At 33.7% G+C, this 144,179-nt stretch overlaps 3 protein-coding genes across 4 annotated transcripts; all 3 read right to left on the bottom strand.

Moving 5' to 3' along the window:
- Positions 1-44,944: 44,944 nt before the first annotated feature.
- LOC147078935 (tubulin alpha chain-like) lies at positions 44,945-46,769 on the bottom strand. The gene is made up of 2 exons (XM_085951470.1): positions 46,558-46,769; positions 44,945-46,016 (listed from the first exon to the last, which is right to left on the bottom strand). Exons 1-2 carry the CDS (start codon positions 46,596-46,598, stop codon positions 45,833-45,835), a joined length of 225 nt encoding a protein of 74 aa, XP_085807596.1. The 5' UTR covers positions 46,599-46,769; the 3' UTR covers positions 44,945-45,832.
- A 631-nt stretch (positions 46,770-47,400) lies between these two features.
- Positions 47,401-56,950, bottom strand: LOC147078934 (tubulin alpha-1A chain-like). The gene is made up of 5 exons (XM_085951482.1): positions 56,899-56,950; positions 50,611-50,744; positions 50,349-50,519; positions 47,993-48,197; positions 47,401-47,515 (listed from the first exon to the last, which is right to left on the bottom strand). Exons 1-5 carry the CDS (start codon positions 56,948-56,950, stop codon positions 47,502-47,504), a joined length of 576 nt encoding a protein of 191 aa, XP_085807608.1. The 3' UTR covers positions 47,401-47,501.
- Positions 56,951-57,584: 634 nt separating this feature from the next.
- Positions 57,585-129,374, bottom strand: tna (Zinc finger MIZ domain-containing protein tonalli). 2 transcript variants are annotated; one of them, XM_085951447.1, is made up of 11 exons: positions 129,026-129,374; positions 110,079-110,219; positions 65,997-66,237; positions 64,486-65,308; positions 62,906-63,038; positions 62,405-62,615; positions 61,196-61,548; positions 60,524-60,671; positions 59,784-60,158; positions 59,227-59,481; positions 57,585-58,460 (listed from the first exon to the last, which is right to left on the bottom strand). In XM_085951447.1, the coding sequence occupies exons 1-11, from the start codon at positions 129,046-129,048 to the stop codon at positions 58,296-58,298; spliced, it is 2,868 nt and encodes a 955-aa protein (XP_085807573.1). In that variant the 5' UTR covers positions 129,049-129,374; the 3' UTR covers positions 57,585-58,295. The 2 variants fall into 2 exon arrangements, with proteins under 2 accessions (XP_085807573.1, XP_085807584.1); XM_085951458.1 differs by having other exon boundaries at positions 66,042-66,237.
- Positions 129,375-144,179: the final 14,805 nt, after the last annotated feature.

Genomic DNA, 144,179 nt, shown 5'->3' with positions numbered 1-144,179 from the left:
CATGAATTTGAGTGTGTTCGTTGAGGTTCGACCGTGTTCTATACGAGTGCCTGCATATCATGCACTCGTACGGTCGAACCTCCGGGTGTTGTTCACTCTCGTGCCTTATCAACTCCCATATGTGATTGAATACTACGTACAAAACAAACTTGGCAAGTGCCCCGTCAAAAATGACGAGGTGCATCTTTTGCACTTATGGTTGTGCAAACGTTTTATGTGCACTTTTAACTGCTTCGGGGTGCTATATTTTTTACCGCAGGTGGGACAACTTATATCGGCCTCATGTATTTTTTGATGCCAATGCACGACGCCATCTGTGGTCGGTGGCATCGTGTGCCACCAACTCTTCGTTCGTCAAAAATGACGTCGTGCATCGTCTGCATTTATGGTTATGCAGACGGTTGATGTGTTGTGCCCTTAGACCACGTGCAGTGGTGTACAACTGGCGACACGTGGGGCACTCAACTCCTGGGCCATGAATTTGAGTGTGTTCGTTGAGGTTCGACCGTGTTCTATACGAGTGCCTGCATATCATGCACTCGTACGGTCGAACCTCCGGGTGTTGTTCACTCTCGTGCCTTATCAACTCCCATATGTGATTGAATACTACGTACAAAACAAACTTGGCAAGTGCCCCGTCAAAAATGACGAGGTGCATCTTTTGCACTTATGGTTGTGCAAACGTTTTATGTGCACTTTTAACTGCTTCGGGGTGCTATATTTTTTACCGCAGGTGGGACAACTTATATCGGCCTCATGTATTTTTTGATGCTCCCGAAGGTACGACTGCGTTTTGAACGAATAACGACATGTCGTGCACTGGTGCGGTCGGACCGACGGGTAGTTTGCATTATGGGGCAAATCATGAAGGCTGTCAGCAAGAGATTGTGTAGGTTAACGCAATCTCGTAGAGTGAGGATCTTGATTTTCGAGAGGCTGTCCAGCTCGATGTGATTCTGTAATTCACATCTCCTCCTGAAGGAGCTATGACAGAATTGGCACGCACACATTGGCATATTTATTTCCGTAGTGGTCTCCTTGTGATGTTTTGGGTCGTCTAGTTTAGTTTCGGTTTGCGTCTGAGTCGGGGCAGGATGTCCGGTTGGGTCAGCGTGTTTGTCTTGTACTGGTAAGTCTATTTTTTGCTCGTCCGTTAGGTTTGCGTGACTGTTTGAGTATGTTTCAGTCCTCTTTGGCATTCATGCGGTCGAAGGTTTCTGTGGTGCCGCTCTTCGTGCAGCTTTAGCGCATATGGGTGCCTAAAAGCCAGTCTGCATAAATTTTGAATAAGTGAGTGATTGAGCGGCATTGTTGACACTCAAATTTGTGCTTCGTTTTCATATGCCGACGAAATATTTGCACTGTTTAGATGTTCTCGCTCTTCGTGAAGTTTCAGCTCGAATGGGTGCTGGAAATTCATTCCGCACATCCCGCATGCCCGATATTTATTTCCGTAGTGGTCTCCTTGTGATGTTTTGGGTCGTCTAGTTTAGTTTCGGTTTGCGTCTGAGTCGGGGCATGATGTCCGGTTGGGTCAGCGTGTTTGTCTTGTACTGGTAAGTCTATTTTTTGCTCGTCCGTTAGGTTTGCGTGACTGTTTGAGTATGTTTCAGTCCTCTTTGGCATTCATGCGGTCGAAGGTTTCTGTGGTGCCACATGCCAGATTTCAACCTGGCGGAGCGCTTCTCAAGCTTCGACAGCTCGTGCTCCATCTGCTCCATCTGCTCCTTCTGCTCCTCACCCCGTACTATGGGCGGCAAAACTTCATTTCTAAAGAATAAAAATAAGTAAGTAAACAGAAAAATCTCGTCAGATGGATATTTATTCGAAGTTATCGAATTAAGGGGGGACATGCTCAGCGTAGGTTCTATTTTTTGCTCGTCCGTTAGGTTTGCGTGACTGTTTGAGTATGTTTCAGTCCTCTTCTCTTTTTCCCGGAGGGCAGCTCGTTTGTTTTTGTCAAGCATGTAAACCATGTCGTTGTAGTCTGTGGTTTTGCTTATGGGGCCTTGCCGTTGTTGCTTTGTAGTTTTAATTGTCATAGGTTCAGTGTAGTCTGTCGGGCTGTCAGGTTTCAGTATGTCTGTGTGGTGTCCAAGAGCTTCTGGTAGTGTTTCATCTGTTTGAGCTATATGTTATGCATGGTTCAGGGGCTCAGTGTTGCAGCGGGCGGGATGAGCGGTATGTTCACGGCTGCGGGATGTATGGGCGGTGTAATTCTGTGTAGAGTGGGTAATTTTATGGCTCTTATTGCACTTATGCAGACGGTTGATGTGTGCCCTTAGACCACGTGCAGTGGTGTACAACTGGCGACACGTGGGGCACTCAACGCCTGGGCCATGAATTTGAGTGTGTTCGTTGAGGTTCGACCGTGTTCTATACGAGTGCCTGCATATCATGCACTCGTACGGTCGAACCTCCGGGTGTTGTTCACTCTAGTGCCTTATCAACTCCCATATATGACGGGAATGGCAACAGTAATTTTCTCGAAAAGTCACGGTTGTAATATATTTTTTTTATTCCAAAATGCATTTTTTAACAAAAAAATGTACCAAATATTTAATGATTTGCACATTGCCCCCGGTGGGGCGTACCCCCCACGTTGGGAAACACTGAATTAGTGCATACCGATTATGTAACATGCGGTATAAATAAACTGAAATTAACTTTTAACAGAACTGCTCACAAACAATATATTTTTGCACTGGGGGGTTACCCTATTTGGCCTATTTCAATACACAATACCACTATTGTTCTTCTGGGCCATGAATTTTAAGGTGTTGGTTGAGGCTCGACCGTGTTTTATAAAGCCCAGGGCCGCCAATGCACGACGCCATCTGTGGTCGGTGGCATTGTGTGCCACCAACTCTCCGATCGTCAAGAATGACGTCGTGTATCGTTTGCATGGATGGTTGTGCATACGTTTCACGTGTGCCTTTAGTTGTTTGGAAGTACTGTACATTTTGGCACACATGGGGCACATAACATCTGGGTCATGGATTTTTCGGTGCCCCATAAGGCACGACCGTGTTTTGTACGAGTGATGACAAGTCATGCACTCGTACGGTCGGAGCTGCACGTGATCTTCGCTCTCGTGCCTTATCAACTCCCAATGATGGTTAAAAACAAAAAACACACTTCACATGTGCCCCGTGGCAAACCATTCCTGGTAAACAAAAGAAAACACCAAATTTCTAATCCTAATGCACGACGCCATCTGTGTTGAGTGGCATCGTGCGCCACCAACTCCCCAATCGTCAAGAATGACATTGTGCATCGTTTGCATGTGTGATTGTGCAAACGTTTCACGTGTGCCTTTAGTTGTTTGGGAGTACTGTACATTTTGGCACACGTGGGGCACATAACATCTGGCTCATGAATTTTTCGGTGCTGGATGAGGCACGACCGTGTTTTGTACGAGTGATGACAAGTCATGCACTCGTACGGTCGGAGCTGCGGGTGTTGTTCGCTCTCGTGCCTCGTCGCAATGCACAATAGCAACCCTCTTGACTGACTGAACCACATTGAAGGCGTCAATGTCATAATTATAAAATGATTTCAAGCACCTACACGTCACAACCATATGCACTTAACTCCGCACCATTGAAACGTTTAAAATTCCTGAGATCGTTTTCTCACACGTGTGCGCGCAGCAAACCGACAACATCGTATGGGAAAGATATTTCTCTCGTCATGATAGTAATTTTTACAAGCAAGGTGCGTACACTCTACACTGGTTTTTCTTTCTTTCTTGGAGGCAACCGGATCCCGTAGCTCCGCCGTATACACTCTATAGATAATATTTAGCAGCCTTCCAGGACGCCAGAATCCGGTTGGCTTGAAGAACAAGCAAGTCAGGTTGAAATACTTTTCTGGCAACCACAGCACGTGGCCGAGCCAGGTCCAACGCCACCTCTTCACTCAGTTTGTTGCTTCTAAAGTCATAAATGTCTCCGTTAATCATGCATTTGGTCGTTAGGATATGTAAGTATTTGCTGGTTGGGAAGTCTACGGGAAAGAACTCGCCGGGTAGATGTGGCGTTGCTCTGAGCCTTCGTACGGTTCGCCACCTTAAAGCAGAGCACTGTTAGAATGTAAGCGTCGAATAGGCGGCATTTGGTTTTAATCGAGTACAATCGTGAGTCCCAGACACTCCGCATCGAGTTGTATCTCCATCCATTCCCATTCGGATAGCGAGCTCTTTCTGTAAAATGCCATCAGAGGGTAATCTGGATCAGGACAGGTGTGTTGCATAAAAGTTGGTTTTCTTCGCGTTCATTTTCAAGCTAACGCGAGACGAGTTGTCATGCAACCTGTCGATTGTCTCCTAAATGCCTTCGATTGAGTTGTCGAATAGTATAGCGTCATCGGCATATTCCAGATTGCATAGCTTCATCGTGTGGGTAACAGATATGCCTTGTTCAGGTGGTATTAACCAGACGATAAATGGTCTGTAATGTGTTTACCAAGGCAGGATCCTACTGTCTGAGCTCCACCACCAGTTACACCTTCCACTCAGACAGCAATGTTCTTGATCAATACGTCCCAAGTGTATTCCATAGTTGACGTTTATAAAATGTTAAATCTGTGAGGATACATGTGTGAGTAACTGCAACTAGCTTTCGTAAAGCACGAGGGGTAAAAGTCAATACTTGGATATATTATGTTTGTTTTATTAGGGACCACCAATACATAACATTTTTCATTTTCATTTCAATTTATTTTCAGAACTACTCTGTTATAATATTGTTATTACTTAATTTAATTACAAATTCACATTGTATTTTTGTTATTATGTTGTGTATTTATTTGTTTTGTGGTAATATTGTAAAACAATTATTTAATGTGTAAGTATGAATGTTATGTTCGAGGGATGATTTTTTTTTAACAACTGTTAAAACATTTTTATAGTTTGAAAAATTTACTAAAATTGAAAAATATAACAAAATGTAATTTTTCTTTTATTGATGAAAGAAGTAGCGATCAAATATTATTTTTGTATTTAATTTTTAAAAATAATATTACATGCATATTATGTGAGGACAGGTTAAAAAAAATTATGTGTCATTGATCTGTTAAAATAATTTGTGTAACGCCTAATACCATGTTTACACGTGCTTGGATTTACTGCTGACAGTGCGTATTATCGCGGCCATAACAAGAAAATACACATAATATTATTGTGCAAGCATATGGACTAAAAAAGTTCAGCAGCTTCTGAAATTTCATGTGACAGTTGGAAGTTGTGCGATATCTGCGCCTGCGCAGTAGAACAATAGTGACGAACCGGCCGGAAAAAAACTCACTAACCCTTGAAGAATGAGATTAGAGAGACAGTCGACAATTTTACGTGTTAACAGTTATTATCGCGATATTTGAATTTATACATTATCGGTGCCAGTAAATCCATGCACGTGTACAGGCACTATAAGTCACATTAATATTATTCCAAAACCTATGTTTGTTTTGTATTTTAGTTGTATAGAATCAAAAAAAATACCATAATTGAATCCTATTTAGACCTGTCAATGAAAAATGTTGTATCTTTTATGTAGCAAATTACTGTTTTAAAATTAATTAATTATTCATGTAGAATTAAAAAGATTATAATTATTGTATAACGGAATGTTTTCAATTTCATCTTGTCTTGTTTGTAAATAATAAATAGATGACATCTATCTGCTTATGGAAAGCATGCAATTAGTTACTTAAATGTTTATGAATGGTTTTGATAGTGATTCATGAATTGTAAATATTATTGAGGTGATATCATCAAACTAGTGTGTACATTTACATTCGTGGGGTTGCTACCAAAAATTGGTAGGTCGATAATTTAGGTATTTAGAGTTAACAACGGATTATGTCTCTATATTATTATAAATATGTATGCCAGAAAAAAAATCAAACTCATCCGATATATGGAACAATGCACATTGAGTACAAAGAAATTATCATTTTGCTTGTTTTTGGAGGGAATGTCAAGCTTTCAATTTGCAATTACTCCACAACATGATTTTGAGTACAAAGAAATTATCATTTTGCTTGTTTTTGGAGGGAATGTCAAGCTTTCAATTTGCAATTACTCCACAACATGATTTTGAGACGTACTAACTTTTGGCAGTAACCTCGTGATTTGATTGTGTTAATAACATTTTTATTGTATTAAACATGTGGTTTTTATATATTTGTTTTATTGCTCTTCCTATTATCCTTTGAAATTCTTAATCCATAAATTCCAAATATAATAATGTCCATAGTGCAGAGTCATCCTTTTTAGTACGCCCATGCACTGAACAGACACCACGCTCCCCATAAACAAATTGTGGCTCACAAATTTTGCGATAGAGGTTGCACAGGCTAATGAATGACAATGGGCTGGAATGTCATTCAGCAAGTGGATAAATCGCACCCTCGCAGCTAAACTGCCACAATCCAAAAAACGTCAAACAGAAAATTAGCTTCGAAGTTGTTACCTTTCGCATTTTTGTACCGTGTTTTTGAAATATGTTTAGATGTTGAATGAAGTTTTGACTTGAATTTTATGACTTAGAGATATGAAATTTTCGGTACATATACTATGAACGATAGACAATGAAACGTGATTTTTAACTCAAAACACGTAAATTTGGACTTGTGGCGGTTTAGTTGCGAGGGTGCGAAATGTAGTCATACAGTCGTTCCCGATGACTGGGGACGCCTTAAAACCCTCTGGATAAACGACTTATCGAGTTTTAATGGAGAAGAGTGAAAGGAGCTAAGAGAGGCCTTCATTCAGGAGTGGATCGACCAAAAATGTTGAAAAACTCTATAAAGATAAAACCTAAATGTATGAAATTGAAACCAAAAAAACGCACTGATTAATGGGTGTGATTTGTTCCACAGATTTCGGAACATTGGCCAATGAAAATTCTGGCATGAGTAATAAAAAATCTTCCTTGATTTAATCGAGCTGTAGTTAGGATAGCTACAAGTTACTTTGCATTGCATGTTCATTTATTTGCCAATTTGCCTAATAAAAAGACAATCTGTCACGATGTGTAGATATGCAGCCAATAATACAACACTTTGGCATTATTATTTAGTTGACACACCCACGATGGCCGCGCGGTATAACCGTTCGCCTATTGCGTTGTGGGTCCCAGGTTCGAATCCTGGGTCTGACAAGTACACATTGTTTTTCAATTTGTGTATGAGTCAGAGTATGGACCTAATAGGTTGAGCAAGTGGCTGACATCCACTTCTCGTAAAAACAAAAAAATCTCAATACAAACCTCTACCTGTGGAGGCCCATATGATCCTATTAGGATCGGACATGTCAAAAGAAAAATTTAGTTGAAAAAATCATTTAAAATTTGTGTTAACCCATTTACAACCAGTGGCGGCTCGTCCATATGCACTGCGGTACTGCAGCACCCCCAAGCAAATTGAGACAAATGTAATATTATAATATCCATAAATTTATATATATTATATGAAAATATCAATATTATTAAGCGTGCAATCAGCTCGCCCGCACATCGATACATCCAATGTCCAATAATTTTATCATACACCGCGGTTGGAACTTGATTTTGCACAGTACCGATTTCAATAGAACATTCTCGAGTGGGCGAAGGAAGGGCGCGGTCAGCGGTGCTTGCAAATGCAAGCCTAATCCGTACTGTGATTCGTCAAGACAGTCCGATTTCAGTATTCCTCCGTTTCTGCGTCGCGCGTGAGCTTGCGCGCCACAACAATGAAAGAAATATAGCTATAATGATTTAATAATATTGTTAAAATTTATTTCTGCAAGCAATTTATGCAAAGTTCTTTATTTTAATTATTAATATAATTAATTATTTATATTTAATTTTGATGTTATTAGTAAAATATAATTCAAATAAACATTTATTTTTAATCAACCGCAGCACCCCCAAATATCTTATCCACGAGCCGCCACTGTTTATAACTACTCTATTAAGTGAATATAAAAATGGGCACCATTGCGTATGTAAGTGAATTGTATTGGCAACTGAGCGATCTTAATATTTGTTGAGTTAACCATCTTAACCATGCATCATGCTTTTCAACAATAATTTCAAATGTCAATTCATAAGGAGCCGTCAACATATGACGTTACGCTCTGGGGGTGGTCTGATATGTGATGATTTTGACGAAGGGTAGAGGGGGGTGGTGGTCAAAAATGTCAAAGTAAACAGAAAATATAAAAGTTTCCGAAAACACAATATTAGGGGTTGGGGATTTAAGGATAGATATTAAAAAAATATATATTTCTGTTTTTTAATGTAGGGGGGATGTCAAAAATGTGAAGTAACATAGACAGGGGGGGTAAAAGGTTATGTGACGATGGGGGAGAGGGAGTTAAATATAGCCAAAATCGTGTACCATCATATCGACACCCACAAGGAACAAAGCAGTAACTCACTTTTGGTCATTTTTCAGGAGAGCAAAATGAAAGTGAATAATTCTCATATCGAAATGCAAAGAAGAAAATATCTGGTAATAGGGTTAAAAGACATAGTTAGTGCTGGTAATCAAGTATATTAATGTTTTATCTCTATAAAACAACCGAAAGTATACTTTTTATGAGTTACGACTTGTCATAAAATTGCATATTTCGAAAGAGTAATGTAACTCATATAACAACTTTTTTCGTGAGATGATTTAAAATAAAAAAATATTTTTTCAAGGAATATTGTAACTTACGGTGTGAAATCGTTTTGTGTGTATAGTTAATCATAAAATGATTTATTAAAAATATTTACTCAGGAAGGCTGTGTAGGTACCAATCACAACACAGATTAAGTTTAGGAACTATTATATTGAACAAAATAATTGCATTTTATAGAAAGTTTATGACAAAGTTGAATGCAAGGTTGATTATTTTCTATGAAGATGTTTGAAATAAGGACATGTACATGGACAATAATAATTACAACCTTTTTCTAGTTCATATCTCTGCAACTGGTATACATAGAGATACGAGGGTGGGTCAATAATTCCTTAGAAAAAAGCATTAAAACAGTTTTTTTTTATTTTATTTTTTTTATTTCTCAACATAATCTCCTTGGAGCTCAATACACTTGGTTAGACGTTTCTCAATTTTTTTTAAACCGTCAGAAAAATAAGTTTTCGGAAGGTCCTCAAAATAAGCATTTGTCCGATCGATGACTTCTTCATTTGAAAAAAAACGTTGTCCACTTAGCCATTTTTTTAAGTTTGGGAAAAGGAAAAAGTCACTGGGGGCTAAATCTGGCGAATACGGTGGGTGGTCGACCAATTCGAACTTCAATTCTTCAATTTTAGCCATTGATCGTAAACATGTGTGAACACGGGCATTGTCCTGATGAAAGAGGATTTTTTTCCTGTTTAAATGAGGCCGTTTTTCTTCAATTTTGTTTTTTAGCTGGTCCAATAAAGATGCATAATAATCCCCTGTTATTGTTTTTCCTTTTTCCAAATAGTCAACGAAAATAATTCCACGTGCATCCCAAAATACGGTAGCCATAACCTTACCAGCTGATTTTACGGTTTTCGCCTTCTTTGGACATGGTTCGCCTTTCGCAATCCACTGCTTTGACTGTTCTTTCGTCTCGGGAGTATAGTGGTGTATCCATGTTTCATCTACAGTCACAAAGCGACGAAAAAATTCATCCGGATTGCGTTGCATGAGCGACAACAGGGCTTTAGAGGCCACCACCCTATTGCGTTTATTGTCGACTGTGAGCAAACGCGGCACCCATCTTGCAGAAATTTTTTTCATGCCCAATTTGTCATGTAAAATAGAAATGACGCTACCTTTTGAGATCCCTGTAACCTCAATTATCTCACTCAACTTTAATCTTCGGTCACTTAACACCATATCGTTGATTTTATTGATCATTTCTGGTGTAGTCACCTCTACAGGACGTCCTGAGCGTGGTTCATCCTTTGTTGATGTACGATCACGTTTAAATTCATTTAATCAGTTATAAATAGTTGCAAGTGAAGGAGCAGATGTGCCGTGAACTAAATCCAACTCATTTTTTATTTCCTTTGCTGTTAACCCTTTTATATTAAAATGTTTAATAACAGCTCTAAACTCAATTTTCTCCATTTTTGCAAACAAGCAATTTTTTTTTTTAAATGTACGAGAAACACACAACAACCCGACCAATCTGATTGAAACTTCGCAGCATACTGAATCGGTAGTGCCGCTGCATGAAAACAAACCGCTTACAGTACTAGTCGCGCCACCTGTCGGCTTTTCTAAGGACTTATTGACCCACCCTCGTACATAGCCAAAAAGTGAGTTACTGCTTTGTTCGCTGAGGGTGTTGATATGTGGACAAGAAATAATATAATATTGACACCCCGGAAGTCCGGGTAGGGAGGGGAGTCGGGGCCACACAACCCGATCCGATCTCCGAGCTCGACTCTCCGTCTGCAAAAATTATCGTTATTGCCATTAAATTGCAAAAGTTATGGGCAAATCAAATTATAAAAAACCTCAAGTTGGACTGCCCACTTTTTAAAAACGAATAAAATTCCAAATCCAAAATAGCCAATCGTTAGTGTTAGTTAGTGCTGTAAAAATTATCGTAATTGCCATTGAATTAAAAAAGTTATGGGCAAATCAAATTATGACAAGCGTCTAGTTGGAGTGCCTACTTTTGAAAAACAAATAAAATTCAAAATCCAAAATAACCAATCGTTAGTGCTACATTAGTATTGGTTAGTGCTGCAAAAATTATCGTTATTGCCATTAAATTGCAAGTTATGGGCAAATCAAATTATAAAAAACGTCAAGTTGGACTGCCCACTTTTTAAAAACGAATAAAATTCCAAATCCAAAATGGCCAATCGTTAGTGTTAGTTAGTGCTGTAAAAATTATCGTAAGCGTCATTACGCCATTGAAGTGACAAATAATTTTCATTTGTTTTGATCACCTGTCAGTAGAGTTGGGTATTTCACGAGAAAATCTCAATCTCGAGATTCAGGATTTCCCGAAATGATGAAATTTTGAATTCTCGAGATATCGGGAAATTTAAAAAAAACTGTAAAAATCCTAAAATCAGTGTAAAAATAGACAAATTCCAAAAAAATATGATTTTTTTATCTATGTAAAAAGACAAACAAAATAGAAGAAGGGAAACAATAATAATTCAAAACATTACTTATTAAAATAGAATTTCAAAAAACTGACAAAATACTGTCAATCGCTGCATCTGACAATCGCGTACGTTTTTGAGACACAAAATTTCCTGATGTTCCAAAAATCGCGCTCTTTTTGAGTCGACGTTGGCTTAATTGTGTTAAATGCCCCGGTCAGTCTTTGAACGTTTCGTGTTTTCTGTAATATTTGATAATAAAGAAATCCCGAATCCCGAGGAAAGATTCCCGAGATCCGGGATTTCCCGAAATGTTAAAAATTTCAATTCTCGAGATTCGGGAATGAAAATCTCGAAAATTTCTCGAGAATTCCCGGCGGGAAATTCCCGAAACCGTTGTTGTCGTAATTGCCAATAAATTAAAAAAGTTATGGGCAAATCAAATTATGACAAGCGTCTAGTTGGAGAGCCCACTTTTGAAAAACAAATAAAATTAAAAATCCAGAATAGCCAATCCTTAGTGCTACATTAGTATTGGCTAGTGCTGCAAAAATTACCGTTATTTCCATTAAATTACAAAAGTTATGAGCAAATCATTTAGGTAGGTACCTACTAAAGTGAAGTTTTTATGTACTTACAGGTAAGTACCTAGCTCAATTGATAGATTGAAAGGAAAAAGAGATTAGAATGGAAAGGTACACATTATTAGCCTGATTTCCGAAGGTAAACTCAATGATTTTAGTTCATAATTATTGAAGCCTGAAAATAATACAAGATAATGTAAAGTTTTATGCGCGAATACAAGTAGGTGTGCACGGGCAACAGTGGATTGTAAGAGGCGAAGGGATGGTGTTTTGTTTGAAGCCAGCGAAGGCAGGTAGCAAAGGATTGTGTCCATGGCCTTTTCCGTTATTGCAGACTGCAGACACTGTTGCCAAAGATAGACATGTTCGGATACAGAATATATTGCCGATTATACAATTAATAATCGGCAGCACTAAATGGTAATAGTGTATTTATATTTTGTATACTTACCTACTTTCGTGTGTTTAAATGGTACAATCAAGTTTCTCCGTAATGACATGCTAAAATAGGTAATTTGAAATAGGTAATGTTTTCACAGGAGTTTAGCAAGATTTTTTAGCGCCCGTTGCATTAACCAAACATATTACATGGTTCTTCATATACCTACCTACAACTGTTATAGGTATGCGAACTTGTGCCTAAATAAAACGAATCATAATAATATAACATAGATACTTTTACTTAACATAACTTTTATAACTACTCGTACCTACAAGCGGTTAAATACTGTCACTTATTATTATGACAGCACTTGATATATAACTGCATATTTTAATGTTTTCACGGAATCTTTATAATTTTAGCCTCCAATAAATACAGAGTTTATATTTTAACTACCTAGCCTATTCAATCCTATACGGCAAAAAAGCCGAGAAATAACACCGCATAGGTAGTTTCAATTTTATATGACGAAGTTCAGCTTTGGCCGGGTTAAATTTTATACCTAGTCCAGTGTTACCAACCGTCAGTGTTGCCATCTTTTCAAAGTGGAATTATAGTTCAGAGAACTAATATAGTACGCGTAAAAAAATATAGTACGCGTTGTCATAGTGTTGAAAATGTATAGACTATAGGTTTTTAGTTTCTCAGAAAAAAATAACGGAGAATTTGAGAAACTCCGAGACCCCTTTTTATTTAGGTACCTCTTCCGGCCAAAAATGCTTACCGAAGAATTCAAGAAATTTCATTTTAAACCAGTCAAGGGTTTTTTTACGTTTTTCGAGCAATTTTTTTCCAAGTACTCAAAATCTTCTTATATTGCGAAATTATAGTACTTTTCACCAATTTATCGAATGAAAATATCGAAATTTTAGTACTTTTTACATATTTTTTCCGATATTCAAAATTATAGTATTTTGGGCGTACTATACCTGTTTTATATCGTACATAGTACGCGGACCAAAATTATTGTACAAATACTATAAAAATTATAGTATTTGTAATATAATTTTGGGCCGCGTACTATGTATGATATGAAAAAGGTATAGTACGTCCAAAATACTATAATTTTGAATATCGGAAAAAATGTAAGTATTCTTTTCTTTAAGGTTTAAGTTCGATCTTAAAAAATACGCTAAAAGTATCTACTAAAATTTCTTAATTTCCGTATTAAAAATTGGTGCAAAGTTCTATACTTTCATAATGGAAAAAAAATTTGGCGAGCCTAGAAAAAAAGTTCATCAAAAAAGTCCTCGGCTTTGATTAAAAGTGGAATTTTTGAATTCGCCGCTAAGCATTTACAATCGGAAGAGGTACTTAAGGGGGAGAGGCATGTCAGCAGAGAACTTAGCGGAAAAATACGAAGCTTGCAATTTGAGATTTTTTTTGATAATTTACAATCTTAACTGTATTAATTAATAAATATGTATCTGAAAACATTAAAAATATATTTTTTTTTTAATTTAAAGATAAACTTACAATTATTGTAAAAAAATGTAGAAAATTTTGAATTCGTTGCAGGGTCAGATCTTATTATTTACATTATATTTTATGGTCATATTTATTATAAAAATAAGTTTATTTTTTATAAAATAAATATAAAAAATATTAAAACGATGAATTAGTCAAAAATCTAAACGACGAAAAATTGAAAATTTAATAAACTAAATTTTAATAACAAATATGACCATAAAATATAATGTAATAATAAGATGTGACCCTGTAACGAATTCAAATTATATTACAATTGTAAGTTTATCTTCTTTACATTAAAAAAAATCTCAAATTGCAAGCTTCATATTTTTCCGGGCATTGAAACATCCAGATTCTCTTTACTACCACGTTCATTCATCAACTATTCATTTAAATATTTTATTTATTTAAATTCATCTAATTAATAATAAAACAATAAAATGTTATTTTATCAAATTTTTAATGGATATAAACAAGTAATAAAGGTAATTATAAACAGACATTTTAATACAGTTTGTAGAAATATTATTGAGAATGACTACCGAAATATTCACGGTATAATTAATTATTATTAACAAAATAAAAAAAAAACAAATCAATTAAAAATTGCTACTGAGGCCAAAGAAGTTATTAGTACATTATAACAATGATAAAATCAAGATAAACATGAATACAATATAGACAGGTAGAACTAAATATTCCATAATAAATTATTATCAAAATCCTAAAATAATCAACAAAAAAGGGCTAAATAATATAATAATACAATTTACAATGTGGTGTATTTAACTCATAATTTTTATATGTCGCATTTGACAAATTCTAGTCGGTTACGAAATCTTTAAATGCAGATTTTTAAGATAAGATAGTATCATAAAATTTAGAATGGTTGGTATCAAATTTTGGGTTTGAAAAATCGATTATTATCGAAAAACATCCTTATACCCTCTGCGAGTACAGCAGTAGATAAATTGGAATATAAAAATAAAATGTGTAAAGGGCAAGTTGTATTGAGTTCACTTCCGGTTTGTGGAACGTCAAACAACATGATTTTCCAGGAGAATTGTAAGTTATTAGATAATATGGATTGATCAAATATAAAAATAGTTAAAGGTTCTTTATTCACAAACATTGCCAATTCCAAAAGCTAAGACAGATGATTTACCGAATACCTATGTGCAACAGGGAATCATTTCTAAGCGTCATCTCGAGTTTTTCAGTAATTTTATACCTATTAATACCTACCACTGAATTTCCACCAGCAGATTCTGAGGAAGATTGATTTTATTATTTGCGAATACGAACACCTATAGAAATTTGTGTTTTTGTAAGATAAAAAGAAAATCAGCTTGATAATTAATATGTTAGTGTAAACAATATCTTTTCGGTTGCATGTTTTAAATCGTGCATGTTTCTTTTTTTGCATCATATTACAATTGAAAATTCATTATAAACTAAAAACATAGTTGCAGAATGATTTTTTTAAGTTTCATTAACATTCTAGCTTCCCTTCCACCTAATAATCCTTTGATATTCTCTTGTCTGATTTTACATTGATAGTTGACATATTATTATTTAGGTACCTACCAAGAATTCACAGGGACGTTGGCTTGAAGTGATTGTAATTTTTCTTTTTTGCTTTTAATTTTATTTCATTATTTATATACTTCCTTGAATTGGATTTTTGGATTTTTGATTGAAATTGTTTCTTCTCTATTTTTTTCTGTATGCTAAATTTTTATCACATCATAAGGGTCTTAAATTTATTGTATGTTTTATGAATGAGAGTATTTTTTCTGACCTACCTATCTAACGACCCATACCGTAAAATTTTGGTGTAATTACCGTATTATGATTTTAAATAAGCAAAAAATCCTAGGTAAAGAATTGTATCTAGCATATACAATATTTCACCAAAACCATGAGGACGATTATAATGCATAGGTACAACTAAATGTATGTAAGAGGTTCCGCCGTAAACTATTGTATGTGCTTTATACAATACTTGGAACTATAGATTCCTATCCCGGGATCCCGAACTATTTTCGATATCTATGAATCCCTGGATTGTGTAAACATAATCTGGAAACTTTATGGATTGATTGTTTTATTAATTATTATTATATATTTTATTAATGGAAAATAACAAAAAACGATAATATAACAGAAAAAACACTTTTAATAACATATAACTACGTTAGAAATAAGCTGAGTTTGAATGAAGTTCGATTTATTACCCATGTGTTGCCAATTCATTTTATCTTTTCACATAAATTAATAAAAATGAGAGATTGGAAAAAACAATGGTTCCCACTTTCAACAAAGTGATTCGATCATGATCTTATATGTTTTACGACAGTTTCATAATTGGCTTAATTAGATTTATGAAGTGGAAAGGTCATAAACTATGATTTGCTTATTTTAAATCTCCCAAACCCATTCATTACGTCTTTACTATCAGAAATAGCAATCTCATATAATATAATATTATGTAAACACTAAACACAATATTGATTCTACGAAATTTTATAAATAAAAATCGTTAAGACTATTAAATAGTTGACCATAAATTAAAAATTCCACATAATATAATAAATATAATATTTTAATTGAACTTCTATTTTTTATTTGTTACCTTTTCATAAATAAATAAAACTGTTTTACTTTCACAATATTATTCATATTACAAAATTATTTACTCCATTAAACCTTTGTATTTCCAAGATTGAACGTCCACAATATTAACAATAAATGCCTTAATATTAACTATCGATAAAAATGCCAATCCCGGGATCGTCAAATTGTAATCCCGAAATCCCGGGATCAAGATTTTGGCTCGGGATTGGATTCCCTACTTGGAACAAATGCTTGTCCGCAGTATAATGTTGTAACAGCATTTTCAAATAAACCACAAAAAAATATTAGATATTCTTTAATGCAAAACAAATCCAATAATAATAACAAAAACAATTTATAATAATTGACAATGAACATCCCAAATTTGGTGCAAAACATTAAAAAAGTCGATTTCTCCTGTAAAGTTCCGATTTTGAAGTTACAATACTTTACGTGGGCGGTGTCAAAAATACAGAGTTTATATTTTAACTACCTAGCGTCCTAGCCTTTTATTCATATACTTACGGCAAAAATTTACCGAGAATGATAACACCGCATAGTTTCGATTTTGTATGACGAATTTCAGCTTTGGCCGGGTTAAATTATACCTAGCCCAGTGTTGCCAACCGTACTATAATTATAGTATTTGTACTATACTTTTGGTCCGCGCACTTACGTAATTATATACAGACATTTTAATACAGTTTTGTAGAAATATTATTGAGAATAACTAAATATTCACAGTATAATTAATTATTATTAACAAAAACAAATAATCAATTAAAAAATGCTACTGAGGCCAAAGAAGTTATAACATTAACGAAGGTAGTACATTATAACAATGATAAAATCAAGATAAACATGAATACAATATGGACAGGTAGAACTAAATATTCCATAATAAATTATTATCAAAATCCAAAAATAGTCAACAAAACGTCCACTAGGTACATGATATATAGTTGGCAAATCGATGTTATTAAATTAGAAAAAAATAATAAAATTAAAATAATTGAGCTGAGTACAAAAAGGGCATTTGTCAAACAACATGATTTTCCAGGAGAATTGTAAGTTTTTAGATAATATGGATTGATCTAAAAATATAAAAATAGTTTGAAAGCTTAAAATACACTTTAAATGTATGCATATATTTTTGTGTTACACTTCACCTTAAGAAACTTAAAAATACAAGAAAAATAGTATGTGGTAACTAGGAAGATTTATAAATAAAATTAAAAATTACATTGTCACGTACATTAATAAATGTGGAATAACAGTTAGGGAATTTGAAATTAGTTTGATTTTGTTTTGAAGGTCATCGATTGATTCCCACTGAGCTGAAGACCGATGTACATGGGTTACGTAATGACCACTACAGTCTTTATGCGATGGTGGAATAAAATCAATCAATGCTTTTAATTTAAATTGTTTATTAAGTATACTTAAAGTTAGAGGTATATTGGATATAGTTACTCGGTAGTTATTGTCTGCATCTTGAGCATTGATACCAAATATTTCAAAAAATATAAGATCGGAACTACATGAAAAAATTGATGTTATTTTACCATCACAATGTTTAGAATTAAATATATTATTACACTTTCGTTCTTCCGACAACACTATAGCTTCTTGCAAGCTACTTATACCAAAAATTGTTAAAATATTGTAGTCGAGTGGAACAAATGCAATCATGTGAATCCGATCATCACAATTAAGTTTAGAACATTTGTCAGATCTTTGTAACGATGGAAATGTTAGCCTCACTACTTTCTCAACTATTAGAGACACATTACAATCACATTTAATTTTTTTCAAGTTTTTGCTAAAATGATAGGGACTGAAAATGGAATCCAAAATTTCTGCCCTTAATTTGTATTTTTGTGACACTACTTGTTTTCCACTAACACAGTATACTAATTCACTTAATTTAGAAGTTCTCATTGAATCCACAACACTTTTATTAAAATTTTCTGCATCTAAATAAGTTATCACGAGTGCATGAACAACTGCGTCGAAGGCACACGTATTTTCTAATGCTATTAAATTAGATTTAAATGAAATGGCTGGCAATAAATGTCCGTTTTTTTAAATATTCATTGGCTTCACCGATATAACATCTGCAGTATCGGAACTCCAATCCGGTTGTATATTGAAATATGATTGCCGATTTCGTCGTTTCACAACATTTTGCCCTCGCCAATTTTCTTCCGGTCGTGGTCTTTGCGAAAAAATAGATTCTTCTGGAAAATCATCATCACTTATTTCTTTTGGAAGATCATCAAAATTTTTTTCACTTCCGAGAGCAGTGTGATATTTCGAAGACGTAATTTTCAACTGACCTTCCAGAGAAAATAAATGTTTGCTTAAAAACAAATCTGCCCTGATAGGCAAATTTTCATTTTTTAATGTCAAATTTTTTAAATCCTTAAAATAACTCTCCACATTCGAGGTAGTGCAGGAAAGATCGCAACTACTGCCATTAATTAGCAGTATCATGATGCCTGTCCATAACGGCATTTTAGAACAAATGCTCTTTAATGGCTTTTCCAGGCCAGGAAGCCAATATAAATTATCCTGGTTATTATCGATATTATTCATATCACTTTTCACATTATTCACATATTCTTCAAACCATTCGCATTCATTATCGTCTATATTTACAAAATTAACAGTATCATCATTATCATCACTATCAGTATGACTGTCTTCCTCATACTGTAATAAATTGTTACAAATTCCATTCGCCACATATGATATAAGGAATTTTTTAGCTGAATCAGTTTGAATATTTTCATGGGTAGATAATGCAACGAATACAATGTTTTTTATTACAGATTTTATATTTTCTATGGATGTTTCGTCGACCAATAACCCAATACAGTGACAGTAAAATTTCTTTAATCTTTTGTCTATCTCTGAAAAACATCTCCATTTTGTAACAGAAGATATAAAATGATTCCTATCAATTCGATTGAAACATCTTGGACCTCTCACATTGTTTATTCGACAGATATCTTATACTTTTTTTGATGTATTCTTTAATATCATTACAGTCGGTAAAGCAATTGATAACTGAATTTATTAGCGCGGAAGATGCATCGAGTCTTATCTCATCCGGTATTGCAGCGCCCGATTTAATCCATTGCTCTAGCCAAAAAGTAATGGAAAGTGTGTCGTGTGCTTGTGAGATCATTTGGATTACAGGGGTACCGCTAATATTATTAACTTTTAACACACCTACATATAAAAATATGCGTTTTGCCCTCGTGTAACCAATTGGCTTTGGTTGGGGTTCCATCGCTTTCACAAGACTCCCTGTTGCATCCAGTGATAGTACAGACCAGTTTTTTTTTATATTGTTTATAAAAGTCCATTTGTGATATTGTCCAATAGTGGACAAAAAATGGATCAAGTCCACAATTATGGATGGCACCTAAGAATGGCAATGTGTGTTTCATTTGCCAGATTGATAGAAGCACATTGCTGTGCAGTTGATTGTCAGTAGCTAGTTCATATCTTACTTGTCGGTAAATATGTTCCGGGTGTAATGTTGGGGGTTCCAAATCACCATAAGCCATTGTATTGTTCGCCAACTGTCTTTTATACACAACTGCTGATTGATGAGTCAATTCTTTCGCCGCTTCAATCCTTTTAATTCCAGATAAATGCCTTTTTGATTGTTGTGTATGCTTAAAATTTACATCGTAACCAGTGATTACACATGAAATTATTTTGTCACCATCATAGTTCTTATTGTTTTCTTTTATTACACATTTTAAATACGCACCACATTCTTTGCATTTTGCTTCGCAAAGAAAACGAAAAGCACCTGTTCGAAATACCCATATACAATTAGTTTTATTGTGTTTGTAAATTTCGTCGTTGAGAACGTGCGTCCAAACTCCTTTTGGTGGTACAGTACGCGTTCGAAATTTTAAATTTGGACGATTGGGTTCATTCCTTATAGCAAAAATTTTATGGGGTTTGATCAGCTCCCACACATCCGATGATAATTTTAATTCAAATTTTAATGATACAGAATCTGAATCAGAGCTGTCTTCGATTGGGCACAACCGTTTTGTGGAAACATGTTCACTGTACTGACCTCCCAATTGAACAAATAATGCACAGTTATTTTTTCTCAACAAATTATATAAAGCTTTTGTAGACAATTTAAAGTTCAATTCCTTGGACATTCTTAAATAAACTTCATTTTTTGGAACAGGCACTTTCCGAACATCTTCAACAATTTCGTTTTTGAATTTTTCAAGACACTTCATTAGTTCATCGTCACAAACTGCTGCCTGTCTCGGGATATTGAAAAAAACTTTTAGACAAAAACAAAATAATGAAAAAAAAACAAATGCTTAACCAAAAGTTATGATAAACGATTTTACTAAACTAGCGACTAAATTTGACTGTTCAGACACGTTTATTTACAAAATCACTCGCTACTCAACTAAATCACTGGAACAGTCCGAACAAAGCTTAAGAGGCGGTAAAAGGTTCAACGTTCGTCGTTGCAGGACAACTGAACTTGTATGTTCATTCTTTTTCAAGGCTCGGTCAGTGTTGCCATCTTTTCAAAGTGGAATTATAGTACAGGACCTCCAAAATTATAGTATTTGGGGAAAAATATAGTACACGTTGTCATCTGTTAAAAATATAATTAGGTACCAATAGGTTTCTTGTGTCTCAGAAAAAAATAGCGGAGAATACTAAATCAAACTTATTTCAACTTCCCTAACTGTTATTTCACGTTTATTTATGTACGTGGCAATGTAATTCTTAATTTTATTTAATGAATCTTTATAGTTGCCACATACTATTATTTTTTGTATTTTTAAGTTTCTGAAGGTGAAGTGTAACACAAAAATATATGCATACATTTAAAGTGTATTTTAAGCTTTCAAACTATTTTTATATTTTTAGATCAATCCATATTATCTAAAAACTTACAATTCTCCTGGAAAATCATGTTGTTTGACAGATGCCCTTTTTGTACTCAGCTCAATTATTTTAATTTTATTATTTTTTTCTAATTTAATAACATCGATTTGCCAACTATATATTATGTACCTACTGGACGTTTTGTTGATTATTTTTGGATTTTGATAATAATTATGGAATACTTAGATCTACCTGTCTATATTGTATTCATGTTTATCTTGATTTTATCATTGTTATAATATACTATCTTCGTTAATGTTATAACTTCTTTGGCCTCAGTAGCAATTTTAATTGATTATTTTTTTTGTTATTAATAATTAATTACACTGTGAATATTTAGTCATTCTCAATAATATTTCTACAAAACTGTATTAAAATGTATGTATATAATTACGTAAACACGCGGACCAAAAGTATAGTACAAATACTATAATTATAGTACGGTTGGCAACACTGGGCTAGGTATAATTTAACCCGGCCAAAGCTGAACTTCGTCATACAAAATCGAAACTATGCGGTGTTATTTCTTGACATTTTTTTTTGCCGTATATGAATGAATAGGCTAGGTAGTTAAAATATAAACTCTGTATTTATTGGAGGCCAAACTTATAAAGATTCCGTGAAAACATTAAAATATGCAGTTATATATCAAGTGCTGTCATAATAATAAGTGACAGTATTTAACCGCTTGTGGGTAGTTATAAAAGTTATGTTAAGTAAAAGTATCTATGATATATTATTATGATTCGTTTTATTTAAGCACAAGTTCGCATACCTACAACAGTTGTAGGTAGGTATATGAAGTACCATGTAATATGTTTGGTTAATGCAACGGGCGCTGAAAAATCTTGCTAAACTCCTGTGAAAACATTACCTATTTCAAATTACCTATTTTAGCATGTCATTACGGAGAAACTTGATTGTACCATTTAAACACACGAAAGTAGGTAAGTATACAAAATATAAATGCACTATTACCATTTAGTGCTGCCGATTATTAATTGTATAATCGGCAATATATTCTGTATCCGAACATGTCTATCTTTGGCAACAGTGTCTGCAGTCTGCATTAACGGAAAAGGCCATGGACACAATCCTTTGCTACCTTCAAACAAAACACCATGCCTTCGTCTCATACAATCCACTGTTGCCCGTGCACACCTACTTATATTCGCGCATAAAACTTTACATTATCTTGTATTATTTTCAGGCTTCAATTATGAATGTTGTGTTATTTTCAGGGTTAATTCTAAATTTATACATTACCTACCTTTATTCTTCTAGGTAATCGTATCCTTCCATAGGTACATATTTTCCGGTGAAAACGCTTAATCTAATGATCCTTCCAGGTAGTTACCTAAATTAAAAAAGTTATGGGCAAATCAAATTATGACAAGCGTGTAGTTGGAGTGCCCACTTTTGAAAAACAAATAAAATCCAAAATAGCCAATCGTTAGTGCTACATTAGTATTGGTTAGTGCTGCAAAAATTATCGTTATTGCCATTAAATTGCAAAAGTTATGGGCAAATCAAATTATAAAAAACGTCAAGTTGGACTGCCCACTTTTTAAAAACGAATAAAATTCCAAATCCAAAATAACTAATCGTTAGTGCTACGTTAGTGTTAGTTAGTGCTGTAAAAATTATCGTAATTGCCATTAAATTAAAAAAGTTATGGGCAAATCAAATTATGACAAGCGTCTAGTTGGAGAGCCCACTTTTGAAAAACAAATAAAATCCAAAATAGCCAATCCTTAGTGCTACATTAGTATTGGTTAGTGCTGTAAAAATTACCGTTATTTCCATTACATTACAAAAGTTATGAGCAAATCATTCAGGTACCTACTAAAGTGAAGTTTTTATGTACTTACAGGTAAATACCTAGCGCAATTGTTAGAGTGAAAGAAAAAAGAGATTAGAATGGATAGGTACACATTATTAGCCTGATTTCCGAAGGTAAACTCAATGATTTTAGTTCATAATTGAAGCCTGAAAATAATACAAGATAATGTAAAGTTTTATGCGCGAATACAAGTAGGTGTGCACGGGCAACAGTGGATAGTATGAGGCGAAGGGATGGTGTTTTGTTTGAAGCCAGCGAAGGCAGGTAGCAAAGGATTGTGTCCATGGCCTTTTCCGTTATTGCAGACTGCAGACACTGTTGCCAAAGATAGACATGTTCGGATACAGAATATATTGCCGATTATACAATTAATAATCGGCAGCACTAAATGGTAATAGTGTATTTATATTTTGTATACTTACCTACTTTCGTGTGTTTAAATGGTACAATCAAGTTTCTCCGTAATGACATGCTAAAATAGGTAATTTGAAATACCATAATAGTATGTTATGTTTTCACAGGAGTTTAGCAAGATTTTTTAACGCCCGTTGCATTAACCAAACATATTACATGGTACTTCATATACCTACCTACAACTGTTGTAGGTATGCGAACTTGTGCCTAAATAAAACGAATCATAATAATATAACATAGATACTTTTACTTAACATAACTTTTATAACTACCTACTTACAAGCGGTTAAATACTGTCACTTATTATTATGACAGCACTTGATATATAACTGCATATTTTAATGTTTTCACGGAATCTTTATAAGTTTGGCCTCCAATAAATACAGAGTTTATATTTTAACTACCTAGCCTATTCATTCCTATACGGCAAAAAAATATGCCAAGAAATAACACCGCATAGTTTCGATTTTGTATGACGAAGTTCAGCTTTGGCCGGGTTAAATTATACCTAGCCCAGTGTTGCCAACCGTACTATAATTATAGTATTTGTACTATACTTTTGGTCCGCGTGTTTACGTAATTATATACACACATTTTAATACAGTTTTGTAGAAATATTATTGAGAATGACTAAATATTCACAGTGTAATTAATTATTAATAACAAAAAAAAATCAATTAAAATTGCTACTGAGGCCAAAGAAGTAATAACATTAACGAAGATAGTATATTATAACAATGATAAAATCAAGATAAACATGAATACAATATGGACAGGTAGATCTAAGTATTCCATAATTATTATCAAAATCCAAAAATAATCAACAAAACGTCCAGTAGGTACATAATATATAGTTGGCAAATCGATGTTATTAAATTAGAAAAGAAATAATAAAATTAAAATAATTGAGCTGAGTACAAAAAGGGCATTTGTCAAACAACATGATTTTCCAGGAGAATTGTAAGTTTTTAGATAATATGGATTGATCTAAAAATATAAAAATAGTTTGAAAGCTTAAAATACACTTTAAATGTATGCATATATTTTTGTGCTACACTTCACCTTAAGAAACTTAAAAATACAAAAAATAATAGTATTTGGCAACTATAAAGATTCATTAAATAAAATTAAAAATTAGATTGCCACGTACAATAATAAACGTGAAATAACAGTTAGGGAATTTGAAATTAGTTTGATTTAGTATTCTCCGTTATTTTTTTCTGAGAAACAAGAAACCTATTGGTACCTAATTGTATTTTTAACAGATGACAACGTGTACTATATTTTTACCCCAAATACTATAATTTTGGAGGTCCTGTACTATAATTCCACTTTGAAAAGATGGCAACACTGACCGAGCCTTGAAAAAGAAAGAACATACAAGTTCAGTTGTCCTGCAGCGACGAACGTTGAACCTCTTACCGCCTCTTAAGCTTTGTTCGGACTGTTCCAGTGATTTAGTCGAGTAGCGAGTGATTTTGTAAATAAACGTGTCTGAACAGTCAAATTTAGTCGCTAGTTTAGTAAAATCGTTTATCATAATTTTTGTGTTAAGCATTTGTTTTTTTTTTATTAATTTTGTTTTTGTATAAAAAAAATTTTCAATATGCCGAGACAGGCAGCAGTTTGTGACGATGAACTAATGAAGGGTCTTGAAAAATTCAAAAACGAAATTGTTGAAGATGTTCGGAAAGTGCCTGTTCCAAAAAATGAAGTTTATTTAAGAATGTCCAAGGAATTGAACTTTAAATTGTCTACAAAAGCTTTATATAATTTGTTGAGAAAAAATAGCTGTGCATTATTTGTTCAATTGGGAGGTCAGTACAGTGAACATGTTTCCACAAAACGGTTGTGCCCAATCGAAGACAGCTCTGATTCAGATTCTGAATCATTAAAATTTGAATTAAAATTATCATCGGATGTGTGGGAGCTGATCAAACCCCATAAAATTGTTGCTATAAGGAATGAACCCAATCGTCCAAATTTAAAATTTCGAACGCGTACTGTACCACCAAAAGGAGTTTGGACGCACGTTCTCAACGACGAAATTTACAAACAAAATAAAACTAATTGTATATGGGTATTTCGAACAGGTGCTTTTCGTTTTCTTTGCGAAGCAAAATGCAAAGAATGTGGTGCGTATTTAAAATGTGTAATAAAAGAAAACAATAAGAACTATGATGGTGACAAAATAATTTCATGTGTAATCACTGGTTACGATGTAAATTTTAAACATACACAACAATCAAAAAGGCATTTATCTGGAATTAAAAGGATTGAAGCGGCGAAAGAATTGACTCATCAATCAGCAGTTGTGAATAAAAGACAGTTGGCGAACAATACAATGGCTTATGGTGATTTGGAACCCCCAACATTACACCCGAAACATATTTAAGTCAAGTAAGATATGAACTAGCTACTGACAATCAACTGCACAGCAATGTGCTTCTATCAATCTGGCAAATGAAACACACATTGCCATTCTTAGGTGCCATCCATAATTGTGGACTTGATCCATTTTTTGTCCACTATTGGACAATATCACAAATGGACTTTTATAAACAATATTAAAAAAAACTGGTCTGTACTATCACTGGATGCAACAGGGAGTCTTGTGAAAGCGATGGAACCCCAACCAAAGCCAATTGGTTACACGAGGGCAAAACGCATATTTTTATATGTAGGTGTGTTAAAAGTTAATAATATTAGCGGTACCCCTGTAATCCAAATGATCTCACAAGCACACGACACACTTTCCATTACTTTTTGGTTGGAGCAATGGATTAAATCGGGCGCTGCAATACCGGATGAGATTAGACTCGATGCATCTTCCGCGCTAATAAATTCAGTTATCAATTGCTTTACCGACTGTAATGATATTAAAGAATACATCAAAAAAAGTATAAGATATCTGTCGAATAAACAATGTGAGAGGTCCAAGATGTTTCAATCGAATTGATAGGAATCATTTTATATCTTCTGTTACAAAATGGAGATGTTTTTCAGAGATAGACAAAAGATTAAAGAAATTTTACTGTCACTGTATTGGGTTATTGGTCGACGAAACATCCATAGAAAATATACAATCTGTAATAAAAAACATCGTATTCGTTGCATTATCTACCCATGAAAATATTCAAACTGATTCAGCTAAAAAATTTCTTATATCATATGTGGCGAATGGAATTTGTAACAATTTATTACAGTATGAGGAAGACAGTCATACTGATAGTGATGATAATGATGATACTGTTAATTTTGTAAATATAGACGATAATGAATGCGAATGGTTTGAAGAATATGTGAATAATGTGAAAAGTGATATGAATAATATCGATAATAACCAGGATAATTTATATTGGCTTCCTGGCCTGGAAAAGCCATTAAAGAGCATTTGTTCTAAAATGCCGTTATGGACAGGCATCATGATACCGCTAATTAATGGCAGTAGTTGCGATCTTTCCTGCACTACCTCGAATGTGGAGAGTTATTTTAAGGATTTTAAAAATTTGACATTAAAAAATGAAAATTTGCCTATCAGGGCAGATTTGTTTTTAAGCAAACATTTATTTTCTCTGAAAGGTCAGTTGAAAATTACGTCTTCGAAATATCACACTGCTCTCGGAAGTGAAAAAAATTTTGATGACCAGAAGAATCTATTTTTTCGCAAAGACCACGACTGGAAGAAAATTGGCGAGGGCAAAATGTTGTGAAACGACGAAATCGGCAATCATATTTCAATATACAACCGGATTGGAGTTCCGATACTGCAGATGTTATATCGGTGAAGCCAATTAATATTTAAAAAAACGGACATTTATTGCCAGCCATTTCATTTAAATCTAATTTAATAGCATTAGAAAATACGTGTGCCTTCGACGCAGTTGTTCATGCACTCGTGATAACTTATTTAGATGCAGAAAATTTTAATAAAAGTGTTGTGGATTCAATGAGAACTTCTAAATTAAGTGAATTAGTATACTGTGTTAGTGGAAAACAAGTAGTGTCACAAAAATACAAATTAAGGGCAGAAACTTTGGATTCCATTTTCAGTCCCTATCATTTTAGCAAAAACTTGAAAAAAATTAAATGTGATTGTAATGTGTCTCTAATAGTTGAGAAAGTAGTGAGGCTAACATTTCCATCGTTACAAAGATCTGACAAATGTTCTAAACTTAATTGTGATGATCGGATTCACATGATTGCATTTGTTCCACTCGACTACAATATTTTAACAATTTTTGGTATAAGTAGCTTGCAAGAAGCTATAGTGTTGTCGGATGAACGAAAGTGTAATAATATATTTAATTCTAAACATTGTGATGGATGGATGATTTTATTCCACCATCGCATAAAGACTGTAGTGGTCATTACGTAACCCATTTACATCGGTCTTCAGGTCAGTTGGAATCAATCGATGACCTTCAAAACAAAATCAAACTAATTTCAAATTCCCTAACTGTTATTCCACATTTATTAATGTACGTGACAATGTAATTTTTAATTTTATTGATAAATCTTCCTAGTTACCACATACTATTTTTCTTGTATTTTTAAGTGTCTTAAGGTGAAGTGTAACATAAAAATATATGCATACATTTATAGTGTTTTTAAAGCTTTCAAACTATTTTTATATTTTTTGATAAATCCATATTATCTAAAAACTTACAATTCTCTTGGAAAATCGTGTTGTTTGACAAATGCCCTTTTTGTATTTTAATTTTTTTTTTTTTTTCTAATTTCATAACATCGATTTGCCAACTATATATCATGTACCAAGTGGACGTTTTGTTGATTATTTTTGGATTTTGATAATAATTTATTATGGAATATTTAGTTCTACCTGTCCATATTGTATTCATGTTTATCTTGATTTTATCATTGTTATAATGTACTACCTTCGTTAATGTTATAGCTTATTTGGCCTCAGTAGCAATTTTTAATTGATTATTTGTTTTTGTTAATAATAACTAATTATACTGTGAATATTTAGTTATTCTCAATAATATTTCTACAAAACTGTATTAAAATGTCTGTATATAATTACGTAAGTATGCGGACCAAAAGTATAGTACAAATACTATAATTATAGTACGGTTGGCAACACTGGGCTAGGTATAATAAATTTAACCCGGCCAAACCTGAACTTCGTCATACAAAATCGAAACTATGCTGTGTTATCAGTCTCGGTAAATTTTTGCCGTACTTATATGAATGAATAGGCTAGGACGCTAGGTAGTTAAAATATAAACTCTGTATTTTCGACACCTCCTACGTAAAGTGTTGTAACTTCAAAATCGGAACTTTACAGGAGAGCGGTTTGATACAAAATATTGGCGTAAGTCGACTTTTTTAATGTTTTGCACCAAATTTGGGATGTTCATTGTCAATTATTATAAATTGTTTTTGTTATTATTATTGGATTTGTTTTGCATTAAAGGATATCTAATATTTTTTTGTGGTTTATTTGAAAATGCTGTTACAACATTATACTGCGGAAAAGCATTTGTTCCAAGTAGGGAATCCAATCCCGAGCCAAAATCTTGATCCCGGGATTGGCATTTTTATCGATAGTTAATATTAAGGCATTTATTGTTAATATTGTGGACGTTCAATCTTGGAAATACAAAGGTTTAATGGAGTAAATAATATTGTAATATGAATAATAATGTGAAAGTAAATTTTTTGCTTATTTAAAATAATAATACGGTAATTACACCAAAATTTTACGGTATGGGTCGTTTGATAGGTAGGTTAGAAAAAATACTCTCATTCATAAAACATACAATAAATTTAAGACCCTTATGATGTGATAAAAATTTAGCATACAGAAAAAAATAGAGAAGAAACAATTTCAATCAAAAATCCAATTCAAGGAAGTATATAAATAATGAAATAAAATTAAAAGCAAAAAAGAAAAATTACAATCACTTCAAGCCAACGTCCTTGCGAATTCTTGGTAGGTACCTAAATAATAATATGTCAACTATCAAAGTAAAATCAGACAAGGGAATATCAAAGGATTATTAGGTGGAAGGGAAGTTAGAATGTACATGAAACTAAAAAAAAATCATTCTGCCACTATGTTTTTAGTTTATAATGAATTTTCAATTATAATATGATGCAAAAAAAGAAACATGCACAATTTAAAACATGCAACCGAAAAGATATTGTTTACACTAACATATTAATTATCAAGCTGATTTTCTTTTTATCTTACAAAAACACAAATTGCTATAGGTGTTCGTATTCGCAAATAATAAAATCAATCTTCCTCAGAATCTGCTGGTGGAAATTAAGTGGTAGGTATTAATAGGTATACAATTACTGAAAAACTCGAGATGACGCTTAGGAATGATTCCCTGTTGCACATAGGTATTCGGTAAATCATCTGTCTTAGCTTTTGGAATTGGCAATGTTTGTGAATAAAGAACCTTTAACTATTTTTATATTTGATCAATCCATATTATCTAATAACTTACAATTCTCCTGGAAAATCATGTTGTTTGACGTTCCACAAACCAGAAGTGGAATACAACTCGCCCTTTCCACATTATATTTTTATATTCCAATTTATCTACTGCTGTACTCGCAGAGGGTATAAGGATGTTTTTCGATAATAATCGATTTTTCAAACCCAACATTTGATACCAACCATTCTAAATTTTATGATACTATCTTATCTTAAAAATCTGCATTTAAAGATTTCGTAACTGACTAGAATTTGTCAAATGCGACATATAAAAATTATGAGTTATATACACCACATTGTAAATTGTATTATTATATTATTTAGCCCTTTTTGTACTCTGCTCAATTATTTTTAGTTTTATTATTTTTTTTCTAATTTAATAACATCAATTTGCCCACTATATATGATGTACCTACTGGACGTTTTATTGATTATTTTTGGATTTTGATAATAATTTATTATGGAATATTTAGTTCTACCTGTTCATATTGTATTCATGTTTATCTTGATTTTATCATTGTTATAATGAACTAATAACTTCTTTGGCCTCAGTAGTGAATATTTAGGTAGTCATTCTCAATAATATTTCTACAAACTGTATTAAAATGTCTGTTTATAATTACCTTTATTACTTGTTTATACCCATTAAAATTTTGATAAAATAACATTTTATTGTTTTATTATTGATTAGATGAATTTAAATAAATAAAATATTTAAATGAATAGTTGATGAATGAACGTGGTAGTAAAGAGAAGCTTGCAATTTGAGATTTTTTTTTGATAATTTACAAAAGTATCTGAAAACATTACAAAGATTTTTTTTTAATGTAAAGAAGATAAACTTACAATTGTAATATAATTTGAATTCGTTACAGGGTCACATCTTATTATTACATTATATTTTATTGTCATATTTGTTATTAAAATTTAGTTTCTTAAGTTTTCAATTTTTCGTCGTTTAGATTTTTGACTAATTCATCGTTTTAATATTTTTTATATTTATTTTATAAAAAATAAACTATTTTTTATAATAAATATGACCATAAAATATAATGTAAATAATAAGATGTGGCCCTGTAACGAATTCAAATTTTTCTACATTTTTTTACAATTGTAAGTTATTGTAAATTATCAAAAAAAAGTCTCAAATTGCAAGCTTCGTATTTTTCCGCTAGGTTCTCTGCTGACATGCCTCTCCCCCTTAAGTACCTCTTCCGATTGTAAATGCTTAGCGGCGAATTCAAAAATTCCACTTTTAATCAAAGCCGAGGACTTTTTTGATGAACTTTTTTTCTAGGCTCGCCAAATTTTTTTTCTATTATGAAAGTATAGAACTTTGTACCAATTTTTAATACGGAAATTACGAAATTTTAGTAGATACTTTTAGCGTATTTTTTAAGATCGAACTTAAACCTTTAAGATAAGAATACTTACATTTTTTCCGATATTCAAAATTATAGTATTTTGGACGTACTATACCTTTTTCATATCGTACATAGTACGCGGCCCAAAATTATATTACAAATACTATAATAATTATTATAGTATTTGTACAATAATTTTGGTCCGCGTACTATGTACGATATAAAACAGGTATAGTACGCCCAAAATACTATAATTTTGAATATCGGAAAAAATATGTAAAAAGTACTAAAATTTCGATATTTTTATTCGATAAATTGGTGAAAAGTACTATAATTTTGCAATATAAGAAGATTTTAAGTACTTGGAAAAAAATTGTTCGAAAAACGTAAAAAAACCCTTGACTGGTTAAAAATGAAATTTCTTGAATTCCTCGGTAAGCATTTTTGGAAGAGGTACCTAAATGAAAAGGGGTCTCGGGAGTTTCTCAAATTCTCCGTTATTTTTTCTGAAAAACTAAAAACCTATACCATGGTTTCCCAAACTATGGGTCGCGACCCACCAGTGGGTCGCGAGCGAATATTGAGTGGGCCCTCGCCACTGTATACATGAATTAAAAAAATAGGAAGTGATAAATTTGATATTTCATTCAGCTATTTATAATTCCTAAAAATAGAAATAAACTTAAGTTACGGAAAATATTGTGATGTTATGTCAACAAAAGCAAGTGAAGAACTCATTGATTGATCAGAAAATACGTCACTGAAAAATAGTTTCAATCGTAAACAGTTAACGAAATTCTGGCTCTCAGTTGCCGATAATTATTCTTGCCTGTTCGATGAAGCTATGAAAGTCCTCCTCCTCTTTACTACCTCATATCTATGTGAGGTCGGATTTTCGGCTATGATTAACATTAAAACTAAATACCGAAATAAATTGGATATATCAAACTCACTGCGATTAAAAGTAACTAAAGTTGAAGTTGATGCTAAAATTGTAATGAAGAAAAATAAGAAACAATAATACATCCATCCCATTGAAATAACTTTGTAAAAAAACCTTGCAGGTGTAGGTATTTAAGTAATATTTTTTTTTAATTTAAGTCGTGTTTCTTATTTCAACAGTCTTTCATCCATATTGGGAACAAAAAAAAAATTTTTTTTTTATTTCAATTAGAACAAGTAAGACAGCATTAAGTAGTTCCACGACTCGCCACTAGGGAATCTGAGCATTACCAATATTTATGCCCTCTTTTCTCTAAGACAGCTAAGAGGTGGGTCCCAAGATTGGAAATTTTTGTTAGATGGGTCGGAGCCCAGTCAACTTTGGGAACCACTGACCTATACATTTTCAACACTATGACAACGCGTACTATATTTTTTTACGCGTACTATATTAGTTCTCTGAACTATAATTCCACTTTGAAAAGATGGCAACACTGACGGTTGGTACAGTGTTGCCAACCGTACTATAATTATAGTATCTGTACTATAATTTTCGTCTGCGTACTATGTACGATATAAAACAGGTATAGTACGCCCAAAATACTATAATTTTGAAAAATTCGAAAAAAATTGTCAATAGATTAAAAAAATCGCTAAAGTAATTTGCGATAACTAAAAATAAGCCCTTTTGCCTAAAAAATGGTGACGTGAATAACTTTACATTTTGAAATTTGTCTAAAAAGACGAAACGTTAATAATTACCCAACCATTTTTGCCATGTTAACTGAAATTTCAGTAGATCTACTAATATTTTCTGGTAATATACTTACTGTATTTATGATTTTGTATGAAATCTAATGATTCTGCGTTTGTGCGTTCCATAAAATGTGTAAGTAAAGTGAAGTATATGAAGTCCTTGTTAATTATTTTTGAACACAATAATTAGTGTATAAAACGAAACGTTAATAATTACCTACCCTCCGCGGAATTTTCGGCTTAAAAAAACGAGCCGTCTGTGAAAAAAATATCCTGACTGCGACCCACCGTGGAATTCGTCCCTAAGTGCTCGGCCGTAGTGAATTGGCGGGCGCGACGCGGCGGCGTCTTGCGAAACTCAAACGTATAACCGTGCTTATTATGCCCCAAAAAAGACACTGTCTACGAACATTTTACACACGGTTATACGTTTGAGTTTCGCAAGACGCCGCCGCGCCGCCCCCGCGCGACCACTACGTTCTTGCACTAAGTGCTCGTCCGTGGTGGTTTGGCGAGCGCGGGGCGGCGGCGGGGCGGGCAACTCAAACGTATGAACACGTCTCGACGTGTCCGTAGACAATACGCGGGGACGGGTGTTCGCGCGTGTTGTTTTGGCGCGTGTAGTTTGGTGCGGACAAGATCGTGCATGCGGCGGGATCTTCCCGTATTGCGTGCATAGAGATGTCCGTACTGCATGCACGAGCGCCAACGCGGGAAACGAGCGAGTAGCGGGTGTCTCAAACCATCATGAGCTTACCGCGCGCGTCAGGTGCATTTATGGTATTATCTTCGCAAAGCATAGATAGTGCGAAGTGATGTAAAATAGGTATACGTTTTATAATTTTGCATTTTTTACTATATAAATAATATTATATGTAAAAATAATATGTTTAAATTTCAATAATTCTTAACACACATATACAATTGTATACTTATCTTACTTATATTTAATGTTACTTATATTTTTGTCTATAATTATTCAATATTCATTCTCATTTATCTCTTTATCTAATTTCTTTGTATTTTATGTTCTTCTTGCTTTATATAATATTGTTAGGCTTAACTATATTATAATTTATATGGAAACTTTGCTGGTTGCAATATCTTTTTTCTAGTCTATTTTGTACATACTATTTTGTAATCTATGTTAATGTTTGTTTTCCTTAATAAAAAAAATAAACATAATAAAAATAAAATATATTAAGTAGGTACGTCATTTCCATCCTAGATCCGGGGTGAAAAGTTATGAAACGTATATTCTACGCCTACATTCACACCATATGAACCGAAAAGTCATTTTTAAACTTATTTTCTTTATATATTATACAATATATAATCAAATTATATTATCGACCAAGGGTACTTGATGGAATTTAAATTAATAAATATAAATTTACCAAATAAACAGGAATTAACTGTATTAGATGACAGTATGTATTCACCATTGGTGGTGTTTGAAGATGCCGAAAGGCGATACTCGGATCGCAAAAAATGACTCAAAAAGAATTGTAAAAACCTTAAATCAATTAGAATAAACTTAATCAAATATTTGCTCATGTTACTCTTATTCGAAAAATTTGTCTGGTTGTTTCCGCAGTTTCTTGTATAAGTTATAAAATGCTTCTATTAAAGTGCTTTCCATATTGATTTCATTGTCCCCATATTTTGCTGCAAAGTTTTGCCATTTCAAATAGAAGTTTTCCAGCAAAAACTTTTCTGTGTTTATGGTTTCCTATCCCTGATTTGACGCTGAACACGACCGGACGCGCGCGGGCTACTACGGACACTCTACCCGTGCCCGTCCTCGCGCCTATTCCGCGTATTACACGCCCCATGACTACGGCCAAGCGCTAAGAAAAACGAGTCGACTGTAAAAATCCGAGCAGTTTGCGGCCACTGCGGAATTCTAGCCTAAAAAACGAGCTGTCTGTGAAAAAATTTGCTGACTGTGACCCACCGTGGAAATATTGTCAAAAAAACGAGACATTAATTACTTCTTTACGCCGATTTTTTTAGAAAACGCACAAAAGTATTGGTCATTCAACGTGTACTATATTTTTTGCCGAAATACTATAATTTTGGAGGCTCTGTACTATAATTCCACTTTGAAAATATGGCAACACTGGGTTGGTAACACTGGACTAGGTATAAGACTATAAAATTTAACCCGGCCAAAGCTGAACTTCGTCATATTATAAAATTGAAACTACCTATGCGGTGTTATTTCTCGGCTTTTTTGCCGTATAGGAATGAATAGGCTAGGTAGTTAAAATATAAACTCTGTATTTATTGGAGGCTAAAATTATAAAGATTCCGTGAAAACATTAAAATACGCAGTTATATATCAAGTGCTGTCATAATAATAAGTGACAGTATTTAACCGCTTGTAGGTACGAGTAGTTATAAAAGTTATGTTAAGTAAAAGTATCTATGTTATATTATTATGATTCGTTTTATTTAGGCACAAGTTCGCATACCTATAACAGTTGTAGGTAGGTATATGAAGAACCATGTAATATGTTTGGTTAATGCAACGGGCGCTAAAAAATCTTGCTAAACTCCTGTGAAAACATTACCTATTTCAAATTACCTATTTAACATTAGCCTAAATAACACATATCGTCGGTATACTGGCAGAAAGCTATAAGTCAAAAATCCTTGTTTTGAGAAAATCGACTTTTTCTAAAATCAAGAAGTTTGGAGCTCTCTATTTTTTCACCTAAATCATTATTGATTAAACCAACCACTCTATGAAATGCATTAATCATGTAAGAATTCAATTCAAGTATAAGCAAGTATTTTTTGTGATAATTATTGTTGATTTTTTGAATTTGTAAATAAAATGGTGACTTATCGTTTTCTACCAGTACACTTTTGGAGTCAATGGAGTGGCAATAGGCTAAATGTTATAGGTAGTTGGCTAGTAATATACAGGACTCCTAATTATTATAGAAATGGATTTTTTTACTTGCAATTTTATATAAATTAGAAATTTACACAGAAATAGAGGTACTTCTGTTTGACATTATTATGAAAAAATATCTACTTTGATGACTTTTTTGTGTATCATTGGTATTTTAATTTCAAATTAAAATAGTCTTTATAAGTTTTTTCATACAATCAATACCTAATTAATTATGTCAATTACGTGTATTTAGAGGAGATGATAAAAATAAAAATGGGAATAACAAAGTATTTTGTTTATTAATTTGTTTCCAAAAATATTGAAACAAGAGTTAAGTACCTACCTACCTATGATCTATTTTATAAAAAAAAAAACATATAAGTAATAGTTAATTATGTTAGCCACATTTAATTTTACACAAATTGAGATAAATTACATAAGAGTTATTCCTCTTCCACATCAGAATCAAATTCCGATGGCTTAGGTAATGACGTCCTATCCAATTAAGTTGAAGTAGGTAAATTTTCACACCACGGATGTATTTCTGGAGGTATAATGTTAGGTACTACGACACATGGCCAACAAATCTTTATTTCTTCTTAGAAATACATAATTATGAATGACACGCGCTCTACCTTCAGCAATTCGAAACCTCCGTATCTTTGGTGCATTGCTGTCAATATTTCCCAAAATAAAATCTTATTTGCGGTCAAAACTGCCTGATGCATATAAAATCAACTGTCAATCGATGAGTAGAATGCGCGGGTGACGTACGCAATTTAGTTAAGTTGGTACAAATAGCCGAGCAGTGGCATAAATGTGTACAGCCAAAAAGATATAAGTCACGTTGACGTTTTTGTGCAGCTATAGAAATATTAAATCTCTACAGTCATTAAACTTTAAGTGTACTTATAGTTATTTTCCAGTAAGAAATGCGAACATAATTAACTTAATTCGTATTGACATCTTTATATTACGAAAACAATAAATGGAATATGAATGAGCTTGTTTTTCCAGACGATAGAGCGTGTTAAAATCTATCAAGTTGCATTATTAGGTCAAAACAGCTAAATGTTGACTTAACGTTTTCTGCCAGTATACTGACGATATAATGTGACTTTTACGCCATCTATTTATATTTAAAGGCATCTACCATGAATTTCTAAAAATCTGTTACTAAAAACTTTGGTCAATTCCAACTAGATGGCAGTAAGTTACTATAATAAGTTGCAAGTATTATTAAATAAAATTGCCAGATGAAAAAAATCGCTAGACAAAAATTCATTTACATATTATAAGAATATAATATATTCTACTTACTATAATATTATTATATATATACTTATTCAAATAATTATTAATTTTTTTAAATAAGTACAATATTTTATTATATCGTATTGACATTTTTATGATAGTATAATAGTATATTACAATATATTGTAGGTATATAATTTGATCAAATTCAATTACACAAAAAACGTTGTTTATGGAATTACCATCACTTATTATAATATAAAAAAGTTCCACTAGTTATTTTGTAATATGTGACAATCTAATTCACTGTGAATTGACACATATAATTTTAAATCGTCTGCCAAGAGTAAAAACTGGATTCCATTGATAACATTGACAATGTCACAAGATTTGATATAATACACGTGATATGATATAAGAAAATAAAATATAATCGCTAAGACACTTCGCTTTCTTCCATTTTTTGTGATGCAAGTGCTTTAGTCGTATGTTTTTAATTAAATCAAAATTGAACCATTTTGGGTAGCGACGCGAAGAGCCCGATGATTTTTTTATAAAGAATGACTTGTCAAATACATTATATTGGTAAAATACCTTCACTGCAGCATTGACGCCACTAATCGAATATAAAATTTCCCAATCAATATTCTGAAATTCGTAATACATAATATGCAATAGGTCGCCCTTAAAGAAGTTCCACAAATTATTATTAATAAACTTCGATTCAGTACATTCACTGTCTCCATTTCCAACATTATGATGTTGAATACGACTATGAATATGAAATCAATTTATACTTGCCAACTTCTTTTTTCATTTTGAATAGAAATTTAGAATACAAAAGGCCAATATAGGGCCAAAGGAAATAATATTGAAACACATACGTAGATTACAAATACTTTTTATTATCACAAGTCTGGCAATTGTAGGAATATATTTTAGAAGAATTGCCAAAGAAACCAAAATAACCACTACATTATAGTAGGTATATAATATAATATTGTAGGTATATAATTTGATCAAATTCAATTACACAAAAAACGTTGTTTATGGAATTACTTCACTTATTATAATATAAAAAAGTTCCACTAGTTATTTTATAGCGAATTTACAATCTGCTCGTATACTCGCCCAGTGTCATCATCGAACAAGCTAACAAGCAGATTATAAACAATCTACCGAGAAAAGTTGACAGCCGGCAGAGCGCAGTAGAGCGATGGTAGCGACGTCTCGGTAAAAAAACGAACAACTCATTTTGACATTTACCGTTTTGACGTTTTAAAATGGAAACATTATTCGGCAAGCATTTTACTTTCATTTACATTCCATTTCATAGCGTTAAAGCCCGATAAAAGTAAACAACAATACAATATTATGATTTCAAATCGCTAGCTTGTATATATTATCTATATTTTTTTGCGTATATTATCTATTGTCTATGATCTGCAACTACGTTCTGTCAAAATAGTCGCTGGCTTGTGGCTTCTCAGCGAATGGAAAGTTTTGTGTGTCATCATCACAATCGAAGTAGCTGAATCACCCGCTTTTAAATTTGTCAACAAACACCTTGTAAAGTAGTTCAATGTCATTGACGCAGGACTTGGATTTTTTAACACTTGTAGTTTGCACTGAGTAGGTAGGTATTTCACTATCTAACAGAATAACCACTACCTACCTACATAATAAATAGTATATTATACTGCTGTACGATGGCAGGTTATCGAATATTGAAGGAACTGCTGCTTGACGCCACTTTTCATGTCACCGTCCATGGGAAAACGAAATGTAGATAGCACCGGATTTTTTTTATAAAAACTATCATACATAGTTAGATTTTCATCACGTAGCAGAACATCGCCGAGGCATCTGAAAATATTAAATAAAAAATTAGATCAATGTTTACTTGTTGTACCTATAATTGCATTACTACTGGTATGGAGATAAGATAGGTAGGTACCTACCTACCTCTTCTGTCACACTTACTTTTGATTATCAAAAAACAAAGCAGTTTATAGTCAGTAGTTTCGGTCAATAATATTATGCTCTCATTTTAAAAATAAATTATATTACATACCTAGGTACCTACTGAACATTCAACATAACGAATTGCTTTGTCATAAACATAACCTCAAACTGACGTAAAGTATTTATAATTTTACGAAAACGATGAGTCTTCGCCTAAAATAATATATATTGATGATAAATGCTTATGATGGTGATTGAAAATACAGTATATTTAACTCTTTTAAATAATTTTTGAATGTTTGTTTGACAATCAAAACTGCATGACATAGGTAGTTTGTCATTGATGTATGATAATATTATTATACACTGAAAAGTTTACTTACTTGACAAAAATGTTACTGATGATCGATTCATTCCTGTTTTCAAACAATATAATAATAGCCAAATATGTAAAGAAGATGATAATTAATTGTTATAAACCCGATATTCGATCGACAGCACGAATGCTACCATATGTAAAAATGCGAGATTTGTATATTTTTTGATTATTTTTATCATAAATAATGGTAAAAAACAGTTGTAATTTAAGCAAATACTAATTGCAAATAATTTGCAGTTACAAATTTTGAATATAGGCAGGTTCCTACGTATATTAAGTAAAATATATTTTAATTATTAAGTTATTTTTATTCATATGGCAATTTCGCCTCGAAGTTTTACCACAAACTGATTCTAGCCAAAATGAAGCAGAAAAATGTTATGTTGTCTTGTCTATGTGTGAGTTTCATTTTCAACGTCATGTTGTTGCATGTGTGTGTATTTTGTATATATGTATTGTTTCGAAATAGTTCCACGGTGGCAGCACCGGACAGCTAAACATCGGTTGAATTTGGACAATTATTATGATTTCGATTTCTATCGATTCGTTAATATACAAAAATACAAGATTAAATTTAAATAACTCCCGTAAAAATTAATAAATAGTATTTTTAATAGAAACGCTAAGCGTTTTTCGTCGTTAATTGAGTCTAAACCAAGATATTTCGATTTTAAAAACATGCTTTCTAACCTATAAATCGATGTTTTTTAAATTTGAAAAAAAAGATATAAGGGTATAATAAATTCCAATTTTCGTTTAGCGTTTCCCTAGGTAATAGATTTACGTACATTTTTATCGTAATTTTGATAATAAATCTTATGTCATTCATTCTTACCACCCGATAGAAATGTACCGAATTTGACACGTATTTTTGGTATATAGAACTCCACGATACTTCTTAATTTTTTATTTTATTTTTCTCATTATTTTTGAATATATATTTACCGATTAATAAACTTTTCTAGCTATTTTTCGATAACAACTTTACCTAGAGACATCACCTTATCTACCTATGTTATATTATTATGATTCGTTTTATTTAGGAACAAGTTCGCATACCTACAACAGTTGTAGGTAGGTATATGAAGTACCATGTAATATGTTTGGTTAATGCAACGGGCGCTAAAAAATCTTGCTAAACTCCTGTGAAAACATTACCTATTTTAGCATGTCATTACGGAGAAACTTGATTGTACCATTTAAACACACGAAAGTAGGTAAGTATACAAAATATAAATACACTATTACCATTTAGTGCTGCCGATTATTAATTGTATAATCGGCAATATATTCTGTATCCGAACATGTCTATCTTTGGCAACAGTGTCTGCAGTCTGCAATAACGGAAAAGGCCATGGACACAATCCTTTGCTACCTGCCTTCGCTGGCTTCAAACAAAACACCATTCCTTCGCCTCATACAATCCACTGTTGCCCGTGCACACCTACTTGTATTCGCGCATAAAACTTTACATTATCTTGTACTATTTTCAGGCTTCAATTATGAACTAAAATCATTGAGTTTACCTTCGGAAATCATGCTAATAATGTGTACCTATCCATTCTAATCTCTTTTTTCTTTCACTCTAACAATTGCGCTAGGTACTTACCTGTAAGTACATAAAAACTTCACTTTAGTAGGTACCTACCTAAATGATTTGCTCATAACTTTTGTAATTTAATGGAAATAACGGTAATTTTTACAGCACTAACCAATACTAATGTAGCACTAAGGATTGGCTATTTTGGATTTTATTTGTTTTTCAAAAGTGGGCTATCCAACTAGACGCTTGTCATAATTTGATTTGCCCATAACTTTTTTAATTTAATGGCAATTACGATAATTTTTACAGCACTAACTAACACTAACGATTGGCTATTTTGGATTTGGAATTTTATTCGTTTTTAAAAAGTGGGCAGTCCAACTTGACGTACATAGTTCCATTAGGGATTGTGAGATCCCCGGGGTTCCAGCGGCTAGCTCAGGAGTCCATCGAACCCCGGATTCACAAAAAAAAAAAAATTCAAACGGTTGGAGTATAAATAAAACACGGTCTTTCGTGCTCGTAACGTGGTCTTCTTATATTTTACATTTTCTTTAAACGTTTACATATTTTGTTTTAACAATAAGTTTCGCAGGTCCTATCCTATCGGAAAGGGGACGCTTACTCTGCTTTTTTTTCTTTTTAAATTTCGCGTACCGACGCCGTCCAGCAAAAAGGGCTCTCGTGATTGGCCAAATTTTATCGCGTGATCTTTGATTCGGCGAATCACGAGCCTGACCCTGGCGCCGGCGCGCGAGGATTTCACGCACAATGCGCGGCAAAATTTATTATATTTAAATACTTATATTTAGTCTTAAAATTATCGCTTTCATCCTTCATCATTTATACTTTTTAAATTAAATTAAATTTATCTTAATTACACCTCCGCCCAATATGCGATTTTCACACACTGGACGAAGGCCTTTACTTATAAATAAAAAATACTTACGTGGTTGAGCAAGGAATCAGATTAGATGTTTTATGAAGCCGTTTCTAGAGGTCAGGGTTACGTTTCGACTTATAGCTACTAAATGATTATTTTACAACGGGAGAAGCCCGCCTGTAACAGGGGTGTATCAATTGGGTTTCTAAAAAAACCTGACATTAGTGTTTCGAAATTTTTGTGTTAGAAATTAAAATCTAAGAATTTTTTCTAAAAAGGGTGCTGGAGAATTACAAATCATTTTTTTGCCATGTTTTTATTTGTCTAAGCCCAAAGGTATAGTTTATTGGCTTTCAATTTCAATGTTCAAATTGGGGGGTGCCAGGGCCTCTTGCCCCCCCCCCCCCTCTGGGTGCGCCACTGACTGGTACGGGCGCATTTGGTCTGGCGGTTTTGTCGGGGTGCCTATGTAGATATTGCTTTTTCAATTACAATAATTATAATTGGATGATCTTAAGATATCCAAAAATAATTTTTTAATGAAACATGAAAATGATGCATTTTTTTTATTTAATAATTTTATTTTAGCATTAGTTCGTTACAAATACATAAATATTATCAAAGTAAAAACTTAGATGACTGTTGTATAAAATATGCTTATATAAATAATTAATTGACTAACAAATTAATTTTAGATTAAATAATTCAATAAACCAATAGAATTGTCACTGAATATCAAACAATTAAATTCATGTTAGTTGTTATAATTTCTACGCATAAAAAATGAATCAAACTTAATAATACTTTGAGGTCATCAGCACATGGGATAATGGTAAATTAAGAATGTTATTCTATGGAGAAGTATGGGTATCTATTTTATATTGTTTAATTGAGGCGTAGAGTGACAAAACCCGCTCTGGGCGATTTTTCAAAAAAAATAGTTATGAATGTACGCAGGAGCTCTTTCGTAAGACCTATCTTCTGTTCTAGATGAGAGTTTTAAATTCCTCTCTGTTTCTTCAAAAAATCAAAATAAATATCGAGGAGACTGACTAAACCCGCTCTTAAAATAAATTTCTTCTGGTAAAACCCTCTCTGCGTAACCGGCCAATCAGACGCCGCGATTTAAATAATGACTCTTCACGAATCCTTTAATCTCCATACAAACCGTCAAACCGTTTTCTCGTGCGCGTCATAATTTTGCTTCAATTATTTTACTATTTTTTACTTTTAATAATGAATGTTTCAATAGTTAGTGTAACGGAATCTCAACAAGAATAATCAAGGAAGCGATTTAAAAATCCAGCTGCTTGGAAATGTAGCCTGTTACGCCAAGAAACGTATTTAAAAATTGACTATATTTTGCTGTATTGTTATGAATAACCCAGTGGTGGCTCATATTATTTTCTAGTTTTTCGTGTATTTTTTGTTGTCATTTATATTTAATATTCTGTGTGATATAATAAAATATCATAAGGTTCTTACACGTTTTTATCATTATTTGGTTTGTGTCAAAAATATAATTAAAGGAAAACTATTTTCTGTCGGAGAAATGCTTTTTGTTTGATAATTTGTACTATACAAATGATAGATTTGGTAGGTTATGTTACGTTAGGCTAGTTTTTTCATCTCCCTTGATAAAAAAATGACATTCCTTATCATTATCTCCACGGGACAAGTTTTTTTCGTCATAAAATTGTATCATTCGTTAATATGAGCGATAATGAATTTTAATTCAAATATGTTTATTAATTTGTAGATTAGTTTAGTTGTAATAACGACAGATAGTTAACAATGCTGCGCTATCTTGTAGAAATATCGTTACTTTTATAATACGTTTTTGCAATAAATTTCAGAAATTCCACGTTATCACTATTATTTGTAGGTATATAAAACGGAGCAGGAACAACAGAATATAGGTAATAAATATTTATGTGGAAAAATAAGTAAGCTCATACTTCGCGACTTTTGTTTATCAGATTTGGTTTTCTGAATTGAATGCTATAAAATATCTAATATACCTAAGTAGATTATGAATAATATAGCTTAAAAATAATATTATTTTATTTTTACATTTAATAAATAGGTTGGTAGGTAATGATGGGTTTCCCACAGACATGGAATTTGGGGACACAGGTAATACAGGGATTAGTTAGGTAAAGGCCTGTACTTAAGTCCACTGGGTTTTTTTTATTTATGCTATTGATATTATTAAAAAATATGTTATTGTTATTTCAAATTATCTTATAATTACCTTTTAAGGGTTTAAAAATATCTTTCTGATTCAAAATATGGTCATTAATATTAAAGTTATTAAGAATTATTAGGGCACTTATATAATTATAAAAGATTAGTTACATATTAAACAAATAATTTGCATGGTATGTAGGTAATAACTAATTATTTCCAGGAAAATTAACATTTTTTGATATTTTTTTTTGTTTGTTATAGAATAAAAATAAGTACATGACATTAACATATTAAAATTAAAAAGTTTCACAAAGGCAATTTGACATAGTAAAAAGTAGGTACTATTCAACAAAATAACTATTTTTTTAAATTAAAAAAAAAATATTTTTAAGACAAGTACATACCTACCACTATTTTAATAATACCAATAAAACAGCTAAATATGTAGGTGCAGTGCGAAAAATATACAGCTCCCAGTAGGTAAGAATGGCTATAAAATATTTTTTAGACAAAGTAAATTCGAAAATATATTACATAATTATAATAAATACGGACCGCTACTGAACTATCATCTCCTGTCAACAATGTACCACTGTGCGACAAACACCGCTCCTTTTAAAAAATTCCGCGTCGAACGCCGCTCTGTCAGGTAGAGACTGACAAAGACCGCTCTTGGGATAATTAAAATGCATTTATTTGAATAAATACAGCTTATACGTTGGATTTGACAATTTATTATACTTTTTCGTATGTAACGGAAGAAATATAACATCTAAAATTACACTTAAATCATCATAATATGCCCAAAACAGTTTTTCGTCATTTACTCAAAACTCAAAAAAGTCTCTAGAGCGGGTTTTGTAACTCTACGCCTCAATTAAGGAATCGAACCTCAATCTAAGCTTATTGATTATTACAATAAAATTATGCATTTATTATGATTAATAAACCATTTTTTCTTATCAAATTGGAGGGAATGTTTCCGTGATAAGGTTAACACAAAAGATATTAAGTTTTTTATATTATTTATGGCTAATTGGTAAGTTATAATAATGTGCAGTTTTTTAATTACCATATTTCATCGATTCAAAAATGCACGGTTTTCTACATATTGATGTCAAACGAAGAAAGTAACGTCTACAAAAAGTGAATGTTTGGAACCGTATAAATTTTCCTAAAAGGTTGCAATGCCATGTGACATTCCTTCAGAGAAAGAATACTTAAAAGATCACCTATAAAGCCGCAAGCGAGCGAATGTTTCCAGCGAAATTCTTATGCTCACTCAACAAAAAGCGAGAGAATTTCACTGGAGTGGTGTAATAACAGACATTCGCTCGCTTGGTCTAAATGCGGCTTAAGACGAACATAGTTAGATTGAATGACTATATGCCCATGTATCTAACTTTTTAATTTAAATGCATTCCATCTTACTCTATATTGCAGAGAACAAGTGAATGCTCTCTCAGTTGCACTTGAGCTTAGATTTTGTTCAGACTTTGGATATCTCACATTTTGTTTAGCTTGTGGTTGTTTTCATTAAGATATTCTCAATTGCAAGGAAATACCACCTTTTAATTAGGCAATAATATAATTGATTCTATACATAGCATACATTGTAGGTTTATCAATATGACATACAAATAACTTGAGAAATTACACTTTGTTTCAAACACCAACACCTTTTTATTGTTAATTTGCATCTTTGAAATCAGTGAAATGCGGCATTCTTAATAAATATAAGAAGATAAAGGCGATATGTGAAGTTGATCTTAGTATTCATCTCCGTCATCGAGTTCTCCTTCAACAGAATCGACTCCGACCTCTTCGTAGTCTTTTTCGAGTGCGGCGAGATCCTCTATGGCCTCGGAAGACTCTCCTTCTTCCATGCCTTCACCGACGTACCAGTGGACAAACGCCCTCTTTGCGTACATCAAATCGAATTTGTGATCCAGTCTGAAACAAAATACAATAATAGGTTACATTTTATTTTTATGAAGATGATAAAATATATAATTACCCCTCCCCTACAAGCCAAGCCCACAGTGGAGCAGAGCTTAGCATGTTTGGATTTACAGCATGGATTATAGGTATGTTAGGGTAAGTAAAACAAAGCACTTTTTGTTTAGAAAATGTTTTGTGTGAATAGTATCTTTTTAATTTTAGTGTAGTTATCAAAAGTTCAGAGGTTTTTTAAGTCAAGTTGAACGAAATATCCAATGATATCAAAGAAATCGTGAGGTAAATAACCTGTTAGTAAATTTCTTGTACTCAAAAATTTAACGGTTTTAATAAATATTTGTCCCAGTGCGAAAATATTAGGATATTGTGATTAGTTTGTATTTAGTACACGAAGACTGATTATTCAATAGGTATGTCATATGAGGCTTATATCTGCTTAGGTGTGAACATGGAATACAATCCTTTTATCTACAGCACATACATTGGTTCACTTTTAAATTCCAAATGTTTAATAGTTAAATGCTAATTTATTCACCTGGCCCAAGCCTCAGCAATGGCAGTGGTATTGGAGAGCATGCAGACGGCCCTCTGGACCTTGGCGAGATCTCCTCCTGGTACCACGGTGGGGGGCTGGTAGTTGATGCCGACCTTGAAGCCGGTGGGGCACCAGTCCACGAACTGGATTGTGCGCTTTGTCTTGATGGTAGCGATGGCAGCATTCACATCTTTGGGCACCACGTCACCCCTTCAAAACAACAATTGTAAGGAATCATGTTCTCATGTAACAGTTGAAAAAGAACGCTACAAATAAAAAATATAAACTATTAATTGCGTGTAATGTAATGCGAATTAGTCATCCATACTTAGCTACGATCCTTACATGTAATGCTCGTAGCGACGTTTGCGCTGATCCATCGGTTGTTGGTTTTTAAAACGAACACAAAGGTGCTCGCGATGCTCGAGAACTCGAACAACAACAGGATTCGCGTGGGTATCGTGTGCTGTCCATTCAAACTTGCATTACATTACACTCGTCTGGACCCGGCATAAAATGCCACGGATAAATATTGTACAATGTTATATCGTGTTACCACGTGGTGCTGCGCTAAATTCTATTGGCCACTGCGCGAGAGAAATGTCAAACCGGGACAGCATCTATACTCCAGTTATATAGTTTCCCATTATTTATCTATGAATCCAAAAAAATTTAAGGGCCTTATGCCTAGATATAGTAAACAAATGGGCTTATGCATTGTGTTACTTGGAATGGGAATAGGATTAAGTAACATAATAATCTACATTTTGTGTAATATATTTAAGTTCTTGTTTACATTGATATGTCAATGCAGAGTGCTCTTACATTTAGTTTTAATATTAAGTTATGGAAAGATGTTACCTCTCATTTTAATATTAAAAATATTTAAATTGAAATAATAGCTGTACAACATACAGCAGGCCATGTACTTTCCATGTCGAGGATCACACTTCACCATCTGTGAATTAAAATAAAAATACATTCAGAAAGTTGTCTTTGCAATAGCTTGATGATATACTACGCAAAGATCATCACTTTGATAATTCACAATGAAATTATTATAATTAATCCAGTCATATTATTAGGTCAAAATAACCTGTTACCTGAAAATATTTCCCGTAAATGCAAGACAACGTTTATGGTGTTAGTGCCCAGTAATAAAATACCAAAAACCAACATTTTGTACAAGCTGTGCTACGGACGCCATTTTGGAAAATGACTCAATTCTTAGTTTTTCATCCATATCTCATTAACGCATGAAAATATCGAAAAGTGTTTCAAATAAAAGTTGAAGGACATTAAAAAATACACATCTTTATTAAGAATATTTTTTTATCATATTCGCAATGATTGCAGATATTGAATTTGAATTTTGAATTCATTGAAGTGATGATACAGGACACTAAAATATATTAATAATATACATATTACTAACCTGGTTTGCTGGTTCGAAACAAGCGTTGGTAATTTCTGCAACAGTAAGCTGCTCGTGATAAAGCTTTTTCTGCTGAAATGACTGGAGCGTATGTCGCCAGAGGGAAATGGATTCTTGGATATGGCACCAGATTAGTTTGGAATTCTGTCAAGTCCACATTTAGAGCTCCGTCGAAGCGCAGAGATGCGGTGATCGATGATACAATCTGAAAACATAATATTTAGGTAGGTATTTAGTTAGTGATGCAATATCAAAGTAAAATGTATTGACACCAATATTATATCAGTTTAGAGTCGCTACCAAAGATGGGGCTAAAACAAATTGTGAAGAAATAGAATTACAGTTGGTTGAGCTGACAAATTGGAACTTGCTTCAATGATTTTGATAAGGAATAAATACCACAGATGACTCCATATGGCAATAAATGACTTCTTCAATATATTTGGTTGCTAAAGTTACTGAAGTACAGGATGCTTACACCATTTTCCATACAATATCTGAACATGAAAGTTGGCATTTTTCAGGAAAAGGTTATAAATTGAATATACGAAATATAATAGGAACTATGTGCCATGTATTCCAAAGAAAGGTTATATAATATGCAGAAATTTTCTATGTCCACTAGGTAATGCATTAAAAACGGAATTAATTCCCTAAAAATATATTTCAAGTTTCTATTCAATCTCAAAGATGGCGTTGGAAAAATGTGCCATGCGTTTTGTTAAAATGAGCATCAAGTGCCAAAATGTCAGTTGAATGAAAATGATTGAGAATGCTCGAAAGTCCTCTTACAGAGGAATTTAGGTGGCACTTCGTAAAAGTACAGATTAATTACATATTGCATTTCTCAAATTGACATGAATACTTAAAATTATTTGTTATAAATTTATAATATAGTACTTAATATAGAATTCATTGAAACAATTTGACAGGCTTACGACGTTTTTGAAATATTTGGCACATAGTTCCTATTTAATTTCGTGTATTCAATTGGCAATAGAATAATTATGATAATTGGATCGTAAGTCTAAAATCTAAATGAATGTTATCTGTAGGTATCAGTGGCGGCCGGTGGTTTCCAAAATTGCTTTCATTGGGGGTGCACTCAAAATTTTCTTACCTTATTTAAAAAGCATATCAATTCAGCGTTGTTTCTGTTTAGCGAACACCTCAATCACTTCTCATTAAAGTCTTGAACTGTTTGTAAAAGTTTTTTCTCAATGCTTAACACAGGTAGACATGTTAAGTCAGTCCTGATTCATGGTAAGTATTTCTGAAAGACGATTTAATTCTTTTAATGGTTGAAAAACACTTTTCAATTTCCACAGATGTCATCGGACCATCCTTTTTTTATTCTGACTCTTATTATTATTATTGATAAAGTCTACGTTTACCGACATCATTTTAAAACACATACACTTCACTGATTCAACTATAATTATAAGTATTAAGTATTATAAATCTTTTATTCAAAATTTATCATTTTAAAACACATACACTTCCCTGATTAAACAATAAGTATATACATATATTGTAATGAATTTATTTTTATGAACAAAACTATCGAAATAACGTGACAAAACACCTAAAAAAGCCGACTATAACGACGACCGCAGAAATCATACTGAATTGTATGTAAGAAATAATATTTGAAGAAAATATTAAAAAAACAAAACTATCGATTGTTTTGAATAGGTAGGTACGTATTTTTCGACTCTCGACAAATCGTCAGTTTCTTCGTCTACAAAAAGCAATAAAACTCCAGCAAAATGCCTGCATTGTTAAAAATATGACATCATGTTATACATATTCACTCACTATGAGAAAGAACATGGTAACCAAGATTTTATTTTTTTATAAATTATATTCAAATATTTGCAAATATAGAAGGAATAAAGGATCGATCCAAAATATTTATGTTGATAATCAATTTTTATTCAATATCAGCCTATTTTCAATGAATTTATATGAGATTTAAATAAAAAAAATCTATTTTTTTATCAATCCTGCTAAATCTCAGTTACTACACTTTTCCGCGTAACTTTTGAGCTGCGTCCCTAATCGTCATAAAATTTTGTGTATTCATGAGTTATTTATCGTTTTCACGTGTCGGCTTGAACTGTTATTACCCAATTTTAATTTTAAAAGCGCACGAATTCGGTGACTGTTTACTGATTATATGCTTTTGGTATAAATTTACATGGATTAAATTGCGATAAACGAGTGATGACTTATGAATAGCATTGTTGCACATTGAGTGATGTTTAGGAAAAAGCAGTGCAGCGCACATGCATGGTGTTAGAGGAGCCGCCGCTGGTAGGTATATACCTAATCTAATTATTATTATGTTTCTTACCTGTCCAATTAACCTGTTCAAGTTGGTATACGTTGGGCGTTCAATATCCAAATTTCTACGGCAGATATCATAGATGGCTTCATTATCTACCATGAAGGCGCAATCAGAATGTTCCAAAGTTGTATGTGTTGTCAGAATATAGTTGTATGGTTCAACCACAGCCGTTGACACCTAAAATACACCATCCAATAATTAATTTCATAATATAACGATTGTTATGTAGTAGTAAATAGAGTGACACTATTATTGTATTAAAACTTACTTGCGGGGCTGGGTAAATGGAGAATTCTAGTTTTGATTTCTTGCCATAGTCCACAGAAAGCCGTTCCATCAACAGAGACGTGAATCCTGAACCGGTACCACCTCCGAAAGAATGGAAGACTAAGAAACCCTGCATTAAAAAAAAAAATTTGATTAATTGCTTTTAAAATTATAATATAATATTATTTACAAATAGTTTCATGATATTGCCTGTAAGTATTAACGAATTCATGAAAGCTATAGTTCTAAAATACTTTAGGCATATAGAAACAATAATGGCAGTGTTCCCATCTTCTTCTGACCATGTCCGATCCTGGTGGGATCATATGGGCCTCCACAGAGTAGAGGTTTGTATTTACAGAATTTTGTTTTTATGAGAAATGGATGTTGGCTACTTGCTCAACCTATTAGGTCCATACTCTTGACTCCACACACAAATTGAAAAACAATATCTGTTTTTGCCAGACTCAGGATTCGAACCATCTTCACGTGTTGAAAAAAAGGTAGGTATATAATTTATTTTAAATTTGTTTGCCGCTGGTTTCCACTAAATAGACAGGAACCAAAAAAAAACTTAGTGGACGAGCATCATTTGATAGGTAGCTACCGATATCTATTTGCAAGTATCGGTACTTTTTGACCGATATCAGTCCTAATTACTATCTATGAGTCTGAAGAATTTCGGCGAATTTAGAGATAACGTAATTGGCAATATTTAAAGAAATTTTTCGGTACAGTTCGGTTATGAGGAATACAGCGGAAAACACATTTTGAAAATACCCGATATACTGGATTATTTGTTAGTTTAGGTTAACCTAACAAATAATCCAGTATATCGGCTATTTTCAAAATGTGTTTGCCGCTGTATTCCTCATAACCGCACTGTACCAAATTTTCTCCTAATATTACTGCTGTAAGTAATATCCCATTCACCCTGGCAATTTGTGTTTTTTACATCCTGGTGGGGTCCGGATCTGACGATCCCAATTCCTTGTATGCGTGCCTGTCTGTATCTAACAACACATCCAAAAATAAAAATCTGAATTTTCCTGATGGGAATTCGTACTCTCGACGATTGAAGGTGAAAAGGGAGTAGTTGCATAATTATCTCACTTTATGATTAGGTATGTAGGTATTTATTTAATCTCAAATGTTTTAGCTGTCGTTTACGTGCATTTCGTTTTGATATGTTATTATCTAAATTATTTTAAAATATAATATTACCTATATTATATTTTTATGACATTGAATAACAGCTGGCGCCATCCTACGGAAAAATTGTAAGATCACTTGTAAAGCTTCCAGATAAACTAAGTAGGTAATAATAAATGTATTCTATAATTTTAATTATGAAGATGTCATAGAAAATTTCTGGCACCAACATTGGAGTTTTGGATTAATAAACATTGCACTTTGCATGACGTAATAAATATTATGCAATTTTAACTGTCTGTCTAAGATAGGTATAAATTTAATAGGCTATTCTCCAATACACTACATTTTGACGCAGGGTTTTGAATATGTGAGTCACAGTGATGCCGACCGTACTATAATTATAGTACAATACTATAGTTTTAATTCTGCGAAAAATGTAAAATACTATAATTTAATGCCAAATATACCAAAATACTATAATTTTAAAGGATTCAAGACGAAAAATGTTCCTGTACTATATATTTTTCAGAAATACTATAATTTTTACGCCTTTGTACTATAATCAGCATACAAAAAGATGGCAGCACTGGACTGAGTCATACAAAAATGAACCACACATTATAGAAGTGCAATAGTGTGTTGCAATCTCCAAATACACCAATATTGAATGAGCGTCAGTGCATAAGCCGAGAGCAGATGTCAGAACTAAAGACAAGCGTATTCTTGACACATGTTTAAGTTTATCCCATATTCTTCAATACTCGAGATCGGTTGCCTGTTTCTCCACATCCGTTAGGTATTTTAGTTCTCATTATTTCCGAGTTACCTGGTGATAACTAATGTCTATTTCTATATAAAATACTATTTATCCATTAGGATAGCAGTGGTGGCAGGACATCAAAATCACCTAATATAGCCTTGCCACGTCTAATTCTACACATCAGGAGTCGTCCATATATGAAACCATGCCTTAATCGGGAGGGGCCTGATAGAATGTAATGATTTGTAACAAATGGGTTAGGTTTTGTCACTATTTTACAACATTTTTCTTAGCTCGTATTCTTATTTGTCCGGTGGTTCTTTGTCCAGTACAAATCTTGCAATCAATTTTTAACAAACTTCCTGACTAGCTAGACATTTGAAACTTTTAGAATATATCAGAACACAATGCCAATGCATTTTTTTAATACTTTCAGCCAACTTTAAGTAGAATTGAATTCATTTTCAGTTAATTCTGTTTTGTATGAAAAGTTATTTCGACACCATTATTGGTTGGGTCCTAGCAACTAAATTATTAATATACACGTGCGTTACTATGGAAATCAATATGACATATCAAAATGATATTTCAGTATTATTTCTATCAAGTACAAATTTTTTTGATCGTTTAAGCTAGTCAAGTCAAGTTTACGATTCAACAAAAATTTTAAAAACGTATATAAAAAATTCTTTTTATCTTGTAATTATTTAAGATTAATACCTATCTATAATACTTATATCATTTTAACGAATACTCGAAGTTGAAATTGTGACTTAATGTAGACAGCGAGGCTTAAAAGGTTTTGTAACAAAAATTGGCCAAAATTGTGTGGCGTTATTATTTATGCCTTTGCAATGAGTAAAAACTATCAGAAGTGATTATTATTGATGAATAATTCTACATTAACCTCACCATTTTATTTGGAAATGGAAATAATAAATGTCCTGGGTCAAAATTACTTTTTACCAATAGCTGAAGTACCTAGGGCCCCGTCTTCGAAGCTGTGGTGCTGGTTATAATCCCATAAGTGGCAAAAATCACATGCTGTTTTCCAATCTGCAGGCGTTCCCAGGACACAGACCATAAAGGGAGGTTAGGTGAATGCTTGTAATTTCTCATTTAAAGTAGAAAAGTAGATTAATTACTTACTTGAATTGAACAATTTAGGTTTCATGATATCCCAATTGGTTTTAAGGCGCGTCGCCAACTCGAAAAAGGTTGAAACTAAAGTTTAGGTGCCTAACTGTTTTGTACACAGTATGTATTATCCATAACACATTTATTTCGGGTCTATAATGAAATGGTGTTATTGGGTGTTATGTAGTTGGAATAGATTTGCTGGAATATAAACAAGGAAATAAAATAGGTAATATAGGGACAAGCAATAAAAGTATCAGTTTTTTATTTTGTTATGTACTGTGTTTTATTTGTCATCAACATAAAAACGTAATGCTTTTTTTGTAATACAATAATAATGTTACTTTAATCATAATAGGTAAGTTACAGATTCTAGTAAATTCTTCTGTTCTACAAATTCATTGTTAACTATTGCCATGTTTCTTGTGCATATGTATGTAACTTGGAGAATGGATAAACCTGTCTAAACCCTTGTCATCTCATACTTCCGATGGGGCAACATCACACATCGGATTATAGCATAACTTTACTCCGAAACGTTAAATCCATCGGATTCTTATATCTTATAAAGCTGGACAGATCAAAGACGATGAGCAGTCACCGGGTCTACTCCATCAAGAATTCGAGTGCACAATCATATTAAGTTTATTTAGAAAAAGGTTTCTTTGGCCCGTTTTTCTTCGATCGGTCCAGATATAACTACGATTAAGTTACCACTAAAAATGAAGAAGGTCCCTTGGTAATGTCATGGTCACTTAACTTTGTTTGTGTTCGCTTTAAAACTTTGGAATCGATCAAACTAATTAACTGACAAAAAAAACTGATGTCAGTTTAATATCATACTCAAAAAAATAACACGCAAAAAGTGTTTGGCATTTTTTTTCCTAGTTTAAATGGGTGTACATCAAAATCGAGGTAATTATAAATAATATATATTCAATTTTCAAAGGCATCGCGATAATTTCAGTAGTTAAATGACCATGGTGGTATTTTTTTTTTGATACAGTGGTTTGACACTACTCTAGTTCTGCAGCTGATTAAAAATATAGACTCAAAATTGATTGCCGAGTTACACAATATAGTCAATGATTAAACACATTACACATACTCTAGATAAAAAGAGATTTATTGAATTTTCATAGCGATGCAACACGTCTGTGTTTAAAACAATGCTACAAACACATGATTATGAGCTTCTACAGACATTGTGGCGTTGGTCATATTTTAAAAAAGAAGCAAATGGAAACACATGATATTATTTCGAGATAGTTCAATATGAAATGACAATGATAAGATACTCTGACAAACGTGGAAGGCGTACCTGCCGAACCGTTCTATCGCCATATATAATTAACAATGCTATATCATTTTAATGCCCAAATGGATAGAATTTCAGCGAGAAGGTTTCCGCCGCAGGTCGAGCTTCCCATGTTTTCAGTTACAATGTTGATGAATACGGTGTGACTGTGAAATATTATCTCGATGATGGTGCCAAGCACGATTAATTCAAAACAAATACACCAAGATGTAAAAGTGAAAAGTTGTAGGGATGTGCTTTCACCCTTCCTGTCGCAGTATTAAAGCGACATTTAGACTACAGACTGAAATTCAACATCTCTTACAATATATATATATATTATATAAATGTATTTTTATGAATAGTTGTCAGCGGGGGCGGTATATTTTTGTAAAGTTTGTATTAAAAACGGCCCCCGATGACTGAACGAGCAACTTTCTTTTTGTATTATATCAAAAACATTACGGTTTAAATAATGAAAACACAAAGGATAAGCCATAATTTTGTAATAATTATTGTAAATACATTTTCAGTTAACTTTTTTTATTTAAAAAATTTCTCTATAACAAGTGATTCGGTTATTTATCGTCTGCCGTGAAAACACAAACATGCTAAAGTAATACCCCGTTAATTCGAAATCGATGTGACAAAAATACGAAGAAAAAAAATTCGAATTACCAAATACATAATGTATGGCAAAACAGTAAAACTTGAAAAAAGGGTGTTTTTGTTCCAATTTTGAAAAATTGCTCGAAATCGGTAGATGTAGATTATAGGAATATTCTCGAAAATTTCGTTTTATGGAGAATGTTGTATTAACCATGTTTGTATTAACGGGGTTTCACTGTATATCATTATTTGTGATACAAAATGTATTCAGGAACTCTTCTAAGGTAATATCAATCAATATCAGCAAGGTATACTATCACTCGAAATGAATTTTTAATATGTAGTGTGATAAAATATGTAATGCTTCAAAAGAAACTTACAAACTTGTAAATATAATATATTATGAAATATGATGTAATCAGAGGAAAAAATATTTGGGCATAGGAAATTATTTAATAAATTTGCAATTTCTTTTCTTAATTCAGTATAATTGGAGAATGAAAGATGTAATAAAATATTGCAAAATTAATGACAGATTTTATCTATGAATATAAATGGGAAGACTTTATGGTTATTTCTAGGATTGATTGAAACTACGATAATAATATATTACTGAATAATTGATATTATCTTTGCGATTATGAGGGTAATGTAAAATCATCAGGTGGTTGATTTTTTTTCATGTATTTTTACATTTTGGAAATAATGCGAAATCTATAATGTTTAGATTTGAATATATAGCATAAAAAATCAATTTAGGGAAATGATTTTGAATTAATGATAATCAATAACACCGTCGGAAGTTCCAGAATACATGGTGAATCAAAGAATGACTCTGTTAGATTCTGCCGTGTCGCCAAGGGTAGTTGGCGGAGGGGCAGTCAATGGGACATTTGGATTTAGCCATCGTAAAGAGTTGAGCACATCCCGTGGGCCACACCGTCTCGCGATGCTATCGTAAAGCTAAGTACTTCTTTTAATATTCATTAACATTTTGGTTCCGACAGCTAAAAACTATGGATTTATATTGTATTTTGTTTAATATATATATTTTCCATAATATGTAATTTCTATATAAATTGTTTTATTCATTAATAATACTAGTCTAAACTGGCCGTTTAATAAGTATCTGCCATGTTTTTTTCTCTAATTTTAATAGTATTCTTAGCTATGAATAACTATATACAAATAATACAATTTAATAATATGTTTTTTGACAACGTTGCAAAATAATTTAAACCGAATTTTTTTGCACTTTCATGACGTTAAATAAGAATAAGGATTATATTCGTCTCTAAAATTCCTTCGTCTCATGCTGTCCCTTTCTTTCTGTCCCGTGCACTCTTCTTCTTTCACACGCAGAGTACAAATGTACAGAGTCATTAGGCTAAGTCTTAGACATATATAAAATGCAAATTTATTAAACCGACGTGAAATATGTTACATCACCATCAGCTCCAGAAGCGAACATTATAGTTCAAACCGATTCACTTTAGGAACTATAAGATCCGATTCCGAACGTTTCGCACCCCCCTTCCCCTCCCCGATTAAATCTAATATCAACATACTAACAATTTTTTAGAATGTGAAGTTCTAATACATACTTTAGAGTCAGTAGATAAAATTAAATTACTAGCGAATCAATGATCAGTTTAGTTTCGTTATCCTAGATCGTTTAGAATGAAGTTTGCACGCGCGCGATCGGGCCGGTCGACGCACACAACACTAGGAACACTTTAACGTTCTCTTCGCCTCCTGAGGAACTTTGTACGCGCGTAACATTATTTGTCTATGGCCACTGTTCACAGCGTTCACGGCTGCGGAATTTAACCTCCGGGCGACCGTCGGATCGGCGACACCGCCCAAATTTATTACACTCACATTTTTTTTAAATACAAAATTTTTCTATTAAAAATCATCATTTGGAGTTTCTTTTACAAAGTCTTTTGATAATTACGATAGAAGTGGATTGGCGGCGAGAGAGCATTTATTTTTTGTTTATTTATATTTTTTTTTTAAGAATGGCCATACAAGTTCGTTATCACATAGCACGTTGACGCGCACCAGCGTGTCAAAATAAAAATCCATAAAATAATTTAAACGAACGTCCGCCGACACACGCGGCCGCGTCCCGCCGCGAGTCTAACTTTGAACGTGTGACCGCATCACGCATCTTTCGCCCGGCCGCTGATCCTTCAGTAATTATTATCACTCTAATTACTGACAAAAGTCTGCGACGGAACCATATTTAAAAAAAATCACAAGTCAAAGAAGAGATTTCTCCCGTTGACACGCATTCCCTGAGAAATGCAAAACGGCAGAACTAATCTTGATGACCGTAAATAAGATTCAGTTTCTTCATTTTCTTCTTTCAGGGAGCGAGTGTTCTTTTTAGGCTTCTTAGAGGATATGTTTTAAACAAAAATACTGTCATCGGTAGATGTACACAAACACTTATCTTCAACATCAACAGTTTCGTTTCTTGTTTCGACTCCGCGATGCTCACAATCGTATGACTCGACATCTGACTCACCGCCTTTAGTGTCACCGGTGACCTGGAATCCGTCAGATCTTCAAGCGGACCAACGTCACGGGGGCAGTTTGCGTCTCGTCATCGGTCTCCGGAGTCTGCGGGAGTTTACATAAACAGAGCTAGAATATCGTCGCACTCGGCGTCTGATATGGTCCTGGTCTTTCTCTGGTCTCGGAGGCCAGTCTTGGGGCTTAGTCACTCGAACAGAGCGAGGATGTCATCGGACGAGGGTGCGCGATGCGGGTGCGAGTGTGCAGAGCTGGACGAAGAAGGGGGCGTCGCCAATAAGTCTCCCAGACCTCCGGGTGGGTCCAGGTAAGACAGCAGCTCCATGGGATCCACTACATTATCGGGCAGCAACTGTAATAACATTCCCCCATTAGTAATCGATGACGATTGATAAATAAATATAACTAGTATGTGGCTTTGGATTCTTATTCTAAATACGACAATGTTTTAGCAAATGGTTCTTCTGGGCACAGAAGGAAAAAGACTGTCAATGTTTGTGTTAGCAGGTGTTATGTGGGTGTTATCAATTGTGAAATAAACCTATTCATTCTGTAGATCAACACTGAGATGGAGAACAGGTGATTTACGTTTGGGAATAGAGATATTTACAATACACCAAACTGCTTTGTAACCACTGACATACCTCCCCATCTTAAACTGTGTAATCTTATTCATTGTCCTATTTTGATTCTCAAAGTTTAAATACTACCATATCGCCACACCACCCTTGATAACGTGTTTACATGTGCTTGCTACTAATGAACCTACAATGGAAGATGACTTCCTTAATAACTACATTATCAGTTTTAATTTATAATTTAATGGGTCATTGGACAGATATTGTTCAGTTTTTACCGAAATTTACCCAAAATGCCAATCAGCACCATAACTTTAAACTGTAAAAATATTGTACACCCGATTATTTTACCCATTATTTCAGAAGATCTCATTCAAATAATTAAAAAGTCCATTTCGCATTTGATTGATTACAATAAAATTTTCTCAAAACATACATCTGTGCTCCCCATCAATATAAATGTATAAAGGCTCCCTCTCTAGAGAAGGTTTTCCTTCAACATCTTTGCATAAGGGCAAGGATTATTAAAAAAAGGCTTACATTGAGGCCCTCGTTGGTCCCTTCGCCGTCGATGACAGCAGCGGGGTCGAAATTGAGGTCTGAGGGTATGTCCACATCTGTTAGCTGCGAGGAGTGGTGCGTCTGCGGGTGGTGGTGGTGGGCTAGGTGGTCAGAGGCGGGCGGCACACTGGGCGGCCCGCCCGGCGTGTGCGCCGAGCCGGGGGTGTGCGCTCCGCCTCCTCCGCCCGCCCCAGGCGTGTGCGGCGTATGGGGCGTATGCGGGGTGTGAGGCATCTGCGAGAAACAATTCACGGTTTAGTCAAAATGTCACTTTGCACTAAGTAATAAAGGCCGCGGAAAAGGTCACTGATTAAATATAAGATGTCAAATGATTAGATCACTGAAGCTAATAAATTAATATGTTATCTTGCAGATGAGCTTTCAGCAATATATAATGATGGACGTACACTTATATTTTGATATTATAAGCAATAAATTTAGTGAATTTAGCCAAGAGAAATATTTTTTACATGTGATGAAACATCAAATAAGTATATTTAATAAATTACTTAGTAATTAAAAAAATTGACACTAACCTGCTCATTGAGACTCTTCTCCATGGCATTGAGGGGATCCAGCGAATTAACACTGTCACTTAAATGCGATAGTGGTCCTCCGCCTCCGGAATACTCGTTGCTACCGGGGTCTCCTTGGTTGCCGAACTCGTAATTGTTCTGCCCGCCGACGCTGCCATTCCCCCGGCCGTTGTGTCCGCTGTGGCCGTTGGAGCCGCTCTGGCCATAAGAGGGGGTCATCATGGAGCCGCTGGCGATGGTGTTCATGTCGGGCGGCAGGTAAGGTGACAGGGCTTGGTTCATGTCCCAGCTGTGCATGGTGGGCAAGGTCATGGAACCCGGAGACACGGCTTTGCCACGCTTCCCCGCGCAAGAGTCACTACTATCCTCCTCTTGCTGCAAATTAAAAAGGAAATCACAAAGTTAATTTAACACTTAACGGAAGCATTATCATAGATCAAAATGGTGGAAATTTTAGTGACGTAAAAACATGTCACACTTTGATAATATCAATTCGATAAGTGTGTGTGGACATTTTATTATGACATATAATAAAAGATCCTGAATATATTTCTGCTGCAAATTTCTGAATAGGTAGTTACCAACGTAATTATTTTCTCATTTTCTGTGGAATGATCAAAACATGGACAATGTAATAAAAACTTTTTGTTGAGCATTGCCCTAGCAAATTGCAATATCAAACAGCAATAAATAATATAACACACAACATTTGAATATTACAATAGATATCTGAGACTCACTTTAATTCCGAGATTTCCAGGGTTCTTTGCCGCTTTCCAATTAGCGCCGCTGTCTATCGTTACTTCTTCAACATCGGACGTATTCAAAGTGTTCAATATACCCCACATGTATTGGTCTACCTCCAACCCTTCTAACTGAGCAGGTTTACTGAAAAAAAAACATTAAATACACATTTATTTAATTACATGATTTTTTAGAAGTGATGCACACATTAATTAAAGATATAGGTTAGGTGTACAAAAGTTTTTCAGGTATTAAGGCATTATTGAAACTGGAGTTAACTCAAAACATTTTTAAACCCCTGATAGTGACTATTTGAGAATAAAAATAATTCTGGAGTATGAAGGTATCCTGCACCCACACAATATTTGGGCTTATTTACTTTTGACAAAGCCATCAATGAGTTTCGGAAATAAGTATAACTTTAATGTCCTGAATTTGTAGGTACGTACTTTTTCTCTAGGAACTCCCTGCAATACGCATTGTGCATTTTGCCATGACAGATTGTAGATGTGATTTTCAATTTATAATAATCAAAATTTGAATATGTATTTTTGTACCAGTGATTGGATACTATATACTTTGTTTGATGTAAAGAAAATTACCAAAGAGGTTAAATTACCTAAATAAACTGTCAAATTTAATATATTGCAAAGTTATATAATACTCACTTGCAGACAGGACATCTCCATGAGCCTCGCTCACAGTTCAATTGCAAGTAGGACTCGAGATCGAAGCATTGGATGTGCTTGCAGTCGTGCCCTCTGGCCGGAAGGGTTATTCTCTTAAAGGTGATGGGGCACTTGAGGGAGACTTTGAGGGCGGTCTGCTCCACGCTCTCTCTGTCCCTGTCCCTCTCCTGCTGTTGTTGCTGCTGTTGCATGCCGTTGCCGCCCGTCTGGCTGAAATTGCGTTTGATTTTGGCGATGCAGTGGTCGGCCGTGAGCAGCCGCTTACGCAGCAGCCCTTGGAGAACGCTTCTCACGCTCGGCCGGTGCACCAGTTGCAGGACAAACAGATGCGACTGCAATACGGAAAGAAAAACATTCTTTAGTAACGGTTCCACTTCCTACTTAAATACTCAATGTCCTCCAATGGCCCTTCAGTCATTGATTTATTTTTATGTGGTGCATTGACCAGAATCTGTAATGCTGAATATGTAGCCAATAAATAAAAAAATCTAACAATTCTTTATAATATACCTGTCATGTGAATTGGGTGTGATAAATACAATACAAAATGTTTACTTGTATCATTGAACTTTCAAAAATTAGTTCATACAGTTAAATGAGTTTTTGCTCATTGGCAATTTTGACAGTTACTTGAAACAGAGCAATGAATGGATGAATGGCTTTTTGGTTTTGACGACACTTCCAATTTACATGCTGATTTGCTAGTGGTGTTTACACACAAACTAGATGCAACTGTAACTCATCACGAAACACGTGTCACTTAATGCATGACGCCCAAAGCATTGACGATTGGAAAAGAGATTTGTGCTGACAACTAAATTATTAGGGACACATGTTTGTTACTTTTGGTTATAATTGCCACCATATCCGGTTATCACATAACTCGAATAAATTGTTGGATGCACCCGATATTTTCAGCTACTTTTTATGTCAAAATAATTACATCACTTGAATGAAATTTTGCTCCATAACGATTCACAGTTGACTTGATATTGAAATTATGGAATAAAGAATGCCTGTTTGCGTGTCAACCATATTATGACAATCGTAGAAACGCGAGCCTAGCAACAATTGATACCTTGGAAGCCAACATTATTGAAAGAGAAACATTGGACGTCCAGATTCCACTTTTGTCAATTTTGATTAGTTTTTTAAATGCAGAAGGTGCATAAATTTAAATATACTCACACAGCAGCAGGCAGAGACGGTGATTTGTATGGTGTTGCGGCCAGGTTGGCACACATCCTTCAGGTACAGTGGTTTGTGCGAGGTCTTGTTCTCCCCGCGGTCGATCACGAGCGGCGTGGCATTCACCGACACCTGAACGCTCGCCGGCCAGTTGGTGTTCATCTGCCGGTCCTCGTGGTGGAAGCACTTCAGCTGGAGTTCTAGGTCCGACCTGCAAATCAACAACGTTTCACTCACAGCAATTGAATTGGGGCTCGGAAAAATGATAACTCCCAAAATCTACTTCCAAAGAATCATGCCAGCTAGCAATCAGAAGAATTATGATGTTTGCTGTCTAGCGTCTTTCTTCTCTCCTACTTTTCACTTCTTGTCGAATTAACTGGCCACTAAGAAAATCTACACGAAATCGTCGTTACTTTATAAAACAGCCTAAACAACGATAGTGTAACCCTAAAAAGTAGTTGATTAGACATATTTTAAAGATAAATACTGAATACGTACCTCCACATCAGTGTTTGGTGGACTGTAGGCTTCAGTTGAAAAACGTGATTGCTTACAGCCAAGTTGTGTTCTAGCCTAAAAGGTGGTAAGATGATTCCATCTCTAACAGGGAAGGTAAGACGGAGCTCATCATCTGGAAACAAAGAACACAGATATTGTTATCGACTATCCAATAGAAAACAAAACAGATGCTGATTGGATGGTAATCCTACATCCAATTTGTGTGTAGCAAACTGGTACATAACATAACTTTTTCATAAGATGCATCTGCAGGAAAACAAACTATTCTGCTTTAGGCTCTTTTTACCATAAAAGATTTAATATTAATAGTCTCTCGATTACTAAATGATCTCGATATCTTTGTAATGTCCATTTCCTTTAGCCGAAGTTAATTTGGATTGCTAAAAAGTCATTTATAGTCACTGTGGCCATGTAAACCATATGCAAAAGATTGTATGCTTATAATGAACAATACTAGTTCGGTCATCGTCGAATTCGATGACAAGTGTCTCAAATACTGTTAACACGTCTCGCAAAATGTCTCAAGGAAATGTGGGAGCCCGATTTGAATAGATTATTTGCTGTGAAAATTTTCGAAGCCGAGTTTTATACTTTAATGAATTTTACAACGGCAGAACAATAAAATAAACAACAGCAAGAAACTAACGAACTTGGCATTGCTTTTCCCGAGGCTCATTGTCAGAAGACAATAAAATTTATGGGAACTCCCATTTGAATAAGTGAAGAGAACCAGAGCTGTAACTGCGTGTAAAAGCAAATATTTTATAATGGCGTGTGTACTTTTTTGCAGTCGTTTCTTCACTCCAACGTGCGAGACAAAAAATCAATTCTATTGTTGTACCATACACACGCCTGTACGAATTTCATAGTAACATAAGAGTGAATTCATTATTACACCTCAAAAGATAGAACAAGTGTCTAAAACTGTACAGGGGAGCATTGTCGTATCAAGCAATAATTATTCAAATACTATATTGACGTTCCACATTACTCAGTGCTACATTTTACATGAGAGTTCATACACAGATACACAATAGATTTGCTTTCAGATGTAAATCCCATATTTTTATAAATCCTCTTTACATTATAAAAGTTATATTGGGTAATATCACCTAGATATAAAATTTCGATTGTTTTATGATCCAAGGGTCAAATCGAATTGACATAATTTCCAACCATAGGTACATATATATAACAGACTAGGCATCTACTGGCGACTGATTTTCTACTTATTTCAATATGTGAATTTTGATTTTTTGTTTTTATATTAATTTAGATATTAATTGAGAACACAATAAAAAAGAAATAAAAATATGAGTATAGTGGTAAAGCCTAGTCCAGATAAGAAACACCTGTATGTTTTCCATCTGCCAAGGAAAACGAAAATCCAAGGTCATTTGTATCAGTATATAAATAAAGTAAAGTGAAATGATTGCAATACAACTTTCTTATACAATGTTAATGTTCACCAAACTGATGTATCTTGGTCTAGACTTAGGCATTACAAAATATTGTTCACTGTAAATTGTTTTTTGATATAAGTGAAAAAGGGCACTCACTTTGCATGGGCAAGGGTGGTTTGAGTTCATTGAAATTAGGTTTAACGTCAGCATTGGGACTGATGTATGGCGGCATACTGCTGGCGGGGGTGAGAGGCGGGGTGGGGTTGCCGGGAACGGGGCTGTGCTGGTAAGTCATGTTGTTCCGCATGGTGCCCACTTCAGGCTGGAACTGCCCGCCGCCGTACTGCCCGCCCTGGCCGACGTAGGCACCCGCACCGTTGCTGCCCTGGTGGTGAGCGGCGAACTGCGCGGGACCCATTCCATTGCCGAAGTACTGGCCTTGGCCGGAATAGGGCGGAGTGTTCTGCCTCATTCCCGCTCTCATTCCGCCGGGACCAAAGTTCCCACTCGGGACGAGAGGCTGCTGAGGAGGGTATTGATTCTGGAAACCCGGACGGCCGTTTCCGTAAGCCGCAGGGTATTGCGGCGCGTTGGGGTTGAAGGCCCCCTGCATGGCGGGACCGGGGTTCATGTAACCCTGCTGCCGCTTCTGTGTCATATGCATAGCGGGGGCAGGGTAGGGGGCGAGTCGCCGCGGGTAGCTCCCGGGGCCCATCTTGCCACCCATGTTGGCCATCTGGCCGGGCATCATGTTGGCGTGGACGCCCGCCATTCCCATGTTGGCCATCTGCGCCATGGGGTTCATTCCGTTCATGCCGGGACCGCCGCCCGTCATCTGGTTCATTCCCCCCATTCCTCCCATACCGCCCATGCCTCCCATGCCCCCCATGGAAGTCATATTGGGATTGTGCCCTCTCTGCTGGGCGTACCCGTTCATGTTGTTGTACTGCGGATTGCCCATTCCCATATTGTTTTGCATCTGAAATGAACCATACAAAAATTATTACTTATTAATCTTTAGTATGATATTATAAATAAGATAAGATTACTTTATTTATGATTTTCTCAACTTATGTATACAAATTTCTCGACTAAATATCTCAATATAAGCAACATAATGCAGAAAATATTGTTTGAAAGCAGACATGATTAAGTGAGGAGGAAAGAGTTATTATTTACTGGTATTGTATTCTTCCACAAACTTTGCAGGATAAACTCGGCAATGAAAAAGGTGTATGAGAACACTGGGCAGTCTTTTGCAACTTCATAGTTTTCAAAGTCAAGTTTATCTTGTCAGTCAGTTTAAAATGTCATGAACATAAAGTATTCTATCATTTATTGTCAATGCTATCACGTAATTGTATAGATATTAAAATGTAATCTATACTTAACCAATGGCATATTCACAATAGTTTTATGAACGATTACAATTACGGTACAGACCAGATTTAGACGACTATCACCATCGTGAAGTATCAGATAAATTTTGCATGAAATCTCATATGGTGTCATTTTATAGAAAGAATGACACGTCATGTTGGATTTCTGCGCTTGTAAACTTCTGATGTTTCTCGATAGCGTCAGCCGGGTTTGTTACGAATGGAACCACAGAGGAGTTGATAAAGCGGTTAAGGATCCCGTGGTCGCCTGGCTGTGCCAGTTTGTACCTGAAACTCCTCGTAAAAGGAAAGTTGTTGGTGTGGGTTGTGCACCTGGTTGAACGGCTGGGCGTCGTGCATCGGGGCGATGCCTGAGGAGGGCGGCTGCGCGGCGGCGGAGGCGGCGGCGACCATGGCCGAAGCCGAGGCGGAGGCTGACGCGGCGAGGGACGCCGATCCGGCGCCGTACTGCCCCTCCGACCCGCCACCACCCAAGCTCATGCCGCCCGCAGCGGGCATTCCCCCATACCTGCAAAACAAAAAGAAACGTTTTTAATAACTGTTAATCAATATCAAATTATGACTAAAAATTACATTGATCATCAGTCAAAATTGTTGTTCCATTGTTTAGACTCACATTGGGTATTTCGAAAACACCCTTATCCCACATAGATTGAACATCCCATCTCCTATCTTAAGTAATCAATTACTTTGCAAATAGTACCTTTGATTGCTTGCTTGAGAAACTGAAACAGCGCATCTATTCTATACACAAGACTGCTTTCAGCCCGCTACGGCAGCTAACTAGGGTAGGAAAGTATCGAAATATTAACACTTATTGAAACAATTACACTAAGTTAGCCGTCTAAACAGTCAAAACTGACTATTTCGCTCTGAAATTTATCATAGCCAAGAGAGGTGCTGTTAAAACATAGCACTTATTGTAACAATTAATTACAACTAACGTATAGCAATTGTTACAATAAGTGATAATATTTTGATACTTTCCTACCGTATATAGCTGTTTTGGCGGCCGAAAGTAGTCTTGTGTATAGAATAGAATGATGCGCAGCAACCCTTAAAAATGTCAGGGTTAAACAGCTCTAATAAAAACGAGGTCTATTAAGTATACAGTTCATTCGCTTGTCGCCCTACCATGTTTCCATTGAGGTGGTACTACTATTAGAATGAATGAGAATAGAATGATGTCTGAATGTAGCCTAACAAATAATTAATAATAGGACTTCAATATCCTAAATGAATTAACAGGTAATACTGTTGGTAAAAGGTGAATAGCATTGTTATTTGCCATCACCTCGGACACTTGGTTAGCGTTATTTAAATGTACTCAATTGTACCAAATTTAGATGGGCGCGGAATTCGCAATCACGACAAACAACGGCACAAGAATAAAAAAAATCGCAGTGCAAAATAATTATATTTAGAATATCTTTCTGAAGAATGATAGAATTCGTGCATGGATGTAGCCAGTAGTGTTCGTAAGTGTGTCGTCTGTCGTATCAGTTTTGGCCGCTCATGTATTTTTAGCAGGCCAAGCATATTTACGCCAAAATAATAGCGAGCGTGAAAGTGTGAATTCAATTTTACCATTGTGGCCAAATTAATCCCAAATATTACAAGTTTAGTCAACGTTTATAACACTTTTAACATCAAATACAACTACTGAAGCGGAAAATAATATTCATTTGGGGAATAAAAACTCATTGTCACCACGTGTCGAATACCACGCGGCCCCCTCCCTGTGTGGGTAGGTCAGTTCCACAATATTTATATTTCAATAGTAGATAATAATATGTTAGCTATGTTCAATAGCATCTTTAAAAAATAGTGAAAATCGAAAAAAAAATGGATGATACTAATCAATAAAGCACCTGCCCATAGAATAACAATAAATTACAATCTTCGCTTCTCAGCAGAGTTTTATTAAGAAAAATGGCCCTTGCACTGGATCAAACACACATTGCAAAAAATGTTGATTTACGTGAAATTCATTTACAAAGTGTAAATTTTTGCCATCGCATTTTGTTCATATATGTACCTATATACATGTGCTTTCTATCCGAGCCGCGACACTAGGATTGGATAGGTATATTTTATTTGTAGAATAATAATAATATATTGAAATAATTATCCAATCTGTCATAATAAATTCCGAATATCTACAACTTTGTATGGTACGTACATGATAAGGAGCATCGTACACTATAAATAAATCACTACAATAATGATATTGTAATATTATGTATTATTAGTTGGTTTAATCTGTCAACCCGACAATGTTTATACCAATTAGGTAAAGTGCATTGCCTGTCATCCCACGACTTCTTGGAAAAAAATTATTGATAAATCGTTTAGATATTTACATTGTCTATACACACGCGTATTATAAGACATATTACATACAAAGGTTGCACATTTTAAAACAGCAGCAATTTTGTGTAAACTTCCACAGTAAAGCAGATATTGACAATTTATTACATAAATAAGTACTAATTTAGTTTTGGGTCATAAATACGTAAAGTACCTACATACCAAAATTGCAGATTTACTCAGTAGATATATTCTATAAAGGTAGTACTACTTATACTTGGCACGCACATTGAACTAGTTGGTAGAGCGATCGTCGAGTCAAGTACAATAGTTTTTTTCAGTATGTATTTAATCCAGGACCAAGCCATCAACTACTATTCTTCGTAAAAAAAAAGACTGTTAATACAACCATCACTCTGTAAAAGTCCATATGCTCCGCTCAGGAGCAAACATGGTAATTGACTCGTTTTACCTATAGATATTTTAAAAACCTACTTATCAATTAAACATAAAGTAATATGAGGCGAAATACAACTACAATGATAGACATGTATAATACATTCACATATTGCACACTTTCTATCTAGAGAGTACACTAGCAGGCAAAAGTTATAGATCGACCGACAACACTTGATAGATAAGTAATAAAAACAATATTAATAGCGTTGCTTCTATATTTCCCTTGTTATAGGATGCATACCTTTACCTAGTGGCGGCTCTACCTTAGGGGATGAGGATACTAGTCCCCAAATAAGTAAACATAATGTCAAAATTATGGTCTAGACATTATTTACGAGTTTTGTACTTTTCAATAAGAATTAAGTTACAGCGACGCGGGTTTCGTCCTTCGATATCATCAGGGTCTATGTACGGTAAATAATTATACAACAATCAACTCGCCGCCACCGCCTTTATCAGAAGAATTGTGATATTTTTAAGCTAGAATTCAGCCAGACGATAGATAGATATGTAATTAAGTACTTATGTACATTTATATGATTTACCATTTTGTAATCGCGACAAAATTAGTATTATTTTACAAAACCATACAATGCATATTATTATGAGGGGATTATATAATTAAGTCAGTAGATACCAAAAGATAAACAATAACAAACTATTGCTTAAAAAGGTACCTAAACCACAATCTATGCTCCGATAGCGAAAGGAGATAACTTCCAAAATGTGGACGCATCTTAAAACCGACTTTCTGACGAAGGTTGACTGTCAACCTTTCGCTCAAGAATGATGAGGGAGCGGTAACATAAAACCAAATAACGCATGAAATGCGAATATTACCATTGGGATTCGATACGCAATTACCAGATTACTAACGTAATACGCTATACCTACTACTATGGCCGAATAATATTGTAGCAAGTGTAAGTTATCAATTAATAAAATGACAGTAGGTAGGTAAGTACATATTATGACCCGCGATGGAAGACTGTTAGAATGATCACTAAATTGACATACATATATTGCTTTTTATTTAAATTTAGTGCGTGTTCTAAATAAAGTGAATGGCTAAAAACCATTTCTCGTCAAATGGTCCGTTGAGGAACCCCTTTGTTAGACGGTCAAGCCACATAGGACTCTAGAAAACTATATACACAATATTATAGATCTTGTTTGGTTAATTATACTTTACCAGGCATAACAACCGAACGAACTCGGCATTTGTATCTATGTGCATTCCGAAACGGAATAATTTATTTACGTCATCCTTAGGTTGGTATTGCAAAAAAGAAATTGTGTTCCACATTCAAAATTGTTTCATAATCGTCAATATTCTACTACTAGAATCTAGATGAAATCATAATGTGATTGTGTACCTATTCATAAAGAAATCATTCTAAATAAGTACACAACTGGTTTTAACGCAGGTAAAGATTAAACAATGGTAAAGCATATATTATATAGACAAGAGATAATAAGTTAATTAAGAGGACGCTCTACAGAATCGGCCTTGAGAATTGAAAATATGATTTTTTTACATGTGGTCCATAATAACTGGTCTACTAGTTAATATAAAAAGGTTGCCGCCAATGTTTGTCTCAATAAACTCCCTCCAAGTGAAGTGAAGCTATGGGGTGACCAAAAAATAGTACTTTCTAATAAATGTTACTAAATTCAATATGTTTATCAGTTCTTTGGTGTGAAGTATTGCAACTGATATGATGGATATGAAAACTTTTTTGATTATGTGTTAGCCACGATATAAACTTAATAATATAATATTAATAACTTTTTAACCTGAAATTGTCCGAGAACTAAATATACGAAGGATGTTGACATACATATCTACCTACATTTTTATTTCATGTACTATCCAAAAAACATTACTAATGAATAGTGCTTATTTGTAATGTTTAGGACCTACATATTAAAAATAATAGGTATTGTTTAATTCTAATGCATATTTTTTAAAACGTAGAATTTAGTGTCTGCCTATTATAAAAAGGAAGTGACTTTTTATTGCCTGTGCAACTTCACTTTTATACTAGTGAAACAAGTGGTAGGTAAAGCCAATGGGCGAAATAATTTATATCATGAGTGCCTAAAAATAATTATTAACATACAGTCACTAGACACATTATTTTTTTATTAATCCATCGACTGGCGGGCATATAAAAAATGACTGTCACTATAAAAAATGTCTAACAGGGCTGCCGACGCAATTAATTATAATGTACTTTTTAAATTTAATTTATAATATATTTTATTTAAGTTTTGTGCATCTAATGCTGGGTCCACACTGGCGCAAAACAATGTCGCGCGACAACCTCGATAAATTTTACGATAATTATCATAATGGCTTAAAAAAATTTACGATAATTATCATACTTATCTTAAAATTTAACGAGGTTGCCGGCGACATGTTGCCAATTTGGACCCGGCATAATATCCACTGTGGTTCACGTAGTGGCATGTACCTGTTTTTCTGGTGTCAACTAATTCAAAAAGTAAACACCCATAATAGAATTTTTCCAGTTTTGGTTGCATTATATTCCAACTCATTTCCGATTTTAACAAACCTACGAATAAAAAAAGACAGTAAGGAACACAGTGATTCATCGCAGTAAAAACTGGCAACCAAATTCGCCATTTTGGAAAGCGACGATTTTGCGTAAACAAATATCACGTGGTCTGCACGTGTGCGGTAAACTTCGTATGTGTTTGTAATTTTGTGTATTTTATGTTTGTGTATCATGCATTGTCGGCCATATTTTCCGGCCTTTCTGATTGCCGTGATTTTTTATTCGTAGAACAAACAGCATTTTCTATTAGTTATAAAAAATCAACTTTGAACTTTAAGCCGTGCTCACTCGTGAATGTAATTCTTCATTTAAGTAAGTATATATAAATTTTGATGTTATCTTGCAGAGAAAACAGTTATCTGACCTTTTCACTATATTATATACATGTAAATATAATGTTTTCAAATAATTGATATGGATTATATAATATAATCCATCGTATTATTTTCTCGAAATCATAAAGATACTATAATAGTATTTGAGTATCAACCTATGTTCAATTTGAATTGGGTTATAATAATAATATACCCGTAGATATATCAATAGTATGTTTGCCACGATATCCACCCAAGTTATCAGTATGTACTTGCACAGGTTTGATTAAAAACTATGGTGAAATTAACATTTTACAAATATTATATTATTTTGACAGCCCTGTTTTCTGATCAGCGGACACGTGCATGTGTTTATCAAATAATAATGTAAGATTGTCCACAATAATAATAATATAGAAGGTCGACAATAGTAATAATAATGTTTTTTTTTTAAATAAAATCTCCGATGATTAGTGATTTTTGCCAAAAGATCGATTTAAATTAACGTGCATACGACGCCGAGGTCCATTTCATACTAAATTATATTTGAATACCGAGCTCTTCAGCCGCAAGGGTAAGCTCTACAGAATTGCCCTTGAGAATTGAAAATATGATTTTTTTATATGTGGTCCGGAATTGTTGGTCTACTAGCAATATACAAAGGTCGCCGACAATGCTTGTGTCAAATGTAAATGGTCTCTAAATTAAATTTAAATCATAAACACGGTTGACGTGAAGACAGAATGGGGTGACCAAAAAATAATATCTTCTAATATAGGTAGGTACGTAAATGTTACTAAATTCAATTTGTTAATCAACTGTTTGGGATAAAGTATTGCAACCAATATGATGGTGACATTTTCAATTATGTGGTTGCCACAATATAAACTTAATAATATATTAATAACTTTTTAACCTGAAATTGTCCGAGAATTAAACATACGAAGGATGTTGAAATGCATATCTACCTACATTTTTATTTCATGTGCTATCCAAAAAACATTAATAATGAATAGTGTTTATTTGTAATGTTTAGGACCTACGTATTAAAACTAATAGGTATTGTTTAATTCTAATGCATATTTTTTAAAACGTAGAATTTAGTGTCTGCCTATTATAAAAAGAAAGTGACTTTTTATTGACTGCGCAACTTCACTTTTATACTAGTGAAATAAGTGGTAGGTAGAACCATTATTGCATGTAAAGGCAATGGGCGAAATAATTTATATCAGTGCCTAAAAATAATTATTAACATACAGTCACTAGATACATTATTTTTTTATTAGACCATCAGACTGGCGGGCGACGCCAGGGCTGTCGACGCAATTAATTATACTGTACTTTTTAAATTTTATTTATAATATATTTTATTCAAGTTTTGTGCATCTAATGCCGGGTCCACACTGGCAACATGTCGCGCGACAACCTCGATAAATTTTACGATAATTATCATACTTATCGTAAAATTTAACGAGGTTGCCGGCGACATGTTGCCAATGTGGACCCTGCATAATATCCACTGTGGTTCACGTAGTGGAATGGACCTGTTGTTTCTGGGGTCAACTAATTCAAGAAGTAAACACCCATGATAGAATTTTTCTAGTTTTAGTTGCATTATATTCCAAAACTCATTTTGGATTTTATAAATGGAAATTTCTTGGTGTACATAGTAAACAAACCTACGAATAAAAAAAGACGGGAAGGAACATACTGATTCATCGCCATAAAAACTGGCAACCAAATTCGCCATTTTGGAAAGCGATGACTTTGCGAAAACAAATATCGTGTGGTCTGCACGTGTGCGGTAAACTTAAATAGGTAATTTTGTGTATTTTATGTTTGTGTATCATGCATTGTTGGCCATATTTTCCGGTCTTTCTTGATTGCCGTGACACAATATGTTCCTTCCAGTCTTTTTTATTGATAGAAAAAAACAGTATGTTGTATTAGTTATATAACGTATTATGAATCTGTAATAAAATAATACACAATTAAAATATTTTCAAATTGAAAAAAACACATTTTCATAGCTTTGAGCCGTGCTCACTCATGAATGTCGAATATTCTTCATTTAGGTAAGTATATACAAATTTTGATGTTATCTTGAAAATTAAACAGGTATCTGACCTTTTCACTATATTATACATGTACCTACATGCAAATGTATTGTTTTCAAATAATTGATATGGATTATATATCATCGTATTATTTTCTCGAAATCATAAACATACTATAATAGTATTTGAGTATCAACCTACGCTCAATTTGAATTAGGTAATAATAATACTATGACGAAATTAACATTTTAAAAATATTAATGGATATAATATTTTGACAGCCCTGTTTTCTGATCGGCGGACACGTGCAGTTGTTTATCAAATAATAATGTGTAAGACTGCCGACAATGCCAATAATATATATTTTTTTTAAATAAAATCTCCGATGATTAGTGGTTTTTGCGAAAATATCGATTTAAATTAACGTCCTAACGACGCCGATGTCCTTTTGATACTAGATTATATTTCAATCTCCTCCTCTTGAGCCCCCTCTTAATGAGATTACAATAATCAAAGAAACATATTATGTAGATGTGGAGAAGAGTTTTGCATGGTTAAAATTTTAACCGTAACTTCACGTAAGTGTTTACTGACGTAATGTTACCGACCACAACGTGTATGTACTTTACATTTTGATAACCCATTTCTCGAGAAATTAGAGAAAAAATGTGCCGTTTATCTAATTTTAGTACGCAATTCAGTAATAGAACAGTGGCTAACAATGTGCTCAATATTACACGTAATAATTATTAGCAACCACAATTTCCGCTATTGCCAGTATTGCGACACGGTACCTAATTAGAATTACATAAAAATATTCTGAGACGTATTAAATTAATTACATTAATATTGATTCATTTTACAGGTCGTGTGCTATTTTTCATGAATCAGAAAAATCCGACACTAAAGGTGTAAGGTGTAATATTCAGTTGCTATATGACGTACTATGTTAGACATAAAAACAACCGCAAGTTGTGTTGATAAAAACATTACCTAATCATTGAATACCTACCGCAGTAGATAATAATTCGCACATTGAGATCTATAGGGTCATAACTGCAATTAACATGATCTTGAGTAATTTGAGTTTGAACGTTAAATAATTAACTATAATTAAATTAATTGTAGTAGACTGCTGAAAAATACGGCGGTCTAGCACAATAAATATTGTACCAAAGATGAAATATTTTTTAGACAAAAGGGCCTCATGTAAGATAATGCCTCTATATAACTCTAAATTTAAATTTTAAATATACAATAACCATGGACACAATTGTGTAGGAGGCCACTGCTTCCAAGTAGCAGTTATTGCCATATAGCATTAAAAAATAGATTTTGGGTTTTTTTGCAATTATGACCCTATAGATCTCAATGTGCGTTATGTCTACGACGTATGGTATTGTATCATTTAAATTCATAAGGCAGAGTCGTAATGCCGTATCCCGTGCTCATAAATGCATGTTCCAAATCTAAAATTCTAAAACAAAACTTTTTACAAAATGCTTGTCCCCACTATTTTAGTGTTCAGTATGCCACTCACACTTCTTGTATATTTTGTACACCTACATATCGAAATCAATAAAAATAATCCATGTCTTTTTCGGTGTTTTGTTTTTGTTGTTTGATGTATGTATGCACTTTGGTGACACTTGAATATAATAGTATTATTAACTATATCATAAGTTGGTGGGAATTGTCATGTCGTCAAAACGGTGACAAGTGGTAGCCTTTCATTGTCAAAATTGAAAACGTTTTTTTTCATTCAATAAAGGTTTACGAGGAATGGTTATTATTTATTCACACAAACCATATTTGGTATAGTAATATGACGTACTCAATCTGACCAAGTAAGCAGTGAATCGGTTTATACCGCCAGTACCAACCCACGGCAGAGAGCATGGTACGTTTGAGATCAAAGGTTTTAATTTTGTTCCGTCAATATACCTACATTTTAAGTATGTGTATTTCAATCCAACCGATCAAAAATCTTTATAAGAGGATTCATACGATACCTACGCACTGTGAAGGTATATTAACTACGACATACAAAGCGAAATAAACGTTTAAAAATAGTAAACGCCACCTATTAACTACTCCGATACTCAGGAAATTTATAATTTTCCAAGACCAGTGAATGACCTACAATAAATCGTACAGCCGGTTTAGCTATAAATATAGTATTATTATTATGGTGCCAAAATCTTGGGCCCAGAGCTGTGACAAATAATAATATATTTATTGAAAATGTATACCTACAGACATTTTTGAGATCTGTAAATAGCCCGCGAGTTTGAGATGGGCAATCGCAGATACCTAAATAATTCAAAGCCGAAGATTTCTACCTGCTGTCAGTTCAGTTCAGTTGGCTTGCCAGAATTATTATTTACAGTAGGCATAATCTCGTCATGATTCGTCAACCAAATATAAATTATACTTAATATATTTTTTATTAACCCGTTTACAGGTGTGACCCACTTAGCATCGAGATTTTATCTAAATAATTGGTTGACAACGTTTTTACACGTAATTAGTACATAATTAATATAAATAAAATAAGGTTTCAGAATTTATCATGTTCCAATAGTAATTTCAATATCCTGTCAAAAATGGAAAAAGTAAATGCAGTAATCATATTTATAATTACTCGAGATTATTATAAATTAAGTTAAATGAAATATCTACTTATATAAATATATAGCACTTCGAAACGTAAATGTCCATAATAAAAGAAAAAAATATTATTACTTTTAAACGCTCAAATCATAAATGTAGGTACCTACCAAACAGGTACATACATCAGCAAATGATGAATTAAAATCCTAAGATGAGTGAAATGAAAACTATGAATACCTACTACATAATTATAAATATATTTTTTTAGACATATTCAGTAAATATCCGCATAAATTGCATGAAAACATCTACACACGCAATTTGTATCGTTTGTGTTCAAACAATTGGGTTTAACAATACCTTTACAAAATACGTTTTTTACTGTTGTAAATATGTAGTAAACATTGTAATATTTCGGGTAATATACCGTTGTAGAATATATTGAATTAAATGGACCGGAAAGGAAAGGGAGGGACAAGAGACCTCCTATAAAGATGGACTGTGTGTAACTGTAGTAACATAAACACCATCCCTGAGGATAAGGCAGTGGAGGATAGCTTGCGGCAGACGGAGATGAGTGAAGACGTTTTCTGGATGCGGGAGAAGACCCATACCGGATTGTACTATCTAAGATAATGGCAATATATTTAATGGTAACTGTCAATTCTTGGTGGAAAGACATTGTAATGAAAATTAAACACATTGTTTACTACTTATTCGACAAGTTAATAATAATAGAAACTGGTCGTGATTATTATTTAAACTACATATGCGGAATAAGTACTACATAATATTATGTTTTATCTTAATTAAACATAATGATGCTACTTCATATTTCGTAGCCTAAAAAGCGTTTGTTAACGGTGGCAACCTATTACAATTAATAAAAACATGAAAAATGTTATTGATCTCTGCATTTTACAGATTCAAAATTATTGTGAGTTGCTTTCTACGGCTGCCCTTCAAGGTTCGGGACCCCGGAAGGGCGGGCGGGTGCTGAGGGAAAAAATATATATAGATGAATTAGTCAGAAAAAAACGGGTCCCAAAAAACCATCCCCAGATTTCATCCGAATGACGATAAAAAAGAAAACCTCTTCCCATGATAGCTAGCGGACGTTCTTCAATAAACAGATGTAAGTATCAAGGAATCATAATATTTTCAAAACACATGCTCGTTGGTTATCGAGCTATTTAGTATCTTGTAATTTGTATCATTAGGGTGAGTATCAAACTACTTGTAACAGTAGGTTAAATAACTAATTATCATACTATTTAATTCTATTTACAGTAGTTACACTCTAGGTTTAGAACATCATATCTTAATCCACAAACATTATTGAAAACTATAAATTATAAATATGTTACATCTATAGGTGCTTGTACTTATGTAGGGACATTACCTGATTCTCGAAGTATACCTAATCCAACAGGGTTTCAGTTGTAACATATTAGGTGCTTAGCAAATATTGAAACTTATATAGGTAATTAAGTAGTATTTGCATTGAAAATCGCGATATCGTTAGCGATATCGTTAAATAATTAGCAAGTTAACTAAGTATTAACCGCATGCATGTATATGTATGAATTTGTTTACGAAAGAATTAAATTTGTATGAGTAGGGTTGAACGAGTGACATTTCTTCATATTATGCTATGCCCAGTAGTAAGTCGGTGACGAAAATACTATCTATTATAGCGGTGCAAGCCCTTTTAGAGTGGTATCTACGTGGTAAGTATTTTAATCGTTCACCTGCATGAAAAATAATTTTTCTTGGTATTTAACAATAATTATAAAAGAAAACCCTTAAATATACCAACTAGTTATTCTACACGTCACAATATGATCAAATGTGTCAAATTGTCGAACAGACAATTAATCATCTTAACTCTAATAACAGCGGCGGAGACCCATTACTAGGCGATTATTTAGATCCTACCGTAATAAATACATTGAAATTTATTAATTATTGAAATGTAATGCGTTAAAATAATATGTACGTGAAAATAGTCAGTAAAATCTCGATTATCGCAGTCTTTTCATACAGTCAGTATAAAGGCTTAATTACATTGGCAGACGCGCAGATCCAACCAGATCCAACGATCCGCGCCGACCGTAAGGCCATCCTCCCACGGCGCAACTTATGTCCGTCGGAACTGAAACTAAAATTCCAGCCAGTATCTAGCTAATGTATTTCAATGGCGGCTCGCTGACGGCGAGACTGGAATCTCTTAGCTTCAAAACGGTCGCGAAGAGATGCGACATGCTAGTCGCGCGGTCTCTGAAGTTTCCAGTCACCGTAAAACAGTGGTACCAACATCATTAGATTTCGGTGAAAAATCATATTTTCTTACCAAAATTGGTTAAATTATAATTGGAAAATCAAAATAACCTTATGTAAACACTGCAGCGCGCGTGTTGTCAGTTTTTGTACAACACGGTTGATAGTTGAGTTTGACAGTTTGAGGTTATGTGATTATTATTTCAACTGGGTTTCAGTAGCGCCGTGTGCGAAGCATCACATTGGTCAGTTTATGAGTTCCTTCATAAACCAGTTCCATCAGATTTCAGTTGCGCCGTGGGAGGATGGCCTAAGTCACTATAAGTCACTATAAGCAATTACACGCGACGATTCGATCGCGTTGGTCCTTGTTTTTGATTGGTTTAAAATAAACATTGTGTTGCTATTATTAAAAATATAGGTTGACCGAAACTATTTCTTCGTTAGATTGTTGGCTACACTGAACAGTTTTACAAAGCTCATATGTCAAACCTAACCTCGCAAGCGAGCGGTAGCTTCAGACATTTTCGTACGTTCTCGGCAATCTTCGTGAATCGTGGCAGACGGAAATAGGATTGGTTCCAATTTGCTCACGATCGTTCACGATCCCGGAAAACCATAGATAATAGAACTTGACAATCGTGGCAGACAATCGGGCCAGACGCAATCTGCCAATGTAATTTGAGCATAAAGCAAATACACAGATGACGTCACAAACATTTTTTTAGAATTATTAATAACCATGTCATTGCTTTTTCGTACAAGGTGGTTGTTAGTAATTTTGAACAAACACCCATGCTTCGAAAAAACACAAATATTGTGTCCTCACCTGAATCGAACCCAGAACTCGCGGGTGGAAGGCCACACAAACAATATTTCCTAGGAACCAGTGAATATTCCAGATTATGGACGAAAGAGAAGCGTGTATCGAGATGTTTTTTTTTATATAGGTAGTTTGGTTTAGTTTATACTTATACATATTTATTTTTCGCGTCTTTTTCAAGCCCTTTGTGACGCGTTGATAAGTAGGTGCCGACTTACGCCAATTCAGCTATGACGTCCAGGTTTGAAGTAAAATACTGATGACAAATTTTAACGTAAGTATGATTGTCCTAGCACTTTTTTCAGTTACATATAGCTTCTGCTTCGCATCTGCCTAATAATGTAGGTGTCTACCAAATAACTATTGATTGTGATACGAGTTGTAAAATGGAATCCTTCGCCGATATTTTCCTCTCAGGGTGACCAAACTGAAGCGACCTCGATACTTCGACTGTACTTTCGGAACAATGGTAGAATATACAATAGGCAATGAAACACAACGTAGGTTTTGTATAAACACACACTGTTGTCGTTTTCAATGCTTTAAGTGGAAAAGAGATGCATTGTAAAAGCGACCCAAAGGAGGGTAAACTAGGGAGGTTTTCGGTTTGGCCGAAATGCTGTGTCGCATATTGAACCGGGAAAAAATCAATATAAAGTAGCCGGAGACATCACACACGTGGGGTGACCACGCGCAGGAAAAGCCGGAACTATTGAATCAATATCAGCATTTAAATATAATACTTATTCATGTATGAAACGGATAATAAAATTGAAAGCTATAATAAGTATCTACACATTCTGCAACCGACGTATCATGGTTACGCGCTGTATGTAGTTATGTATAAAGAAATGAATCAGGAAATCGGGGTTAGATATTATAATGTGGAAGAGCGGGTCTACATATAGTTCCGCAGATCGTCAATAAGACGTCCGAAGCCATGAAATAATGGTGATTCTAGGTAGGCATATATAATATATATTTTCGCGGTAAGGTGTGAAAAGAAGAAGTCAAAATTTACAATAATTAACAGGTAGCTAGCTCATACCCCCACTAAGCTAATCGTCGGACTATAGCGTCGTGGGCCCCAGGTTCGAATCCTGGGTCTGGCAAGTACACATATTGTTTTTCAATTTGTGTATGAGTCAGAGTATGGACCTAATAGGTTGAGCAAGTGGCTGACATCCATTTCTCGTAAAAACAAAATCTGTTAATACAAACCTCCACCCTGTGGAGGCCCATATGATCCTATTAGGATCGGACATGGTCGAAAGAAAGAAAAGCTCATATCTTAGTTTGATAATGAGCTGATAATTTGTTTGATAAATTGTTACTTAGGTATTTTTTTTTATATTATGGACATTCTTAAAATAATTATTTTGCTATAATACGTCAACTTATCAATATAGTAAATTTGAATTATCAGTAAGTCCTTCTTACAATATTGTTATAGTTCATTTAAATTAACGACTATAGCAAAAAAAAAATACAGTCTTCAATCTAACTTTGCCTCATTTCATTGTCATACAAAGACGCTGCACTTCCACTCTTTCTCTGTTTTTTTTTTTTTTTTTTTTTAAATACAATTAACATAAGTATTATTTCTCTCTCGCTCACTCTTCACGGTACAGATAGCGTCCTAAAAGCTGGTGGACGATTAAGATAAAATTACCAAACGTTTTATAAGTAAATAATTTGGAAAACTAATCATTTATAATATTATTGTTATGACAAGTTCGCGCCTATTATAGTACATTGGTCACCCCACGCATACCCCTATTTTTTGACGGCGACGGGAAAAGGTTTTTTTTATTCACAGAGTAGTTTCGGATTCATGTGAACCGGCCGGGCATAATATTCCCGCAGCGTGGCAACACAACACATACCCGCTCACTGTTTTACACACATGGCAAACCCATATACGCACAGGGATGAATGCCTTCCGTGGAGGGATTTTAAAAAATGATACCCAAACTTTCGGCGACTGCCCGACACGACAAAGTTACCATCTTTTGGATATCACTCGTTTGCACTAGTCATTTACTTATGGCATGGGTATCCATAGCAAGAAAAACGTATAAAAGTGAATATGTATTATGATATTCCATGTGTTGCATTCTTAGGTTGTCAAGTAGCTACTTTTGACAATCAAGCACGGTTCAGTAGGTACCTCTAACCAACCCCGATGATGAAGACTTCTACCATATTACCTGCGTCAGGATGATTTTGCTACGTTGTGGGTTGTGGCGTGACCATTACACAGGTAATTTTCAATATTTCGTCAAATAATACCCAACTAAAATGGTTGTGAACACCCTGAGGCTTGATAGATCAATGAAATTAAGGCCATTGGACCCGTTTTTTCCTGTCTTCTCGGAATCGCGGAAATGATAAGCATGTTTAAAACGAATTGATACACAATAAACTCTTTATTTATTTAAAATCTAATAAATAGTATTCAACTAAAACGTTCTGTGTCATTAAAATTTTTCGAATCGCTTTACTTTTTAAAATAAATGACAATTAGTCAGTCCTGTTTTCGAAATTGGTCAAAACGACTGTCACGCCACAATGAATGTTGAGCTTAATAATAGTTTTGCAGGTATATATTGTATCAAAGAAATGGGTAAAACAATACATTTCATTGATTAACTCACGTACTTTTTTTAATTTCGGAAAAATAAAGATTTTAAAGCCATTTTAGTTTGAGTATACATCAGCCAATTTTGAATGATTTTTTCTCACAAAATAATATATACTGCACAATAAAAATATTTTTTTTATTATAATATAACATTCACGTAATACTATAAATAATAATTAACAATGAAAAAATAAATAAAACCCCATACATTTGGTATAATTAGTGACGCTGTATTACTAAAACACGTCGTACATATTCATGTATTTATCCTGTTTTCAGACGTTTTAGAAATATATTTATTTTGCAAAATTATTAAAAAAAGGCAATTTGATTGATTGATCCATACAGTTTTTTCATTCTTTCGATATTAATATAGTTAGTCGGCGACCAACTGGGACGCAGTGAGGACGTGTTTTTTTTCTTCCAGAATTTAGTTCATCGCGGAATATTATTTTGACAGACGTAATATTTACATAACAACAGTGTTAAACAAAACTTAAGCCAGTCACAGGGTTGCCACATATTTTATAAGGTAGCTTGCGTGAATTTCTTGAAATCAAAAATATGTTTATTAGATTTTTGTGCAAGTTTATTCAAAAGATAATTTACTAAACATTCTTTGAAGGTGGCTTCGTATTATACATGGGAAAATCATGAGCGGTACATTAGCCAAACCATGCGCTGGTCGCCGTCGAAGTGGAAAAACATCTCAAATGATTGCCCAACGGTACAATATTATTTTGTATCTTCAGATAATCATGCCTTTCCGTTAGCAATTTATTTTATGATAATTATTATTTTTATAACACACCCATGATAGCCACGCGGCGTAAGCGTTGGCTTATTGCGTCGTGGGTCCCAGGTTCGAATCCTGGGTCTAACAAGTACACATATTGTTTTTCAATTTGTGTATGAGTCACAAGTATGGATCTAATAGGTTGAGCAAGTGGCTGACATACATTTATCGTAAAAACAAAAATCTGTCAATACAAACCTCCACTCTGTGGAGGCCCATATGATCCTATTAGGATCGGATACGGTCGAAAAGAATATTATTTTTTACTATCCTACAGTGGAGTAGTTGGCATAGCGCAGTGGGTGTGGGTTCGAATCCCACGTCTGGCAAAATTACATGTTTTTGCAATGTGTGTTTTATCCAGATTAACTACCATTCCTCATAAAAAGTCTGATAGTATAAGCCTCCATATGCTCCGCTGAGGAGATAATGGTATTTAATGTAACATAGTTCGTTGCCACCGGGGCATTTTAAATAATGTAATAATTAACGTGATATTTGCCATTTAAAAATTAATTGCGCATAATGCGCATTCCACTTCCCCGGTGCCAATGAGTTAGTTATCTAGCCGCAAACGCATTATTATTTTATATTAATTAAATGTTAGAAATCAAACATTTAAAAAAAAATCAGTGGACAACCCTCGTCCAATGTTGACATAATGAATTCTATTATTATCGGCCCATATTCATTATTATAGGCCGGCCAGGTGTTATCAATAATTATAATCATACACATTAAATAGTTTCTTAATTTGGATACCTATAAACAATTTCACTTCCCGTTTTTATTTATTATCTATACTTACTATAATTTCGAAAATATATTTGGATGTTTGTATGTTTGTACCGTTGTGTCGGTTTTTGTTTATAAAAATCCACAGGCGCAGTCGGATTTCGACAACATTTGGAGGGTAGACGGCGGCTGACGAGCCGGAGTGCGTGGTGGAGGTCTCGAATTTCAGATTGAACCCGCCTCTTCTTCTTCGTTACATACATATTAATTACATATTAATACTATTTATAACGTTTGTATATTGTGGATTCGATTTTAATTTAGTGTTTTTTGTTTGACCTTTACTCCTATTAGAATTATTTTCATATTGGCGTATTGTATTGCAGATATTTTAGATAAATGTATCCACGAAGCGACCCTGTGCGAAGCCGGGTACTTCAGCTAGTGTTATATATTGTTTTATTAATTTTATACTTTCATTTATTTCCGAAATGTGCGTCTATTGGGAAACCGCTTCAAGATTTGGATGGACGCCGCATTGTAAATTTTAATTTATTTTTTAATCGCCTCATTGAAATATCAAGTCATTCATTTTTTTTTTCATGACTATGGCAAATTTATTTATATTTTCCGAAGTTAGAAGAGGATCTGTATCTGAATTTGTTATAAGTGTAATATGTGTGACTTATCTTTTACTCTCAGTACGGATGAACCTAAAGCGAAGCAAAAAGGGTTAAACGTATAATTTGTAATGAGCTTATGAAAATTATTAAAATTATATTTGTTCACACTTTCGTTTTTTTTTGTATTCATACACACCGAATTTGCCGTGGGAAAATTATATAATACATAAGTATATATATTTCAAATACCTCAGAAACCTACATAAGTATTAGATTTTTTTTTGAAAAATATTTGCACTGAATTTGATCCTACAATATGATAGGTTCAAGAAAATGTATCACTTCACAAATTCAGCATATCAATAATATGACGTTCTTATTTGGAGGTCTACTATTTTTATTGTTATAATTTATTCTACCTACTACCTACAAAAATTTATATAATTTGTTAGGAAAAAAATATTATTTATTAAATAATACTTTCGAAACCCCTGATTTCGCTCAAACTTCGCTTAGGCGGCAGACAGCAGACAGCAGCATATTGCACGTGTTCATTAAAATGTTATAATATAATACTTCTATATACCTATACAATAACATGTTTATTTTGTTCCAATGCTTGTCGCTTACGTCAAATTTGATTCTTGCAAATGAACCCATAAGCCGGAGTTCCACATAAATACGTGACATGGCAATATAATAGAAAATAATATTACATCAACGACACCAAAGAACATTAAAGAATGAGGCCTTCTTCTATGGAACAATAACTATGGGGCAAATGCAGAGATGTCGCCGTTAAATTATTAACCTAGCAAATATAATTGGCGCCGCTACTAGTTGCAAAATTAATAAAACCAAGTGGCATCTGTCAAAATATATTGCAAGTACCTATTATCTATGGTACACTCAATCCAAACAAAATATTATGTTTTGCATCTAGTTTATTTGTACGCTTTGTATCAATTGAAATGAAATATAATACTAGGTACCTACATTGTGTATTATTATTCATTGAACATGGCGTTTCCGATATACCTACTTGATAGTCTGACAACTTCTGTCACTTGAGTTTATTAATTCTGCCACTAGTTCGTGGTGTCGCTAGTTACTAAACGGCTAACGGCAATTGAAATTTTATAATAAATACTTGGATACCTACATATTTAATAGTCATACAATTTGTAACGTGGGTAAAGTTTATTAACTGACATCGACGTTTGATTTGGCTTTATTCGAGGCAGGGTTCACAGCCTCCGCGGGGTGGAAAACTTCAGCGGCAGGGGTTGGAAGACCGCGGGTGCAGAGGTCGACAATGGATCAATTGATAGCTTACTTACCCCAAAAGGCAATGAAACACTAAACACCAAAACATCGACACACCAGTTGTTTATTTACAAATACAAACGTTGTTCCACGTATGATAAATGCAGCTGTTTTCAATCCAGTCATCGCCCCCTTTTATATTTTAATAATCTAGCAACCAAGTAACTTACTACCACGACATAATTAAATTCGATATATTTGAAGCACCAGTAGTATAGGTATATTTTATTTTCTGAATTTTAATTTGACGGAAACCATATTCTTTCTAAAATATTTTTAAATACCTACCTATACTGGGTGAGAATGGGTCCATTCACCTTATGGTGACAGGTTGCTAACGATAATATAAATATAAACATGAAAGTTTTTGTCTGTGAAATCGTCATTTATTTTGTTGACAAATATCTAATAATATACATACTTAATTTAATATTTTATGGTACAAGTTGGTTATGGGGAAGCCAACGGCAAACACATTTTGAAAATAGCCGATATACTGGGGTATTTGTTAGGTTGGGTTAGTTTAGGTTTTCATTCTTGAATTCATGAATTTTGCCAAAATCGGTAATGACAATTAGCGCGGTTCCCGCCTGGCTTCCCCATAACCGACTTGTACGTAAGTTTTCTTTTTTCTTATTTTGTCTCATTTTCTTATTAATCCACAATATTGATACCTCACATTTTGAAAGCTTTAAAAAAACTTTTTTTAATAAAATTTGAAGTCTCTATTCATTGTTTATTGAAATACGTAGGTAGAGGTGAATTTAATATTTAAGACGGTCAATAACACCAACATAATATTTGTTATCCGATAGAATTTGCTTTATATGGCTACCCATTGGCCGATATAAATAGTCAGTATTATCAGTTATTTTAATTAAATTTTATTGTATATAATCTTTTAGTTTAAACTATTATTTTTGAGCACAAAAAGCTACACAAAACCGTCTTATAAATTTGTACTGAGTCTACCCAAATGAACATGTCGTGAACAAAAAGTTGAACTTTTTTCTCATAAACTCACTCATAAAAAAACGTTCTTATTACGATACGATTCTCATACCTACATATAGGATTTATATATTTATCAATTGAAATCGATGATTTGTTCGTCAGGTTAATTTGTACAGCTTATTTAAGAATTATCACATGTTACTAACACTATTTGACATACAAAAGCTAAAATCGAATCAGGTATATTGTTAATAACACGTATGTAAGTACAGGATGCGGACCGCAAAACATCCATTGTACGCCTCTGATTTTACATGAAGAAATCAACATACGCACGAGTGTAAATGTGCGACTAAGGGGGCCACTATAGCTTTACTACTCCACACTACGAAACCAGCGGTCTATTGTTTACTAAGTGTGTAATAAATAATAATTAAAAATAATTGAATTAATTAATAGACTACCGAGTCTAGACCGCGTTTAGATGTTATCTAACAAAACATCTATGTGAAAATTACAAAGAATTTACGAATATACATAAATCATTGGTTCTTGGATGCATCATTATTTCGGTGCTTTCAATATAAAGCTTTTCAGGCATCACTGGTTCATATTGTATATTGTGGATTTATATTATGAAATATAAAAAAAAGAAACTAATCTACTAAACTAAGTAATCACTTAAGGGCCCACATGCGCCATGTAGGTCATAATAGAGATTTTATGGTATTTTCAGAGCATAAGCCTGGACATTCCTTAAACGTTGTAGATAATCTATTTATATAATTTTGAAACCGTATTATCCTTTATAATTATTTTAAACATTTGATGGCTGCATAAAGTATTTTTAATACATAAAATAGTATTCTTTTAAACCTCTCGATCTAATGTTTTAGAATATAGTCATATTTCAGTAAGATTTTTTAGATTTATTATTTAACGCATTTATAAAACCATTAGGAAAATTGTTGTTAACATTATATAGGTAGGTAGCGAAATATTTACGATAAAAAATATCTTATTTATAATCTCTGTGATGCAAAATTTGACAAAAATTAGGCATTTTATTATTCAAAAAATGGGCACGATTTACACATTTGAAGATAATTCAAAACATACTGATTATAAGCCATGTCTTTAATCATTCAAATGTGATAAAACATCCTACGAATAATAATTGTTTTATAATAATTATTGACCTAAGAATAAGGTAGTAGTTTTTTGAAATACTACCTTATTCTTAGGTCTCTTACATCAGAGTAAGTCAATAGAAATTATAGTTACTATCAAACGCAAAAAACCTGCACAGCTCGGTCATACTTTCCGCAATGGGAAGTATGATGTACTGTAGCTCAGAATGCAGGGAAAGGTAGAGAGCAGCATAAACACGTGGAAGGAGATTTTCGTAAGTGGATTAATGTCCAAGACTTTGTGGTGATCTAATACGACTGGACCAGGATAGGGGGATCTACTGCAATTCAGTTGCAGTTTCGATAGAAGAGAACACTAAAGAAGAAGTATGATCATAACCTTGCAGGACCCAGATGTGTATATGAGGATACTTAGTAAATCAATATGTAGCAGCCCATCGGTTAACAATGTCGGGTTTATCACACTAAATAAAACGCACTATTTTTAAAATTAGAAGTAAGGCCATCCTCCCACGGCGCAACTGAAATCTGATGGAACTGGTTTGTGAAGGAACTCATAAACTGACCAATGTGATGCTTCGCACACGGCGCTACTGAAACCCAGTTGAAATAATAATCACATAACCTCAAACTATCAAACTGGACTGTCAGCTGTGTTGTACAAAAACTGACAATACGCGCGCTGCAGCGTTTACAATTATGTTATTTTAATTTTCCGATTAATATTTACTTTTGACGTCTCTGGTTGTTTTGGCTTTTACGATATGACGCTAGCGGCTTTACGAAGTGCTACCAATTTTGGTAAGAAAATATGATTTTTCACCGAAATCTAATGATGTTGGTACTACTGTTTTACGGTGACTGGAAACTTCAGAGACCGCGCGACTAGCATGTCGCATCTCTTCGCGACCGTTTTGAAGCTGAGAGATTCCAGTCTCGCCGTCAGCGAGCCGCCATTGAAATACATTAGCTAGATACTGGCTGGAATTTTAGTTTCAGTTTCGACGGACATAAGTTGCGCCGTGGGAGGATGGCCTAAGACTGTAACACCAGGTAAATAGATAGAACGTGTTTAAAAGCTGTTGGTGGCGTGGGGAAAAATAAACGGATATAAACAAAACTTCACACCGATTAGGATTGAGGGCTTAAATCCATACCCACCTAAATCTGTAATATCATTCATTTCGTCGGTGACGGTGAGTTTCCTACGCTGACAAATGGAATTCGAACCCTTTTTTCTCGCCGGTGGTAAAAAAAACACCAACAGACAATGTGTTTTTAGCCAATGGTCCTTTTAACAAATGAGTGGGGTATTGGTTTTGAAATAATGTGTCATATTATAGGTATAGGTACGAAAAAACTGAGCAAACACGGCAGATCGCTGTTAAATACTGACCGAAGATTGATAAATTTGTATCCGGAGCCATAGATCGATTGAAAACGCGGTAGCCTTTACCATGCCATTGACACGGTCGTGGGACAGTTCTTTCCTCTGGAAAAAATAAATAGCAAGTAGCACAATCTATTCAGTAGTTTGGATTCTTGAAATTGGTTAAAATTCTTTGGCAAATCATTCAGTTGTATTTCTGTATAGTAGGTACCTACAAGCCTATGAGCAGACAAGGCAGTAGGTACAAGGAATTGTGTATGTAAATAAATGATAATGAGTACAAAATAAAGCTTTGATAAATCGAAAAAATAATGTATATTAATTAGTTAGGTATGTTTGCAGTTTGGCATTAAGCACAAACATCAAAAATGCATACATAAATGAGCAAAAAGTGTTAGATGGCATACAAAATGAAAATACCTTGAAATGGAGATGGGCAAGACACACTACTCACAAAACAGATGACCGCTAGACAGGTAGTGGCAACAAGGACCAAGGGCATAAAAGAATAGTGACATCAAGAAGACGCCGGGAGTGGCTGTAATGATGATAATGAGATGTTGCTAATTTGCATCCATTTCAGCAAGCATAAACGGAATACTGTTATTTTTAATTTATTTATTTAATCTGCACTCAACTTCGACGGATTGAACATCTTATTTACTGGCCACATTATTGTTTTGGTGTTTTGTCAACGGGCCGGCAGGAGATCTTGCCACCCGACAAAATATTATATACAGCCCAAACAAAGGAAGGACTCGAAAGGCCACCAATGGAATAATAAAGAAATACTTTGCCTACCCAAGGATCCCGTCAAAAGATCGTTATAAATTTTGGACGGGGTGTGCAATTAATATTTTGCGGAAAAATAAACCCGTAATTTAATCAATGAATTTTCCATACGGTAAATACCGAGAGGTTAAAGAAAAACAATAGCTGTTGGAGGATTTAGAGCTAATTCGATATTATTAGTTTTTAATCGTGGTTGTCAATTTTACGTTAATTCGTAATGTAATTGGCTCGGTCACGGTACAAATAATCGATCTAAACGTCTAATCAATTTGCTGTGCGACGGTAGTGTTAATTGCGATGGAATTCACAGAAGTTCCTCCGGGCCGCGGATCGTCCCCCTGTTTTGCTCGGCACTCCGATCTCAAGGCGCGATAAATAGAAAAGAATTATTAAAATTCTTGATATCAAATTAGATTACCCTCTGTTTGTTCGGAGGAATGTCTTCTAGCAGCGATGGGAAACCAATAACTCCAGTCCCACGGCAACTTATCCTATGGCTACTTATTTGTGCGATATCTTAAATTATTGTCAGTTATCTCGTGAATAACAGTTAATCCTTACAGCGCGAACGCCACAGCTATTGTGTCCTGATTAGAGGGACATTAGATATAATTAGCATGGTAAATGCTCCGCAGTGAAGCGTAGTATAATAATTTCGATTAAAATTTAACTTATAACTAGCTAAAATTATGAAGAGTGATGCCGAAGAGAATGTCTAGCAAGCGATTCTCGTACGGTATATTATTAATATCTCACATCCAATCCTCTGTTAAGAGAATAGGTTCATAGTAAAAAAAAAAAACTAAGAAACATTACTTTTTTTTATTGTAATCGATCAAATAGATACTTTTTTGAGTAGTGTGGAGAGAATTAAATTCAATTCCAAAAAATAACAATGTTGAACGCATTGTGATACCTACTATCTTAGACAAAACGGATGAATAGCCTCACGACCGTGCCAATGGCATGGCAAAGATGGCAATACGTATAATTTGGCAACGACACTTTTTCGATGTTCAATAGATCTTTTAGTTGTCGATAACTGCTCTGAATAGTGAATAATGCATTCATTGCAACGGCGTAAGACAGCTCATTAATGCACCTAAACAAATTTAAATACAAAATCCCCACCGTGTAATAATAACAAACACAATATAATAATATGAGGAACATAATATTATTATTTTATATTAGGAGGGTTTATTACACTGGTAAACAATGGTGTGAAAACGGAAGACAGGCAAGTCGGATTGTTTTTAATACATGAACTTGTCACATGGAAAAAACAAATAAATATCTCACGCATTTGCTCAGAGCTACGATGACCTTGTACTATTTTGAATATACAGATAAACTGTTGTATACTTAGAGTACTTAGACTATAGGTTGTATACCAGCTTTTCAGTTATTTATTTTGTAGAAACATTATCAACTATTCCATTCTGACAACTTTGACCAATCACTGTATTCTCTGAACTACATACCTACATGCAATCCACGTAGGTCTGTACAATGCGTAATTTCATGTACATAAGTAATATTTTCCAATTTTATGTTTATTAAACAATAGAACTTGAACGACTTGAACATTTAAAAAAATATTATATTATTATATTTGTGTAATGATTCGCGAAAAAGCTTTCGTGAAGATGTGTTACCTACAAACATATTGATAATAATAGGTAGGTATATTATTATATTCTTGCAGTAGGGACAATTTTTGTTTGCAGCCAATACCAGGAATTGGGTAAATACCTCGAATTATTGCCATTGTAAATTCTTTGTAAAGCGCTAACTTTGTCACATGCCTACAGTCACACAGAAAGAACGGAATGAAAGCTCGACGACCATAAAAGCACCCCCTAAGTAACACGGTGTTGCCTGCCATGCACCGATTATTATAAAATCAGTTTACTTATGTTTATAATTAATTATGTGGCTGATTTTATCATATAAGTATATCGAATTAAGCTCTACTGAAGTGGTTAGTAATTATTTTTTGTGGGGAAAATGAGTTAAAAGTAAATTATTAAAAAATATGTACTTACTTACAGATTCTACTTTTGACTGAATCATTGTTAATCAATTATTTACAAAATGTGGGATAATTAATAAGGAAGTACTTTAAAATACTTATTTAATATTTGACCACACATTTTATGTTTGTACCACATTTCACATTCATTCAAATTAAATAAACGAACACAAAAATAGCAATAGAAATCATTAAATGATACATAATTTGGATACGTCGTATACAAAAATTATAGTATTTTTTACCGTATGGAACATGAACCCACATCCATTACAATCTATAAATATTATATATTATTATCCAGCCCTGAACAAAAAAATATCCAACTAAACAACGCATTTTTTTGAGTTTGTGTTAATTGTATTAAAAACACTATAAGTACGTAGTACTCACAGTGTTAAATGCATTGAAAAGAGGCTGTGCCACGTCGTTGAAGTATTGTGTCCGAAATGCTAAGTAAAAAAAAAATATATAGGATGTCCACATACCTGAATGCTGTGACAAGTTTGACGAATATTGGCCAAGAGGGTAACATAAATTTAATAATATGATATCAACAGTCCGGTTTAAAGCGATGCTGTACGAATTTTAAATACTTCGAAGGTCCGTTTGCCGAATACCTACATAGTTTAAAGATGGAGAGATGAGCAACTAATAATAGCAGTGAATAAAATTACGTAATATCATGTTGTTTGCTCAAGCTGAATTAATTATAATGCTATCGCTTCCCGTCAATCTTCCCGTTAATAAAATTTAGGTTTTTTATAAACACGTTAAATAATATGATTATTATTGACAACAATTAGATATGTGAAAAGGTCTTATAAAAAGATTGTCAACTACTACGGACTAGGTACTTCACCCTGTCACGCCCCAGTGTTCGGGCATAAGGTAGGCACAAGGTCGCGCCACTTCTCTCAGTCTATAGCCACATCTCGCGTCTCCCGCCATGTGCGGCCTGCAGAGCGTAGATCGCTTTTGTGGCACTGTTACAGATTGAGGGAGGGTCGGCCACAAGGGTACGGAGTGTCTCACATGCCCGAACCGCGTGAAGCATCGCTTCGTGATTACTGCCGAATCTTAGGGGTACATTGGCACGACCGCGTTACAGGGACAGAAGTAAACACGAAGACATAATAATAAGTCAACACTAACGGATAAACTACAACACAAGATATATACACGGATATTTATGATACACCAATACGGATCATAATTCTTTCCGCATAGAATTAACAATTCATAATCTTTCTAAAAATTAGGTATATGCAGTGGCGTGGCTCGTCCATATGCACTGCGGAATTGCAGCACCCCTAAGCAAATTGAAAAAAAATGTAATATTATAATATTATACATAAATTTATGTATAATATATAAAAAATATCAATATTATTTAAGGGTGTTATTAAGCTCGCCCGCGCACCGATATATCCAATAATTATCATACACCGCGATACTAACATCAGAAAAGTGACGCATCGCGTGATTTTATGCGGTACCATGTTCGATGGAATATGCTCGATGCAACTAGGAGCTATTATGGTGCTGCCGCTCTGACAATATTTTTTCGTGTTGCGAACGTTGGCGGGTATAGCGGCTCTGAGCGCGACAGCTGCTGTCGAGAGCAACTAAAAGGTGATAAACCTTCTTTCAATGAAAAAAGACAGAAGAATCAATTTTATAATGAAATAAAAACAGATATAATGTTTATTTTAATAATTTTGATGTTAATGTTAATAGTAAAATATAATCCAAATAAACATTTATTTTTAATCAACCGCAGCACCCCCAGATATAATATCCACGAGCCGCCGCTGTGTATATGCACAAACACAGTAAATGATAAGACTTAAATTTAATAAGATATTATTCGACACAATATGGAATAGTTCACATTTGGTCGATTTAGCCGTACGAAAATGCGTTCGCGGTAGAAACGTAGGTATCAAAAATATTTTGTTTTTTTCTGACTGACGAGATACGGCTCGGTCACATTTGAATATTTTTTTCCTGTTTGATATTGTGAATTTATATTAATTTTGATGATATCATACGCAACGCATCTGAAATGAGACCGTGAAATATTGAATTCTCTCGATGGATCAGAATCACAAACGACATTCCTTCATCCTTTTATCGAGTGGAAACAAAATTAATTTTCGAAAAATACCTGTCATGCAAGGTGTCTGTAACCAAATCAAAACAAATACACACTTAACATGCGAGAAACAAAACGTTGGTTAAATAAATTATATTTAATTTAGAGTGTATCATTTATTACAAAATATGTATGTCCATGAACACATCTATCTACAAATGCCATGAAACTGGCCAGAGTAAAATAAAAATGATACCTACGTATTATTAATGACTTAAGTTAAAAAAAATCGTTCAACACGCGGAATTTATTAATAATTGCAGTGAAAAGAGCGTACCTACGATGGATTTTAAATTTGTGTGTTCAAAATTAATTCATAGCTAAGATGCTTATAGGTATGTAGAATACGGTAAAACAACGCTGTTATTGCTACACTGTCAGATTAGGATGCAAAATTTTATTATAAGTAAAATAAACAACAAAATAATATGCTTAAAAATATCCAAACTCAGGTTGAGATATACAAAAACACAATGCATTCATATTATTAGTAATGCCTAAAATGGTACCGTGGAAGTGGATCGAAAAGGTTTAGTTATAATGTTAGAACTACCCACGAAAAATGAGGCTGTATGATTCTATACCAGTCGGACACTCGGATTCTTTTGTGAAAAATTCTCAGGTAGACACGGATAAATACAAATCCTCTGCTACAGAATTCAAACTAATAATCGATGGAAACACACAATTTGGTAAGTACCGAAGTATTTGTAAATCGAACATTCCAAGAGCATCAATACTCACAACACGACAGTTTCACATTAAATACAGTAATATAAAATTTATAAGAAGAAGATAATTATATTTATAATTAATAAGACATTTAATGTCTTTAAGATACGACGTATCTACAGTAGTTACAGTCAATGTTTAATTGCATCAGTTTTATTTGGCTGGTGTGTGCAATTAATACTACGCCATAAGGGGTCGTCCATATATAACGTCACGCTAAAAGGGGGCAGTGTAGAAAATGGGACAACCCTCACCAACAAACTATGGTATTATTTATTCTTTTAAGGATAAAATATCTACCTATTCCATGAGAGCATTGTATGTACTGAAATCGATGATTGTCAACGAATTTATTATGAATGGATTAAAATAATTCAACGTAATTTAGTTTAGACTGTAGATTGTAGAACGATACGGTAAAAGATTTTCTGACAAAATATGATGATGGAGAAAAATATGTAAATTTTTCAATTCATAATTTATATTTTATTGTAATGATCAATCACAACAAAAAAAATATTATTTTAGTAGTAGAATCTTACCACATAACTAAACTATAAAATAGTGATGATAATGAGGTGTTGATAGTAAACTCAAAAATGAATTTCCACCGACAGGAAATGGTGAATGAATGAAAACTAAACAGTATTTACAGTTTTTATTACGACAATAATAACCAAGTAACAATCATGGCGCGTAAATACAAAAATAACGCATCAAAGTCACCCCATATTAGAGAGTCATCGACGAGTAACCAACCCTCATGAAACAGCCCTTGCACCAGGTACGCTAAACTAGCGGGCCATGGCAGTATTCACTGCCGGGGCTTCGCAATAAAAGAAATATAAGATTTCACTTAATTAATAATATTACGGCATATGATAGGAGTGCGAGTTTTCTAATAATAATGTGAATTATTGAGTGTAGTAAAAAGAGATAAGCAGTTATCGCAAAAACACGTGATTTCTTTAAAAAGTATTAATAATTATTCTATAATTAAATAAATGTTTGAATGTATACCAATAAAAAATGAGTTAACAATGTCACCTGCTAAAAGCATAAACATACAACAATATCTGTCGGTGTTGTGTTGCCTTGAGAATTGTTATTAAGCGCAATTGCGTAAAAAGTAGAAAAGACAAAACTTAGGAGTTAATTATGTTCGTTCATAAGCAAATCATCGCTTGGTTTCAAATCATAGTCATTCATTGGGTCATAAGAAACTAAAAAGCTTGCGAAAATTATTTTAACTACCTACTGAAAAGCTTGGTATGTAAGCAGTTTCTTGTTAAAACTAAGCAAGTTACAATATGTAAATTGTACGTATTACATTTCGCTGTAGCACAGTTCACCGTGAGTTGTTCAACCGGAAAGAGATGGCCGCAACAAAAAAATACGCGATGTTCGTGGAGCATTGCAGACAGTAATGTTTCAATTTTGTTAGATTCAATAAGAAAATAACAATATAATAATCAAATATCTGATAATACGCGGTCATATTATCAGATATTTGATAGATACGACTTTATACTTACGAGCGCCTACCATAATTTTGTATTCCGGTGGTTTTTATAACATACTTTCAAGTGTTGTAGGTATTTAGATTTAATAATATACGACCGTCTACTTCCAGTGCAACAGCTCGCTATGAACTGTGATACGGTCAAATGCATAGGTCATTTCACATAATAGAAGACGAAATTGATGGAAAAACAATCGGTCTAGGCACCGACCTACATGACTATATACTTATTCAATTTGTCAAACCCAGTGTCTGCCGAATGCTAATTTTATGACTATGTGTCTATTATAAGGAATGGCTTCTTTGGTTGACTATTTCTGATGATAATAGAAGCAAGTATGTAATTGCAATGAAAGACTTCGTTCACCCCATGGTAAATTTGTGTGAATCGATATTAAAAAGGCTTCTCTATTGTAGCAGCTTAGTTGTGATACAATGAGCATTTTTGTACGTTTTGTACTATTATTATACCGCCTTTAATATGATAATAGCATGAGAAATTAACCGTTTTTTACACGTACTTGATGGAACCAGACACATTTCTGATACTACTGTTACATTATTTCGGTGCAAGATCCGAGAATAATTATATAAGAAATTCGTGAGATTTTTTTGATTTGTGTTTAAATGGAGGGGTCAATAAATTGAAGAGTCGTGATATAGAAAAGTATATTATAATATCTATAGTCAAAATAGTATAATATTAATGGATAAAAGTGTTCAGGTCCACAAAATATCCATACATACCAGTTTTCCACAATAATACGATTACTAATTTATGGAATTCATCAGATATTCAAATTATGTATACCACAATATCTGAAATCCGGATATGACATTTATGTCACTTTTAATAATATTCTTTAGACCGGATAAATCCAGTATTTTTATAATGGGAGAATTTACGTTTTATGGAATATCCAGTTATAGAACATGTAAATATTAATTTTATTGTCCAACAGTAGATAAGAAGCTATAAAACATATTAGTACATTTTTCACGTAATGTATGATAAAAATTTACATTGTTCATAATATTATTATTATGCACAAATAATGTAACTTTTTTTTAAATGTATTCCATATGACATACGGCATTTTCCAGTTGTGAGAATTATTAAAAACTTACCTACTAGAATAAAAAAAAAATGGAACACATTTTACAGAACACATTATTATGTACCTATTGACATTCAGTATATTAATTATTCACTGTATACATTTAGTTGCTTAATATAGACATGAATAGATAAAAAGTTGTTTTAAATTGTATGGTTGTAAGAAAGAATGCAACACGTAAGTGCCGCAGGCGAAAATTGCATTCGTCAAAAATCTTGTAAACATTTTTTTAATAAATTATAAGAATTGCACAACTCAGTTAAATACTCCGTAGAATTCGCATATATTTAAATATCATTGAAAGCCCAAATAATACGATTAAATTACTATCAATTCCTTTATTTCCTACTACCCATCACCATATTGTAGTTTTTTTTATTTTTTAGAATTAATAATAACCATGCCCTTGCTTTTTCATACAAGGTGGTTGTTAGTAATTTTGAACAATCACAAACACCCAGGCTTTGAGAAAAACACAGAAATTATGTGTCCTGACCGGGATCGAACCTAGAACTCTCGCGTGGAAGGCAAGCGCTTTACGCACTGCACCACGAGAGCCACCCATCACCATGTAGTTAGCAAGTCCTTCAATATCAATGAAACCTTCAAAGTCTGTTAGCACATAATAAAAAAAAGTATGAGTATGTTCTTTAAAAAAAAACTAAAGACATCAACTCTAATAAAATAGGCAACACAATGCATTATAATAATATTTATATCCACAATGCACTCGTGAATAATAATTAATTCCCAAGAGGGGTATTTATTTACCCACGGCCAATTAATTCACAACGAAGTAGGCAGCGAGGAAGCACTCGAGACTCAATACGTCGTGACGAAAGACGCGGCCGGCTTTCTTGACACACTCGGGTGGATGCCTACGTCACGCCGTAACCCCACCGTGGAGCATTTTCGGGTCGAATGCACCCCAAGTCACCGGCCGGCCAATCAGAGTGGCTACCGCGCATTTTGATCACACAATGCAAACTGAAGCGTTTTAATGCATTGCTTTATTGCTATCAATCAACGAAGCACACATAAAATATATCATAAATAAATTTACGGGATGAATTGAAAAAAATACCACCACATAGTTGATAATATTATGGTCAATATAAGGAAGTACTTAGCGCTTTATATTTTAAAGTATTAAAAAATAATGTATTGAAAATGGCGTTTTAATAATAATTAGCTAAATAATATTTCGTTTAATAATAATTATTATTAAGTATAGGTATCTGTTACTGCTTCTTTTACTTGCCCATCAGCTTGAAATTTTTACACATAATTAAACTCATTTAATAATCCAGGTAAAATAGTAGGTACCTACTTATGTACGTATATGTGAAATGTACTCTTCTTTGAAGTTAATTTTAAGAAATAGTTTTATAAATTCAATTCCAAACTGCTTCTGCAAACTAACTTGAAACCCAAAAACACAGCTACATTATTATATAATTGGTGAAATTCACAAATTAATTACACTTACAATAATTATTATAGTACAGTTGAGATTGAATTTTCCTAGAGCTAAAAAATAACGCTGGAAAAGGAAGTTAGCAAAAAAGTTTAGGAATCTATGGTTTATATCATATGTAGCTAATATAATTAGTTTTCAAGACACTATACAGTACCATTTTAGAACCATAGCCGTGATATGAAGAGATCCCGAAATATTGTCGAGAGAAAAATTAACCAATAAAGTTAAAAGTTTATCAAAAAGTCACAATAATATTGCACCTGTACACATCAATACTGATTGCCCTACATAAACTGTTATCAACCGAAAATAGTTTCGAATTTCCTACCAGTTCAATTCCACTATATACTACAACTCACAAAGTAAAGCCTTTATACACAATATAATAATATTATCGAAAGTTTGATATGACTCGTCGTTTTTGTGGTGTGGCTGTGAATGCATGCATTGAGCATTATTTGGAAGGGTGAAGAAAATCCGTAACTCGTGTGCAAAGCATCAGGGCGCGAAAGGTGAGTAATAATTGCAATCTACCTGAAACTTGTTATTATTATTTAAAAAAAAAAACGTTTAAAAAAAACTAAGTGGAAAGTAACACAAAACAATATGACAATATTCTGATAATTGGGTTGATATCCTACTTCACAGTGATAGTATCCAGGAGAAATAATAAAACAGTTTATATGAAAACTGTCAGTCGTACCTATCCATAATATAATTATCATTGAACAGGATTAGTATTATGATAAACCATGAACCTAACAGAAGCGTAAATTTTCCCGTAGATTATATACTGGAAAAACCGAAACGTATGCGAATGGGATAATGTAAGTTGGTTAAACATCACCACTGATAATAATGAAACAGATATATAAAATTATAAATAACCTTATAACTTATAATATAACTGTTATAAAGTTATGTTATAATATAATGTTTTCGAATCCGAGCGAACGCATCACAACTGAACTGACTGACAACACCTGCCAAGCGCAGGCCCGGTCACGCATTATAATTACAATTACAATTTTACCACCAATTGATAGTTTTTTGTATTCACATCCGTTATCTAACCACTAGGCTACGATAATTATGTATAATATGCACAGTACAAATTATAAGGTTCATTACCACCTTTTGTGTCAATTAAAATAGGGCTCTCCTATGCCCTTTTCACAGGAAGGTGAATTCTTCCATACGTTAACTCTTTGGCAGAATTACGTTGCGATCGACGCCATTTTTTATATTTAAGCATGTCTATTCTAACATGGCGATAGTTTAAAATATAGTTATATAGTCGAACTTGGTTATTACGAGGAAGATGGAACCGACTGAATTTGCACGTTCTATTTATGCATTGAACATAAAAAAATCTGAAAACCATCGTAAAAATCCCCGAAACAAGCATGGTATTCATAAACTACAAAAGAATTTGTTTATTGTAATGAAGTGCTGGGCCACCGGCGCCGGTAGGTACCTACTGACTTCACAAAGCTTGAATTTTTACATGCAATTTCAACCGTATGCGTGGACACTTTTTCCGTAATCCGATCCCGGCGGCATCGGCCTACTTAAGTGCCCGGTCGGATTTTATTTTAAGGGTCGAAAATGTTTTTAAACGATCGACATATTAACAGTTTTGGTCGGTATACCCGAGAAGTAGCTCGTTATAAAAGTGAATAAATGTATAGAGAAAATCATAAACTAAAATGTCAACGAATGTTTCTTCATTACATCCGAGATCTCGCTATTTCCGTGATCGCAATAACCAAGTTCGACTGTATTATATTAGGTATAGATTGTCTCACGTACCTAGCATACATGAGCATTATTCGAAGAGCAAATCGATGTGAACAGTTTTCGCATTTAAAAGACGCCTGTTTACTACAAAGGTCTAAATACTATATCAAATAAAAAATAATTTAAACAGCTCAATTTAAATATAATTGACGATTTAGAGATTGAATGAACAAGTATTATTTATGGCCTCGAGCGAATTGTAACAATTGACCTCGATCCACCCCTGAGTAAACATTTTTTTATCAATAAGCCCGCGCTAATTCCCACCCTTTAGGAGCAAGCATAGCGTTTTGGGTTGTGCGGCGTGGTTTTTTTTAGTTTACCCCTTCCGCTTCATGGAAGCAGCACTTTTATTTTTATTATACGAATTTGGGGCTGAGTTGTGTGAAGTTAAGAGGGGAACTGTCACTAATGGAGCATTTCAAACTTGCCAACAATAACACATTATTTCCAATTTACACTGATTAGGTAATTTAATTCTTCATTGATACGGAGATTATATCGATTGATACCACGAGTTGTACTAATTAATCAAAAACGGTGAACGATATAATGGTACCTATGTTGCATTACCATTATATTTTAGTAAATATTATGACTTTTTATTTTTATTTTGTGTCCAAGTGGCATACAATTCAGTAAACTAAATAAGAATAAGTAAATACTACTATAGGATTCAGTTGGTTCTAGATTCATAATTTACAATCTAAACTTTATATAGTAGTGTTTTTACTGCAGTGATATTATATTAATGGTGCTAGGAATTACTTTAACGCAAAACACATCGAATGATTTCATAAAACAGTATTGTACAATACTACAATCTATATAACTATTACTGTATACAAACTATGTATACTGATAAATGGAATCTATGGTGGTACCCGGTATGGGCCTCACTCGCCAAAGCCAAGGCAAGGTTATTAACCGCTGAAGCTTTTGAAAGCTCAGTAGGGATGCGAGCACACCTAAAAGCGTCGTTTTGCCAAAGGGGATGGCGTCGATTATTGAACAACGCCATTGTTGCGACGTCATACGAGCGCGAATTTTCCAGTGATCCTACATGCTGCAATCAACCCGTTTGATTCAAATGGAAATTACGTCTAACTACAAAACCCTTTTTAGTTGTATTAGCATGACGATAATTATAATTTGTTTCAGCAAGATGATCAACTTGCCATAATTATTATCTATAAAGATAAAACAATAAGTCTTGCCTTTAACTTCCACATTGTATATTATATAAAATTATATTACAAAGTTTATATTTCAAAGTGCTTAATCAAATTCATGGAATTTATATAAATCCATAATATTATTATAGTTATATATATATTTATCGGTTATTTCACTTACTTGTCGCAATAAAAGCGATAATTATAGGAATAAGTCACTTATGTGGTTTCGAAACATTATAGTTGGGTCAGTGAAAGACTTACAAAAGCTCATTTTAAAATCGTTAAGTTTATGTCTCAGGGCCGTATGTATGAGATTCCCAAATTCTTTATAAGCTATTTAACCGATTTTCCATCGAATAGCTAATAACACTCTTTGTGACGTAAGCGATCTGACGTCACGCGCCATTAAAAATGGCTGCCTCAGCTAGCTGTCACTTTCAAATGTCATTTTAATTTTGCATTCATTGCAAAAAACATTTGGTTGAGGCCCTTATTCGTTTTGTAGATTCTGTAAAACATTTGCGAACTTTAAAAACAGTTCCTAGTCGTGCTGTTTACAAAATACGTATAATTTTGATCCCTAGTCTATAATCTAGATAGTAGGTAACTGATAAAATGCCTCGCTTATTTCGCCTATTTCGCTTGCAATATTTCTCATGGAGACATAAGATGGACTTACGTAAGATTACGATAAAATATCTCCGCTAAACCACCGCAAAAATATGTATCTACTGCTGTATCTGGCATTAAAATATACAATTGTAAGCATTCTGCGTTCTTCAAAATATTACGGTACCACCTACCTACCTAGTTAATTATTGTAAGATAACTGTAATAAACAAGGCAGAACTCTCAAATACACTGGAAACATCAATAGTATCATACGGTGATTGGTATAAATGATAATATTATACAGAGATCATTACATATTATTGTCTTAAATCATTTACATTTTCTGTCATTTATTCTTATTCTCTTTTGAGATCTCAATAATTGAAGTGAAGTTAGTCATAATAATATTCAGTATTGCCACCAAATGTATTCAGTGTTGCCACCAAATGGAAAAGTTTACTGGCAATACAACCTTTCGTACAGTAGAATAATTATAAAATACATGTGATAAAATAGCTGATAAATTATTTAAATTTCATAATAATTATTCATGTATAATTATCAAATTTATATGGTACCGTTCGCACACTTTCAGACACATTTACAATTTCAAAATTTTGAATTATTTATCGGGGAATGAAATTTTATAATACGAACACCATGACACATCTTCGTGACGTCACTTAACAGCTAATTACGTTTTTACTCATGCATACAAACGTGCAGTATATAGCCTATAAGGTTTTTGGGAATCTCATGCATACGACAGTCAGTATCGTATTGTCAAACAACCCCTCTTGCTTACACACAGCACATTGTCAAGTATTGTGACGGCACAATTTACATAATATTAACATGGTAGATCTAAATAACAATCGATTCTGCGTATTATTATATTATTTAAAGGACACACTGTGAGCTTTGATGGAAATACTAGGTTATGATTAAAAAATTGCAAAAAAATGTATTTTAGTGATAATAAATAAATAAATAAAATTGTAAATAGTGATTCATATACTTAATATTATGAAAATACGGAAAACTAAATTTATACCTGTGTAGTTACTGTGGCAGTGCACAATTTATTGTCAAAACTTTTGAGTCTACTAAGAGAAAATAATATTAGTTTAATATTAATTTCAATAACACTTAATTGGGTAGTTTTGTTGTTATTTGATATAATATATATATATTATTCAGGGAACACTTTCGTCCAACAAATTAAGATAAAAGCATATGTGCTTCATAATTCTACGAATAGAACGAATCATATATTGATATCTAATACGTACATGAAAATTCATGCCAAAGATAGAATTAATCAAAATAAACCACATTAAAAATGCAGCAAAAATGCGCTTGCGAGAAATACGAAAGAAGTGACGTTAAGCCGGCTCGCACATCACAATGCGCCTTGTGTGCCTAAGAGGGCTCGCACATCAGAACTCGCCGCATGCGTCTTACGACGAATTCGTCGATGTGACGTCATCGTAAACCAAGAAACAAACGTTATCAAATGGACCTTCGCAGATTGGCCGATGCAACTGCAACTCTGCGACCCTGGGACATTCGTCTAGTTGCAATGGCCAAAGCGTGCATGTCGATCTCGGGAATGTCGCCTCCGCGCAAGCGCACAGCTGGCGGCCATCGGTCATTTCTGTCTTTGTCTCTGTCTACAATGTCATTGCTCGCTCACGCCGCCGCGTTTGACGTTTGTTCATACAATCAACACAATAAAAATGGCAGACGAGAGACTTCTCTTTTTTCGTGTTTGACGTTTGCCGCTGGGCAGATGTGCGAGGATGTACGATGCAACATTCGTCGAAATTTTGTCAACTTTTGATTTATGGCCGTTAGGCACACAAGGCGAATTGTGATGTGCGAGCCGGCTAACGGCCATAAATCAAAAGTTCTAAGACTTTCGACGAATGTTGCATCGTACATCCTCGCACATCTGCCCAGCGGCAAACGTCAAACACGAAAAAAGAGAAGTCTCTCGTCTGCCATTTTTATTGTGTTGATTGTATGAACAAACGTCAAACGCTCACCGCGATGAGCGAGCAATGACAGTGTAGACAGAGACAGAAACAGAAATGGCCGATGGCCGCAGGCTGTGCGCTTGCGCGGAGGCGACATTCCCGAGATCGACATGCACGCTTTGGCCATTGCAACTAGACGAATGTCGCAGGGTCGCAGAGTTGCAGTTGCATCGGCCAATCTGCGAAGGTCCATTTGATAACGTTTGTTTCTTGGTTTACGATGACGTCACATCGATGAATTCGTCGTAAGACGCATGCGGCGAGTTCTGATGTGCGAGCCCTCTAACAGTGTCAGCGATATCGACAATACAATAATTATCTCTTGGAGACGGGAATAAATGACAACTGGGCATGCTACTTTAGCCGGCTCGCACATCACAATGCGCCTTGTGTGCCTAACGGCCATAAATCAAAAGTTCTAAGACTTTCGACGAATGTTGCATCGTACATCCTCGCACATCTGCCCAGCGGCAAACGTCAAACACGAAAAAAGAGAAGTCTCTCGTCTGCCATTTTTATTGTGTTGATTGTATGAACAAACGTCAAACGCTCACCGCGATGAGCGAGCAATAACAGTGTAGACAGAGACAGAAACAGAAATGGCCGATGGCCGCAGGCTGTGCGCTTGCGCGGAGGCGACATTCCCGAGATCGACATGCACGCTTTGGCCATTGCAACTAGACGAATGTCGCAGGGTCGCAGAGCTGCAGTTGCATCGGCCAATCTGCGAAGGTCCATTTGATAACGTTTGTTTCTTGGTTTACGATGACGTCACATCGACGAATTCGTCGTAAGACGCATGCGGCGAGTTCTGATGTGCGAGCCCTCCTGCCGCTGGGCAGATGTGCGAGGATGTACGATGCAACATTCGTCGAAAGTCTTAGAACTTTTGATTTATGGCCGTTAGGCACACAAGGCGCATTGTGATGTGCGAGCCGGCTTAGTCTACTGTGGTGTCACTATTATTATTATTGTTTCTATTAATGCTGTTCACGAGATGCATTACCATTTAGGTACATCACAATACCCCCTCAAATAAATCGAAATGCGTATTTTGAAATAAATTCAGTGGATAACGTCCTCGATAATAATTCATCTTCGTGTCGCCTACCTTACAGCTAAGATATCGTAAAACGATAATTATTTCCGTACAATGTGTTTTATAGATGCTCACACGTCATGCAGTAGGCAGTAATCTATTTCCGTTCGAGATATCCGGAGTGTTGCGTTATAATTTTTTGTGTGTTTTCACATCATATGTGTTTGGGTTGTTCTCGGGCATGTGCGCGGTAAAAAAACGCGACATATGTCCCGCAGTAGGGTAGCTTACAAATTAACTCCCCTAATGAAATATTAGCAAGGGCGCCGTGGCGGACCGCTGCTGTCGATAATGTAGATATCTGCTTTCCAGAAGGCACTTTTTAAGCTCGGTTACATTTGACGAGGGTATTTTGTTGTTATCATAAGCGCCGAAATGTATCAGCCAGTGACAAATATAATAGTGATATACCTACATCGCATCTTTTACTACAATAATACTACTCATCATAACCTCAACAAACTGACTAACTGTACTGTATGTAGCACAATATTATTATCTTTATAGAGAAGATGTGGGGTTATGAATACTCATTATTAACTGTTGATGAAGTGAAATCTATCAAGAGCAATGGCGATTACTCAAATAATACCATTGTACAATAATTAATAATTCACGTTGTTGTCAAAATGGAGTTAAAGGTGGAAAATTGATTAGATATGTATGGTTTTACAAAACCAATTAATATAATAAAAAACAATCTTGTCCAGAGATGCAGCGTTTACTTATTGGTAATTTCATGACAATTTATCAAATGAGTTTGTTACTAATGGACAGTTGAATGACAATATTCTCAAAAGGAACAACTCGGATATTGAATTTTCTCTTCAAAATCGTTGATCATAAAAAGTCAACCCTAGTCAAACCATTGATATACTAGTAGTAAATCAATGAGTCAAACCCATTTACTTTATTCATATTCGTTCGAGGAAATGAAGTTTTAGAAAAGTTTTACATGTCTGACAAAAAGTTTGGGAACTAACCTTCTTTCGTTCTTTCGACCATGTCCGATCCTAATAGGATCAGAATATGGGCCTCCACAGAGTGGAGGTTTGTATTAACATTAACAGATTTTGTTTTTGCGAGAAATGGATGTCAGCCACTTGCTCAAAATAATAGGTCCATACTCTGGACTCATACACAAATTGAAAAACAATATGTGTACTTGCCAGACCCAGGATTCGAACCTGGGACCCACGATGCCATAGTCCGACGCTTAAGCCGCGCAGCCATCGTGGGAGTTAGACCAACCAGGCCTATAAAATAAATATATACTGCAATAATTTATCCGCGAACAATCAAACAAGTTAAAGAGTTTGAAGATACGCATCGAACCAATCCGACGTTTTTTCTTCTTCATTATTTTTACCTTGTAAGCAGACCAAGTTATACCGATTAATTAATTCAGTTATCATGTGAAATATTTGCCGCATTTATTCGCAAAATTTAGTGAAACAACAGCTTACACGTATTAATTGCTATTCCATTAAAACAAGCCCCCGAAAACGCGAAAAAAGCAATTAACAAAAGTCAACGCATTTGACAAGAATGATAAATAAAATGGCCCACAACGCTGCAAACCGTATCAAAACTCAATTTCGCTCACGCGAGTGTCCGAACAAACACGAGCGAATTATTTATATTGTGCGGTGGTAATTCATTGCTAAGTAGGTGAGTACTTAATGTTATAAAATAATAAAACACGTACAAAGGGTTGATACGAGTCACGACGGCTGCTACCATTGATGAACATTTAACGGTTGGGGCAGGTGTGGACTACTTCGAGATGATCGTATTGATTAAGATTGAACGCTATTATACCGATATATATATTCAAAATAATATTAATCTAGAAATACTCATCAGAAATTAAGGTTATGCCGTCGATATTTACATCAATATTAATTTTCTATGAAATCTACGCAATAATATGACTAATCTATGAATATCAACATATTATACTGTAATCTGTTCTGTGGCCTATGCCCTATACTAAGAATATTAATCGTGGGCAATAATGAAATCTTGGAATAAAGTTTAAAATATATAAGCTATACTAAAAAATGTTGGTCCATACATTTAATGTATTTTCTACTAATAAAATATTAAATCATTTTCCCGCTAAAATGTATTCAAATTTGCGTCTAAAACGAGTAAAATCTGCAATGTCGATACACCCATATGATTAGGTACTACATAATTTTAATTTGAACTGTGTGAGCTGCCAGTAATGTCGAAATAATCCCGGTTATTGCAGGAATAGGGAATCGGATAATGCTGTACTTTGGACACACTAGGACTCAGAAGGCGTCGACAGATTTACTCGTTTTGGATAGTGTGTCCAACTAGTGAAGAAATTAACGCCACAACGCTTGCAGATAATGGGGGAAGATTAAGAAAGTCGATCTAGTATTATGCAGTACCTATACCTATTACAGTGTAATCACAATCACAAGGAAGAAGAAGTCACAAAAAAGTTTTTCCATCTTGTGAACAGCAAGCAAGGTGGACGAATGCTAGTTTACAGCAGATATCGGCTGAATAGCGTAGAATTTTGCATCCAGTTCTCGCCACAACGGCAATGTTTTATACAAATATTACCAAAGCGTGAAGGGGTGAAAGTATATTGTAAGATTTCATGTATATTATAGCTATATTGCGGCCGCAATATACCGTGCGTGTAGGGTAAGCCTAACCTAACGTCACTGTCGTAAATTATTGTCCGCGTTTTAGCGGCTTCATTCCTGTCACCCTTCCAGCAGGCTGTCATCGTAGGGAAGGAGCGTGACGGTGGACGCCCCGCGTCATGCTGTACTACAACAGAGTACAGCGATACCAAGGGACGGTCAGACAGAAGCTATGGGGATTGGGGACAAGTCCGGCCGATGCTATCGTATGGCCAGTGTGACAATTACACGAAGCGGGCTAACGACCACGTGGGCGTTTTCGCGCAATTAATTCAATTAGCCGCGCGACCTCTGACAGATTGGATTCGCGCGAGAATTCTGCGGCAAGTGTCTGGTATTGAGGTCAGTCGACTTGGATGGACACTTACGGCAAGGTCTCACAAGGACATTCTGCGGAATAAAACAATGGCGCTATCTGATCAGTGATCACCACGCCCTTTATTGAATGCAATGTTAGAAAATCGCGATATCGACAAAGTGGCAATAATACATTTTTGGAAATTTCAATAATAACTTTGCGGATACCTAATTCACATGCACACTCAAGTAACAGTTGGTACAAAAACCTGTCTAATTATTCGATAGATAAAAGAATCATAATCTATTTCAGGTATTTTTATATTGTATTGGCTTATCTTCATTCATATCAGTTCATTTTCTATGTCGTAAAAATACATGCGACAAAACAACTGTTATCATTGAATATTAATGTTGATTAATTCTTTACACAATATGTGCGAAATTTCAAATGTTTCCAATAAAGTCATAAAATAAGACAATGTAATTGAGCGTTATGGAAGTTGTACCCCGGCACATTAAAAAATATTGACAAACTATTACTTACCACATTTTTTAATTTAGACACTTATGTATAATATAAATTCACTTTAATAACACGCGTTAATAACATTAAATTCCTAAAAATTAGATTTTGCTTATATTGTAAAATCTCTGTCAAGGCATTCTTGATAATGGTGTTACAATCGAACTTCCCATTATTAATTATTATTTTATAGTTATAAGGTCATTTAACAATTTCTTATTAGATATTTTATTTTCACCATTCTACACTTTTACAAAAAACAGCCAATGTATTTCGTCGTATTACTGCAAAGTCAGCAACCCATTTTTTGGTAGAATATGAGTGATGTATTCCCAAATTTCATATTTTTTATTTGATAATCAAAACTTTTGTTTATTTATAAATAATTCTAATAATTATAAATATTTATATTTCCCAATATCCATAACGACAAAAGTCAGCGACTGACTGTTCGCAGGGGGTTGATGATTTGCATAGACAGATTATTATTAGCATAATTGGAACAATTATTATTCCATACTTGGACAACTCAATCAATTTACCTACCTACTATCTTGCGGTAAGATTAAATAATTTTAACATCGCTATGTGACAAGCTGTGCCTATCTATCTATCGACTATCGTTATCATTGTTATCAATAATATCACAATATATCGGTGATATTATGCATTGCGGATTGCTTTCACTGGGTCATGTTCATGCGGTTAGGTGTTTTGTTCTAATAATAATACCCAATAAAACTCAAAAATCAAAGCACGAATATGTAACCTAGCAAAATGTAGGATGAACCTGTATGTATTATAGTAAGCAGTTTACGTGTGTAGTCAATAATTTTCATTAACTATTCTGTCGGTTCAGGTTTTATACGGATACAATCCCTCAATTTGTGTTATTTTTAATAAGTACATTAAGTACATAAATCAAAACAAATTTATTGAAGATAGATTAGTGCATATACGTTGTACTTGTGTATGTGCAGTTTTAAAGTAGGTATGTTTTGAGAAGAACGAGTGTGAAAGAATCTACTCGATTGAATGGGAATGAACATAGTCGGGTATTTGAATGAATTAATTCTTCCCAAATAACATTGTTTGACGTATAATATTCTGACAGCATAAAGTATGATCCAAAAGATTGTTTTGTACTGTTGATTTCGACTACAGGGCACGTCAATTTGACTCTGGCTATGGTTAAATTGAAATGAGTATATTCTTACCCGGGCCCCGCGAGTCTATAGCCCCCTGGCGGCAGGTGGTGTTTGGAGGTGGCGGGCGAAGCCTGCGAAGGCGACGTTAGCCCCCAAACCGTGGTCACCACACCGACCTGCTGACCGCTAGCGCCTCCGCCCGACCAGTCCCTGAAACATACAAAAATCACCATTATTTTATGTAACAACCCAATTAAATTAAAATATTAACACAGTAGACGCAGTATGCCTATATGTTGCTGGGATGGGTCCCTATTCCTGCAAGCTAGACCAGTGCGGTTTTTTATGGCTGAGGATAATAATTTGTATCGTGTCCTAAAACACCGGAGAATCCGTACAAAAATGATAAGATGACGTATCTTTTCGGTCATACTAAAAAGAGTGTAGGTAAGTAGTATGAACACTCACAGAAATGCACAGTATCAGTTGGAAAGATAACCTTACGAACGTCGAGGACGAATAATCAAAGAAAGACAAACCATAAAGTTAGTATACAGCATCCCAAGAGATAATGATTTTAATATAATCATTCAAGAAATTTTTTGGCTAAGTGAGGTTATTCTTATAATACCGAATAATAAAATTAAGTACAATGGTTAGAATGTTTAATTATTGCGAGGATGACCATGTATTTGTTATCCACACAAGTATTGTTTGATAGTGGTGCATTTTCGTAAGTATTGACAAATAAAACGAAAGACGTAACACATTATTATCTATACTTAAATAATTGATTTACATAACGTTGAATAGAGTAATTATTATCAATGTAATTGTAATTACATGGATGATTCCTTATCATTCATATGTTATACATAATTAATACATATTATATAAATTGTTAAATTGAAGAATGCTTAAAAATTGTGACTAAATCGACCTCAAACTGAAATATATGCGATTATAAATTCCATACAACTATTTTCAACATTTGAGGATTTGTTCTCAAAATAATCTCTTATTACTATTTCATGCCAAACGTTGAAAATAATGTATGAAAATAATAACAACACTACACAACCGTCCATGGAATGCCAGGACTAAAATACTTATATGTCACTTGCGCTCGTTTAATCCTCGTCCCCTCAATTTTAGACTCAAAGATAGGTACATAAGAACCTAAATAATATGAATACCCATTTCCACTGACGAATGTTTGTTTTGATTAAGTTTTAAATAAAAAGAAAATTTATCAACGTGTATAGTAAGTAGTAAATTTATTACTAGAATCTTCATAAGAATATATTTTTTATAATCTTGTTTGCGAACACCTGGAGGTTGAGATAGGTTTGTTTTTTTCGAGACAAGCTCCCTAATTGTACAGGTGTTCGTACCTACATATTACGTAACTGTGCTATTCTATTCAATTCTTGAACACATCCGTATGTATACAACTACACTTCCTCATTTTGTTTACTTAATAACAGGAATGTGTAATCGCACATAATTTAAGTATGTTATATAAATAAATAAAGTAACCCAATAAATACGTACACTTTAAAAGTTAGTAAGCAAGAATTTATCACCTGAAAATAAATATAAATAGCAACTATTTTAGAACCAACACAATCTGTCAAATAACATAAGTACCTAATATGAATTATCAAAGGGTCGGAGAGGAATTTTCGTAAACGACCTAATCTTTTAAAAATCCCATATACCTATTTGACTATGTGTAGGTATTTCTTTAAGCTCCTGTGAATGTGAACAAACTAACATAAAAATGACAAAAGTGTAGCATAAACATAATTATGAAATACCTGCACTGGTGAATCGAATTATGAACAATAGAAAACTAGACGTCCTTGCGATGTGGTATTGTATGAATATAATGACAATACCCTAGATCTATCTATCCATCTATGGAATAGAATAGAGTATCGGATCCAGGATATTATATTGGCGTTATGACTGACCGCGTACTCCAATCTCAATCATCAGAAAAGTGTGGGTAGACTGCCAACTACAGACAATGGTAGAAGATACGAGTAGTAAACGTTCCGGTCAACGGAGGTCGCGGACCCCATCATTGAGGAGATGATTCAAGAAGAAATGAATGTCTTAGAAAGATTAACTGAGTTGTATCTAATAAATAATATTGAACACAGTCCATCTTAGAATATTTAATCGCTTTTTAGAGCAATTCCTAACTAAAACAATAGGACACTTAAATTAGTTGTAGGGCCGACTTATATTCAGGCCATGGCACGGAATTTCGAATTACGACTAGAATGCTAGTTATTGATTATCTTTGAATCCAATGCAGTAACATGTTCGCAATAAATGAAGATGTTCCATTGCACATTTCATTAAAATTATCATTTACATATTTCAATATGCAACAATCATCATTTTCTACAAACAGTTTACCAGATTGCATGCTAAGTCTGGGCAATAATTAGCACTACCATTGACGTTTTACTTCGGTGTCACGGTCAAACTATTGGTGGGCATTGGTTTAGTTGCCTATTACTACGGCCGATGATAGATACAACATAGAAACGACAGCGAAGCACCTACTTATGTAATGGCAGGTTGCCTAAAAAAAGATTACAACCAATGTACGAAAAACATAAATGCCATAAAGAGATTAAATCATATAAAGTCGTAAAACATTTTATAAACCGCTATTAGTTGGTGTAAACATTTAATTTAGGGAGAACACAGTTTTATTGAAGCGGTGTTTACAAAAAAGTATACTGGCAAAAAACAATACGAATAAAATAATTCGCTGGTAAAAACTTATATGCGAATGATACAGATGTAAAATCATTGCCATATCAAAAACCATGGTTCAGTATATACTGATTTAGGTACTTAATACGATCAAAATATTGTTTTCTATTTGAAAGAATTATATAAGATAACTGCATATAAATTGAAAATAATTCAAATGAAAACAGTTTTAGCATTGAGTATATTGTATAGATGTGGCGGAATTTAAATCAATTTTAAAAGTTAAAAACCTACACGCCATAAGTATTGCATTTAAGATTTACACACACAGATATACTGTATCCAAGTCGGTCGAATCTTCTACTAACACATGCAAACAAAGACTTGGGGTAATCGAAAGTTTTTGTATGAATTTCAAACCAATTTGTACTTACAAAGAGTACTCAGAGCTGTCTACTTCATTACAATATTATGAAACAAACCATGCTTATAACCCCACATTTGCGGAAATCGTGTAATGGCTGTTATTTTACGCATAGTGTTTTGTTCGATTCCCGGTTGGGTAGCACTGTTTTTATAAATATCTATTTATTGCACGTTATCTATTTCGTGAAATATTTGATGTTAAAAAATATAAATATCAATAAAAAACTGAAGATGAAACAAAATTTAAAATCAAGTCCCTTAAATATAGCTGTCCTGATTTTTTTTAGTTACCTACCACAAGCCTACCTTCCTTCAATAGGCACCCTTTACCACTAATAGATATGGTTGATAATAATAATTACCATACAATGTTTTGTTTGCAAACAACCTAACGGTACAAATGCCCTTTTTGAGTGAGTGATTCAGTTAAAAGCTTGATTTACAAACTGTTGGCAAGGACGTAAATGTATTAACACATGTTTCGGCACGATTTTGAATAGGTACCACCTACAAATAAAGAAATGCTCAATCATAGTTGTGATTTTATTTTAACACACTGCTATGTATTAAACTGATGAGTGATGACATTATTTAATTAGTTAGAACGTTAGTGGAAGTAGCACCTAAAGAATACCTACATCAACAAACATAACTAGTAACTAAACGTTGGGACGGTTTGACAAAACGGATGAGTAGATTGTGCTAGTTAGCATAATACATATTATTAAATTTGGTACTACGTAGTATTAAAAAATAATGTTTTGGATGGTAAATTTATATACTTATTATGTAGAAGCAAAACAACATGTCATGAGAATGCATTTCGGATAAGTATTGTTTGTTTTAAATTGTGTTCTTGGATCCGAATGCCAGGAAAACGTACTGGTGATTTGATTTTTTTAATTTTCACGTTAACATTTAGAACCCGAATGTAAATGCTGTTTGCAATTTATAATCTATTATATTTTCAATCATATCATAAAAAATAGAAACACTAAGTATATGAGTATCGTTATTTAGTAATATAGGTAAGTATATGTTTTATATTATAATCTAATTAAAAAGTTTTGGATTACCAGGTCCTATACAAATGATAAAAATGGCATCATAATAGAGATAAATAAATATCTTGAAGAAAAAAACTATTTGCATGTAAATAATGTAACAGTATTAAATTATAGAATAACAAATAAAAGGTAATTTAGGTACGAACTTTTAAAGAGTTCTCGAGTACAAATTTACTGACATCTAGTTTCATTATAATTTACACAAGAGTTCTTTGGTACAATTATTTTCCTTGATGGTGGAAAACTACGAAGGAAAATGTTGGTTTGCGCCTTGGCTAAAACAAAAGGCGTGTAGTAACGCAGCAATGGTTGAGTTACCTGCTAATGACAGAGATAAAATTGTAAACAGCCAGGCATGATTTTGACGTTTGAATACAATTCGGCTTAGGACGTATGAAAGTAACCTAAATATCATGGTTTTTAATATCCCGCTATAATTATTCCGTAAGAATGTATTTAACAATATAACTCTATTAACATGGGTACGGGTATTTTAGTGATGTAATATTTGATATAAATTAGCAAGTACATAAATTATTATAATATTATAATACATACAAATAAAAATTTATATTATTTCACTTAGAACATGAATCATTAAAATATTCAAATAGTACGATTGCTGTCTTCACAGGCAAGAGGTTATCTTCCTTTATCGGGTTATGTTATTAAATATTTTTTCCTGCACGTGCCAAAATACAGTTGAATTTAGTTCCACAGTATTCAATTAAAAATCAACCAAAATTATTTTTATCAAGTGAATAAAACAATTATTTTTTGCTTTTGTGTAATATTACGATAAGAACAGTTTATTAAAAAAAAAAACAAGTTTTAAGTACCTACTTACGTGTTTAGTGTTTAGACGAATAGGAAACATTTAAAATAAAAAGTATTCGGCATGACATAATATTGAGTATACAAGTAACTATAATAAAATAATCTATGAATATAAATGAAAATCAAGTACCTAGATAGGTATGTAATCTTATCACCACTACTTAAGTACTATTACTTAAGTGTCCACTTAGGTTATACCTAAATTTAGTTTTTAAGGAAGTAAACATTATCGCTATCATTTGTTCATGGATAGAGCAGAATACAAACATGTTTATAGATAGATAGATTTAAAAAATATAAATTCAACAGCTGATACGCATTCATATACCTACATAATATTATAAGATAAGCCGTGCATAGATATCTACAAAAAGTACATACGTACAAAATAATTATTAACGACCTAGGTAGGTACTTCGCATGTAAAATGCAGTAGATACCGTATAAACATCTGCCTATTTAATAATGTCACGAAGTATGAGTTTTATTACTAATAAAATTTAAGTATTGGAAAGAGACAAACAGATTGTTAATAAAACTATACTGCATACATAATGTAGGTATATTTCGGTTAGGTTAGTTAGTGTCTGATTTTTTGCGATTTCTCTTTACTTGACAGTAATGTCGCATGATTTTGAATTTGAATGATTTGTAAAGGGAACGATTAGAATTACTACTATTGGATGTCAACTGTAAAATTAGTAAGCGACATCTCATACTATATAGGTTAGGTTATTTATTCAAATAATAATCTAATTCTTATATAAAATTTGTGAAAATTAACATATCTGTTATTTTATTAACTTTCGAATAAATTTTGGGTAAATTGGTAAAATTAAATTAAATAGATGTATACCATAATAGGTACATAAATGTACTTTTAAACTAGAAATACCTTTTGAAAGATATTGTAATCCGACCATTCAGATGTTTATATCAATTCACAAAGAATCAAGCGTGCGTGCGATAGACCACAGACTATTTTATAGGTAAATTAAGTGTTATTAAAGTTTTTTTAAAACTAGTTATTTGTTTACTTTGTCATTGATTCATTCATTATTCAGGGGTGGGTAAAAGGAAAGTCCACTTGTAACGCATTTAACCGAATTATCCTACGAAGGATCCACTATTATTATGAAACGTCATTAATTTGCGGTGTAACAAGGAAGTCAATACACAATAATTGCTTTATAATGTCGCGGTGTTTGTTAAATAATCTCTTTAAAATTACAGTTGGAAGGAGAAAGCTTTTCAAATAACGTTTAATTCTACCTGCGAGCATAACTGGGAAGGTATGATCGAATTCGAACTGTCTTAAGTAAGTAACATATTTATCATTTATAAGAGAATCAATATATTTCGCCGATGAATTTAAGATTGTCAGTATTTATAAAGATAACCATTAACTTTTCTCTTTTTTTTCAGCGCGCACATGCTTACACGATTGACAAATACGTGAGTTCGTAAACGCAAAGAAATTACTGCACTGTAGATACAATAATAAAACAGTAATCACATTAAACTAAGGCTAACTTGCTCCGATGACTATGTTTTTTTTTTATATAAGATTATGTGTATGTGTGTTCAGTGCAAGCTATATTATGATTATCGATTTGCCGACAGAGGTCACCAGGAAACTGCGAGGCCTTGTCATCTCCGCGCCATCAAGGAATATTAATTGCAGGCAGAAGAACCAGTGAGGTCTGCACACAAACAAACAACAGCAAGAAAGTCATGTCCTCTCGGCTAGGCCATCGACAACATCAATATTCGACGTCACAAAGTGTAGTCTACTTTAGTTTTTAGCGTCGATATAATATGAATGGTATTGCAGTTAAATATCAATAATGCCCACTACTTCCTAAGATCCGAATTGCAAATTTAACTGCCATCTACTTTACCAGGGCGGAACTTCACATACAAAATGTAAATATTAACGAAGACGTTACCAGAATAGATAAATATATAAACCGATATCTTCAATACCCACCCGTATTGCAATATGGGTAGGATTAATTATAGACTACATACGTATACGACATGGATTTCACTAGATAGAGGGCGAAATGGTACAAAAATAGTGTAAAAGATACATTAACGCGGTTTTTGAATAACGATCATAATTGCAGGATAAGTATTGTTTATTTTGCAACCACTTTCAGAGTATGTTTGTGAAAGAATGAAATCTTTATCAAACAGACCCCTATGGTAACGGAGAAGGTCGTTTACGAGGGTCCTTTTATATAGCATAGTATTTTCTTTAAAGTGGGGCTATTTAACCAAATATGTTGAATTTTCTTACAGATAGATCCCGTATTTTCCCAATATAAATCGTTAAAGCTAGTTTCATTTCTCAGGTGTAATTTCTTATTTCAGTTTTTCTATGAAAAAAATAATGGTTTCACGAGGTCTTCTTTGCCTCATTTTTATAATATGTTTAGGATCCATATCTATAGATTTTCTTAAACATATTTGGTATTTTTTACGCATCCAGCTAAGTTTTATTGAAAACTCCTTAACTCAAAGCTTGTATAAATATGTGCGCCTGTTTATTTTTTCTGTACGGGTTGATATACTTTTCCGTACTTTTTCTGTAAAAATGTATCGCGGTTTATGTTGCTACATAAGTTAGTATGGAATTTTCTCCGTGATACGTGAAAATTCATTCTGACGAGTTGAAATCGTAGCTGCGAAAGTATGTAAACACGAACGACATCAACAAGTCATGAGTCATCAGAATGGATTTCCATCGCACCAGTGCACTTATAAATTAAGGAAGACGAAGCCCGGCAAGAGAGAATGAAATATTTGTCTGCAAGTACTTTTAATATAATGTTTTATATAAGACTACATTTTCAAAAATACACTAGGCAGGTAGGTAAGTATAGGGACGATATGTTTACTACATAAAGATAAAGGAATTGTAAGGTCGGCTGGTCGGAGGGTTTTCTAGATAAGAGGCCATCCATGGACTGAAACCGTATGCGGTTTAGATCCGTGTGCCATCTAAACTTATGATTTTTGTTCATGAAAATATATTTTCACTAAATTTGAAAGTGTAAGTGTATAGTATAAATGGATACGATGAGATGCTTATAATAAATACTTTGTAAAATCAGGTTCGTTTAAAAGTTTATGTATGACGTGACAGTGGAAAAAAGTTAGAAGGGGATAATGATTAAGTAAATTAACTGCAAATCATTTCACAACATAGACCGAGTTTAGTAGTGTGTAGCAGTTTATTCTCTGAAATGAAAATATTGGTGTGAGTTATGAGTTGTTTTACGATAAATAGTTGATAATAATATACTTGTACCAGGGAACTCAGAAATAATGGGAACTGAAATACATAACGGGTAAGGCGATAGCAGGTAACCGACTCGAGTAAGGAAGAATTCGTGTTAAGCTTACACACGTGTCAAGAATACGTTTTACGTCGAATACTGAAAATTGCTCTCGGTTTATGCATTTACGCTCATTTAATGTTGGTGTATTACACACACTATTGCACGTGCATAACGCGTGCTTCATTTTCGTAGGACACTCACACATTCAAAAGCCTGCATCAACATGCGGCGTATTGAATATAGCCTATCGGTATTATATTTATTATCTGCTTTGTGACTTGTACATAACAATCACTAAAATCGACCTAACGAAAAAATATGGAATAAGTTTTCTCTTTTATTTACATACAGCCAATGCAGACAATATTGATGTTATAATGTTGTAAATTCAACCATACTAAGACAAAAACTTAATTTTACTCCGCCTATGCTCAACCTCTTCGTTTGAAATAAAGAATTTATAATGTTATTCACGGGATCAAAGAGTCATGCAACGTGCACAATATTCTTATTATTATTAGCTGAGATGCCCTCTCATTGACATCCAGCAATATCGCTTCATAAAAAATATAAATGCAAATGTAGTCGTTGAATACGTAATTATTGAGCTAATCAACTTTCGTCCAGTGCATTGATAACAAGGCCTTTTGTAATATTATATTGTAGTTCATTTACTTAGCACGGGAACGCTATTATTTTCATCCAATGTAATTTGTGTCCAATGAATACGTATTTAATTATAGTAAAATCATAAAACATTTGTTTTCTTTTGTATACATCTATAAGAAAATTAATGCAGAGCTTCTGTGTGTTACTCATTTGGTTTGGTTTTTATTTTCTATATATCGTCACTCACTGTTCTGGCAGAAGAGACTAATTCGAAAAAATGACATATTGAGTTAGTTATACGAAAATGTTCCTTATTTCAAACTTTACCGTCTGGAAACCTTCTTAATAAATAAACAGTCTTTCTTTTAAAGTCATCATTTATACGATTACTTAATAAACTCACATGATAGACCATTTCAAACATTTTAACAACTTCAAAGTCAAATTACTCAAAACTAGTATTCTCCAGTTAGTGTGTTCTGCCAGAACAGAGACGATATATTTATATAATCAGCCACAGATATACGTCATACTTATACGAGTATCGTACAATACCGCAACCGCTTCAATACTCATCTCTACATAACTGTCACCTGCGCTATACAGCGCTGACTATGCGTTATTATCGTATCTACGTGAATAAGATAACTGATACTAATTAATAGAGTTTGTTTTTAATTAGCAGAGCCCATTATCTATGGGTGAATGCGATTCCTGAAAATACTTTGTAGAGCTTCGTAGAATTTATAGAACGTACACTGTTTGACCAGGTGCCATATTAAACAATATGGACTCTCTTAAGATTAATTTACCCATGGTTATTATGTCAGTCGAATAATAAGATTACTAGCATTATTACGTTTATCGAAGAGACGTATAATACATTTTAATATTATGTTTGCAGTCAATTTAGACAATAATTAAAAATGTCATTAAAACGTCATCCTAGAAATATGTAAGTAGGTATCTAATTATTATTTTTTTTTCGTCATCTATAGTCTATACAAAAGACGATATTATACAAATATGCATACAAAACAGACAAACAATAATTCATTAGTACTTTCGATGGTTGCGTGCGTATTTCAAGCTTTTGTCATTTAGAATCATTCGCTGGGAAAGATCCAATTTTTATCGATGCTGTAATAATTCGCATTGAACTCTACATTAAATTTAAAGATAACATAAATATTCACTGATAGTCTTATCTCGCACAAGCTTTGTTATCAGTGAATATAACAACTCATTAACGATAACTGCATCGATCAATGGTAATCAACAATTTCCGATATATTTCCAAACAAACTACACTAATAAAAGTGTAATTAAATGAAAACGATCCTTAATTTATAGTAACAAAACCAGTTTTACTATCATAAATCAAAATATTATTTACGAACTGTCAGTGTCATTCCGGTCGGTAAAGTGGGAATCGTTTGAAAGAACCGCGCGGCGCGAGCACAGCTTTAATTCTCCGACAACAGGTGCCGCTGGACGGACTGACTTTGAATTATTTTTCACTAGGCTGCCGTGGAAAGGTATTTTATTTTCCATATAAAAATACAGCGATGTTTATTTATGGCTCATTAAACAAAACACGATATCGCCTTTCTGCACCACGCAAACCTGTATTTTATTAATAACTTAACACTGAAAAATAATACGCTTACTTCCCTGTAATTAAAATAAGAAAGAAACGGTGTTTTCCTATCAAATTATTAATAACTAAATACTATAACGCAAAACACTTAATACACTACGCACTCCGTATAGTATAAGTGTATAATATTATTCTAAAAATATCGTTAATTTTTAGTGTACATAATCATAAATGCACAGGTGCTAAAAAATAAACAAAAAACCATACTGATTAATTATGTACAGTGTTGTTAATATTTATTTATTTATTAATCGTAAAATTGCAGTATCTGAACAATTTTATTATTCAATAGATATGTACGATTCACAATGTATTTAATAAAACGTCGATAAAAACGGTTGTAGACAAGTACAATATACCTATATTGCATAAAATTAAAACAAGTCAACAAATAAATACGTAAGTATTTTATGGAACGCTGTAAGTGAGTTGATTACGAAACACCAATGTGCATAAAAACATCGTAATAAAATGGTCTCAAAGTCTGAAAACGGCGAACGTTTTTTTTTATTTCTGCGAAGTTTTGATAACATGGAAAAAATACCACAGACTAGGAAATCTCGTAGGAAAATATTCCGCGGCGTAGAGGTCTCGTAGCGTATGCCATTGTAGACCCGTTTCCGTAGACGAAATAACATGGTTAACGAAATTCGACAATAATTCATAGGCTAGAGTTCGATTATTCTCTTCTACTCGTCAAGATAAAATATATTTTACACAGTAATTATCACAGTAACCATATCAATATGCTATATCGTTGAAGTATGTAAATTGTAAATATTGAGTTATAGAATAAATCTGAGGTGGTATTTTTTGATAGTTATTTTTTCGCTATACCTTAGCTTAAAAGCTTTAACAAATTGAATAGAAATAAGGCATAAGTAAAGCATATTAAAACTAATTTGTTGAGCATAAGCTGACGAAGGGTTGTTTTTTCACCCATACTAGTTATGCAGAATTGTATCTTTCCAACAGGTAATTATAGTTATATGTTGATTAATTTAGAGAACCAATCTCTTGAATTTGTAAAAAAATCGAAATACGTATCTAATATTTACCCGAACCACACAGATATAGTCATATGTATTAATTGTAATGTTATTAAGTTATTTGTAAACGATTACCTCTGGCTAATTCAATATACCTAATATGTTTATTATCGTCATGTCAAAATACGGAGAGTTTTACTAATCGTATAACTATGGATATGTTTTGAATAAGTGGATAATGTGACAAACGAGGCTAAATTTTTTTTATGATGTTATAATATGTACACTAGGTGGTTACGTAAGTAATTTATAAATTAATCTATCGGGTGCTACGTATATATGATATTTTTATAGTACCTACATAATTATGTAAAAATATACCGAGTAGGTATGTAATAAACAAATTATCTGAACGCAAAAACGCCAGAAAAATAATCATAAACGAATCTGTTTCGAATAAAAAGCGTACTGGCGGTAATATAGGTATAATAATATGAACAACAATTATTTTACGACTGTGTCATTGTAATACGTCACGTCCCTAATATAATAAAATAATAATTAGCGGCTGCGACCTTCGTAGGCCGCGCGGAGCGGCTGGCAGCAGAACGATTCGACGTGCACGGTGCACCTCCGCCACCTATGCGGCCGCACGAGACCGATCCACCGAAGGCACTCGTTTTTTGGTTCGACGCTGTTATCAGTCGGAGCGGGCGTCGCGGTGGAGACGTCGGCCGATGCGCCTAATCTGAATGCGATGATAGCAGATTCAGTGGACGCGGATATTTGCGTGTACTAAGCTCTACTGCGTGTATGAATTAATCAGGATATTTTTTATTGGTGTTCAAGTCTGTTATCATTGACATTTTTTTTAATTCAATGCGTAAAAAGTCTTCATTAAATACTGCATGGTAATAATATGACAATAACATAGTTTCAATTCGTTATTTAAATACATTGAAACAATACAGATAGCGTAAGTAAGTGCCTAATGCATTCATGAATACGAGAATACTTATGCACATACCAGTACCTCTTTTAATATAATATAAGGTAAGTTTGTCGTAAATAGGAAAACTGTCAAGTCAAATATGTATATAATATCTCCAAACCAATACAATACTGACGTGAGTTACGAGTACGGAGTAAGTAGTATGTTACGCTTGTCTATCTATATTATGCTTTATAGTTTATAGGTTTATACAATTTAGAAGCGGAATCCTACACTGTTTTGTATTAGGCCAAATGGTTGGCCCAAACAGTGTTAACAGTTTTTTGAAAACAATGCACCCCTAAAAATACAAATTCATAAAAGACTATAATAGTTACATATTCTATCAAAAGCATAAGATAGTCGTAATGGTTTTTAAATGACGTAAGATGCTTCTGCCTTTTCCAATGAACCACCATTGTGAACAAAAATGTATTGTTTTACCCATATGAACTTGGTTACCATCCAAGTTGCTATGACATAAAAAGTCATTAGGTATATCGATATTATTTGATCAAAAATGAAACTACACCATTTCTCCAAAACTTAAAAGAAGGGATGTTTTGATTCAATTGCTTCAGTTTTTCAATCCTTTTTATGAATTTTGTATGTGTGATAAACAGCATGTGTGGCTAGCCTTTTATTGATTCTTGATATAGCATAATATAGAAGTTTATTCGTCATTTGAAGGATAATTGGCTTGTTTTTGTTTACTTTGAAATGTGGTGGTGGTAATATAGTATATAATTATTATTACAGATTTTCGTTAGGACTTTTATAAGATCCCCGACTCCTATTGACTGTGGTAAAAAGCATCGGTAAAAATCATTCATTGCGAATGGCATAAAATATAAATAATAGGAAGTAATTATTGAGAAATATAAAGGCTAAATTAACTGTAAACATAGTATAGCAAAGACCCTCATTATTTGTGGAGAATTTGCAGTAGGCAGGTATGAAAAAACAATGACCGTGTGAAAGCCTAGCGGTAATTTAACGTTAGAAATTTAACAGTGTGACGAAATTCATGAAAATAATAAATGCACAGTTAGGTACAATGTAAAATCAGTGTCAATGGATGGAATGCCACGGAGGATTATTAAAACACATTATTTTACTAACTACTCAGCAACTGTATCAGATTGTATTTGAGTAGGTTGTTTTAAAAGTTATGATACTTTAAATAAATCTAGCAAATACACGTAACATAGTTTTCAGGGAGTCAATAGGTACTTATTGATAATCGAGACAAATGCAAAATTTAAATGACATGTTCATATGAGTTAATAGTGTACGATAAACACAAGAATGACGTAGATGTAAATTAATCCATTAACATTTTTATTATTGTTTTCATGCAACATCGCTATCAGTTTCCATGGTGACAGAAAGATAACGCTGATAAACCTAATAATAGAATAAGTAAGGTCTCTGCTATGATGTGATATATTAATGCTTTTTGGTAGTATATTTAATGAATTGAACAGTACCTACTAATAATATACTTTCGCGACTATGATTATAGCTAAAGCTCTTCGAGTAGTTACATCTCTACGTTTTGATTAATTATTAGAGATAATCAAGTGCTTATTTATAAATGGCAACACGAAAGTGCCTGGCATTAAAAAGCAGTAGAAATAGGTAACTACTTAAACACTTGGGTCAGTAGGTAAATGTCATATTTAGTAGTAATATAACAGTATGGAAGTTAGGAAAATAAACTCTTACATAGTAAAGTAAGTATCCATGTACAAGGCTGTCAGACGGCCAAATGATTCAGGCCATGATTCTACAGTTACGAGGTCTCGTCGAAGAAAATAAACAAAATAACTGATAATTTTATAAAAAGACCACAATCAAATAATGTTGTCTGAGATGTTCATAAACTCTTAGGATGGATTTTTATTATTACCTATGTTAAGTGTGAAATTATCAGTAGATATCAGCATGATTGTATTTATTTTACCTGTAGATTGTATTTAGCAATACCCACATACTGATAAAGGACAAATAATATAAAATACAAAGTTATATTACACATTACTGTATATTAGCTACGCCTCAGTGGCCAAGTGTGGAGACAGGCTGTTGAGATTCGACATAAATAGAGCACAACTACAGTTTGTCAATCATACTTTGTTTTCACAAGAATACAAATTGCAGATGAAATTGGTTAGTTTTTTTCAAATTCAATTGAACCCTGCCCAGACAAAGCCATAATAGTAGAGGGAGGCTGTGGAGATCTGACAAAAATAATACACACCTTTTCAGTCATACATAATATTTGTGTTCATTGAAACTAGAATATAAATTGCAAATTGGTTTTAAATTTCGATTAAACACCGCCTAAACCAGGCCACAATAAATAAAAAATATTCTTCTATTTGTAAAATATCTAAAGTTATGTGTGATTTAATAGCATAATTTAAGATATTTTACGGATAGAAGAATATTTTTTATCTAATATCTATTATGGTTTGCTTTAGGCAAGGTTTAATTAAATTTAAACAAAACTAACTAACACCACCTGTAACATGTATTCTTAGTTCAATGTCTGACAAAGTTTAGTGTGCACTATCTATAATCTATAATTATTATTTCCACAACCTACCTCTACCCTTCGCCACTGCAATGCATACTACATAAACGAATAACATATTGAAATAATCACAAAAAAACATTAGAATAAGTATTCTCTCTACTGTATTTAAACAAATTTAATGCATACAGTAAATACGAAAACAAAAGCATGCAACTGTTTATTTACGAGGAATAAGCGGTTACTTCAAAAAAAAATTAAGTGATTGAAGAAATACAAGGACGTATGAATCAATGCATTTTAAAATGCCATCATTTTAGATAAGCTGCCTGGTAAGGTCTCACACGATTATGGATATTATAATATTGATTATTTTACCATAGTGTACCATCAGAGAATTACGAGATATTGCAATAGCTCAAACTTATTCATGATATTATGTATACAAGTATTTGTTTAATGACCAGCCTCAAAAACAAACAGATATAATAATATGGATATTGATTATTGATGAATTGAATATGAACGGTTATTTTTATTACTGACTTGACCTATACGGAGAAAAATAAAATTGACAATGTGGCCACAATGCAAAGGCTCTGACTTCATAATCATAATATTATGGCATAAGAGAAATTGACATTTGTATATAAAATACCATAACGAGGGTCACACTGATAGTGCATGTCCAGTCCATTTTAAACGCACACAAAATGTACGCCTTCATCATACCATATGGCTTATGCTGTAAAAAATTGTGTGTCATAATTTGATATTTTAGAAGACGTCTAATTCAAATGCATGCTCATATTTCCATCTCGCCTTCGATTTTATATCGATTGCTTAATCTTTCGAATTCGATTTTTCAAAACATACAAATCTTGACAATATAGCATCGACAAAATAATCCACTACGATTTTAATCATAGGCATTTATTTACATTTTAATGTAAGTACAAACACTAAACAATTAGATAAATTCTGGATAGGTACCACCATTTCAGAAATATGAACGTTTATAACATAAAGTACGTAATACTACACGATACAATCAGAATAAAATCGTTGAATTAGAGTGTTTGTTCATCATTAAAATGTCGAGGGTCTCAGGTTCGAATCCTGGGTCTGGCAAGTACACATATTGTTTTTCAATTTGTGTATGAGTCAAGAGTATTATGGACCAAATAGGTTGAGCAAGTGGCTGACATCCATTTCTCGTAAAAACAAAAATCTGTTAATACAAACCTCCACTCTGTGAAGGCCATATGATCCTATTAGGATCGGACATGGTCGAAAGAAAAGAAGGAAAATTTACAATAACTTTCATGGCTGTCACGTTATTAATTAATAACATTATGGATGTCACGTATTCAAATCTAGAATCCTTGAAAGAAAAGAAGGAAAATTTACAATAACTTTCATGGCTGTCACGTTATCAATGAATAACATTATGAATGTCACGTATTCAAATCTAGAATCCTTGATTTGACAGATGTTAACGAAAATAACTGGATTACAAAAATTAAAAACGATTTTAAGCTATCATAACTACGTATTGATTCACTGTTGAATGAAGAATCCGTCAAACATCCTTATCATCAAGGGTCTTTATTACCAACTCGTGCTTCTTTACCAGAATACAAATAGAATTTGTTTATATTTTGGTCACTTATAACTTGTCAACACTATGTACACTGTAACAGTCCTTATCATCACTTTAATCACTTCTTTTTTCTACATAACTCGATATCTACAATAATATTCTGGATGTAATTTATAGCCAAGGCTATAATAACACTTAGGGCCTATAGGTACGTCAATTTGCCATGAACGTCGATGTGTGTGTACGTATTAAATAATATAGGGAAATTCTATCGACGTTATCATTAATGAAGTATTAGAATTAGACACATAGGTACATTCAAAGCCACGCAGTGTTGCAAAGTTGGCACGTTGAAGGATTTGAATTTCGAACATAAATACATATTGTAATTTATTTATGGTCGATTCTAATAATTATCACGTAGATAATCTTTAGTCTATGCGTAAAATTTAATAAATAAGTATTAATTTATGAACAGGGTTTACGATTTTACAGTTATCATTTTATTATCGAATAGCAACACTCTCTGGTATCATTCGACAATCCATATTACTCACTATCGACACTGTCACACAAAAACTATGCAATGGTGAAAGTTTACTATATTTTTACGATTGCCATAATTTCGAAAACAAAAACAATCGGAGATATCGTCTGCCTATTCAGTGTTTAGTTTGTTTATTTGGTAACGAAGAAAAATATTGTTATATTTTGATAATTTATAATTTTAGGTAAGGCATTGTTACCGATCATGCAGTCGCGGAGAAAGCAACCAACCTCAAATTCAATTCACTAGTAATATTATTGTACTATACGAAAACTATGAGAAAACAGGATAATCTCGTGATATCACTCCAACAGTTCCTCATGAAAAAATGATTTAATCATCAATTGAATTTATTTGACAAATGTATTTGATGTATTAAATTTGGTGATGTGCATTCTATTTTATCGCCAGTTAGTTGAACAGGTACAAACTTTCTTTAAATTGTTATGCCAATTGAAATTTTAAATTAAACATTCATTTATTATAAAAAAAAAAAATGTTTTTGCTTTCATAAAAAATGTAGCTCTCAAGTAGTATTTTATAAAAGATTGTTTTTTTTATAGAACTGTCACTAGTTAGGGATGTTATAAATTTCCAAACACAAACATTTTTTTATTAAAATAATTAATTTTTGATCCGTATGAAATACGATTTATTTATTAAAAAATATCGAACTTTGCATTAAGTGTGTGTTATAAAAATAAAAACACCATTTATTTATAACACAGTGAAACCCCACAAGAGATTTTAAAATATTGTAATTATTATTATTGGCATACTTATATTTTTTTTACTTTAGCGTAAATACAATTACGAGCTATCTGTCAATTTTAATTTCAAAATGTCACAACACTTGCTACTTTTTATTCCTTATGGTTTCTTCATGTTATTGGGGTTTCACTGCAATCCAATCACTAAATCACATTAAAAAAAAAACAAAGAATGGCAAAAACGTGTAAATAATAAACACACCATTATTTTTAAATTGATTAGTCACGCGATTCTCACAGATATGCCATTAATTGATCGGCCAATAATTTCTATTGAATTCATTTATCCCACCCACTACTGCTAAAATCGGCAATCACAATACCGTACGGCGTACGCGTATCACTATAACTAGTACACACTCGACGTAGTACGTACACGCGGGGCGTCATCTTTCACGATCTGATGACGGGCTTGAACTTGTTGGTAAACACGGATCATTACCATCTTATCATTTTCTAGCCGTGCGTATCTACGACCCTTTCCCTAGCACACAACTATCAAAACAATACAAACCACTATTTAACAAAAAAATAAATATTATATTCCGAAGCGACTACGAGCTACGAAATCACACAACATCTATTTACTTGCGATAAAATTCCGTATCTTCTTCGAAGTGATTCGTCAATTCGACGAAACAAATGACAGACGCCAAAATTCCTAACGAATAAACAAAAGAACACCACCGAGTTTGAAAAGCGAATGATTCGATTTTCGAATTCACTCAATTAATTTAATTGAATTTAATGTGATTGAAACATAAACAAACAGTCTATGGCTCCGATTGACGGAGGAAGCACACACCGCCGGGCGTTGCTCGATGAACCGATTGAACCGAACCGATAACGCCTGCTTACGAAGTTCATTCGCTAATTAACCAAGCCATAAGTCTACCTGTAGGCTGTATATCCCAGCATTTGATCGCGCACATATAGAGGCGAATTTCCTTCCGCAACACATTTGCTATACGCAACTCACAATAATCACCGACTCATAATGTTAATTGTTTATTTATTGTTTATCGAGTCAAATATTTATTTAAATATTTTTTCACACTGTTCCGACCGCGCGGATTACTAAAATAACAATAGTCCGTACTGCGGATGATGCACTGAAGGCGAGAATGTATTGATATATATTTTATTGTGTATAGATGCACAGATATAAGTGTGTGATATTATTAAGCGTTTTTAACGCGTCGCTACGCGTGGCGTCCGTTCGCCCCGACGGCTGAGGTAAAACTGCTCGTCGAGAGGTTACGACGGGCGAGGGGGGAAGCGGGGACGTTTCCCCTTCGCTCATTCCTTCGTCGGCCACACAATATCGGTTATAGCGGCGACGTTGCCACATCGATGCCGCGTCTTTCCCCTCGCTTCACGCTCTCCGTTCGGATGCGTTCGGCGGCTTTCGACGACGCTCGTAATAATTCGTGCGAGATCGGATGCGGCATCGCGAGTTTGGCCGTAGCGTCGGGCGGATGCCGCCGAAGATCATTGTAGCGCGACATTTTGTAGCGCGTGAACATTTGTTTGGGGTTACGCTGGTTATTTATACATGCCGAGTTGACGTTTTACGTCAAATAAGAAACTCAAGTAGCCTACGTGCATTGTAAGCATAAATTGGTTGGTGTCTTGTACCAACGCCTACCCGACCATATCGGGCGCTTTTGATGGAAACGCTTACCGAAAACAAACATACTATATTATGTAATTATTTTTTCATTCAAAACTATTTAAAACTAAATGGGTATCTGCCTACTTAATTAATAATCATTATTGCTGAATTAGTAATTCTAGTTTTAATGGTGGCGAAAATGATCCACGACAAATCATACATAGTTACTACTATTTATATCATGAAACTTTTCTATTTTAAAAACTGAAATAGAAAAACGAAATATTAATTATTTATTAATGAATAAATTAAATATAAAGTTTTTAGTACTGGTCATACCTATTAATAATTATTGTATTATTCAAAAAAGGAATCACTGTCGAAAGAACAAGATCGTACCTACAAAATATTAAGATTTTACAATGTATTGATTATGTTAATTATTGCTTGTGGTTTAATTAATTAATTAACCTAATCGTAACGTATTCGTACATACCTATAGCTTATTGGTTGATTATTGTATTGTAGGATGCAGATGGATAATAAATGCGGTAATAAGTAAATGTATCTAGGTACCTAGTTATAATAATATCAAAAATGATATCCCTCGATCAATGACTTTCACGTAACACTTTCACATCGCATAACAATATTGACGAGTTATATCACCGCGACTTACAATAGCTGAGGCTTTCTACGACATTATTGGATCATGTAATGCAGCGCACCTCAAACTGCGGCGCGCGAGCTCACTGAAAATAAGTAATCGTTATCTCGAGATAACTAGGTAGGTCCTAAATCGATTTATAGCCGCGTGCTGAAAACATATTGAGTGACGTCAAACCAAGCTTACATTTGAACAGATTAATAAAATGGAATTAATGCAAATCCAGCGGCCATATAGGTACGAAGATTTTAAAGCGGAATTTTGTTTATAACTTAATGACGGTCAGGCCGTAAACAGCTTGACAAAAAATCCTCCGTAATGTCCCAATATATTACCAATATTGAATGCACGTTTCGTTAATTAACATATTACTTAACATTTGTTCAAGTGTACCGTATATTTCTCCACACTCAAAAATGAAACCTTGCTATTTACCTACCACACCAATAAGGTAACCCACTTTTTTATATTTGTGTTCCCTGACATCACATATCTGACATCATATCACAGTTCACCGTGAGCTGTTGTATATGAAATAGATGACAGTATAGTATTGAAATAAAATTCATGTCGAAATAAAATACGTAAGTAATAAAAACTATCGGAATACAAGAGAAAAACATAATAAAATAGATAGGTAAGTAAATTAGAAATACAATCATATTGTATAATTTATATAAAATTCTGGCAGTTGTTCGTAAGAAGGTATCAAGTGTTATGTATCTATCAAATATCAAATTAACGTTCTTATTGAATCTAATAAAATTGGAGAGTCACTCTTATATGCTCTACGACCAACAATTTTTTTTTATCTCAATGTTATACGGTCATCTCTTTCCGGCAAGACAGCTCGAAAATCGAATGTTTTCAATTCAAATACGCATTCTCGAATCTTGAGAATCGAATATACCTAGTCGTGAATTTTACATTTACACTACACCACTGTGCGCAACGTTTTCAATCTCAGGGAATATTCGAAATCGAATCCGCATGCAAGTGACATGACCTGATATTCAATTCTGGCTCCGGTGCATGGGTTTTTTTTTAATTTTATTACTTTTAACAAAAATGTGTAATGTTGTTATCATCTCATTACGAAATCGGTTCCATTTCGATCCACATATCCAGGTAATATTATAAAAACTAAAGAAGGTTACCTGTGCACTACTGGTATGGTACTATTTACGATGGATGAGCTTGTCATTCTTTTTTTATAAATCAACCATCAAAATCTTTCTCTGGCTAAATTATGACGGTAAATATGGTAAAAGTACAAACCCCATAACATGAAGGTAAAGAAATAATTCTCGTTTCAGAAATGTCATGGTCACGGTCGTAACAAGGTGTTTTAGCGCCCGAGCAGTATCAAAAAAGGCGCCTCTTATGTTAATCTAAACTATTTAATTACCATTATCCGATTTAAATAATATGGATTAAACAACTAATACTTAATAACATAAATCTTAAAAAAATACGGGTCCCGAATAGTGTATTAAAAAATCCAAGGATCCCCCGTTGAGTTGGTAATAAAATGAAAAAACTTTTATTTTTATATAATATGTAGGTGCTTGCTGAAAAATGAAAAACAATAAATTTTCGATAAAAATATACTTACTTAATTAATTAACCAATCAAAACCAACGATAAACAGTGGATAATCAAAAACATACATAATTTTGAAAACACTTCTGAGAAAATACATTATAACCAATAGAAATAATCTTTTTGAAAAAAGTAAGACACCCCGCAGGAATCGAACCTGCATCTCTCGAGTATTGCGCCCACCCACACTGACCACAATGCTAAAGGAGTCATACTTAATTACGACAAATTTTAACTATTGGCCTTTTAATACTCACTGAAGCGCTTCCCAAATTGAGCTACTATGTGGGGATCGGCTTTTGTATTTTAAATCAAAGTAGTAATACCTATTACAAATTATTATTAATACTATTACAAACCGACGTCACGGATCACTCCAAGATTTTTTGCTTGTAACTTACTTGAACTTGCTAATAATTTTTAATTAGTAATTTTTTTATTCAACGAATAATTATTTAAGTACAAGATTTAAGAATGTCATTTTTGAATAACAAAAATAGTTAATTAATAATCAGAAACTTAAAAATATTTAATATTGTGTAAGCACATTTTATAATAAAGCTTACGATAAAATATTACTCTTTACCATAGACATGTTCCTTCTCCTATAATTTGTAGATTTCAGGATAAAATTTTCTTTTCATTTTTCTGTTTTCTACTCATTAAACCTCACGCTAACTGGGAATACTGCACTGATGTGCGTAAAAAAATCTATAACACAACGGAGAGGGCAGAGTCCTCGGCAGGAAGCGGCGTGATATTATCTCTTGATTGGTTACTCTCAGTTCAACATCTTTGCATTCTATAATGTTTTGGTCTCTGTATAAATAAATGTAGTCTTTTGAAAACATTTGTATGCCTAACTAGAAATCGTTCTAATTCTGTTTTTATTGAGACTTCAATAATTTCTGTTGTCGCCTCTCTTTCAGAGTTTCTTCTACAACCTAAGATGCTTATCTCTTTCTGTAAACATCGACGGAAGTGTTGGTACGTACCTCTCCTCATCCTATGCAATGTCCATACCATAAGATTGGACTTAGCGTGAGAAGGGCGATGCGAGAAAGTGTTGGAAATCAAAATAATGAAGATGACATTCAAAGACAGCGATAAATAAACAAAAAATGTTTTGAAGGACTCACGAATGACCCAAATCTCTCACCTAATTAGACATAACTTATTGGTTTTAAGGCATTGACTATGTCAGATATTTCACAACACATTTTTTTTAAACTGTAATCTTCCATCTGATATATTTTACATTACTGAAAAGTGAAAGATAAATTATATTGCATAGAATTCGTGTTAAACAGTTCTTTAGTATAAAACAGTCTCCGTTCGCCTCATGGACGACGCACTCAATACAGTAGCTAACAAGTAAATTCGCGTATTCGCATGTATAGGTAGACGTCACGCAATTTCCATTATGCGATATCACGCATCGGGAATTTATAGCAATATGACCTTTATTGTAATGGCGTTAGAGCAGTGTTTCTAATGTCAATGTTCATTTGAGCGAACCCGTTCGAACCGAACCATTCGGCAGAACCAACAAAAAGCATCAGGAATTTATAGCAATATCACCTTTATTGTAATGGCGTTAGAACAGTTTATGCCATTCGGCAGACCCGACAATAAAGTGAGTGTCATTTTTTTTTCTCCAGATGATTCGTCCATATTAATGTCATTGGTTCGCCTTATTCAAATCCTTCTCAGTTTTCCATAAGCACGTTTTATGTTACATGATGATAATAATTATTGTCTGTGCCGGAGTGTCTTACGTTCTGAAAAATGTCCCGGGCCACCCATTATTTCTGTGTTACCTGATTGCCGCCAACCAAATGTCTAAAAATTTGTACGTACGATGACCACAAAGCATTGAGATCAAATTCATATAAATATACCTAAATAAAAGACTTAACAATACGTCATATAAATTATAAACCACCGGAATAAAAGGGAAAGATACTAAAATAGGTTGGTTAGTAAATAAATTAGAAATATAGTTGTATCGTACCTACCTATATATTAACGACAATATAATATATAAACGCTGTCGACAGACAGACAGTGTGTTTGTTTGATACCGATCAATATCATATTAATGTTGTTATTGAATTTAATACAACTGGAACATTAGGTACTGTCTGAAATGATCCACGAACAACGCGTCATTTTTTATCTAAATGCTATACGGCCATCTCTTTCCAGTATTGTAGATCACGGTGAAATTAATTCAATACCTACAAGTTACATGACGTAATCTAGACGATATGCTCCGTATCTTCAGCATCTATGGACAGCACGCCACTGATGCCTAAGTATCAATCATCGGTTTTAACTGGTATTATAGAGGGAAACACTTAACAGATAAGATTTAGGTACCTAGGAATATTTGTACATAAATTGAAGTCGTACATATTGTTTTTATTTTTAGGATTGTGTCCTAACCACAATGTCCGGTCTCGATCTCACCTCTAACGACTTACGACAGTATTTTACAACCAGCGGACCGTAGTCAAATATAAAAATTATTATCGTTTTTGAACCTTATTAATATTCTACTTTAGGGCGAGATTTGGAGAGCATTCTATCGAATTGTGTGAATAGTTATAATATATTCCCCGTAAGAAAACAAAGTGTCATTTAAGTTTTTCTTCCTCATTTGAAAGCTATCAATAATTATTACATAATGTTACACTCATAGAATTTAATTGTCTTCATAGTAAATAGTTTGGTAACAGGTAACTCAGCTGAAAACATGGCCCCCACATCTTGAAGCGGACCCCCAGGCCAGGATATTTGGCGGGCCCCCCTACCCATCGCTAGGGTTAAAGGCAGTGGGACGCTCTACATAAGCATTTTCTAAATGGTGTTTTAGGTGAAATTAATGGTATTCGGTGTATTTTTAGCGATTTTTTTTGTATTGTTTAATAAATTCACTTGAATTATGGAGTTGTCGAATATATATTTTCCCATTAGAGCAAATTTGTGATGCGTGTTTATCTCACTTATCAGGTCGACCCGCCACGCCGGGCCCCAGGCTAGAGCCCTTTCAGCCCCCGGCCATGACTGAAATACCTAATGAGTGTGGAGAAACAGGCAACCGATCTCGAATGTGGAAGAATATGGGATAAACTTAAACACGTGTCACGAATAAGTCATTATAAGCTTGTCCTTCGTTCTGACAACTGCTCTCGTTTTATATACTGACGCTTATTCAATATTTGTGTATTTGAAGGTTGCAACACACACTGTTGGACGTAAATATTGTGTGGTTAATTTTTGTAGGACAATCACACATTCACAACCCTGCGTCAAAATGTAGCGTATTAAGGAATAGCCTATCGGATTTTCTGTTCTGTGTCTGGAAAGCTGCAATTTAAAGTGTTTTATTTGTCACCTGATTTTAACCGATGCTGGATCGTGAATCTGCTGCGGTTCCGGACCAGTGTTTGAATAGCGCTTCTGTCAGTGCTGTACTCATGCTCCAGATACCAAACGTCCCATCGGCTAGCGAGCTTCACAGTTTGCGAGGGTTAATTATTAGAGCATGGTGCAGTGTCAAGACAAAATACGTAGACAGTAGTCTGCGCAATGAATAGATACATACCTACATGATATAATTATATTAATGTATGAACATAATTATATTAATTTATGGATGCATAGATATCATGTATAATAGCTAGTCGCATGCATACATTGCTATGTTTTCATTTTTATTAGAGTTAAATCACCCTGATTTCTGGAATCAATTCTTCCAGGTTGGTACATAGCTGCAATGACATAGTTTAGGGCGGGCAAATGGGGTAGCGCATACATAGAATTTCATTGAACGTAGATACAAAAATAAATATGCATTGATAATTTTCGTATGGTGATTATTCCGGTCAGAAAATTCCGCATTCGAAAATTGTGGACACAGCAAACTCCGGACGTAGAAAATTCCGGATACGGAAAAATCACATTTATTAAATTATTCAGATTTAGACACTAACTCAGATTTAAAAAAAATATTTATAAAAATCATTTAAGGAATTAGAAGGCTATAATAATAATTAGGTACTTTCATTATATAGGTAAATTCAACAATAATTAATAATTACACTAATGTTTTTTTTCACCCTTTACCCTTCACCAAATATCTAATGTTGAACATTTTTTTTAAATTTACATCCGTAATTTTCGTGTCCGGAATTTTCCGTGTCCGCAGTTAATTACCAGCCCATCTATTCTATATACAAGACTACTATTGGCGGCTATCGGCGGCTATCGAGGGTAGTTTATCATATTGATGTATTGAAGTATGAATTATAATTGTTACAATAAGTTAGCCGTCTAAACTGTCAAAACGCTCAAAACTCTCTATCTCGCTCTAAAAGTTAACACAGTCAAAAGTGGGTCTGTTAAAACATAGCAATGTTAGACAATTCAGACGGTTATCTTATTGTAACAATTAACCGTCTCAATACATACATAATAATATGTTAAACTACCATCGATAGCCGCCGATAGCAGCCTTGTTTATGGAATATAATATGAGCAGGTCTTGATACTTACAAGCTTTCCTGATGTCACTCGAGCTAACTAAATGTTAATCGCAATCACGGTCGTCTCATGACCCGTAACTGCTGGTCGCCCTGGTCTTGCGACAATAATTAATAAGGATTTGAGGTAGGTGGGTAAATAAACAATGACGGCCAATATAATTCTCTAACCATTTACTTACCTACCTATTTTATTCTAATTTTCCCTTGGATTTCGTTTTTATTACGTATTTTAAGTCATTTATGTAGAGACAAATTTTAACTCATTTCGAATATTTTATTGGAAACACGACAAATGGAGTTGAATTTTTCGATAATCAAGAATTATATGACTCTACTTCTACTTCTTAAGGCGATACTTCAGTGAAATGGCAAATAATTTTCAACTATAGGCGCGACGAAATTTTGGACTCGCTGGCAGTCTGAGAGCGAACGTGGAGGTGTGAATACGTAAATTTGTTTCGTGATGGCGACGGAGGCATGAATTAATTCTTAAATCGTGTAAAGATGACAAAGAACGTTACACATTTACTTGAAAAAGAAAACATGTCAATGAATATATTATTATTGTTACTAATTGAACAATAAACAGAACATGAAATGGACGCAAGTTGGATTTATACGACAAATTATATTTCGTTCGGCATGCCTTTTTAGACCATGCCTCAACTGAGGTATAGCCTTAAGTTGGAAAACTTTTTAAATATTTTACAACAAATTATGAAGATAGGTACTTACATAATTTGAAAACACTTCTGAGAAATATAATATAACCACTAGAAAAAATATTTTTGAAAAAAAACTCTAAACTTTTATCTTGCCAGTATTTTTTTTTGTAATTGTCTCCTAAGGGGCGAGACTTGATTAGGCCAAATCGGTTCAATCGCCCTAAAACCGGGCCTGCGTACAATAATAATAATATGTGCAAAATTTCAATGACAACATTATAATGTTATTATGTTATAACGTAATCACAAATTCTCTAAATTTAACGACGTTTAGCGGAAACCTCGCTGCATTACTTTTGTGGGCAGATTATTTTTATACTCTCAACTAGGGATTCCAATCTTGGGATCCCGAGCTATTTTCGATACCTATGAAACCCGGGATTGATAAACATAATCCCGAAACTTTCAAGATTGATTTTTTTATCATTTTTTATGGAAAATAAAATAAAAACGAAAATATAACAGAAAAAATACTTTTAATAACAAATAACTACATTAGAAATAAACTGTGTTTATATGAAGTGTGATTTTTATACCCATGTGTGAGTTGGCGATTCATTTTATTTTTTCACATAAATTAATAAAAATGAGAAAGATTGCAAAAAAACAATGCTTCGCACTATTAACAAAGTAATTACACCATGATCTCATACGTTTTACGGCAGATTCATATTTGGCTGACTAATTAGATTTATGAAGCGGAAAGGCCATAAGTACACCTTATTAAATCTCGCTAACCTATTCATTAAGTCATTACTATCAGAAACAGCAATCTCATATTAAATTCACATTATTATTTATATTAAAATATTATTTACTCCATTAAACTTATGTATTCCCAAAAGTAAACGTACCTATACAATATTAACAATAAATGTCTTAAATAGTATAAATTATACTAGATTTATTTTTGACAAAATCGGTCAACGTGACGTGACGTCCAAGGTAAACGGAAGTATACTAAACATCGCGAACCCAACAAAACATTATAGTCCTATTACTACTTTTATAGTAAATAATACATTTTGTTTCCAACCAGTGAGATGAACTTTTTAATGGAAAGATATTTCCGTTATTACTAATGATTCTCCTCGATTTGCCGCCCTTCGGATAACTGCCACCCCCAAGCGACGCTCAATCTGCCTACCCCCACGGGACGTCACTGCTCCTGGGAAATTGTCACCTCGCCCCAGTATGCCACGAGCCACGGCGTATATTATCTCGAATGCTACGGCATTACATTAGATATTCGTACTACGATACACCCTCCCTACAATATATATTTTATTTAATCTATTGATCTTAAACCACCGATAAATTATTTTTGTTTAACTAAAATGGTTGATACTTACATATTAACGAAAATTACCTTCTCGTATTCTGAAAACAATTTGAGCCTGTTTTCAAAACTCGATTCATTTCATTATTCTATAACGGAACACAGATATCTTTCACACATAATATTCGAAACTAGTTCCGTTTCGTGAAATTGCATTCCGGTTCGTGAATTATTCGGAAAATATTTTTAAAAATTTTACACTTAAATATGGATATATTGTAGATATTATGCGATTACTAAATTAGTTAATTAAACTATATTAAATATTACATCACGCCCACGATTTCCGCGTGGCTTAAGCGCCGGTCTATAGTGTCGAGGGTCCCAGGTTCGAATTCTGGGTCTGGCAAGTACACATATTGTTTTTCAATTTGTGTAAGAGTCAGAGTATTAACCTTATAGGTTGAGCAAGTGGCTGACATCCATTTCTCGTAAAAACAAAATCTCTTAATACAAACCTCCACTCTGTGGAGGGCCCATATGATCCTATTAGGAATGGACATGGTCGAAATAAAAGAAGAAGAAAATAAATATTACATTAATTATTTTTATATGCACTTTCTAACAGTGATGTCCAGTGGGGCTAGGCAGAATATCCACGGCTTATGGGCGGCAGATAAAAGAAGACAAGAAAATAATATAATTTTTGATACTTGGGTCCTATATTATGTAGAAATTTTATTTACAAGCTTTTTCTGTAGGTACGATCATTTGTGTCCATGTGACGGAGATGCAAGCCACATCATCCGGGAATGTCCGAGAATGTGCTCCGAGAAGGAAGAGATGCTCAAGTCGGTCCAACAAGCTGTCCGTCCGACCTGGTCGCCACAAAGGTCAATTGTATGCCATTTAAAAAAAATGCGGCGTCATATTGCGGACGTGAACATCTCATAATATTGTTTTTGTTGGTATGTCCGTGTTAAATTATGACAATCAGTAAACTCAGTCAAAATTCATTTGAGAGTGTGGCGATCTCAGTCTTGGGTATCTGCTCCTGAGATTTTACCATTACCAGGCGTATAAAAACTACTAATGCTTCACATCAAACGTAATGCCTCGTGATACGTTCGATTAATACCGAGTGTGCTGCGAGGCTAGTTGGTTTGGAGGGTCATTGTTTGTGTTGTCCGATCTTCAGTAGAATGAATGTCAGAAGTAAACTATCATTTTTCAACCACCGTACGTAGATATATAACAAAGACTTTAAAATTTTCGGCAAATAATTATCGATCGCTCCGGTTCATAAAGTTTTCCATTTCGACCGCTGTAAGTGGGCACCTATATTGCTTATAATTTATTGCATTTTTATAGTTCTTAATACTTAATAGTAATAGTAATTGTGACGTTAAAAAACAAACGTGGCCATCTCCAGTCACTGACTTTTTTGAGATTTTTGGTTGGTATGACTGCTTGTGTTGTTTTATATAATAATATTCACTTCAGACATGTCTATCTCCTTATTTTCTGCTTAAAAAATCAAAATAAAAGTTGTGATTTTTTTCAAACTTAGTCATCTCCATTGACTTTTTATATCAAACGTGGTCACATTCGTCTTAGCCAATCACGACGTAGCACTTTTTCAGAATGGCCAATCATGTCGTGGCATTTTATCAATTATTTTTTTGCTTCATTCCATAATTAATAATAGTTTTTAATACTACTATTTTAATTATCTAGATAAATTATACAATCGATAAAAAGCGCCGCCTTTTGGGGTGCCGCTGGTTGAAAATTATTTTGTTGCTTCATTCCATAATTAATAACAGTTTTTATATAACTATTTTAATAACAGTTTTCATAATTAATAACAGTTTTTATATAACTATTTTAATTATCTTGTTAAATTACACACCCAAGAAAAGCGCCGCCTATTGGGGAACCGCTGGTTGAAAATTAATACTGTTTATATTTTTTTATCGGGATTTCGGCCTTCGGGATTCCGGCCATTCGGGATTTTGGCTTTCGGGATTTCGGCTTTCGGGATGTCGGCATTCGGGATTTTAGCATTCGGGATTTCGTCCAGCACAACCCTGTTTGTTAGAATACAAAACAAACCAATCGAATACAAAACAAAACTGTCCATCTTCAATAGTATTTATTTCAAACCTGGTCAAATCCAGATGATACAAAACAAACATAGCCATCTCCAACATAAAATCGTAAATATCTTGTTTGTTAAAGATTCATGATTATTGAGCATTGTTTAAATCGTATCTTTTAAATAAAATATAATCATAAATTAGGAAATTATTAACTTACGGGTTCAAATTAACCACAAAAACAAAAAAGTTGATTTACTCAGTTTCACTTGTGATGGAGATGGCTACGTTTGTTTTTTAGCGTCACAATTAATATCTACGTCAAATAATATTGATTTAGATATACCGGTTTAACGAAAATTAAATGATGTATTACATGTACCTATTAATTTGTTGGTACAATGATATTAAAATTGTTATTATATTAAGACATTCTTTAGAATCTCTGAATGCAATGGAACGCACTGAATACACTTTTTGTAAACCTATATTTGCATGGAAGTCGTTCCAGCTACAAGGATAAATTTAATATTTCAGTGGTATGACCCGTCTCTTTTCCTTGCACTCCTTCAGGATAACTGTAACATGAGATGCAAGGAAATCGTGAACGTATCGAGCTTCTCTGACGTCACGAATGAATATTTCAGTGCGAATCTGCTGCCTCACTCTTTCGCATTGTTATTCGGTGAAAGGGGGATGTTATTAAAGCATGTGAAGTGTATTTGCGATTTTCCGGATAACAATAATTATTATCATCCTCATACTGAAATGAAATATTTTGAAAGAAATCAAAGAAAGCGTGCATTTGTTTCATACGTTAATTGTTTATATATTTATACAAATTACACCAAGAAACCTATTTCGTAATCGTTTGTGTACACACAGCGACATGAAAAGCAGTAGGTACAGATATTGTTTCAATGCGGTGACAATAGATACAACATTGAAAAAAAAATGGGATCAATAATACTAATAGATTCCTCGTGGACGGTTTCCAGATAGAAATGTAAAAAAAATGCTGACTTTGATTTACCTTTCAAGATAATGGAATATAAACATTTCATAATAGTCGTTGATTTTGATGTCTATTGGCGCGCAACAATTTATAATAATTATCCCACTAGCGGATATATGCATGCTAGGTGTGCAATGCTAGAACCAAAAACAAAGAGTGTCTGTGCAGGGGGAAAATACATGGGAAGGTACGTGGATCTGCCATTGAACCGATGTGATACGGTAAGGTAATAGGTATGAAAGATACGAATTATCTTCAGTTGCAATGGCCAGCTATGGTATTCTGAATTCCGTAGCGTATTACATCCGGTCGGCGAATGATCCGAAACGTATGCTGACGTCTTATACAAACAGTATGGAAAATACAGTAAAATATGATAGTGGTCGTGTTTTTGCGATATAAACTTGACCGCAAATTGGCCGCAGACGGTATATTTTAATTCCGCGATTTTAAACTATATTGTAGATTGTAGCGGTGTTGGTAGGGCGGCCTTGTACGAAACCTTAGATCGCAGGGTCGATTCTGCGGCTAGCCAAATAAAAATCCACATTGTCTTCTTCAATGTCTGTGCCAATACACTTGGCTTATGAAGTTTTTTTTTTTAAAATTTTGTTTAATTTATTGTAGCTGCATTAGTTAGGAATGAATATAAAAAAAAACAAAGGTGTCAGGCGTTTAATTGCTGTAAACTATGTAGATATTCAAATATAATGGAGAGAATCTATTCCTTGGGGTATTAAAAAGTGGTAAGTATAGTTATCCACAATATTTTACTGTTGTCTTGTTGATCAGTTGTATTCAATGCCACAGGGAGTAGGTAGACAAATGATAATAATTGTATAATATGTTTGTGAATCTAAACAGGCGTAAAATCTTGTGAACGCCAAATTGGAGCTAGGTACTATGTTTTCTTTTTATGCAATAAAAATGTTCTCATTACTTCGGTGGTGAGCGAGCCGCAGTTTGAGAATGTCAGGTTTATGGACAGTAAATTGTTTAAATGAGGTGCTGCAAATCAAGCCCTCGGCAATTTTTTCATACCACATGGCGTTGTGCAACAGTTTACTTCACACATGAATATGTTGTGCAAATTTGTCATTCACTTTTAAATTTCAGTGGACCAATTGAACAATATTATGTAGGTAGTAGGTACCTAGGTACTTGATTTCATGCTAGTTAAGTTTCCGTCTGTAATTTTCAGAAACTCAACCAGTCAATAATGTACTATGGGTAGTTAACTTCACTTATTTTAGTGTTATTATTATTTGAGTCAGTGACGTGGGGGTAGGCAGGTTAAGCGTTGCTTGGGGGCGGAAGTTACTCGAAGGGTGGCAAATCGAGGAGAATCATTAGATATATTATATAGAAATAGGTAGGTACCTAAACTTAGGAATAACGAAAATATCTTTCCATTAAAAAATCAACTCACTGGTTGTAAACAAAATGAACATAAAAGGTTTAACAGGACTGTAATTTTTTGTCGGGTTCGTGATGTCTAGTTTACTTCCATTATCTTTGGACGTCACGTCCTTGATGACACCGTTTCTAAACCAGTGGATCGCTCATGTTAATAGGTAGGTATCTAAAAATAAAAAATGATCAGTAGATACGTAACAGATCAAATAACAATGTACCGATTTCTAATGCTGCATGTAAACACGACCATTATCCACAGCCACACGTTCTCCATACTATCTGTAGGGGTTGAATGCACATTACGCGCAGCGTCTGTCGACCGGATGCAACAAATTACGTCGTTCAAGAAGTCCACAGGTAGCGTCGTGATGTCCCCTGCATACTATCATATGGCGCCTTGTCTCTTCCACGGCGAAACCGCGAATACCACGCACTTTGCTTCTAGATGTAAACACATAGTCTTTTGACATCAGACATGCTCTTCAAAACTACGTGTCTATATTCAAATTACAATGGGTGTTCTGCGATACATATAACATTTTTCGTCACGCCGGATTTTCCAATTTTGATATAAGTAAATACTTATATTATTTCTACTGAATACTCGATGACAGATTTGCATAACAAATGTATGGAGTAGTTCTGTTATTCATTCATTATGAAATTATATGTCGACTGCGTCTATCTTACATTACAATAATGGGAAACTGTTTGCAAGGCATGCAAAAGATACTACCAAATAGCAAGTCCCACATCACAACACATTTTCTCCCATAAGGAGCAGTATATATACGGCAGTTAGTATTTATGTTATTAAAATTATGTATTGCTTTTATGCATATTTAATGAAACTATCATATGGATATATTGGAATAATTATGGCGTGCACTGCACCAAAGCATGTATGGACCGCACGCCACTGTAGTGATGGGATGCTAACTACAAGTAACTGCAACCTGTCATACCACAGTCATGTTATGACGTTAAAGAGTTACACGTGGAATAAGTATCTATGATAATATTCTATTTTGTTTGATTTTATTGATATAATTAACATTCAGTACCTACCTACCTAGTGTAC

Source organism: Rhyacophila brunnea, unplaced genomic scaffold (assembly GCF_057557595.1).
Source record: "Rhyacophila brunnea isolate RB1 unplaced genomic scaffold, BYU_Rbru_1.0 scaffold_10, whole genome shotgun sequence".
Lineage (NCBI taxonomy): Eukaryota > Metazoa > Arthropoda > Insecta > Trichoptera > Rhyacophilidae > Rhyacophila > Rhyacophila brunnea.
This window is presented reverse-complemented; position numbering and strand designations above follow the sequence as displayed.

Coding starts and splice junctions, on each gene's coding strand:
- LOC147078935 (XM_085951470.1), bottom strand. CDS start 46,598: ATGCTCTCCAATACCACTGCCATTGCTGAGGCTTGGGCCAG. Junction 46,017..46,557: donor ATTGCTGAGGCTTGGGCCAG/GTGAATAAATTA, acceptor ATTTTGTTTCAG/ACTGGATCACAAATTCGATT.
- LOC147078934 (XM_085951482.1), bottom strand. CDS start 56,950: ATGACTCTGTACATTTGTACTCTGCGTGTGAAAGAAGAAGAGTGCACG. Junction 50,745..56,898: donor AGAAGAAGAGTGCACGGGAC/AGAAAGAAAGGG, acceptor TTTTTTTTTTAA/TGCAGGGTTTCTTAGTCTTC. Junction 50,520..50,610: donor CCATTTACCCAGCCCCGCAA/GTAAGTTTTAAT, acceptor GGTGTATTTTAG/GTGTCAACGGCTGTGGTTGA.
- tna (XM_085951447.1), bottom strand. CDS start 129,048: ATGCTGGGATATACAGCCTACAG. Junction 66,238..110,078: donor TATAGACTCGCGGGGCCCGG/GTAAGAATATAC, acceptor TTTGTTTTGCAG/GTATGGGGGAATGCCCGCTG. Junction 65,309..65,996: donor CCTTTTACGAGGAGTTTCAG/GTACAAACTGGC, acceptor GGTTCATTTCAG/ATGCAAAACAATATGGGAAT.